We start from the raw sequence: 129934 nt of genomic DNA on the forward strand, positions 1-129934 counted from the left end.
ATTTCGTTTTATTTAATCTGAAATCTCCAAGCGGTTCCTCATAAAGCTCTTGCTTTCCTATTTCAGCTACCATGGCAAGAATATGAATGCCAGTAGGTAAGTAGCACTATAATTTTCAAACAATCTCTCAGTTGTGATGCTGGCAAGATGGCAAGTTATTGTTTCTTTTCTTAAGGAAATCAAGGCAGGGCTCTTCAGTGACTGGCCAAAACTACCTGAAACTACACAATCAGGAAGTGGCATGTCCAGGCCCCAGACCCTGTGCAGTCCCAGGGTGGGCATATGAAGCTCAAGGTGACTGTGAGAAGAGGGCAGGGGAGGGGCCTGGCTGTAGATCAAAACCATAGCTTTGTGGGGTGAGGGGTGGTGGGGATAGTACAAGGGACTGAATTAGGGCCTTGTGCTCTCCAGTACTTGAGCCACATTGAGCTTTTTACTTTTAATTTCCCCCTTCTTGCCCCAGCCCCTGATAGGATCTCTCAGATGAAAAAAAAACCCATACCAATCTTTCTAGATTTGTTTCCAAGTACCACCAAACCCAGCTTTATTTATTTACTGGCTTGGGGGAGGCTAGCAAGTCAAGACCTCTTTCCATTGAGCTATACCCTTAGCCCGAGCTTTGGAATTTTCAGAACATAGGAGGAATTTTCTAACTCATCTTAGATACTCACTTTTAATAATTCCTGAAATCAAATGTTGGGGGCAACTAGAGGATTAAAAGCTTCTGATGAATAATGATCTTAATAATATGTCCTTCTTAAAGTACTTAGAGGTCAAGTATCTATTTAATCTCATGATATTGTGTATATTAAATCTTGCTGTGACATTCAGATTTTTAGCAGTTAATTATTTAATGGCAATATGTTGTTACTTGATTGACAATAATGATTCCCCCTGCCCCACACAAAGGAAGCTGCTTGGAAGTCAATGTAAACCAATCAATGAATTGTGATTATTTGGAAGTTTTGTTTTATTTTTTGTAGGGGGGGGGGTCCTTATGTCACAAAATGACATTGCGAAGGTTTACAATGGGTATTAGAAATTGAGATGTTTTTCTTTCTACTATTTGAGAGTAAAACCATAGGCAACATTTGAAACCATCATCAAAAGGGCAGAGCAAACTTTTCTGTATATAAACTGTACATAGAAACAAGGCACTATATATTGCTGGGGAGATAATAAAGGTAGATTTGCATAGATTCTTCAGAGTCCATGACACTCGGTACAATTTTTTCTGTTCATTTTAGCACCAGAAGCAGTACTCAAAACAAGTCAGACCTAATGTGATAGGAAATGCTTCTGTAAAGGTGAGGATCCAGATGGGTGGCAAACCGAAGCCAACAGAAGCACTTTTAACTATCTTGCAATAATATTTTGACATCAAAAAAAGAAAGAAATTAAAAGCGAATGAATACATATTGCTTTTTAAATACATATTTTGATTCATATGGTGTTTATATAAATATATATATTTTTTAGAATCCACAAACTATCAAAATAACACTTTTATAAAGAGAACTGCTACAAAAACATCGGCCATGTGTAGTCAAGGGAAGGGGGCAGAGCATGGTGGAGGCTCTAAATCACTGGTCAAGTGCATGGAGAAATGCTTTAATTGATATCACCTGCTGAATTGTGGAAAGTACATTTCCAAAGAGTTCTCTTAAAACATTTACAAAATACACAACTCCAGGACAAGCAGTATAGTTAATAAGATCAGCTTTGGGGTTTATGAAAACCTTCTGATCTCAAAATATTAAAAAAAATACCAGTCCAAAAAAAGTATCCATTTTGGGGGGTCCTGTGGTACTGAAGGTGACCATGAGGTCCCAGGATCGGTCGCACTCAGAACAGGCCTTTTGCTTTCTTCAGATTCACCTGTTTCCAGGTGGGCAGTGCACTGTATTCGTCTCTTGTCATATCTAGCGCAAACTGGAGGAGACAAGAAATGCCCACTGTGTGAGAGGATGCCAAAACTCCAGGTATTGTGGGGGTAACATCCCAACCAAAGGCCACTCACCTCAAAGTCTTCATCAGTGAGATAAATCTCAAGCTTTAGAGGATCAACTCCTTCTGGGAGTGGCCTGGCCAGGAGATCGGCCAGTGGGTAGATGGTTTTACAGAGCGTGGCTAAGACATCTTCCACAAGGGTGATCTGATTGGAAACCTCCGTGTCCTAGATAGGAGAGGAAGAGAAAGCTTGGTGTGTGCCACAGAAGATCACATGCTAGTGAACACACAGCCCTGTCCTATCGGTGCCACGGCCTGAGAGAGGTGGGCTCACTGCTTCTCACTGCCAAGGGAGGGACCAGGCTTGAATGCAAAAGGTCACATCCTGCCTGGCTTTTATGTTCCTCATCCTACCATAAAGTGTCAGATAAATCCTGTAATAGTACTGCCTCAAAAAAACCTCACTTTCTCCTAAGTGAATTAAAGAATAGGATTATTGGATTCAAAGTTTAAACACTTAGAAGCTTCCAAATAAATGGCATTTGTGCTCTGTATGCCCATCTCTCTCTTCTCTCTCTCTCTCTCACTTCCCCCCTCTTCCTTTCCCTCTGTCTGTCTCTGTCTCTCTGTCTCTGTCTCTCTGTCTCTGTCTCTCTGTCTCTCTCTCTCTCTCTCTCTCACACACACACACACACACACACACACACACACACACACACACACACAAATGTACCTAGAATATTCTGGTCATGGATCAACCTTTCTTTCTTCCTCCCTTCCTTCTTTCCATTTCCTCTTTCCCCCTTTTTTTCTTTCTAAAACCACGTGTGCATTTCGTGTGAGGGGATTACACAGGGTAAATTGTCTTCCTCCATTAAACCTGGATCCTACATGGGTTACCCTACTTTTGGGTGGCAAGGATGACCACAAACGGTTGGCAAATTCAGCAGTATATGGAGCTAGCCAGTGGTGGGATTTTGGAAGTGCGTGTTAAAGTGAGCTTGCCTGTGCTCATATCTGGTTCTTCTCCTGCTGGTTTGGAGACACGGGACAAGTAACTCCACCTTTTGTGTCTCTGTGCATATACTGGCAAAATAGGGATAATAATAATCATACGCCGAATCTTAATAGACCATTCTGATAATTAAGTAAGAAAATAAATGGAAAGTGTTTGGAGCGGTGCCCAGTCAGGACAAGCACTTAGTAAATCTTAATTAATTAGTACGGCTTGCTGTGGAGGAGGCCCCCCCCTTCCTCCTGGCTGAAATCCCACAGGTTTGTACAACACATCATGCCATCCTCGCTGATACCTGGTGACCTACAGTGAATGTGGGGATGTGAGGGTGATTTCCACCCTGCATGAGGTTGGTATGGTGTTGGAAATGCCTGGAGCCTCTGGGCTGATTTGCTCGTATTTATTAACATCCGTAACATGTTGCTTTCTATCAGAGATCAGGCTGAGGTCATCAGTCCGTTCCTATGAAGACGAAATCCTGTGGCTACATAAAGGCATGTTAGCAGGCATGGCTCAGTGGGTAGAGCACCTGTCTAGCAAGCAACAGGTCCTAAATTCAATTTGCAGTACTATCAAAATAAAAATTCTAGATAATAAGATTCTGGTAGGTAGAAGTTGTAATGAATGTTCCATTTGATATCAGATGGATACATAAAAGACAAATCTTTTCAAGTCCCAGTCCTTGGGATTGAAATCAGGGTCTGGGCACTGTCCTGGAACTTTTTTTGCTCAATGTTAGCACTCTATCACATAAGCCACAGCTCCACCTCCAGATTTTTGGTAGTTAATTGGAGATAGGAATCTCACAGACTTTGCTGCCCAGGCTAGATTCAAACTTTGATCCTCAGATCTCAGCCTCCTGAGTAGCTGGGATTATATTGATCCACTGATGCCAGGCTGAAAAGAAGGAAACATTCAGCAACACCTGGCCATGAATATGTCACCATTCTCCAAGTCCCTTACTTTTTTGAACACACCTTAGATCAACGTTTGTTTTTTTTTTTTGTTAACCTGAGGCTAATCTCTGAAACATTTATTTTGTGAGCCTTGAGAAGCAACAGGTTTTAGCTAACAAAATGAAAAGACAGCAGTTTATTTGTAGTCTCCAAAGCAATTAAATTCACCTCCACTTATATGTATTTAAAGAAGACTGAGTTCCATGTATAGAAAATTATCAGACTAGTCCAACTGATTTCCTGTTAGGCTTCTCTTCTTCCTAAACTAATCCCTTCCTCCCTTCCTTTCCTTCCTTCCTTCCTTCCTTCCTTCCTTCCTTCCTTCCTTCCTTCCTTCCTTCCTTCCTTCCTTCCTTCCTCTCTCCCTTCCCTCCCTCCTTCTTTCCTTCCTTCCTTCCTTCCTTCCTTCCTTCCTTCCTTCCTTCCTTCCTTCCTCCCTCCCTCCCTCCCTCTCTTCCTTCCTTCCCTCCTTTTTCCTGACAGAGTGCTGTGAGCCCTAGGCTGGCTTTGAACTTTGAATCTACCTGCCTTTCCGTATTGTACGTACCCCCTTTGAAAGGGCACTGCGAAGACACGTGCTTACCATTTCTGTGACCTCAGCAATGTCCTCTCTGTGCTCCCAGCAGGGAAACATGTTGGTGAATGTCAGGGGCTCGAGACCAGCATGGATGAGGTAAGACTTGGGGGGTGGCTTCTTAAGGTTCTTTCCTGTGGTGGCACAGAATGTAAACAATGTCAGGGGATACAAGGATCCTGTCTTTTCATCTTTTCTCTCCCTGCCCTTGGAATCTTGGTTTCTTTGTTCAGAACTCCTGATTTCAAGTTTAAAATGTGGATTTGATGCCATACACAACAGAGTGCCATGAAGTCAACCTGACTCTTCAGTCCTGAGACTAACAAAAAGCTTCTGGATACTAGGGTGGCTGAAGCCGAGACCTGGCGCTCCTGGGTGGGTATTTGTCTCCCGCTAGTTACCTGTGCAGCATTCTTCTCACCTCACCTCACCACACAGAATGAGCTTCAATTGCATTAGATGGCCAATGGTACTGTCTTTTATAGCTTTCATATTTGGTGGAAAATTTAGAAATCTATTAGGAAGGCTTTTCAAGAAAAAACACAACTGCATATGTTCAGTGATGCTAAGATAATCAACGTTAAGATAAGCAACATTCAGATAAAACATTCACTATAGATTCCTTAAATTTATGCAGAAGACTACATATTTTATGTGGAGGTATGCTAAAAAATACCCCATGATTTTGCTATTTTCTCTTCCCCTAGTACTGAGGATTGAATTCAAGGCCTCAGGCTTGCAAGGCAGGTGAACGTACTTGATAAGCCACATACATTGCTCTCCCCCCCCCCCCCCAGTTTACAAGGTCTCAAACTTTGGTCTTGACGAGCCTTAGACAAAAATCTTCCTCCCTCCATCTCCCAAGCAACTGGAATTACAGCATAAACTACCACATCTGGGTAACTAGAAGTCAAAGGGGAAAAAAAAGGGAGGGAGAATAGTAAAAATAATAATGAATGCTACAATAGTTGACAGTGGTTTTTCAGCCAAGTTTCGGGTGATTTCTATTTTGCACATGACCTGTGGAGGCACACCACATGTCCTGTAGCATGAATGTCAGAGTTTTAGTCCGGGATGTTCCATAATGCACACTTAGGGTAACAAATGTGAGAAAAGTGTCTATCAAAATGGGTTGCTTTCTTTCTGTCAATCTTATGAGAATTCGTTTTTCTGAAAAGATCCTGGTTTAGCCCTTGCTGATTACATTTTACTTACATCCTCTTCTTGATACACCTTAATTAAAACATCCTGTTAGATGCTCCGTGAATTTTAGGTATATCCTGCTAATTGAGCCACATTCTTTTGCAGGCTGTGAACCTGGGCTCAGACAATCTTAGCTGAGAGGTGTGGCCTGCTGGGTTAGGGCGCTGTGTGCCTGCTTGCCAGAATTTTGGTTGGCTGTACCCTGCTGTAGAAGTAAGCTTTGCCTAGCTGAGTTCCTTCTAAGTTAGTGTCTTTATTCCTGTGTAAAACCCAAGTCATTTCTGACACAAGTTATGCGGTCTCACCATATGAGAGAGAGAAATGAATCCTCACTTGAGCTGGCAAATGAGAACGTACGGATCTTAAACTATGCCTCACATGCTCAGAAGGGCACTGGCTTCCTTGTTACATGCCAGGCTGTGCCATGCACAGGAAGAAATGTGGACCTGGGCCTCTGGCTGCTCTTCCCTGGTTCTGGACCTCCCTCACCTCGGCAGTACTGCAGGACCGTCTCCATGGCGCTCTTCCGGTCAGAGGCCCAGCGGATGCGGGCAGAGCCAGTGATCTTGTTCTCGATGGGCCACCATCCTTGCCAGAGGTATACTTCATGGTGATTGTCAACCAGGAAAAGAGCTGAGGGAAGGACAGAGCCAGACCATCAGGAACTCTTTCATGGCTGCTTCTGACACACTCTGCCCGAGATGGAGACTTCTCCCTGAGGCTCAGGGTGAAGGGACACTGGCAGGCTCCAGCCCTCTGAGATTAACTCATCTCAGAAAAGGCCCCTAGGCAGAGAGTACAAGATATATGCCCCTCTTCTTACTTTTCCAAATCCTCCTTTTCCCCAGCTCATCCTCAGGCCTTCTTAGATGTGGCGAGGGCTGTGCCAAGTGTCAAGCAGCTTTTTGTTCCCAAGGATCTCCACAAAGCATTGTGGGAACATGGAGCACAACTTGCCTGTCCTCAGCTCAGTGACATCTGTGTCCATACCTGACTACTGAGCACTGATGTAAGTCCATGGTTCTCCAGCTTGGCTCGCCGGAATCCTTTCCTAGAATGTACTGTGGGATTCTGGGAAGACTATACTTGAAGAGCCCAGTGGAGGTTGATTATTCATCTTATGGCCAGGCACAGGATGAGAGCAACCGTTCCTCTGGACATTAATGTGTCCCTCACGCATGACATGTGCAGTGGTCAAGTTTGTTGGTAACCTGGGCTCTATGTCTAAGGGGGAAGTGCCTGGCTGCGCCTGGAATCATGACAAGAGACAATCAGGAAGTCAGGCACAGCTCCCCACCAACTTGATTGGCAGGAAAGAGGAGGGTCTGTAAAGCCCAATCTTCAGTGAGTGTCCCCACTAGAGTGACAGCCCAGAGGCTTCTGTCTTGAGGTGACAGCCTCGTAGAAAATAGCCCTGACATTGAATCTAGCAGTCTTGGGCTAACACTTCTCTTTGGTTAACTCAGAAGATGGCCCATGCCTATACCTCAGCCCTTTGCTTTGGCAGCTAAGGTGGCCATGTGACAAATTCTGGCAGATGGGACATAAACTTCTGGGAAAATTTCTGCTTAATCTGCTAAAATGAGGAGTCCTGGCAGACACAGTCCCTGTCTCTTAAGTCTCCTATTGTAGTTGTAAACTCAAAATATCAATGTATGAATACAATGCATCTCAGTCAATGCCACTCCTTGCATCGTTTTCCCCCTCTCCCAGGCTCACCCTTCTCAAGTTATCTAGTTACCTTCTTTTCTTTCTTTTTTTTTTTTTTTTTTTTTTTTTTTTTGCCAGTTCAGGGGCTGGGAACTGTCCTTGGGCTTTCTCAAGGCAAGTGCTCTACCACTTGATCCACAGCTCCACTTCCAGCTTTTTCTGTGTATGTGGTGCTGAGGAATTGAACCCAGGGCTTCATGCATACTAGGCTAGCCTTTTATCACTAGGCCACCCTCCTGGCCCTTGTTATTAAATGCAATCATGACAGCTAGAGCAAGGACAATGACTGAAGGCCATGAAGTCTGAGGGGAAGCCTAGGACAGGAGCTGAGGTCCAGTCTGATGTTGCTGCCCTCACTGTACTAATGGGGTCTTATAGGCACAGGAAGTAACTGAGCCTCATGGCTTGAAACGATTAACATGCGGCTTCATACCCTTTCCCTTCGGGGTAAGCGGTGTTCTGCAGTGGGCGTGGCCTAGTGACTGCCACTCTGCAGGCGCTCAGTCCAAGCTGAGGCCTGCAGGCCTCACCTGGCTGTGGTGCACTGTACAGGTCCTCCTGCAGGAAGGGCATAGAGCTGACCACAGAGGGAGCTCGGGCAGGGTACACAAATTCCGTGGCCGAGAAATCCCCAGATGAGCTGCTGAGGATGAACAGGCGGGGGGCGAAGTTGAAACTGCCAGGATCTTAGAAAGAAAAGAAAACAAAGCTGAAGACACCAGATGGGTTATGTGCCTGACAGATCAAGGCAGAAAACAGGGCCTAATTCACATGATCAGGGGAACATGACTAAGATTCGTCTACGTTTAGAAACAGGGAAGGACTTCTTTCTTCCTTTAGTAGTGCGGGGATGGAACCCCTTGTGCATGGGAGGCAAGTGCTCAGTCACTGAGCTCAGCTCCAGCCTAGGGAAGGTCTTTTTTTTTTATTGACTCATATCAGTTATACAGGGAGGGTGTGGGGGAAATTTCGTTGTTACATCTTCACACAGGGGAAAGCCGAATCACTGTAATGGGAAAAGAAGTAATCAGGAGAGAAAAGACTAAGGAATAATTATGTAAGACTAAAAAAGAATCATCACAGTACATAAAACTTCAATAGTGAAAAATCAGGTAACAAAATAGGGAACAACTGTGAAGTAGAAATGAGTTATAGCTGTATTATTAGAAACTAGTTAAAAACTAAAGGTACATAAATAAGGAAAAGATAAATACCTCAATAAATTATTCACAGGGAACGATAAAACATTCATCAAAGTAGAAATGTCAGTGGCTAAAAATGTGTATGCACATACATTTGCAAACACACGTATGCACACATACATATACATGCATATATGCACACACAAAGTATTTCCCAGTATACACAATTAACAAGTGACATTATATCAATGCTGATTGTTTCTTTTCCCCAACTTACTCATTTATTATTAGCAAAAGGTGAATGCATTTGTGGCTGTGTTGGGAATGACAACTAGCAGAAATATTCTAGGGACATATGCTGATACAGACTATAGGGATGCAAAAGTTTAGGAAAGAAGTTAGATGTCTAAAAAAAAATCTACCCTAATTAGAAATAAACATGATTATTTTGTTATTCATATTGCATCATTATGGAAATTATTCCACTCCACAATTCTAGAAGCCTGTTATCCAGTGGATAGCATGTAGTCATGGTCTAAATTGTAGTGACTTGGACTCTTAGTCATAATAAAGTGAGAGAGCAGATTATACAACACTGGATTGCATTCATTTATTTACTTCATACTAGGGGATTAAACTTAGGGCCTCATGTTCATTTGGCTTGTTTGGCTGGCTCTCTACCACTTTAACCATGCCTCCAGCCTAGCTTTTTTGCTGGTTATTTTGGGATGGAGTCTGGCAAACTTTTCTGCCCAGGCTGGCTTCAAACTCTGAATCTCTGGACCTGAGCCTCCTGAATAGGCAGGATTATAGGCATGAACTTTGTATACGCGTTTTTTTTTTGCATTTTGTAATATTTTATTAATAGGTTACCTCCATCAGTATTTCTAACTGTAAACAACAAAGGACTAAAGTGTCAAAGCAAACACACTAGGAATCCTACCTAGAACCCATATTGTCTTACTATCTTTATATAATCAATGGGTAACTTTTAAGCAAAAGTGAATCCTTATTAAGCAAGCATTTCTGCATATACCACCTTCTCTTTTTCTGTGCCTTTATTTTTTGTTTGACTTTCAGCAATTCTGCCTGGATGGCTTTATCTTCTGGTGCTATCTCCTGGGCTTAAGATCAGCCAAAGCTTGATCATATTTTTTTAATCCTTGCTATCCTTGAGCTCTGCAGTACAGTGCTTTGATATTTGATGGGTCTATTTCAAGCGCCTCCAAACAACTGTCAACTGCTCCCTGCCAATTTGACAACTTCAGTTTACAGGCACCAATATTTAACACACAGCTTAAAGCTATGGGCTGTAGTCTAGATGTATCTGCTTTCTCATTAACAGTCTTTGAACTATCCAAGTATCTTAAAACTTGTATATTTTTAATAGCCATCTCCCAGTTCTGAGACTTGAAAAAAGTATTTCCAATGTTTTTTAAGTCTTCTGCTAGTAATAAAACTTTATCCATATCTTTTAAATCTATATCTGCATCATCAGGGAAATCTGGATGACTGTCACCAGAGCCATCTTTTGGGAATATTCCCCAATCATCTCCTTCCTTCAGTTCTCCACATTCTGCAATAATGCACACTTTGGCAGGGTTTTCACCTTTCACTTCCACATTTTCCAGTATCCTTGCCACACCTATGCCTTTAATTACTTGTCTGAACACCACATGTTTCCCATCCAAATGAGGAGTTGGAACTGTTGTGATAAAGAACTGAGAACCATTTGTATTGGGGCCTGCATTTGCCATCCTCAGCAAACCCTCCCGATCGTGCTTATAATGGAAATTTTCATCTTCAAAATTTTCACCATACTTTCTCCACCTGTCTCATTCTGATTTGAGAAGTCTCCACTCTGAATCATAAATTTCTTAATAATTCAATGGAAAGGACATCCTTTAAAATGGAGAGGTTTCCTAGTTGTGGATCCAATGCCTTTTTCTCCTGTACACAATGCTTGAAAATTTTCTGCAGTTTTGGGTACAATATCTGCAAACAATTCTAATACAATTCTACCCACTCGTTCCCCTCCGATATCCACATCAAAGAAGACTCAGGGGTTACTAGGATGGGAGGGCTTAGCTTGTGGAGACGGATGCGACATCTTGACCAGTGGACACACTGAGAAGCAGGAACAGAAACCGTGTGCACAAGTCTACCGTATATGCATTTTTTACGTTTGCCCTTTTCTAAAGACTGGTCCCCACTTTCTCCCAGGGACCTACAAATCCCTGAAAGGTAAAGAGCTACGGCTTTAAGCACAGGGTCTACCAACTTCAACTGCCACCCCTCAGCAGATTCATCATCATGGCACTCAGTGACGGTCTCTGTACTCTCTGTCACATTGACAGCACACCTTCACAGACCATTAGCATTTTCATGAGCTCATGCTTTTACTGCCTTGTATGCTGCCCCTTCCTCCTGTGACTTATGTGAATGGTAGAGCCCTCACTGTGGTCCTTGAGTTCCAGGCTCTCCTCAGCTTGACTTCGATCTGTTTCTGCTGTCCTGTCCACTGGCTATTGGCCAAGCTGAGCAGCACATGATTCCACAGGTTCATTTAGTTTTCTAGAACCTCCTCCTTTCAAGTCGTACCAACCTCCAATGCCCTGTGAAAATATAATCTTTCCCATGGAGCCATGTGCACCTTTTTCCTGGGGGAATAATAGAACAAACCCTCTCCCCATGCTCAAACTCCTTCCGCTGTACTGCCATGTATTGATTTGCTTATTTCGAGACAGTCTCATTCCATAAATCAGGCTGACCTCAACCTCACGATCCTTTCTTTAGCCTCCATGGTGCTAAGATAATAGGCATGTGCTACCACACCCAGCTTTTACCTGTACCTTTTTGAAGACCCACACTTAATTTTGTAATTATACTCAATAGAACAGTTGGCTTCTTTGTTGGATTGGAGTCTTTGTTGGATTAGTTCATGGTGTGATGTATGTAGCACATGCTGAATAATCTTTATTGGATAAATGAGTGAGTGAATGTCTATGGATTTTAGCATTACCTTGAAGCATGCAATCGTATGCTTTCCTGTCCCTCCTTCCTAAGGCGTCCCAGAACCCTAAGGGCTCAGATCCTTCGTCACACTCATGTATTGTCACGTTACTACTGCTGTGCAAACCTGCCTCCAGGGGACACCTGAATGGGAGAAACAAGAAAGTGTCAAGCATTCAAAGCCACTCCAGATCACCCCCTTCCTCCTAGCAAGGGAAGGCATTCTGTGGCCCCAGTGTTAAGACGACAGGGGTTGACTCATTCCCTGGGATGAATGTATAACAGCGTATGTTTTATGCATAGCTCAATATCTTTTATGCCTTCTTTCCTGCTAGAACATGAACTTCGCAGGGAAAAGGACTTGGTTTTTTCACTGTTGAATGCCTCTGCCCTGACTCTGTGCTCGACACTTGTTGAATAAATGGCGAGTGAGTACTTTGCTGTTTTTTTCACTCTCACTGGTCTGAGTGAAAAATCTGGAGGGCAGCTACAGTCTAGGAGCATGGCTTTGCACCTGGGCCGGCCTTGAGACCACAATTCTTCTGCCTCCTCCTCTGTCTAGATGGGATCACACACACACACACACACACACACACACACACTCATTACCCTACCTAGCTACATCTTTGACATGGGGTCTTATTAACTCTTCATTCATAACCGTGAACTGCGCTCTTCTGACCTCTGCTTATAAGTAACTGGGATATAATAGGCATGATCCAAATTGCCTTTTGATTTTTATTTATCTTTGAAAGATGATAAGCTGGCTCACGTAATTCTGGTCCCACATTCACCACTATCCCTCGTGGACGTCCTTATAAGCACACTGGGTGCCACACTGTCCTCGTCCTTGAGCCTTCTTGTGCCCCTCTGGGAAAGCATGCCACAGACATAGACCCACACTCACTGTTCCTTGATCTTATTCGCTGCAGTCCTCCCAACCTCCTTTGTGTGGGCCTGGGCTTTACATCCGTGCCACAGGTAAATGAGGGCCTTGTTCACGTTGAGAACCACCATCGAAGTCCTGGATCTCAGGCTGCTGCAGTGGCACGCCACCTCCAACAAATTCCCCTCCATGGGCACCTCACCCCGAACGCAGTACAGCCTCCACTCACCTGCAGGGGGCAGCGGCAGCACAGAGTTAGGACCTGGATCAGGGACAGGAAGAACTGCCTTTGTTGAATGAGGGATCCTGGAGAGTCAACTGCATCCATCATCCATCACAGACTGAAGGAGACTAAAGAGACCCTGGAGCTACAGCCTCAAGTCAGGAGCAACAACAGCAACTGCCCTTCCAGAAAGCAAGTCTCTCTGGAGGTGTGTGTGTGTGTGTGTGTGTGTGTGTGTGTGTGTGTGTGTGTGTGTGTGTGCCAGTCCTGGGGCTTGAACTCAGAGGCCAGCACTGTCCCTGAGCTTCTTTTGTTCAAGCTGGTGTTCTACTACTTGAGCCAGAGTTCTACTTATATATATATTTTTTTCTTTTTTTGGATGGGTGGAACTGGGGGGAATTGGTGGTGGAAAATCTCATGGATTTTCCTGCCTGGGCTGTCTTTGAACTGTGATCCTCTGATCTCGGCCTTCTGAGTAGCCGAGATTATAGGCATGAGCTACCAGCACCCAGCACAAAAATTGATTTTGCAAAATTTATAAAGTAAGCCCTAAGGCTCTAAAGGCTTTTTTGTTTGTTTGTTTTGTTGCTAGCCAGCAAAAGTAATAATTTATAATAGATGATACATAGTTTTTCCTATACTTTCTAAAAAAATATACTCAGAGCCATGGCAAGGACTCACTGCAAGATGAAGAAACTCTCCAACTCTACATGCAAAGGTAGATCTCAGGGAAATTTTGCTGGGTGGAGAATATTATGGACTCCCCATAAAGCTCATTTCTCAGGAAAACATTCGTAATCTTCCATGGAAAACCACAGCAGAAGATAGCTTTGATACAAAGCCTCTTACTTGTAACAATACCTATCCCAGAAAAAAGGAAAAACCCAAAATAGAATTCCAGGAACCAGGTGCTGGTGGCTCACATCCGTGGTTCTAGCTATTCAGGAGGCTGAGACTGAAGCCTATGATTGAAGTTCATAGCCAGCCTGGATGGCAAGACTATGAGACTCTAATTAACCACCAAAAAGCCAGAAGTGGAGGTGTGGCTCAAGTGGTAGAACCAGCCTTGAGGGAAAAACCTAGGGAAATGACCCTGAATTCAAGCTCCAATACTAACACACACACCACACACACACACACACACACACACACACACACACACACACACACACACACACACACACACTCCTGCATGTACACAGGCACCACACATATAAAGAATTCCAGTAAAGTGACTCAGTGGGCCTGGGGGATGTAGTTCAGAATGCTTGCAAGGCAAGAATGAAGCCTTAGGCTTGACCTTCACACCACCACAAACAAAACAAAATAAAAAGGGACTTACTCTGCACATTTTCTTCTTCCTCTTCTCGCCGACCAGAGTGCACAACCATCCCGCCCTGAAAACACTGCAGGAAACAGGGGGGTTCCTTTCCCTGCAGAACCTGCACCTTCAAGTTTAAACACACAAAGACAGGTCAGAGGTATGGGCTACGCAGTCATGGAAACAATACTGTTTGTTGGAGTAATCCTGAAATCCTTTGAGGCATATATTCACAAAAGCCAGTGCTAACACGATGGTCTAGATAAGCACCATTAAAATTCTCATTTCTCAGACAGATACTTTATCCTCAGTGAAAGTAGGAGTGTTTTTTGTTGCTTTATATCTGTATTTTCATCATTGATCAGTATTCTCTCACTGAATATTCTGTTGAGACAGATTTTTATATTCTAATGGGCTCCAGTAGCTCATGCCTTTAGACTAGTTACTTAGGGAGTTGAGATCTGAGGATCCGAAGTCAGGCCTGACAGATAAATCCATGAGACTCTTACCTCTAAATAGCCAGCAGAAAGCTAGAAGTGGAGCTGTGGCTCAAGTGGTAGAATGAAAAAGCCTTGAGTGAAAAAGCTAAGACAGTACCCAGGTTCTATGTTCAAGCCCCAGTACACACACACACACACACACACACACACACACACACACACACACACACACACACACACATACACACACACACGAACACACTTTCTGGGCATAAAACACAATTAAAGGTATTTTTAAAGAAAGCATACTTCTCAGTAATGAAAATGACTAATCACTGTTTCCTTAGTAATTCTGGAGAAATGTACTCTTTCCTACTACCTGTCCTGTAGTTTTAATTTTATATGTCCTCCAAAGGCTTCCATAAGCCTCAGTCTCCAGCAAGGTGCTCTGGGGCAGCTGTGGGCCTGGGAGAAGGCCTCTAGGTCAATGGAAGGCTGGTTGTACCCATGGCAAGCATGTGGTGTGAGGCTGCCCATCCTGCTAGGTCCTTGACAACTCAGGACCTTTTATTTTGAAAATCTCCACCAATTTTACAAGTGATATCACTTTGCTTTGTAATTCCTTGAATGCCCGTTAGGTGGAAACCTATCGCCATTTGCACCTGCTTTGGTGGCTCACAAAGAATGGATAGATGTGTGTGAGGTAGGAGAAAGAGCCTGAAACCTGCAGAACCAGGGCCACAGATGCTTTGCATGATGCTGTCTTTAGTCCTTAGAGTCAGTCCTCAGAGACCAGACCAGGTCCTGCTGTGGGTCCCATAGCCATTCCCCTGGACTTACTTGAGCCCCTCTTTCCTCATCCAACTCCACCGTCATCAGAGCTGACGTTCCCTTCTCGCTCACAGTGGAGTGCCGGCCTTGCCAGAAGAAGTACACACATTTCTCTTTGCCAGCCACTCTGATTGGATGCTCTCCCTTTTGTCGGCTTCCCACTGAGAACACAGAAGTGTACAGGGTAAGGTAAGCAGCTGAGAAGCCCGATGAGAAGTGAATCCCTCACCACTTCTCTCCATGGGATGGGAGGATGGGAGGTACAGAAACAGCTTCAGAGCCCAGAGCTGAGGCAACACCACTCGCAACTAGAAGCAGATCAATATTACCACAGAAACAGAAAATCATCTTTCTCCCAGCTGACTGATATTTCCAAGCATGAGGAGGATACTTGAAAAGGGGGTGTAGGGGCCCCAGAGCGAAACTTTTGTCATCCTAGACAGGGGAAACAACCTGTCCAAATATGTGACAGGAGAAATGCTGACAGAGAGTGGGACCAAGGTACATTCGTATGTGTGTGCACGCTCGTGCGCGCGCGCGCACACACACACACACACACACACACACACATACACACACACATGATTTCCACATTATACCACTCTCTGATAAACCATTAGTTATGAAGAAGCAGTACTGAACACGACAGCAGGACTGGCTGGCTTTAATGACAAAAGAAACACTTAAGACTTGTTTACAAAATACAATACTAGTTTTTAAAAGTAGACAACTTTACTTATCTAAGATTCTTTTCAAAGAGCCAGGGGCTTCACGTTCATCACTGAGGCTCACCTAGGTGGAGGTGTCACCTCAAATAACAAACAAAAAAGTAATACAAACGAGGGAAGGATTCTCTGCGGATGCTATTACTCTAGCCTCTGCTCCCAAAAGGATACACTGCCATTATAAGGCTTCCAACTTATCCTTGACAGCTGGAGTTTTAAAAAGCTGTAACCTCGTTTATAAATGCTGTGGAAGCTAGCAGTGAGCAGTGAGTGTTCTTTGGAAAGAAGTACCAAAAGGTTTCCTGTTCAAGTCATTTTTTTCCCATCATCTCCCATTACGTAGTCTATGAGGGTTTTGGACACCTTAGATACACCTCTTCCTAATGATTTCACTTCAGTTTATTCTAGTAAACATTCAACTCCCTTTTTGTGTTTTTGGAACTCCACCTGCTGTAAAGTTTGTTCCCTAGAGTTTCACACACTAAGATCACCTTTCTAGCAGTCAGTGGCATAGTTCATTATTTCAGCCTGACACAATGACCTCCTGTCCCGCCAGCCTGAATAGAAAAACTCTCAAGTTTCTGTATCTAATTAACCACCAAAATGCTGGTCTGGAGTTGCGGCTCAAGTGGTAGAGGAACAGACATGCAAGCAAGTTGAGTGAGAGCTCATCCACTCTGAGTTCATGTCTCAGTACTGGTATTCACAAAACAAAACAACCTGAAGGTTGTCACAGTGTCACAGTGCCAGTGGGTTCTAGTTTAAAGCATCCCAACAATAAGTACTAGTTAATTCTTCATTTAAGCACCATAAAATCACATGGCAATCACTGTTTCCCTAGCAAATCTGTGGGGCAGGGCTGGGAGCAACAGTGGAGAAGCAAGCATCCATGTGCAAATTTGCTTTCTGGATGCCCCAGCCACGCCAGGCTGTCAGGAACCCTCTCACTGACACACTCAGGAACATGGGGCTAGATTGCTGTGCTGTACTCAAGCGGCGGAGGGTTCCCAGCGTGCACGCAGGGCCTCAGTCCCAGCCCTGTGCTTGGATTCCAGCCTCTCTGGTTGAAGAAGACATCAGCGCTCACTGACCTGCAGTGCTCACCATGAACTTCCACTTGACCACATAAGCGTCGCCCTCGTGGAACTGCCCGATGCTCTGTCTGGGGAGCCGGCTGTAGTCAAATTCCAGGATATGCCACACATCCACAGAGACACTGGAAATCTCAAACTGTCTCCTGTCTTCCCCTTCTATCATGCCATAGCCACGGCCAACGTTTACCCCATCCAGGATCGTGCTTGCTGTCACCTGGGGCATTGCTACCATCCGGGTCACATCACATGGCTTGATGTCTGCTCTGGGATTGTCCTGCAAGGACATATGCAAGGGCTCAATTGCCTCTGATCCTACAATTTTTGTTGTTGTGGTTGCTCTGGTACTGGGGCTTGAACTCAGAGCCTAGATAACGTCCCTGAGCTTTGCTTTTCCTCAGAAGGCTGGCACTCTACCACTTAAGCCACAGCTCTGCTTCTGGCTTTTTGATGATTAAATGGAGGTAAGATTCTCATGGACTTTCCTGCATAGGCTGGCTCTGAATAGGGATCCTCAGACCTCAGCCTCCTGAGTAGCTAGGATTAGAGGCGTGAGCCCCCAGGGCTCAGCTATTTAGCCATTTCTTCTCTTAGGTTGCTAGAACCATCATTTGCTTTTTGTGGTGATGGGGATGATTCAGGGCCTCCTGCATGCTAGGCAATTACTTATTCCCGAGTTATATCCCAACACTGATTCAATTATTATTAATGGTACAGTGTGAAAATATAGCTTTGACACTTTGTCTTGGGTTGTCTGAAGGCTGTATTTAGGGAAAAGAATGTGGGAAGCTGAATTCTGACAGCAAAGCAATGCTAGAATGTAACTGGGACTATGCACTCTGGGAAGTTTTTAATAACATGGCCACTTTTTAATTTTTTTTGGGTGCCAGCTCAGGGCCTTGGGCACTGTCCTTGAGCATTCTCAAGGCTAGTGCTCTACCACTTAAGCCACAGTACTACTTCCCGCTTTTTCTATATATATGGTATTGGGGGATTGAACCCAGGACTTTGTACATGCAAGGAGAGCACTCTACCACTAGGCCATACCCCTGGTATAGCCCAAGTTTGAGGCTAGTCACTATCTTACCTTCTGTGGGGTAAGTTCCCCTGTGTTCTTCTCTGTAGGTCTCTTCAATTCAGTCCAATCTAGAAATTTCTCTTTGAACAAAATAGTCTCATTGTGTTCAGTAAGTCTCCCAAATATTGCCCAATCAGGACGTCCTTGTCCTTTCCTGAAAGATTGGAGTGGGGGAGAAAAGAATGCAGCTGAGTCGAGTCATGACAGACTTGTTACTGGTGCCTGTAATTCTAGCTTCTCAGGAGGCTGAGATCTGAGAATGTTTCAAAGCAAGCCTGGCAGAAAAGTCCATGAGACTCTTATCTTTAATGAACTAGCAAAAAGCTTGAAGCTATGGCTCAGTGGGCTCAAAGGGAGAGCGCTAGCATTGAACAACAACAATAACAAAATGAAAAGATAGTGTCTTTTAGATCGCACACTCATACTCACACATATACTCATGCATGACTATTTTTTTTTGGGGGGGGTCATGAGGCTTGAACTTGTCTTGGGCTGGGCTCTGTCCCTGAGCTCTTCAGCTCAAGGTTACCACCCTACCCTTGGGCCAAGCCCCACTTCCCGTTTTCTGTTTTCTAAAAGTTAATTGGAGATAAGAGTCTCAGGTCCTTTTGTGCCTGGGCTGGCTTTGAACCTTGATCCTCAGATCTCAGCCTCCCATGTAGCTAGGATTACAGGTGTGAGCCACCACACCCGGCTTCATGCATTACTAATGAAAAATGTCATAGACCACGAGTAGCATATTGAACAAATGGTTTGCTTTTCCTTATTTTACCAAGTAAGTGATATAGTGTTAGTTTTAGCCTGGAGCCTTGTAAAGGTTAGTGCTGATGTGCTTGAGGTGTGTGGTCTGGGCTTCTCTTGCATTCTAGAAAGTTCTTCCTGGGAATGCCCCTGCAAAAATCTGTAAGTAGGGGTATGACTCAATTGATAGAGTTCCAATTTTGAGCAAATAGCTAGGTGGAAATGTGAGGCTCTGAGTTCAAGCCCCAGGAACTGGTATGTGCACACCTTCTACTTGGTCAAGACCATAGTTCCTGATGTCATAAGCAAAAGCACATGAAGGAGGCTGCATGCTTTGATGGAAGATGGGGGTGAATGAAGTACAGTGTGCAATTATCCAAATGCCTTCATTTCAAGTCCTCAGTGGATTTTAGCAATCACATATCAACCATTAAGGAAAGATCACAACTACACTAAAAGGCTACAATCTCCATTAGAAAATGTCTTTTTCTACACACCTTACTCTGCAGACTTGCTAAGAGGACTACAGAAACTTTTATAGCTTCTTGTCTCTGGCTTCCACTTTAGAAAGCATCTTCTCCATGAAATGTAGTGCATTGAGTAGGAGACTGTAGAATTCAGTGTACGATCCTGACAGAAGGGCAGTGCCATTTATATGGCTTCCTGGGGACAAATTACTTCACCTTGGTACTGAGAATTGAACTCAAGGACTTGTGCTTGCGAGGTAGATGCTCTACCACTTGGGCCATACCTCCAACCCTGTTTTGTGTCAGTTGTTTTCAAGGTAGGGTCTTGCTTAATTCCCCAGCGGCACCGACTGTGATCTCCCTGTCTGGGCTTGGGGTGACAGGCAAGCATAGCTGTACTCAGCCACTGTCCTACCTCTGAAGCTGGGATAACAGGGTGTGCCTTTTCAACTAGCCTGTGGAAAAATGGAGTCTTGTGAACTTTTATACCTGAGCTGGCCTCAAACTGTGATCCCTGATCTCTGCCTCCCAAGAAGCTAGGTATTTATCTCCTTTTTGTATTTATTTGTTTGTTGGTTGGTTGATTGTAGGGCTTGAACTCAGGGCCTGGGCACTGTCCCTTGGTTTTTATGCTTAAGACTAGTACTCGACCACTTTGAGCCACAGCTCCACTTCTGGTTTGGAAAACGGTTGTTAATTGGAGATAAGAGTCTCATGAACTTTCCTGCCAAGCTGAATGTGAACTGTGATCCTCAGATCTCAGCTTTCTGCATAATTAGTTCTATAGGTGTGGGCCACCAGAGCCAGCTTCCTTCTCCCTCCCTTCCTTCCTTCCTACCTTCCTTCCTTCCTTCCTTCCTTCTTTCCTTCCTTCCTCCCTTCCTTCCCCCCTCCTTCCCTCCCTCCCCCGTCTCTCTTTGTCTCTCTCTCTCTCATTCAAAAAAGATGGATATGTCATCCTAGTTGCATCTTAAAGTCCCCTGGATGCTTTTAAGATACATAATCTGCACCCAAAGTGAGAAATCCCTGAGCACTGGCACATGAACAAACAAACACACACACAAAACACCAAATATAAACACCAAATGTCTTCCTGACAGCCATAACATCCCATATTTTTTCTATATTAGTGAAAAAGCTCAAGAATCTTTTGTGAATATTCCTGGTCCAAGGCTGGTAATCATTGTATGAAAAACTTCAAGCTCTGCTCTAAAGAGTAGCAGAGGGTGACTGGGAAGAATTGAGGCTGGCAGAGAGGGTCTAGGCCCTCTGCCCTCCATCCTCGGGGACTCAGCACATGCCTGTAGGGATACCTGGGGATGAGTGGATTACATTCTCCAGGGTCCAGAGGATTGATGTCACAGTTCTCGTAGTCAAAGGTTCCGTTCCATAAGTGCTTAGCCAGCTGAAAAGCTATTTTCCTTTGGGCCAAGGTGACCTCTTTCCCATGCCACACGTAAACTTCACTGCCAAAATCAAACACCAGGACCTGAAGAAATGGCAGAAAATAATTTGTCCACTTTGAGGATGGGTTAGAGAGGAATCAGGTCCCTGGGGCTACTGAGTCAGGTAGTGATGATATAAATCTAGCAGCATAACCAATACAGGAAAAGGGCCTGAGACCCTGTCAGCCAGACTTCTTATTCTGAATCTCCAGTTTCAGATTTCCTCTTCTGAACTCTTAAGCCATAACTTAAATATATATATATATATATAAATATATGAATTATTCCTGAAACTTACTTGTAAATTTTTTTCATCCTTTCACAAAATTCAACAGACAAGGCAAAGTAATATTTACATTTTGTGTAAAACCTATGCCCCCTCAGTGATCCATACTACCTCTAGACAATGGTTAGAATTAGTTTTTAGATGTGGAACATCTACAGTATCAATTGTAGAAGGCAATCATGGTTTGAAGTCCCACAAAGATATCCTAGAAGAGCTGCAGTGATGGACAATCAGCTAGAAAGCCAGATAACTTATATTGGGCACAAACAGTCCACAATGCTGGATAGCCCTAGGATGAGAGCGCTGGGTGTCTGTCCTGGTCCATGGTGTATCTGACCTGGGGAGAGCATTCTCCATACCTCTTTGGGCTGCAAGAGAGAGCATTTGGGCATCTTCCCCCAGTAGTCATCGTCGGGAACCAGCTTGTCCTCCATCAAACGGTAAATGCAGTTTGTTTCTATGATGGCTGTCTCATACAGTTCATCTTCTTTTGGGTCTCCAGCATCTTTGGGGTGAGAATAATAAGAAAGAATCACACTTGACATGGAAAAGGAGCTAGGGTAGAACAATGTACTAAGGGAGATAAGACAAGATAGTCAAGTTGTAAGGATAGGAAATTCTTACATTGGTAAGTGGTTTGGCCACCCAGAAGCTTCCAGAAATCTTTGGCTGCGTGAGTGTGTGTATTAATTCCTTCTTCGATAGTCTGGATATAGGTAGCTCTGCAACCAAGCTCTCTCTTTGTCTGAATTAAAGTCGCTAGTTCTGAAGCCTGAAAAGAAAGAGGAAATGCAGTGACTGTGTAAGAAAAGCTGATGTATACCAAGTCCAGTGGCAAATGTCACCATGAGAAGAGAAATAGTTGGTTTCTGAAAGTCTTGTAACCACAGGAGATGAAGATATTGGATGTTGAGTATTTTCAATAAAGTCAAGAAAATGGAAGCCAGGCACTGGTGCTTCACAACTGAAATCCTCATTACTCAATCCGGAACACGAAGCCTACTGGGCAAAACATCTATAAAACTGATCTTCAATTAACCAGCAAAAAGCTGGAAGAGATGCAGCATCTTTAACTGGAAAAAGCTAAGAGAGAGCAGAAGGTCCTGAATGTAAAGCCCAGTACTGGCACAAAAAAAGAAAGAACATATCACTTAAGGAATTGATATGGATGAGTATCAGTTCTTCCTAGCAACTAGTTGTCCATCTTCCATATTCACATATGAAGCTTAAAACAACTACCCATCCCCAGAAGAGTCTCACAGGGGTTCGTGGCAGAAGTTCATGGGTTCCCAGGATAAAAGGGCCTTTGACTGCTGCTGCTTCAAACTTATTTATTTGGGATACGAATAAACTAAAGGAGAACTAATGAACTCATCCTAAATCAACATCTCACAAAAGCTCTGAGAGTCTTCATTAAAAGCCAAGCCACGTGTCTCTGTCACTTGAACAAAACATTTGGAAAGCTTTGTGAGGATCAGATAGCCAGTAAAATAACTGTTGCATTATGGAAGAGTTAACTAAAGTATTTTGGTGGTCCATGGGTTTGAACTTAGGACCTCATGCTTGCTAAGGTAAAATCTCACCACTTGAACCATGGCCCTCAGCCCTTTTTTTGGTTTTAATTATTTTTCAGGTAAGAGCTTATTAAGTGTTTTTTGTTGGAGCTGGCCTTGAACCATAATCCCACCTCCACTTTCCAAATGGGAAGACAGAGGGATGATAGCTGGGATTATAGGCACAAGACACTGCATGTGGCCCCCACTAAAGCAGTGGTTCAGATACCTACCTTTGCCTTTTCGATGACATTTGCGAACTCTCCAACCCACAGAAAGCAGTACTGGGGAGACAGCAGAAGGAAGCAGTCCCCGCTGTTGAGTGATGAGGCTCGAGGCTCCACCAGCCTTGTTTGCACGTGTCTTCTTCCTGAACACAAGGCCAGAATCAACATTTTCCCTTGAGGCCCAAGGCAGGTGGAAGCGTGGCAGCTACAGATTGCCTATTCTAAAGGCTCTTGTCTACTAATATTAGTTCCCAAGACAGCACGGCATACAGAGGGATTTATCACCGTCAGTGATTACATCCCCTGCTTAGTGAACAGATGTGTCTGTGTCTCCCTTGCTGTTCACAGGAAGGGCAGAGAGTAGAGTCCCATAACCTTCATTTCCTTCCACATTCTCTTGATTCCATTCTGGTGCCCTCCTCCCTCTGGACAGTATAAAATCTCTGCTCACCTCAGCAAGGAGAACAGACTGGAGCTTTGTCTGAGGTCTTCAGACCCACCTGGTGCATGGATGGCAGGGTGGGAACATGGGAAGCGGGAGCCAAAACTGAGAGGCGGGAAGAAGAGAAACCTGAATCCAACTCCAGCTTTGGCACACAGCACGTGCTGTGACCACCTTAAGGACCTCTCAAAGCTCCCATGGGCAGCCTATTTCCTGCCTGGTGGGATTTGGTAAGGCAGAGGAGTTGTATTCTCAGAAAGCTTGCAAGCTGGGTTCCTCACAGGCAAGGAAGGGTGCAGGCAGGATCCCTAGTGGTTATCAGACAGAATTGATTAATGCACAACTGCCCTGGGCTGCTCGGAAATACCTTTAATCTGTAATAACATCAGCTTTTTGTAGGGCACAGCGCTGTTGTTGGAATTCTGCTCTGTCAGGTTGACGCTCCGCAGGTTGACATTGCTGAAGTTTTCCTTACTGGCTAAGCCAGCTAGAGTGACTTCGGAGAAGTTGGAGTTGGAGGACACTGGGTTGAAGGTGAACCATGCAGAGGGAAAGTAAGGTGTTTATTGAATTGACAATGTTTACCATCAGAAATTATTCCTAACCAACTCTTGATCTGTGTATTTTATAGTTATCTGAGGAGGGAAACATACTCAAGCTCGATTCTCTATGCCATCAAGTGCTTAATCACCATACAAAGAAATTAATTGCAGAATCTGAAGTATAAACTGCTTATGGGCAAGTACCTTGTGACTAAGTGAACTAAAGTAGTGACTTTAGAATTAAACCAGAAGAGGAGCTCACTGGTTCCAATTCCTCTGAAAGCTGTTATAACTGCTAACAAATCTCAGATGACAGGACTGTGCACAACAGAACAATGAAACCTATTAAAAGTCCTTTTAAAAGAGGGAGAAGAGGGGAAAAAAGGAAAGAGTAATATGGGGTGAATTAGATCAAAGTACATTATATGCATGTATGGAAATTTATAATGTATAATGTATAATTAGTAGATGGTAATATTTAGAGAGAAGGGGAGAAAAGAGAAGGAAAGGAGAGGGAAGAAAGGAGAGAGGAAAGGACAAAGAGAGAGAGAGAGAGAGAGAAGGAGAGGGAGATAGGGAGAAAGACTCAGCCATTTCATCTAAATATTGTGTTTCTAAAAAAATCTTGGGAAATCAAGTTTGTGAATCTATAGGAAAACATAAATTTTAAAAAGAAGATTCAAATATCAAAATTTTGCATGCTGTCACCTCCACTGTTTTGGAACAATGGAACCCCACATTGTTGGGCAGATAAAAGTAGGGGAGCAGGCTGAGATTTTGGCCTAGTGGTAGAGTGCTTGCCTAGCATGTACAAAGACCTGGGTTTGATTTCTCAGTACCACATACATAGAAAAAGCTGGAAGTGGTGCTGTGGCTCAAGTGGCAGAGCTCTAGCTTTGAGAAAGCCCAAGGACAGTACTCAGGCCCTGAGGTCAAGCCCCAGGACTGGCAAAAATACAAAAGCAGGGGATCTTGGCCTTAAATGGGAGCAGAGACCCAGGTGCCCATTCCCTCATTCTCCATTCAAGACCTATCCAAGCCCCTCCTATCCCACTCAGTCCCCACTCTGACCCTCAGCATCCTGGTGACCTCTATCCAGAATGGTTTGAGCCAGGTGCCAGTGGCCTGTGAAAATCCTAGCTACTCAGGAGGCTGAGATCTGAGAATCTTGTTTCAAAGTCAGCTCAGGCAGGAAAGTCCGTGGGACTCTTATCTCCAATTAACCACCAAAAAGCCAGACATAAAGTAGAGCTGTGGCTTAAATGGTAGAGTGCCAGCTTTGAATGAAAAAGGTATTGGAAAACATCTAGTTAAAGTCCCAGTATGGGGATATATACACAAACATAAAAAAAATACATTAAAACTAAATAAGGAGTGTTTTGAAAGTATTAGCTTAAAACTCTAGGATTAAGAACAATGATTTGAGATATTGTCCCATAAGGAATTCCATTGGCTACTGAACTAGAAGAAGTGAGGATTACTGTGTTTGGGTTCTAATGGGACTGAACCTGGATTGAATCACAAAATCCAGAATCATTTTTCTCCTCTAATCAGGATGGTTTTAAATTTCTCAGCTGAACAGATGATCCCTTTTGCCCCTGAAAATTTGGGCACTGGCCTGTGTTTATTCCAACTTATTCTTACCTCATGGATGGCATTTGAGCATCTTTACTGGCCTCCACAAGGCAGAAAATCAAAGAAACCAGTTCAACAATTGAACAGCTGGTACCCAGAGAAGCAGGGTGGCGTTTCCAAACACTCACTCTTTTCCACCTTCATCCGCTTGGACTCCATGAAAGCCACATTCAGTCTCTGTTCCGTGTATTCCTGGAGAAGATCCTCTCTTGCCGCCAACATTTTCAAGGGGTTTTTGGAAGCCTGGACTCGGCGCTTGGGCCTGACAGCACGCTTGTGCTCCGCCACGGACGATGTTAATCTGTGGGGCCAAGCAGAGTAGGATTTAAAGGCTATGTAACACCAGGCAGGCCTAGTTTGCTTGTGGATCTTGGACTTGGAGTACTGGGTTCCATAACAGTATTGCTTGATTTCATTATGGGCACAGCCTCATTCTTATTCACTGGATGAGAAATCATGGAATCTTGGAGATGAGATTGAAGTTCGTTGATTCAGGGTGTTCCTGTCTCAGCAGCCGAGTTCACATGTGTCCGTTGGAGTCTACTTCGTGAGTGTGTAGTGTTCTGTGGGCAGTGTGTTCTGCACTGGACAGCTTTAAAGGCTGGGGAGCTGCTCACACCAGGCCACTTCCTAAGTCTCTCTGAATGGGCACACCTGGGCACACTGCTGCCACCTGAATTCCCATGAAGCCAATGACCTTGGGTTCTAACCTTGCTGTCCCAGGCAAAGATTTCTTTGTACACAGATTTGCAGTTCCATGTCCAATCCTCAACTGCCGGCTTCCTGAGAGAAATAATCACCATATGTGTAGATGTGTGTGTGTGTGTGTATGTATGTATGTATGTATGTATGTGTGTATGTGTGTGTATGTATGTGTGTATGCATGTGAGTGTGCATATATGGGCCAGTACTGAGGCTCGAACTAAAGGCATTCTCCTCTCTTAGCTTTCTTTTTGCTCAAGGCTGAAACTCCCGCTTGAACCATACCTCCACTTCCAACATTTTGCTGGTTAATTGGAGATAGGAGTCTTTTGGGTTTGCCTGCTTAGGAGAGCTGCCAATCTTGACTCTCATATCTCAGCACGTTCAGTAGCTAGTATTACAGGTGTGAGCCACTGGTGTTTGATAATAACCACAATATTGAAGAAGACAGTGCAATACAAGTGGCTTGCAAACTACCTGTGATTCTCTGGCACTCCTTCACTTCTGTGGGCAGAAGAGCAGTCTGGGGAGCTGTGAGTCCCGTGATGAGATCACACAACACACTCCTGCTGTTACTTGCTACTTCCAAGTGCTCAAGTCTATGAGCAAAATTCTTGTTAATGTATAATATTGCTTGTGTGTGTAAATATACATATATATGTTTTAATGATCATGTGGAACTAAAATAATAATATTTGGTGGGGAGAAAATTGAGAAATGGTTAAACAACCATGGATCACAAATACCAATGTTATTTGAAGGCAGGGAATGGAAAGTTCTTTAAAGGCAAGAAGTAGAAACAAAAATGGAAATAAATTGAACAAATCAATAACATCTAAAAATGTAGTAGCCTACAGAAATTTTAAGATGACTACACATACTCCAGAGAGTCATTCAAATAATTCTGTGGGAAATAACAGAGATATGGCAGGTGGTTGTGGGTTTATCTTGCCTGGCTCGTGACTTCTGCATCTGGAAATGGCACGAGGGCTTTCCTTGGGGAAATGCACTTTACTTTGCCATCTCCCTGGATGGGTGGGATCTACATATCACCATCTTCTGGTTCTAGGCCATAATGGATGGCTTTGAAGAACTTGGGAAGCTGAAGCAATGAAAATAATTTCCTATTTTGTGTGTGTGTGTGTGTGTGTGTGTGTGTGTGTGTGTGTGTGTGTTCCAGTCATGGGGTTTGAACTCAGGGCCTTAAGATCTCACTTGCGTTTTTCACTCTACTTGAAGCCATGACACTCTAATCTGGAATTTCTGCTGAATCTAGTGGGAAGCCAAGTCATGGTGCCAGGTTGACAGTCTGATTTGGAGCTGGACGCAGCCACAGCTCCATGGAGAGTGAAGTCAGCTCATAAAGGAGACAGGTCACCTTCTGACAAGGCTCTGGAGGTTGAGATCCCACTTGTTTCCACTTGTACCTTTCAGCATGTAAACCTGTAATCCTTCCACAATGTTCTTTTGCTGAAGTTTGTTTTTCTTAGGTATTTCTATGGCACTTTTAAATGACAGAGTCCCAGTATCACAATACCTTTCCGGTAGGTTTGTTATGTTCTTGTAGGAAGAGACATTTCTGGACGTTGAGAAAATGCTCAGATCTACTGATTTTATGCAGTATTATAAACTAGGTAACCTACCTTTTCTCTCCCCCCCCACCAGTTTCCTAGTCACACTAATTCCGTGCTCTTCTCAGTGACACTATTTTGATATACTCGAGTAAACCTCTGTGGCACACACAGTGTAGAGGATGGGTGTTCCATCTGCCCAGAGTGATGATATGGCTACAGAGAGGTCAACTGCCATGACAAACACAGTGACAGAGTTCCTGGGGGAAGGACTGTGGGGACGAGGAAAAGGAAGCATTTCTTAGTGGAGGAAAAATAGAGGCAGAGACAACTCACTTGGGTGCATAAGGGTCAAAAATAACATCAAAGTCTTCATCTAACTCCACAGGACTTTTGGGGTTAGTAGAATCCACACTGCGGTAGAATTTAGCAAAGGTTTCGTCATCATCCAGCTTCATCACCTCTTTCACAGACTTCCCAGTGACAGTGAGGACCGTTTCCTGCATCCCACCAACTAGCAACCAATAAGCAAACAAACAACATGTGAATGTAAGAGGTTTAAAAACATTTTTTTTAGCATGTGTAGTATTGAAAGTCCCTGATTCAGTACATTATCAAGTGAATGAGAGTCTCCTATTCTAAACTGTCTCGATCACAGCTTTGGTTTTTGAAAGCTCACAGCAAAGATTACAATAACAAAATAATTAGTAACACAAAGAAGACAATGTAGCATCACAAAAAGCAATCAGAATTAGGATTTGGAGATTATGATAAAAAAGTTTTTTTTTATGGTTTTCTTAGTTGTTCATTGTAAATACAAATCATGATATGATGAAACAAAAGCCTGCTCTGGTTTTACCTTTGTTATTTAGCCTTCTTAGAAAGGTTTCCAGCTTGTCTAACTTCAGGTCTGATTCCAATTGCATATCTGGTCTGGCTTCAATATCTAATCAAGCAGAAAGTATCGTTAAGCGAGTGCTACTGAGAACTCCAACAGAAGCTCACAGTGTATCAGAAGCCCTGGGGACTTACCTTCTAGGGGTTTTGACACTGGTGTAGTACCCCTTGACTTACTGCACAGAGGGGATGATACTGGAGTTATGGCAGTGGGTGATGCCAAGCCTGAAGAACAAATAACAGTGATATAGCAGGTTAACTAACATTATTCTTGAAGTTTCTAGGATCCTATGTATTAATCTCCATGAGTACCTTGTATATTATACAATCCATGCTTGTGTATGTACTCTCAGACATATGTATCTGGCAGCTACCCTGCTTCTGCAAGGGCAACTGTAACTGTAGTTAGCATTTTATTATTTCTAAGGATTGTGCACTGGTCGGCTGATATACCAAATACACACTAGGGACACAGGAAAACAAATCCATGAGATATAAATGGAAAAAGAGACTGTGTCAAGCAATGAGAATGTACTTGAATGGAGTTACATTTCTGGGTGGCAGGGGCTACAGAAGAAGAGTAGTTGTACTATTGGAGAGAAAGCCAATTAAGATCAAGTTGTGAGCCAGGCACCAGGGGATCCTAGCTATTCAGTAGGCTGACATCTGCGAGCTGTGGTTGAAAGCCAGTTCAGGTGGGAAAGTCTGTGAGACATCTCCGATTATGCACCAAAAAAGCCCCCAAAATGGAGCTGTGGCTCAAGTGTTAGCTGTGAGCAATAAAAGCTCAGGGACGGAGCCCAGGCCCTGAGTTCAAGCCTCAGGATAACAGCACCATCTTCCCCCACCCCACACACACAAGCATAAGCTGTGTTACATTAGCCAAACATAGTCCTGGGTACTGGGATTACAGGGACAGTTTGGCCTTATGGGCCAAATAGTTACTAACCCAGAGAGCACTGATTCTTCAGAAGGAAGACACGGGAGAGTATGTGTTACCTTGATTTTATATTGTTGAAGATCACTCAACAATCCCTGTACTGTTCTCCCTCTCTACCAAAAAAAAATGTGGTTCTGAAAAAGAATGTGTTAAGCTGGGTGCTGGTGGCTCACACCTGTAATCCTAAGCTACTCAGGAGGCTGACATCTGAGGATCATGGTTCAAAGCCAGCCTGGGCACAAAAACTCTGTGAGACTATTATCTCCAATTAACCACCAGAAAACCGGAAGTGGGGCTGTGACTCAAAGTGGTAGAGCAGTAGCCTTGAGCTGAAAAGCTCAAGGACAGCATCCAGGCCCAGAGTTCAAGCCCCACAACCGACCAAAAAAAAAAAAAAAGATTTTGTTGAAATATTCTTAGCAGATTTATAATCGTTTCTGAAATCTACAATTGCACTGGACGTTCCGATGGGAAAGTTTTGAATTCGTGGTAAATTGAATCACAAATTAATTGTGTGGGTGATCCCTAATGATGGTTATGAAATATTTATTAAGACTGGCACACAAAACCCATAGAGAAAATAGTCACCTAACACCACGATGCTTCTAACTTCATGTTAAAACAACAACAACACAGACCATGTCACCTCTGTGGTGAGCACGTGGCACTCCCTTGCACACAGTGTGTGTGCACTGGCTCTGACCTTTCTTCACCATTCTTCCGGCCACTGTGAACTGGGTAGAGTCATTGGCAGCGCCTCTGCCCTTTGTCTTCCAGGCTTCCTCCCGCACTGTGATGAGGTGTTTCCTCTCCTCAATCGTCATCTGGCTCTCTCGACTTTCTGTACCACGCTGTTTACAAGAGAAAAGAGAGAGAGAGAAATATCCAAGTGTGAGATTTAGTCTGAAGCATCTTATGAATGAAAGAAAAAGAAGAACACATAAAGTTGCTGTAGAGTCTTTCCCATCTCCATGAACCGTGAGTGCATCACTCACACAGACCATGGGAGTCTACACAAGTCTACCCATGTGACTCAGACTGGGTTAGGAAGAAGTGTCAGTAAGTTTCCTGGCCTTGGCACACTCTCCTGTCTGCAGAGGTTTCTTAGGGACAGCAAAGGCAGCCAGGTAAGTCATGGCAGTGGCTTTAGGCCACCTTGAACTTAACAACTGAGGGTGCCTTGTGCACAGACATAACCTACATAGATAACATTTCTACCTAAAAGATGCCTTTAAAGATTTCTCCTTGTGCTTCTAGAGAAACTTGCTGCTTTAGTTTCTAGGCCACTGGGCCTGTTGCTGGGAACAGAGTAAACCACTAAGGGGAATCTGGGCTGAAGAGGGACCAGCAGAAGGACTCTGCACCAGGACTGGAACAGCATGACAAGATTATGGTGGAAAGTGACAGACAAGATCGCAAGCAATCAGGGCAAGCTGGGACAGAAAAAAGGGGACACGGGATATATCTAGGGCACAGGATAAGGCAAGAAGCAGGAAGAAGAAAGGAGGGAAGGAAGAGAAGGAAGGTTAGGAGAGAAGTGGAGAGGCAGAGAGAGGAAGAGGAGAGAGGAAGAGAGAAAAGAAGGGAAGGGGGAGGGCAGAGGTGGGAGGAGAAGACCACAGAGCTGGGTCTGAGAAAGAAGAGAGGAAATGGATCCTAAGAGCCTCCCTCTGGAAGGCTACACGGAAGTGAGTTACTCTTGGCACAAGGTCTCTGTCAGCTGCCAATGACATGGTTACCTTTGTGGCCTTGAGGGACACCATTTCTATATTTGCTCTGCAGTTGTGCCTGAGCATTCCTTAATTCATTTCTGCCAGTTCTCCAGCTGTTCCTCCTTCCTGAGGAACGTTTGCTGGATAAGATCTCATCAGAGACTGAAGTGATTCAAGGCCTCTTCCTGACCTGGGGCCTAGGAGAGCCCTGGGCGGAAATACATCCCCAGTGCTCAGGAACTTTTCTACCTCCATCACTTTCCTTCCTCTACAGGAAGTATTTCCAGAGTCATGAAGGGCAGAAAGAAAGTAGAGATAGTCACGGTTAATTTTTTAAAACTATGATCATGGCATTCCCAATCATCTAATTTTAATTCTTCACCAGACCATCACAGCCGGAAGTCATTTTGAGATCTTTGGTAATTTAAATTAGGTTAGGAATCTTGTCCTACAGGAATAGGATGACTAAATGAAAGACATGATCCTGGCTTAGATATTTAGTGGGGTAAAAAAGGACAGTATTAGGGGGAACTGATGCAATGTGAATACAGATGTGAGTTAGACAAACATTATGCCAATGTTAAATTCCTTGTCTTGATTGTTGTATCACTGTATTGTGGTTATGAGGGAAATTCTTTGGCAAATATACATTAGAATGAGCACGTCCATACACATACACACACACACACACACACACACACACACACACACACACATACACACACACACACACACACACATACACACAAAGGTACACACATTATTCATGGACGGAAGAAGGAGAGAGAGAAAATGTCCATAATTGTTGGACTCATTAATACATCTATCTCCAATATCCAGGGTGTGGTACTGGAGTGTATAAATGACTCAGAGAAATGTTATTTTTGAACCAACAATTGAATTCCCAAAGCACATGGATGGCCCTAGAACTCCTTCATGCTCGGATGATGAAACTATTGTAGAATTTAGAGTTTCTGTTTGTGTGACATATCTAAGGCAAGAAGTGATGTTCTCTCCTCCTCTGTAAATTATATTAAGTACACACGTTTTTATGTCTCTACAATTTCTACTTAACGCGGATACTAATAGGGTTGGTGTCAGATCCCCTGATTCCTGCCAATTGACTTTCCATGGCTCCTGGTAAGGGAGTTAGAAATATGAGGTTTAGGAATATGAAAAGAGAGGCAAAGAGGAGGGCTATAGAAGTGGATATCTGTGTGTCTGTGTTTATGTGTCTGTGTGTGCATGTGTATCAGGGAGTGAAACAGGTGGGCAGAAAGGAGTGTTTTCTCTTGCGACAGAGATTTAGTAGGAAACAGGCTAAAACCATGTAAAAGATCCATCGGTAAAATGTTTCAAATTATTGCTGGTGAGTTAGTTCCCCTCCCACATAGCCTGAAAAACAATGAATGTAATAAAATAAGAGTGTAATTGACGTGTGTTTTTGAAGACTAGAGTCTATTGAGGGGCAAAACATTTCTGCAACTAGAAAGCTTTAAGGAAAGAATATTTTGTGATATAGCTTTTAAATTGTCGTCTTCAATCTAGTTAAACTCAACTGTAGAAAGGAATGATGAGTGCACAATGTTAAATAACAGAAATGGAAAGAAGAAATGGAAGTGTAGCCAAGAGATGATATTTTGGGTCATGTTAGGAGATTTAGCTTTGAGTACTCCCCCGGAGAGATTTGAGTGTCGTGTCAAGCATACAGCCACAAGGGGACTCAAGGACAAGGTCACAGGCATCTGCTCAGACCTCAGAGTAACCATAGCCACATATCATCATCAGCCAGTGAGGAAAATAAAAGGATGAAATAAAGCAAAATATTATTCTGGTTCAACCGTGAGGCTTGTGAAGAAGGAAAGACGGTGTGATGTTTCTGATTCTATTTACACAAAACTTGTGTACTACATGAACATGTTACTCTCTTGGCTGAACCTTTGTATTGTTAAACATGAAGACATCAGCGTGCTTCAGGAGAGAAAAAAGGAGCAACCTGACCTCTGAGTGCTGGTAAGCTACTTTATAAAATATTCCCATTTGTCCAGGAAAACTTAAGGTAGCTCATTACTTCAAACTCATGATCCTTCTGCCTCAGTTTCCCAAATCCTAAGAGCTCGGATTACAGACAAGCATGTGTCTGTAATAATGACACATACATTGCCCTAGGTAAATGTTATTTTTCTCTGAACTTAAAAAATATGGAGAAAAGAATTAAGTGTGGAGTTGTATATTTGTGATCTCAGCACTCAGGAGGCAGAGGCAGAAGATAATGAGTTAGAGGTAAACTTGGGTTACAGAAAGAAACCTTGTCTTAAATACACCAGAAAGGGAGGGAGGGAGGGAGGGAGGGAGGGAGAAGGAGAGAGGGAGAGAGGGAGAGAGGGAGAGAGGGAGAGAGGGAGAGAGAGAGAGAGAGAGAGAGAGAGAGAGAGAGAGAGAGAGAGAGAGAGAGAGAGAGAGAGAGAGAGAAGCAGAGGGAGAGGGAGAGAGAAGCAGAGGGAGAGGGAGAGGGAGAGAGAAGCAGAGGGAGAGGGAGAGGGAGAGGGAGGAGAAGAGGAAAATAGGTCCCATCTTCGTGGATGAGATGAGTCAATGTTATCTAGACATCAGTTTTTCCCAATTGAATCGATACATTTAAGAAAGTCTCAAAAGTCACAGTCAAACATTTCACAGACACAGACACCCGAATCCTAAAGTTTATATGAGGGGGTGAAAGACTGAGTATGGACAACAGAAAACTGAAGTACAAAGTCATGAGGGTCAGATTAGGTACAGTGAGGAAGAGAAGAAACAGGAGTTACGGGCTTATCATTTTTCTTTCACCAGGACTGCTATAACCCCCGATGATGTCAGATCATCTCCTGCTCCTCACTGCGTCTTTCTCCCTGGGCTTCGCACATCTGGGATTGCCTCAAGTATATCATATATTCTGCCAAGCTAAGCAACACCACATCTTAGTTGATTTAGAATAATTAACACTGTAGTATATTATGGAAGTTCCTGACTTAACATAGGATTTAATGCTCAGTGAGTAAAACAGGGAGCTTGCATCTTAAGCTAGTTTCATGACTGTGACGGGTCAACACACGTAAAAATCACACAATCATAGACACACATACACACACAAGTGCAACTGCAAAAATATCACTTTGCCAAACAAAACCAAAGTCTTTCCCTACACTCAGAAATTGCAATGAGGCTTCATTTGTGTAGGCTTTTCCTCACCTGATTAATAGTTACAAAGGACAGGTATTTATGGGCAGCAGATTTAGCAGGAGAATAAGTAGAAGCATATACAGGTTCCTATAGAGCAAAGTAAGAAGATTAGAAATGAGAAAAGCTAATTACAAGGTTGGGAAGATAGATGGGTGAGATGGAGTCATGTGAGGGAGACAAAAACAATGAAAATTCTAACAGAAAGTTAATTGACTCATTGCAATTTCACCTTGCTTTTTAAAAACCTTTTTTCCCCTATTTATTTTTGTGTCAGTTTTAGGAGCTGTCACTGAGTTTCTTTGCTCAAGGCTAGTACTCTACCATTTTAGCCACAGCTCCATTTCTGTCTTCTTGGTGTTTAGCTGGAGATAAGAACCTCACAGACATGCTTGCCCAGGTTAGCTTTGAATCTTGATCTTCATATCTCAGAATCCTGAGTAGCTAGGATTATACAAGTGGGTCACTGGTGCCCTAGCTTCAGTTTGATTTTTAAAGACAGTCCTTCCACGAATGCCAATATTAATATCAGTTCACATGTACAGCACATGTATGAGTCAGTGTTGTGTTGACAGAATAAGGCCTGGGCAGGCTGCTGCAATTTACACAAGGCACTTGGTTATCCTAGCTTCTACTGGCAATGTTAGTTTTAGCGCGCTCTCTCTCTCTCTCTCTCTCTCTCTCTCTCTCTCTCTCTCTCTCTCTCTCTCTCTCTCTCTCTCTCTTTCTCACACACACACACACACACACACACACACACACACTCACCTTCTGTAAGGTATTTCTGGCAGGTAAATAAAAATAATTTAGGAACACAGGATCAGATTTGCATGCTGTATAAAGGCAATGTTATACTTACACAAATCAAACACAAAGGAAAAAAGTTAGGAGACCCATCTATGATCAGAATGAACTGGGGTGGTCAGAACCATCTAGAGGACATGCTGGCTGATACACAAGTCCTGGAAGGGACAATCACCTATGCTTGGAGAAAGGGGAAGCTGATGGCTAGTTGAATGACTGTATGTTTTTTTTTTTGTGGTTTTGTGTTGGCACTGAGGCTTGAACTCATGATCTTCCACTCTCTATTGGTTTTTGCCACTTGGAGCTGCTGCTCTATCGCTTTGAGCTTCATCTCCATTTCCATGAGTTAGTGTTTACAAAGAACAAGCCAAAATGTGGAAGACCCTCTCCAGCAATCTTTTCATTTATTTTTTGATACATTGATATATATATATATATATATATATCTGATACATGTAAAATCTTGAAATGAGCATGCTCAGGAATATGCCTGTCTTTTTCTCTGTATGGACTATGAGTTTTTCCTACACAAATATATCCACAAGTTTCCCCAGAGATAGTCTACTGCTTTCTTTATTCACAGAGATGCAATTCTTTTTTTTTTTTTTTTGCCAGTCCTGGGGCTTGAACTCAGTGCCTGAGCACTGTTCTTGAGCTTTCTTAAGGCTAGAGCTCTACCACCTGAGCCATAGCACCATTTCCACATTTCCAGCTCTTTTCTGTGTTTGTGGTATCGAGGAATCAAACCCAGGTCTTCATGCATGCTAGACAAACACTTTTACTACTAAGCCAAACTCCCGGCCCCCCAGAGCTGCAATTCTGAGAATTCTCTCCAGTACATGCCTCAGAAGCTTCAAATCTTAAAACCTTTTTTCCCTCTTTCTTGTCTTGGTTGTGTTTCTGGGCTTTGCACTCACCCAGGAGAGGGCTCAGTGCGGTCAGTTACAGAAAGACACCTGTGTGATAGTTAGGCTTACCCAAAGTAGATTAGAAATGGCAATATCATCTGTAAATCCTGCTTCTTCCTACAGGTTAAAACAAACAGAAGACATTGCAGAGGACTGGAAGAGAAGAGTCTCGTCGGGATATTGCCATCATTTGCAGGCACTTCATGCCTAGGTTTAGTTAGACACGTGCACGTGCTCACAATTCAGTGATATAAATACCAAGAGAACTCATTTCCTGAGGGGAATTCTGAGATGGCATCCCATTGTCTTGCTGTCCCCTTCTTTTGGATTCACTCGTCATAGTGGTGATGGAAAATTTCAATGACAGAGGCAGTAACACTATGAACGTGCAAAATTTGCCTTCCTTGAATTTTCAGGATCCTGTTTTGGAGGTCAAAGGATCTGAGCTGACCTCACAAGGATGAATCGGAGGACAACACTTCCTCCTCTTAATGGGACTCAGACAAAGAAGCCAGTTTGTAAGGGCCAATTCTATAGAGGGTTTCATAAGAGAACTCATAGACTGACAAAATGACACAGAATAGGGTCAAATGGGATTGGAATTTTAAATACTTAATTGGATGAAAATAAAAACCCCCAATGTGGTTATCACCAAGAGACTCATCAAATCACTGCTTTAAGTGATCTCTCTCTGTCTCTCTTTTCTTTCTGGTAGAATGATTTACTGTGGAGGAAACAAGATACAAGCCATGCTCAGTGAATACATGCTCCACTCAGTTTGGACCAGGCCAACTCTACAAACAAAATGAGCTTTATCATGCTTAGAACTAATTGCATACACTACAAAGAAACCCAAGCGCTCAAGTCATTTAGCTTTAGCCTAAATCAAATAAAGGTGAAGGGTGGCAATGGAGACAGTAGAAAGATTCTAAGTAATTTTTTCATGGGAAATGACCACAGACTAGGAAAATATTAATGCTCTCAAATCCCAAACCATCAACCCTGATTTGAAGGGTATAAAACTGAAAAGCAAGGAACTGCCTCCTTACTTCATGGGACATGCCTGGAATGATAAGAGAAAATCCTCATGGCTCTAGAAGCATATTATTGTATTGAACTTCAATGCAATGCTCATGCTAGCATCTCAGTTTCTTTTCCCTTGGGGCATTCTCTTGGGCAAATAAAATAAGTACCCATTTCATACTTTTTTGTTGTTGTTGTTAATGGGGACATTTAAATTCCCATGTGGCTCTTATGATGTCATTTTCAGATGATGCTCTCTGCTGTACTGCTGAATTCTCACAGGAGCAAAGTGAGTGACTTATACAGTTGTCAGGCTGCGCCCCACCCCTTTTTGTGTGGTCACAGCTACAATTCTTGGGTCTATGCTTATCTCACACAGGAGGGAATCCAAGCTGTGAAATGTTTGGTGACCACAATTATGTACTGCTTGGTGAATTCGGAAATGAGGAAGCGATGGTCTCATCATAAAACCAGCTTCTTTGTACCCTACCTGATAAAACAAGAAGGTTCTGATAACTATGTTTCAAGCAGTAATACATGGGCAAATTTAATCCCAGCCTCTCGGGAAACTTCTGTCTGAATGCATATGTTCTACGTGTGTGTGTATGTGTGTGTGTTGATGCTGGGGCTTGAATTTAGGGCCTGGGCTCTCTCCCTTAGCTTTTTGCTCAAGGCTGATCCTCTTCCACTTGAGCCACAACTCTACTGCTAGCGATTTGCTGGTTATTGCAGGTAACAGTCTCATAAACTTTTTTTTGTGTAGGCTCACTTTGAACCTGGATCCCTTCCATCTCAGCCTCCTGGGTAAGCTAAGATTAGATGTGTGAGCTGTCTTCCCCTGGTCATAAATGTCTCTCTCCAGGTCAATGGATCACTTTTCAAGCACTACCTGAGGTAGCTGTGGACCACTTTTGAACACAGCGAAGGGAGGGAGGAGCCAAGAGATTGCCAGAGGCCACAGGAAAACCACTTGACCTCAACAGAATTGGAAATTTCCCAATATGACAATGGCCTAAAATAGATGGACTTAAATTGGGCCTCAGGGAGCTTATTGACTCAGACCAAACTCAACTAGGCTTTCAAAGAGGGTAAGAATTGTGAGTTCACAGTGACTACAGACAGATGATCCCAGTAAAGAACACATAGCCCACACTACCTAGAAGCCCAGTGCTTGAATCCCATCTTTGGGTTTCTACCCTAAGGCTAGCAATGACAGAATAACATGGATCTTTTGTCCCCAAATGGTTCAGCCATATCTTTGGGTGGTTTGGACTCAGCCTTTACTCCCAGTCTTCTGGTATTTCCTACCCAAGACCATCCATCACTCCTCAGTGGGTAGAAAAGAAAGATCTAGCATTCACATGGGAATCCATCTCACTTTGTGCTTTTTAGGCATAACTTAATTTTCACCTGGCAATAGAGGATGGTGGGGTGCTTGGTACCATATCATACTGGTGACAGCTTTGTCAGTAAGTTAATGTACTAATGTTCTTTTTGAATCAATGATTTTTGGGATTTTTTTTGAGGTGTTGGGCATTAAACCTAGAGCTTTATATATACTAGGCATGTGCTCTATGAGCAAGACATAGCTTTAGTTTGTAGGCCAAGGGATAAATTATTTGAGGGATTCAATTTTATCTTTAAATCTCACTTTCCTACATTTATACTTTAGTGTTCACGTGTATGTAGTTGAGAGCGTGACAAGTTGCTAAAGAATTAAATGTTAACACCAACTGGGAAAAATGAGAGTTCCAATTGTCATTCTGATGTCATCTTTTCAGATACAGAAGTATCATAGACAAAAAATGGTGTCAAGATCACTAACTCACTGGACAATCTCATTTTTATATAATGACACCTTAACGCACATAGGTCACCTTCATAATTTCTCTTTTCCATAAGTATTTATCTTACTTCCATTTTTGAGAGAGGCTCATGCTATGTTCCTCAAATGAACTATTCTTGAACTTGTCAGCTCGTGTGATGGTCCGATATCAACTATATATCGACTGGAGAGCTGGGGCTACAGGCACACAATATCATACTAGGGATAGGATGTTTATTTGAGACTCAGAAGGCCCAGGTGATCAAGAAGTTGGAAACATTTATTTTCTCCTTTCTACTTGATGATTCTCAATCCTAGAAATTAGCTAGTGGATGTGGCCTCTAGCCAGCAAGCACACTGATGCCTATAATGCTAGGAAGAAGTTTTGAAAGTATGGAATAACTGTCCAAAGGCTGATCATCAGTACATCTGTAATTTCATCAGTATTCTTACATATGAAATGTTTGCTAGCTCGGATCACCATAAGTAACTTTTATTTAGTAAAATTAAATCAACAGAAGGCATATCTCTTTATGAAACAGGCTTAGAAGTATTCAGAAAGTATCCTCAGATTACAGCTATAGCCTTCATTTTCTACTTAGGTCTTAAATCTCTGCATAGGAAACCCACATCCATATTTTATAAGTAACATGTAAGCTGTTAGTTATAAGTTACAATTCTGCATTGGAATACTTTTTGTTGTTGCTGTTTCTGCTGGTACTGGGGCTTGAACTCAGGGCCTAAGCACAGTCCTTTAGCTTTTTCACTCAAGATTGGTGCTTGATCACTTAAACCATAACTCCACTTTCAGCTTTTTGCTGGTCCATGAAAGACTGAGTTTCATGGACTTTCCTGGTCAAGCTGGCTTTGAACTGTGATCCTTATAGCTCAACCTCCTGAGTAGCTCAGACTCTAGCATCCCTCTCTTTCGAAAGTTTTAAGCCATGTTCTAAAGCCAGAATTCATTTAAGGATGTGTGAGCATTTGTCCCTTGCATACTAAGGTGTTATGTAGAGTGCTGTTAGGACCCTAACATAGTAAGACTTGGCCTTGCAGTTTACTTTAGCAGTGTTGTGATGGGCTAAGCGTGTTGCTAAGGCATTAATGCTCTCTAGAGTAGGACTTAATTACTGTAGGCATGCTTGTCCACATGACACACTGGCAAGCATGATGTTAGGAAGCTCTGTTCTCACATGGAAGCATTACCTTCTTCTTCAGAGACTGCTCTGTTTCCTGGACGTATAGGCTGCTGCTGGCAGACACTTTGACATACTCCTGCTTTCGGTGAAGTCTGTTCTTCCAGTCTTCCTCACCACTCTTCTTCAGCAGTGCCAACCTAGAAGGAAAACATACCAACCAAAGACTTCAACACCAAACTCTTAGAACTTACAAGTCCTTCATCTAAAAGGGATCCAAAGATTTTTCAGCTTATTATATAGTAAGGATGAATCCACAGAATTTCCACATAAGAGAAGTATCATTATTCCCACAAGGGAATAATATGCATCTGTTTTTGTTTGTTTGTTTGTTTGACTGTGAGCTAAAAGCAATAAGACAAGATTAACCATCCTCAAAGAAAAATGTTTTCTAGTGACCCCTGCTGGCCACTAGATGAAATGACATCAAATGGCAAACCGTGAACTTGAGGCTATTTTCTTCTATGCATTATAATCAATAAAGAAGGTTGAGTTGTGTAAGTTAGGCAAGCATGGGAAAGGTAAAAAGTAAAGAGGTGATTGTCAGTAGATTCACTGAAGTGGATGCTAAAATAATTTAAAGATTAGAGAAAAAAGTAGATCATTCTGCTTCCATTCCCTCAGTCTGTACCATCTTTCTAATATTAACACAGTATGCATACACAATTACTTTGAATAAGGCAGTGCTATTCTAGTAAGATAAAAATCAACTGGTTATGTAATTATAGCTACTCAGAGGGCTAAGATCTAAGGATGGTGATTCAAAGCCAGCCTGGGCAATAAAGTCTGTGAGACTCATTTCCAATTAACCACTAGAAAACCAGAAGGGGTGCTATGGCTCAAGAGGTAGGGTGGTAGCCTTGAACTGAAGAACCCAGACACAGAATTCAAGTCCCACAGCTGACAAAAAACAAACAAACAAAAAAACTGACTTAGGGCTGGGAGTTTGGCCTAGTGGTAGAGTGCTTGCCTAGCATGCACAAAGGCCCAGGTTCGATTCCTCGGTACCACATAGAAAAAGCCAGAAGCTCAGTGGTAGAGTGTTAAGCTTGAGAAAAGTCCAAGGAAATTGCTCAGGCCCTGAGTTCAAGTCCAGGGCTGGCAACCCCCCCGCCCCCGACTTTAAAGAAGTAATTAGTATTTGCCTTCCTGTATCAAAGCTTTCCAGGATATCAAAGCACCAATTAATAAGACAAAAATCAAGCATGTCAATACTTTAACTCCCATGAAGAAATACTTCCAAGTCAGTCTGGGAAAGAAGCCTGTATTCTCACTGATATTCGCTTTACACACTTACCTTGCACTTTACCATTGAGTCAGACTACTGATATTCATCTTCATATCTACTAGCTCAGTCAGATTGATTTCCAAATGACTTAAGTAAAAAGAAATCATCTTTAACCCATGAGTTGGGGTTATTAAAAATACTGAGCTACAGTCCTTTAGTTGCTTTCAGAATAAAGGTCTCAAGAATTCTGAGCCTGGGCTCCGAATCCTAGCTAAGCAGGAGGGTGAGATCTGAGGACTGTAGTTTGAAGCCAGTCAGGGTGGAAAAAGTCTATTCGTTGCTTTTCTCAAATTAATCAGCAAAAATCCAGAAGCAGTGCTATGGCTCCAGTGGTAGAGCATGAGCCTTGAAAGAAAAGGCCAAACAAGAGCTTGAAGCCTTGGGTTTAAGTCCCAGTACTGGTATGCACAGGACTGGGGCGCTGATTTAGAACTGTAATTCTCAGATCTCAATCTCAGCCTTCTGAGTAGCTGGGATTTACAGGCATGAGCTGCCTGGCCCAGCTAAGAACCTTCGGGCTTTCTTATGCTCTTCCTACCTGCCCTCAGGATACCTTTGGAAGCCTCCTTCCATCCCTCTAGCTGTGGTGCTGCAGTCTTCTGAAGACCACAGAGGGACAAGCAAATGTGGAAGACACAACTTCCATGTACCCAAGGTACCTGTGCTTACACTTAGCCTCTGAGTATAATAATGCTAGCGACTCCGGATGCTGAGATCTGAGCATCTTAGTTTGAAGTAAGCCTGGACAGGAAAATCTCTGAGACTCTTATATATAATTCTTCACCAAAAAACCCCCCAAAACAAAAAACAACCAAGCAAACAAAAAACCAGAAACAGAGCTATGGTTCAAGTGGTAGAGCACAGTCTTGAGTGAAAAAGCTTAGGGATAGTACCCAGGCCCTGAGTTCGAGCCCTAGTACCAGCACACATACAACAAAAATCCATGAATAACTTCGAAGGAACATGCTGTACAACTCAACTGCATTAGTCAGGTCCCTTCAGATTTTCCACTTGGCACTCGACAAGCTGGGGAGGGTGGGAGATCTTTCCAGATGTGTTCTCTTCTGCAATGCCACAGCCTTCCAGCTCACCACAGTCAGCCTTGCACTGGACAGTGGAAAGGTCTGGGCCAACACATGACAAATTCCTCCCATGCAATGTCAACAACTGTCAGTACTTTTAACATCTGCCAAGTCCAAGTACTATTTGTGATTCTGAAAGCTGGCATCTGCTTAGTCTGAAGCTCTGAGTGGCACTGCCTTAGCCCTTTAACCCCACTTCCTGGCTTGAGGCCAGTACAACATGTGCTAAGCAGGCTGTGAGGCTGTGGGGTTGGAGGGGGGAGAAGTTCTACTGTCACAGCCCACACTCCTCAGCAGGAATTTTGGCCCTAGAGTCTTGTTCTGTTAGAACAAGTTTTTCAAGCTCTTAATAGTCACAGGGTTGGGTCAGATATGAGATAGGCAAATCATATGTCTCTTGTAAAGAATAAGCTGCTTTGTTCCATTTAAAATGTTTCTCTCATTTCAAAAATATATAGGTATCTCACGAATTTCAGGGAGAGCTGAATAACAGTAAAAACTTATCATAGATCTTGCTGTTGGCAAGGCTGAAGTTCATTAATAGACCTTTTTTTCCATTGTATTTACTTGGTACCTGTTGGGCAGGAGATGTGACTCACATGGTAAAAAGCCTGCACTGAGCACTCCAGCTGAGTAAGAACACAAGGCACCAAGTTCAATACACATACACATACATAACACACAGAGATACATACACATACACACATACCACACACACCACACACACACAAAGTTAAGTGACATTAATATTTCCCCCTGGAATTTTATCAAGAAAATGTCCTGAAATATAAAATATTAGAGCTTATTCAAAGCCTATTTACCTGACATAAATATTTGAATCTCTGCAATGAACAGAAAGCCTGGGTTTTGTAGAGAAGGACCTGGTACTAAGATATGCTAGACTGTTTCCTTGATTCAAGATTCCACTTCTCCTGTTTGATTCACCCGCTCCTCCTTCCCCCATGGGCCCTCAGGACAGGAGGACTCCCTTTCTGAGTATTGTAAACAAAGTAACCAAGACCTAACGACCTCTAAGTGAAAAAAATCACTATTGAATATTTTATGAGTAATGTTCCAAAGTTGGGCTTGAAGAAAAGAATTTTTGTTGTGATTTGACATTCATCTTTGGTAATTTGAAAAGTATCTAGAAAAATTAAGAGTAACCAGTGCTTGAAAAATGGAAGAGAACATGCGTCTGGTGGGAGATGCCAGGGGTTCAGGCTGGCAGACCCTCAGGAACACAGTACACACAATTCCGGTAAGTATATCTGTGAGTTGATGGGACTTTCATTCCTTCTTGTTACTATGGCATGTCAGCCTCTTCACTTAGCCGTGGCTAAAGATCAAAAAGGAATACAACATCGTGAAAATGATGAGTTACTAGTCTTTGTATCTCCCCTCCTAAAGATAATCTCTCAGTCCTATGTCATTCTTTCAATGAGACAAGACTATAGTGTTATTCGATACTTAAAATATAAGCAGTCATGCTATTACCTAATATAAAATTGTATAGTTCTGTGAAGAGAGCTTTCCTAGCAAGAGCAACGTCATGGGTTAGATTCTCATTACTACAAGAAAGAAAGTAAAGAAAAGAAAGGAAAAGGAAGGGAAGGGATGGGAAGAATAAAGAAAAGGGAGAGGGAAGGACGAAGGGAGGGAAAGAGAAAAAGGAGAGAAAGAGAGAGAGAAGGAAAGAATGGAACGAAGGAGGGAAGACCCAGAACCATCCTGCTATCACATCTGTCCAAATTATGGCTTCATCTCCTTAGAAGAAATGCAATATAAGGAATGCCCAGTCCTGATCTCTTCTTACCTCTCTTTAATCGACATGGTTTTACTGGAGGACTCAAGTATGCTCTCCCCAATGGGTGCTTTGATCTCTCCAGTGGCAAACATCTCACATGGATTCTTGCAGTATTTCTGTGGTGTTTCTGAAGGTTCTTGCTGTTTCCAGGCCCCTGTGCCTGACGTCTTCCCCTCAGCTGTCCCTGTCTGCTCAGAAGCCAGCTCTTCACATTCAGCTACAGGGGGTAAGAAAAGTGTCAGTCATCATCATCATCACCATCATCATCATCGTCATCTTTTACACACATGCACTCAGCAAACCTTCTTTCACAAGTTCGCCCGAAGTTCGCCCCTGGAGTTCAATCTGTGCACACGTGGTGGGTTGCCCAAAACACCGGGATTTATGCAAATCTGGGGCACCAGAGGAAACTACACTTTTTAGAGGATTGGTCCACAACAGACCACAGCATCTTCAAAATAATACATGTACACTATCAATGTGCTACACTCATGAGCCCTGTTGCAGTGTGCACAGAATGACTATATGGAAACACTGGAAGAGGAATAGATTCCTATCAGGAAAAAGTTTACTACTGGAAAGAAGGCATATAGACTAGACATCAGATTGGTTCAAGTCCTTATTTCCTGTGCCTAGACCACTAACTTTTAAGAGGCGCTAACAGAATTGAATATCTGAGAAAGCTATTGTATGAGTTAAAGTCACCAAACTCACTTAAAACCTTTTTTTTTTTTTTTTTTTTTTGCCAGTCCTGGGCTTGGGCTCAGGGCTTGAGCACTGTCCTTGGACTTTCTCAAGGCTAGAGCTCTACCACTTGAGCCTCAGCACCACTTCCGGCTTTTTTCTATATATGTGGTACCGAGGAATCGAACCCGGGTCTTCATGCATGCTAGGCAAGCACTTTAACCACTAGGCCAAACTCCCGGCCCAAAAAACCTTTTTTTTTTAAAGTATTTGAAGAGGACCAAAGGGAGAAAATGGGAGTGCACAAAGGAAGGAGTGACACTGACCAAGAAGGATTACATTCATAACCTGACTAATAGAATTGTAATTCCTTCCCCCAACCTCTTAACTACAACTATAGCTATTCTTTTAAAAAAAAAAGAAAAGTAAAAGAATTTCAGTGTTTTTCCTTGCTGAAAACTTGATTACTTCATTGGGATGTCAGATTCAAGGGAAAGAGAGGTTTGGGGGAGAATGGATGTGTTGTGGACTTTTGATCTATGCTAGCTGTAAACTGTCCTTTACTTAAAAAGGAATCACAGAAACATGCAATAAATCAAATATGAACTAAATCCTTGTTGTTTTGGAAAACAGAGGCAAAGTTATAATTTACCTTTGAGTGAAAATCTCCTTTTGGTGGCATTCTCCACATCCACCTTCTCTTCAAAGGATGGCTTGTCTTTCAAGTCCACGTTTCCTTGTGCACTGATTTTAGCTGTGGAATATTTCTTTGGTTCATCACCAACGTGAGTGACAGGAGTACTAGCTAGTTCCAGGCTTTCTCTCCTGGGTAGAGCATATTTCGGTTCCTTCGGGCTGTCTCCCTCTCTTGCTTTGCTGGGGCTGGGGTAGGAAGCTTCCACTTCCTCAAATGACTCATATGTCTTTAGATTACTTTCTCCAGATGTCAAAAAACTTTTGTTTTCTGATTCTCCAAATTCTCGCAGCATTCCTCTGCTCCCACTATTCTCTCCAGAAGGCTGCCAAGCTTGTGATTTCAGAATGCTTCTAACTGGTGAGTCTGAATTTTCCACGGAAGAGGGCACTTTACATTCAGTGGCACTTGTGTTGTTGTCAGTTGATAACTTTCTCCTCAGCTCTCCTGCATACGTGGGGGTTATCGCAGAGGCCATGGTCGATACAGATGTGTTCACAGTGGGGGTAAAAGAGATGAGTTTCCCACTTTGTACCTGGAAGGACACAGGTAAAGTGAAAACAGATGGAAAAACATGATATGTAAAAGTCCCAGTGCTGGAATTTGGTATCTACTGAAATAGTGAGGAATCACTTGTACCTATGGTCTCCAAAGCAGACTCAGTCTAGATGATTTCCACAATCCAAGGATGAAAACACAGAGAAACATACCTGGTCTGGTTATTCTAAGGGACGGAATGATTTCTAAATTGCTCATTAGTAAGTAATCCATCAGTAGATCTCCGATCTGACAGCAGCGCTGTGTTGCTGTGATTTTAAGAACACGCACACAACTAGAATAAGATGACAGGGCATTTACCTGTTCCACCTCTCCGAGGGTGACTGGCTGGGTTTGGTAGCGAGCATTCATTCTTCTCTGCTTCATGTCTATTCTCTTTCGGGTAGAAATGGCTTTTGAGACCGGCTGGGACAATTTGTTAAACAAGGCCAACTTCTCTACTAAACTCAGACTGGAGGAATCAGGTTCTCCTGGTTCAGTCAAATCTTTGCCCTCATTTGCCTGTTCCTTGGCTAGAGCCTTTTGGTGAGCAGATGCCTGTAATCTGAAAAGGAAAAGAACAGGAAAAAAGTCAGTTACACTGATTAAAAACAAACTAAAAACTCCACCACTAACATTATATATTTCCTTAGTTTTACAAAATGCTTATTTTTCCCTACTTAATCATTAAGACAGGGCAAGCAATTGCTTAGCTGTAAATAAGGAAGCAAGTAGTCAGCTCGGGATACTAGCATTGCCAATCCTAGAAGCAAATTTTGTTTTTAAAAAGCTGAGTATTTTTCTTAGGGCCAGAAGTTTGGCTTAGTGGTAAGAGTGCTTGCCTTGCATGCACTAAGACCTGGGTTTGATTCCATATATAGAAAAAGCTGGAAGTGGTGGTGTGGTTCAAGTGGCAGAGCTCTAGCTTTGAGAAAGCCCAAGGACAGGATTGAGGCCCTAAATTAAAGCCCAGGGACTGGCAAAAAAAATCTGAATATTTGGAACTTCTTAATTAAGGAACCAAAGTCAACTTGGAGATGTTAACATCATAATGAATGGCTTTAGGAAGCCAAAGGTACTGCCTAGGCTAGCGTTGAACATTCTCTAAGATGTGTTGCAGGGATGGTCATTTTATTTAAAATATTTAGGGAAAAATACGGTCATTGATCAAGCACATAATCTGCAACATAAGTTTTCCACTTTTACTTTCAAAAGATGAATGGTATGATTTTAAAGATGCCTTTTCATCCCTTTAGTATAGTGTTTAAAAGGTACTTAATCTAAATCTCAGTACCTTTGAAAAGTGGACAAAGTTTCAAATGAATATAAATTGCTCCAACTATGGCTAGGGATGATAAGGGCTTGCCTAGTGTGCTGGGCAGAATAATAATAATAAGTCCTTCCAATTTGTAACCAGAAGAGAAGAAAGGCTTCTAGTTTACATGGTAAATGTGAATCTTGAAAAGTCCCCAACAAAGTTCATTCTGCCACAGAAATCTCATTCTGTGATCTAGAAAAAACTATATTCAGCTTTTACTCTAATTACTGATTTAGCTGGGCTCTGATGGCACACATTTTTTTAATCCTAGCTACACAGGAGATTGAGATCTGAGAATCTCAGTTCAAAGTCATCCTGGACAGAAAAGTCTATGAGATTTATCTCATCTCCGATTAGCCAGCACAAAGCAAAAATGGAGCCATGGCTCAACTGGTAAAGCACTAACCTGGGGGTAGAAACTGGAGGGAAAAAAAAGTGGAGGGAAAGTGAGATGGCCTTGAGTTCAAGCCTCAGGACCAGGAAAAAAAGTCTACTGTCCCCCAGGCTTTCTCAGAGCCCGGAGCCATCTCTGAGCATATGTTATGACCAGCACAGTAAAGAAGTCCACAGAAACTTGGGATCCTTATACAGTCTCATTCTGCCAATGATCTCCTCAACCCTCTCAACTTCCAGGTTAAACCAGCTACTCAGGAACTGTCATTTCACATCTTTGAATTTTATTTTTAGCCTTTATGTTTTTGCCCATACCAGCAAAACAAAGAAATATTTACATGCTCTAAAGACATACATCAAAGCACCACAATTTTAAAACCTAACAGCAAAATATCAACAATCAAACCCAAAATAGAACTGCGTTGTCTGGCTTTGAATTAGAAACAGAACGAATTGTCCTAAACATGTATTTGTGCCCATGTGTTTAATATATAAACCGAGTCTTATCAGGATTCCAGTGTACACGTTAATGTTTAATTTTCCGATGAGTCTTGAAGTGTTATAAAGATGAAAAATGAAATGTTTGAGGGTTGACTGGTATGATGGGAAACAGAACCAAAACAAATGGGTAAGTAAGTTAGTGTCACTGTTCCTAACACATAATGTAAGCAGATGGATAATGTTTGGTTCTCATGCAGGCAGACACGAAATGATCAGTACCTTGTACTACCACGAAACAAAATGCCACAGTTTAGAACACCACACTGACTTGTTTGTCAGACAAAGAGAAGGCATTCAAGTTTTTCAGCATTGTGTAGCCCAGTGCAGTGGCACTGGGGATGACATGCAGCTTTTATGGCCAGTACCTGCGAGGCTGAACAGCATTCTTAGCTACAGTGGGACTAGGCAGTCTTGCCATTCCAGGGTGGGTGACCCCAGAACACGACGCAGGGGTAGGCTCACTTTAAAGGCAATTGCCAAGGAAAAGGTGTGGGGAGGGGAAGAACATCAACAAGGAGAAAAGAAAAGAAGCATTAAAGAAAGCATAGTTTGAAATTCAGAAATGTTAAATCAAAATATTTTACGAAAAAATGTTTCTTAGTCAACTTGAGAGCAAGAAAAGCAAACAAACAAAAATAAACCCCCACAACAGTCTACCAATGAACTTTGAAAGCAATTACCAGCATAGGAAATCAATCAGAGATAGAAGCTGCTCGAATAAATGGAATAATCCTATAAGTGTGGCTCAGAAAAGGTTTATCTTTCAAATAAACGCCTTAATTTTTAAAAGTAATATTAAAATGCTCACATTAGCTACCAGCAAATGCTTCCAAATGTTCTTTGTCTATTTTTTTTTTTTTTGGCTGTACTAGTTTGAAGTCAGAGCCTTTTGCACTTGTTAGGCAGGTGATCTACCACTTGAGCCACATCTGCTCTCAATCTATTTTTATAAAGCAATGATTATTGGTGGGTTACCTCTATAACCCTCTAGTTACTCTGAGAGACAAAGAACAGGAGGATCACAGTTCAAGGCCAGCTCAAGCAAAAAGTCTGAGATTCCATCTCAACCAGCAAAGAATATTTGGGCATGGGTGCCCATATCTGTCATCCTCAGAATTTGGAAAGTACAAATAGGAGAACACTGGCACAGGCAAAAAAGTGAGAATCTCTTCAAAAGATAGCAAAATTAAGTGGTAAAGCATCCGCCTCGCAAGTTCATTAAATCAATAATTTTAAGACCCATAGTTTTGCTTGGGCCAAGCAATTACCTTTGAGTAAATTACTTTGGAAAACTCTGAACATACCAGACTATTTATGCCCTGTAGTTTGAAAAGTCACCCATTGTCAATTACTGTATAAAAACATTTTTGTTGATTATAACAAAATGAACACTTGTCTCTTAGAGCTACGTCCTAAAGTATTTATAAGTGAAAAGTTGGTGGTTTGCTTAAAAAGCATGCAGGAGGAAAGGGGGAAGAGATGAGAATACAGCTGGAGAAATACTGGCCAAGAATTGGTAACTGCTGGAGTTGAGGGTTCATTCTACGTCATTTACTTTCATGCTTTACATTTTTCATCACAAAAAAGATAAGAAAATGCAGCCAAGATATAGTGGCATTCATGTATAATCACAGCTTCTTGGGAGAAGAAAAGAGGATTGGTCAGAGGAGGCCAGTCTAGGAAAAGTTAGCATGAGACCCTCTCTGCAAAACAAATGCAAAGCACAAGTACTGGGGGAATGGCTCAGTACCCCTCCACTCCCTGGATCAAAAAAAAAAATTCAACTAGATTTTAAAAGAAAAAGAAAACCCAAACAGAACGCGTGAGCAAAAACAATGAAAAGGTATCACTAGATGTTTCCTAGGAACTCTGAAAGGTAACACATCCCATTACAAAGACAGCTGTAGAGGAACCTCGCACATCAACTTCTCCATGGCATCAAGCCATCTCTCTATCACTTCCTTTTCACCTGCAACTCTTTGAAACACTTTTCAGAAGGAAGCCATCACTGGCAGAGTCAGGAAAGCCCAGGGCAGACTCACGTGGCTGCAATGACCACTTCCTCAGTAGTGATGGGCTGAGTGTGAGATCTGTCCTGGAGCCGGCGTAGTCTTTGCTCTACTGCTGAGTTTCTCGAACGTCTCTTAAGAACACTTTGTTCATCAAATGATTTCTCCATTTCCTAACATTGGAAACAGAGTGGAATCTTCACAAATTCAAAGAAAAGAAATTTGGGACAGCAAAAACATCTTTGTTCTTCCATAGGACTCACAAGAAGGGAGACCAGTGATACTGACTAGTCACTATCTGACTTGAATGCTTCCATGCTGGCACTTGGGTGGGCGATTAAACCAGAGTCTATGCTACAGTTTGTATTTCCAGTGCCTTTTCCCCCTTTCCCTCTAAGGCTCATATATAAGGGCCAAAGACTGGTCCTTAATTTGGCACTATGGAGATGGAATGGAACCTTTAAGACATTGGCCTTAGTGGAAGGTCTCCAGGTCACTGGGGGTGTGGCTTCAAAGCAGCCAGAAGGACTCCTGCCTCCTCTTTCTCTTTCATTCTTGGGCACTGTGAATAATTTCCTCTGCCTTGAGCTGGTGCTGTGATGTACTTACTGTCTGGTCACAGATCCAAAGCAACAAGTCTAACTACTCACAGACTATCACCTCTCAAACTGTGGGCCCAAATAAAATTTTCTTCTTTCTAAATTGATTAACTAAGGTATTTTGTTATAGTAAGAGAACACTGACTAACTCAGATGAGGTGCATCTTAGAGCTCCTGAAATTATGGGAAACTATGAGAGCCCCAGGGTTCTCTCTCTGCTTTGGTGTTATTCTTCTGAACCAAGCCTGTTCGCACATCTTACCCTGAAAAGCAGCCTCTTGGCAGCAACACTTAGCTTGGCTCGTTCATCTACCTTTTCTTCATCTGTAAGAACCCATGAAATAAAAACAGAACATCATTAGAAAGTTTAATATTTCTGAAATGTTTTCCTAGATTTATGTGGGATAACTTCATATATAAGAAAGGGTGAACTAAAATGATCAAGTCTGGATTATTTTTCTCTTGGCAGGAGCTGTTCATTCTGTTCAATGAAAAGGTACTAATTCTCACCACAATTCAAACCAAGCCAAATCATACTGTGCCATACCAGGTAGTGATTTTGTGTTATAACATTTGGTAAACAAGAAAAAAAATCTGTTTTTTTAACTTTCACTTATTTTTTTTGGTTCAAACCATTTGATTTGCTATTTCTCACTTCGATTTTAACTTCCATCAACTATAAGGAAAGCTCAAATGGAAAATTCAACAAGGTTTTATTGTATTTACAAAAAGGAAGCTTAAAGAAAAGAGAGTCACAGGTTCTACAATCTTATTCATTCATAAAGCCAGAAAACTTAGTATTTAAACCAAATCAAGATGGGATAACAGGAGAAGAAAAAGGAAAACAGATACTTGCCCTCAACGGTTGGCATTTCTGAACTTGATGTATACCTAGAAAGACATTAGCAGATAGTAATAAATGTTAGTGCTGGGAGAAGAACCACAAAGAAAACATCCCATTGAAAATAACAGTCAAGTGCAATTGTTCTCTTTCAGAGTGTTATCACCCTGGTGAAAATTCTAGATGTGAATACCACATAGAATTGTTAACAAACACTGTGGAGTGCGTGAAGACACAGTCGTAGCCACGTGCACACCCCGTGGAGGAGAGCCAGAGTGAGTGATGAGAAACGGTTTTGATGAACCTTAACATTTCTATGAGTAGCATGGCAACATCATACAAAAACTTGAATGCCACAAGTAGCCATTCATTATACGATTATAAAATTCATGGAAAATCTGGTAGATATTTCATCCAGATTCAAATTTAACGAGAGCATAAAAAACCCTATAAAGACATCAATTGCAATTGACAACTGAACACAATTTAAAACCTTCTTTGAAAATACCCTTCTTTGAAAGTGTGCTTAAATAAGCATCCTTTTGAGATTATTAGTGGAAGAGATTTGACATCATCAGTGCCCCATATGATTGTTAGGGTGGTAAGAATTCTTCTCTTTTATGTTTCTGGACTACAAAATGACATGTACACATGGCCTACCGATCTGATTCCTTTCGTTCTGCTGAGGTTATAGGTTGAGTTCTAAATCTCTCAGAAGTTTTTCTACTTTCACCAGGAGAAAAATAGCGTCTTGGTTTCCGAGACCCTTTCTCCCGTTCCATACCGGTAGGTAAGTCAACTCCTTCAGTTGCTCTCTCAACCCGTGATGGGCTTTTAAATCAGAAGGTAGAGAGTGTGCAGTAAGAAAGTGGAAAGATTGAGAAAGAGAAGAAAGGAAAGGTTTATGCATCTCAGTGAATCAAGGCACACGTGGATAGATCTTTCTGCATGCCTCTTATCATGCACACACATGGAGGTAGAACATTGCAGAGACCCACTCACTCCTCCAGTTTCCCATTAGTAGGTGCAAGCCAAATGGTAGTTGGTGAGCCATTTCCTTAGGGTCGGCCTTGCATAACATTTGTGAGCTAAGCTAATGCTTCAATGCACCACACAACACAAGTTGAGTAGAAAACCATTCTGCCAATGACGTGCAAGGGGCACACGAGGAAGAGGTTGGAAACATCACCTACAGTTCAGGTTTCTTGTTGGCTCTGGCACACTCCAGAAACGCATTTCGGAGCTGAGCAACAGAGACCTTCGTGTCCAGCATGGCTGCTTCTGCACAGGTGCCTTCAGCCTTGGAGGTTGGTGGCTGCAGCTCTTGCTTTGAGGCTGGGTCCTTGTGTCTTAAAGCCTGGAGCTGAGGGGGGCCCGTGTAATCAGACAGTGAGCGTGTAAGCACCTTGTGCTTCCTTGAAGACGCTTTCTTTGGGTGATGGGTCAATGTGGCATCTTGAGACCCGGACTCATTCTGAACGTACAAAACCACTTCGCTCCTGCTTGTTCTTTCAGCAGGCTGGTGCTGAGCTGGTGGATCCTGGCGAGGCTCTAAGGCGACAGTGCTAACGGCAAGCTTACCTAAGTCTTCATTGCCAGGGGGGTCTTGGAAGTGCATTCCAATACCATCCTTTAAGGTCAAGACTGTTTTATGGCTCTTCTCGGGTGCTTCAGAGAAGAGCAAGTCTTCTGCTTTTGACTCACAGATATGAAGGGTTGGAACATCCCGTGGCTCACCTTCTAGAACCTTCAATGGGGGAGGATTTATGACATCCGAAGTGGCTGATCCCACCCAGCTGCTTTCAGACACATGTTCTGGGGTTTCTGTAGTTACCACCTTGACAGCGTGGATGGGATTTTTTGGTTGGACACAACCACGGCTAAGCTGTCGCCCAGAGCTTGATGCTTTGCTTATCACCCTGTCAAAGGCGGAATTTTCTGACTGAAAGGACAGGTAATGGGCTGGCACAGGCTGATGTCTCCTCTGAGTTAAGGACTCGGAGGAAAGTTCGGGGCTGCTGCGAGCACTCTCCTCTTTCACCAATTTTTCTCTAACTTTAACTCTTGAAGAAAGAAAAAAGGATTTAATTTGCAAAGTGTAGTCCCTGTTGAAGAAGGAAGCATGCACAAGATGACAAGATACCAGTGGAAATCAACTCAAAGAGAAGAATTTATGCAAAGAAAAAAGCTTGTTGGTATTACATGTAAACACTCAATCCGTGCAAGATAAATGGATTGGGGGTTAAGTATTCAGATTTGCCCGTGAGATGAAAAAACTGACTCTATCCTTCATAAAGCTGAGGGAGACCAGATGCTGTCTTGGGGAAGAATGAGGTTCTTTTTGACTAAACCAATATCTAGAAGTCAGAAAAATTCATGAATGCACACCATTGTTATGCATTACTGTGCATGCATGAGACTTGGACTCGCATATGGACTCTGGGGCTAGTGGCAGGCCACTTCGAAGGAAAGATAGACCTATTAATCAAATATTAGGATTTCAATGATTCCTGGAAATTTAAGAGTATTTGTGATTAGGCATTATTGAGCTAAAGATACGATAATCACCTCTGTCTCAAAGCACTCAAGCTTTCATGCAATGCAGATTATATTTATTTATTCATAACACATGAGTAGTTGGGAGTCCTTGGCATAATGAGCATCAAAACAGTATTAGAGGAAAAGGTACTGCTGACAGAATTAATGAACATTTCCCATACTTTCCCTCTGGAATTGCTGTTATGCCTGTAGTTAAAAAGCAATCCAGAAGGAGATTGTTTGCTGTTTCTAGTTACTTAAATGTGAAGACAAAGCCAAAATCCACTTCAGAAGTTTTCTTCAACAGTGCAGAAGAAAACTAGCCAGAAGTCAGGTTCTGGGATCTTAAAAATCTTAAGAGAACTTACCTGTTCTTCTTAACCCTCAGGTACTTTACCTTTTTACATAGAAACAGTAGTGGGCTCAGTGATAAACAACATGCCTAGCAGCTAGGAAGCCCTGGATTCCATCCCCAGCACAGCCAAAAGCAAAATCCAACAAGCTGGGTACCAGTGGCTCATTTGTATAATGCTAGTGACTCAGGAGATTGAATTATGGAGACTTTCTGTTCAACATCAACCTGAGCAGAAAAATGGACTACATTCCATCTCCAGAATAGCAGGTGAAAAGCCAGGTGTAGGTGTGGCTCAAGTGGTAGAATGCCAGCTGAGAAAGGAAGCCAAGCAAGTGAGAGGCTCTTAAGTACAAACTTCAGTAGTGCCAATCACAACAACAAACCAGTAGTGCCAAAAGATAAAGGAATGGTGGCAAAGCACATGGCGTACAGTTTAGCAAAGAGTGAGTCATTCTTGGTGTTAGATGTTGCTGATTTTACTTTTTGAAATAAAATGTAAAGGGGGAAGCCATTCAAATAGAATGGACATCTAGTGAGGTAGGTATAACCTTTGAAAAGTTAAGGAGGCTTATTGGACACTGTGGCTCACACCTGTAATTCTAATTACCCAGGAGAATGAGATCAAAGTTAGCCCAAATAGAAAAGTCTGAGACTCCATCTCCAATTAACCAGCAAAGTGCTGGATGGCAGGTATGGCTCAAGTGGTGAAGCACTATCCACAAGCAATAAAGCTGAGTAAAAAGGCAAGGCCTGAATTCAAGTGGACACACTTTAAAAACAAAAAATAAAAGCTTTTGGAGTAGGAGAAAGTATTTCTCGAGGGAAATGAAGAACTTTCCTCTTACTTAACATGATTCCAGAAAGCAGTTATTTATGACAAATGATTTATGGAATAGGACAGGACCTTTAGAGATAAATTTGCTTTTTTTTAGTTTTAAAAAAAACAAAAGCAAAATAACCTCCTTTGTTTTCAGACAGGGTACCTGGTTATTTCTTAAAAAAAAAAAAATCCAAGACACTCATAAAGGGAGCTACTATGAACTCCCTTTTTATGTGGGAGAGAAAAAAGAAGCATTCTGTAGTTATTTTCTCCTGAAATTGGCCAATGTTGGGAGGTTTTCATAGTTATAATCTTTGTTAGTCAGGAGAAGGCTGAGACACAGTCACGTTCTCTTGTGGAATGTGTGCCTCTCATCACAGACAATCTCAATGTTGTCCTCGGCTGAGAATAAAGTCACTGTTAGAAACTCAGTCCTTGCCTGCTTGTCCTCCCATGACTTGCTCATTCTTACTTCTTCTGCCTCTCCCTGCCCCCATTCTTAAAAATGAAATGATTGGGGATTTTGTCTGCTTTTTTAACCATTGAAAATTAAGTACTGTTTTTATGTCAAGGAGACTTAAAAGCATAGAGGCTAGAGTCTATGCAGAGAGACACTGGGGAAAGGGGATATGGTAACCGTGAGGTATAAGGAGGCATTCACTACTGGCCCCAACTGGCAAGTTCTATGTGAACTGGTGAAAAAGGAGGAAAACATGAGATTTAGTAGGATTAGGAAGGGAAACCAGGCCAGAGTAAAGCTGTCAGCATTGGTTAGAGAATGGGAATTTAAAAAGCAAATGATCAGAAAGAAACTTCCATTTGAATAGGTGATTTTTCAAATGCACTGCAATTATTTTAAAAGGGGCAAAACGGAGAGTCAGTACTAGCTAGCACGCCACAGAGTTTCAACTGGAGAGGTACCTGGAAGGCCAGTTGATAAGTGAAGGTGTGTCCCCTTCGGAATCTTTCTGGAGAAACCACTCATGTTTGTGCTTCCCTGTACTACCATGCACAAAAAATAAAACTTCAGGCAATTTCTGTTAAACTGTCAACAGACACACAGACTTTACTACTATAACAAAATCTGAAGGATTTTTTTTCTTTTGTAGCTATTGTTAAGAAAATAATCCCAGCACCTGAAAATAGAAGATAGGCGCATTCTGCCTTGAACTGTATATTGGCTTCATGGAATTTCTAAGATATCTAGCATACCACAAATATCAAGAGATAGATATAACTCAATGTAAAGTTGCCAGAGAAAGTAGTTTCCATGTCATTTAAGTTTTTAGAAAAGAGTTTGGACAGCCACATTCTGCCCACAAATACCAACTTCTTGCAACAAGTTGGAATAAAATATAAAGCAACTTATAATTGGCAAGTTTTCATTGAGACACAATGGAAAAATAACAAAATACGAAAATAGTGTCCATGCAAAACAACATGTATCATGGGAAGAAAATAAGAAGAAATTCTGGTGAGATCGTATCTTTAGTAGCTATTACACATTTTTTAAACCAATAAATGATGTAATCAATACAGTTAGTTATAAATGCTAATTATTCAGGTCATTTAATTCTCTGTTAGCTACTTTCCCATATAACACCCTAAATGAAATAAGGTATGAGAGGTAATGGTAGGAATGGTTTTATCATGACAAACCTTGCATCATAAGATTACATGCTATTTACTCATCCATTCCTCAACACTCAAGAATTCATAATGCAAGGTAGAATGGAACAAAAGCATGCTGAAGATATTATTAGGAAAAATCCTAGGTCAGGAAAACCTTGTACTTACAATGTAAAACAAATCACAGGAGGAATAACCGAACTATCCACTACATCCTCTTACCACATAGAAAGAACCAGAAATCCAGCAGTGATTTAAAATATTTCACCAGCTCACTTAAGAATCTGTCTGCAAAATTTCAACATCAGGTTGGAAGCACACTGCAACTCCAAGCAACTTCCGAAAGTGTAGAATGAGAGTTGTAATTAAATTGATTTTCTAAAATTATTTTAGTTCAAACTTTGTTTTCAGCTGACTAGCAAAAGACTTTCACATTTCTTGTCCCCCTTGGTCAGTCTTATTTTATGCTTGGGCTTATGAATTTCTCCAGTAAAATCCTCCAGTAAAATTCTCTAGTAAAATCCATACCCAAATCTATCACTCTAATTTCCCAATTCCCAGCATTATCGAAATTTCACCTCATAGAAAATAAAGCATGAAGACATATATGAAGTCATTTTATTTTTGGATTATAAATGGTTCCATTTCCCAGCATGTATTTGAACATAGAAATAGTTTAATTACCATGAACAGCGATGGAAGTCTTTTTTTCCCCCTCAGCACTGCTGGACCTTGAACTCAAGGCTTTGAACTCTAGCTCCACTTTTTACTTGAGGCGGATGCTCCACCACCTGAGGCAAGACTTTAGCTGGTCAATTGGAACTAAAGTCTCACCAACTTTATTGCCTGGGCTGGCTTCAAGCTGTAATCCTCTAGATTTTAACCAGGTTTACAGGCTTAGGCCACAAGCATCCAGTTTACTATAAAATAGTAAATGCAACATATCAGGCAGTCTAGTAGGATGTACACATAACATGCATGAAGTCTTGAAGTCAATCCCTAGCCTTCCCTTTTAAATTTAGCTTATGCAAAATATGAACAAAGCTTGTATTACGATCCTGTCTACTTCCCTAAACGGTCAAACAACCAAGCCATAGAGATTACAAACAACCAAGCCATAGAGATTAATCTTTGACCTCTCTGTTTCTTCCATAGATCATCATCAACAAATTCTACATAATGTAGGCTCTTTTTACTAACTTTCTTTTCTTCACTTTTAGGTCAAATGGCCCTCCCATCTCTCTCACTGGTTGCAGAATGATGCACTCATAGCCTCTACACCCCGATCTGCCCATCCTATTCATACATCCTGTCCTGTCATCCTCCTCTCCACTATGTCCCTATCCTCACCATCTTGACTGTGCTGTCTTGAGAGAGCAGGCTTTGTTATATTCAGGGTTAGCATCAGTATTCAGCCTTTCAGGGCTGAGACCTGACTCTCAAGGATCCCAAGGCAGTCCATAATATTGTTTTCACTTATCAGGCTTCTCTCTCACAGTTTACTATTTATGATAACACTGACTCAAGATCATACACCAGAATTCCAACCCCCATGTAAAAAGAGCTGTAGTATAAACAAGCTCTGCTCTTAGTGTGTTCAGATGCTCGGAGCCATTAGATCATGGTAAGATTAAAAGGTTGTACGCAGTGAAAATGAATATCCCCAAGTCTGCCGTTTCATTCAGCAGAATTCTTCACTGCATGACTTTCACATTCAGGCCCAAGTCTCTTAAAAGTTACTGACGGACAAAAGAGTCTGCAGACTGGCCATTTCATGAAACGCTTGGTGACTCTCTTAGGAATCTATAGCAAACAGCAGAGCATTCATACTGAAATGGGAGATATGCTGTAGCTCAGTGGTAGGGAATTCTCCCATTCTGTGACCTAGGTTCTATCCTCAGGGTTGCAAAAGAAATAAAAAACAAGCATAAAAACAAAAAGTGGACAATCTGTTGAGTCATTAGATGCTGTGTAGGATCTGAGAAAGAGCTGTGAAAATGATTAAGACAAGACAACCGAAGTAGTTGTTGAAACTATCCTTGCCAACTGACAAAAATCATGGGGCTGGCCATATTTTGGAAAATTATGATAAAACTGCTCAGTCCTCTTGCCGATGAGGCAGCCTGTTCTAGATCAGCTTCTAAGTGAAGCTGATCTGTGAGACAACTCATAATCTACCATCTCTAGTCCTTTCATCTGAAAGAGGGGGCCCCTTATACACATCTGCTTTAGCATCAACACCTCTGATAATGATAAGAAAAGACTCAGAAGTCTGAGCATTAGAGAAAATACAAGAGACTTACAGAAATGATATTCAGTATCTGTTAAGATAGCGAGGAGATTACAAACACCTGGAATGGAGCAGGGCACGGTGGCTCACGCCTGTAATCCTAGCCACTCAGGTGGCTGAGATCTGAAAATCGAGGTTCAAAGCCAGCCTGGGCACTAAAGACCACAAGACACATCTCCAATTAACCACTAGAAAATTGGAAGTGGTGCTGTGGCTCAAGGGGTAGGATGGTAGCGTTGAGCTGAAGAGCTCAGGGTCAGTGCCCAGGCCCAGAGTCCAAGCTCCACGACAGACAAAAAAAAAAGCCTAGAATGGTCAAAAAAGCAGGACAGATAGGAAGGTAGACTCTCCTCTGGACCTGTTATTAAAATGAGATGACCAGAGGTAGTGCCAGCTCAGCAGAGCCTCAGTGCAACACCAGGACATACTCACATCATCTACAGCACCTTTTCTTCAATGCACCCAAAACTGGAATAATCACTTTGTTAGTCACTTAAAAAATGTGCTATTAACTAAAACTCCTACATCTGCTTCCCATAAACTGTTGGTAAAGCAACTTTTTTTTCACATGTACTGACTTTTCTTTCACCTCCAAATATAGAAATTCCCTATCTTGATACTTCTTAACTGTTATGGTTTGGGTGAGTGTTTGGCTTATGCCCAGGGTGGTGATAGGGAGAGGTGGTAGAACCTTGGGTGGTGAGGCTTAGTGGGAGGTCTTTTGGTCACTTAGAATCGTGGCCTGAAAGGGAAATGCAGAACCATAGCACCTCAGTCTCTCTCTTTGCTTCCTGGCTAGTGATGTTAAAGTTTTTCTCTACCATGAACTCTTGTCATGGTGTTCTTGCCAAAGGCCCAAGCCATGCGCTTGTGTGATCTTAGACTAGGACCTCTAGATTCATGAGCTAAATGACTCTTTTCTGTTTACAAGTTAATGGCCTATGTTATTTCATTATAGTAATAGGAAGCTAACACACTATCCACTGTTCTTTGAGCTCTTATCCTTTCCTCCTGTCTTCTCTCTTCCCTCTTTCTCGTGTTTCTTTCTCTTACCTCTCCCTCTCCCTTCTCTGGTTCCTCTGTCATCATACTCATTGGTAAATCTTTAGACATCCAACCACTGTATCATCAACATGCTCAACTTCAATAAATGAAATGCCAATCAGATCGTGTGAATGACAAAAGTCCAGGACTAGAGCCCTTATTGTTTTTCAGTATGGGTACCTGTGACCATCCCTGTCTTCACACTTCCTGGCTGGAATTGATTATTCTTTACACCTATTTTCCACATACTTCTATAATGCTGCTTCTCAAAGACATAACCTATCATCCTTGCTTTAACACTTTTCATCCACTTGCCATTGTCCATAAAGCAAAGGCCTAATGCCTTCTTGGGCACTTACAGTGCCCTGTGACTGGGCTCCGTCTGGTTCTGCAGCCCCATCTCATTCCTAACGAGACAAACTCACTACATCCTTATGGCCCTAGTTCAACTATGACCACTTCTCCAAGGGAAAAGAATTGGTAGGCTATCCTTGCTCTTCAGGTGACATCCAACTGCATTCTCTACAAAAATAAGCACCCAGGTGTCACGATTACATCTCACATTTTTAATCATATTCCCATCCATGAGCCCCATGTAACATACCCAGAATGCTCAATATAATTTTCTTAAACTGTCAACTAACGCCATTAGAGCTCAAATTAAATCAGAAACCAACTCTGATGAGGCAGGGAGATGACTAACAAATGAGTCATCTTAGACTACAAACTCCTATTTTGATTATAAGGACAAAGTTTTTAGAACTGTGTATGAGTTATCCAAAATGATTTATATGAGGCTCCTGAATAATCTTTACTGAAACTCTAACCTTCAAAGGGTAAACCAGTAAACTCTTACTACTGACATACATAAAACAACAACAACAAAACACAGAACATGAATAAATGAATGGAGAAGATAGTCTCAGTTTTTGTTTCTGTCTTTTTATACTACTGGGGATTGAACTCAGGACCTCGCTTAAGCCACACTTTTCAATCCTTTTGCTTTTAGTTTGCTTTTTCAGGTAAGCTCTTGTAACTTTTGCCTAGGTTGGCCTTGAACCACTGTCCTATTATCTATACCTCCAGAGTATCCAGGGTTATAGAATAAACTATGACATCTAGTCTGTTGGTCACAGTTTTATCAAAATAGTTTTAAATCTTTGAAATCCTTAGTTTCTTTTTTCTATGCATCTAAAAATTCTTTAACATAGAAAATTTACTTTGTAAAAAAAGAAAAAAGAAAATTTTTATTTTGTGGGGTCTTGGGGTGAGCTCAATCCTCAGTAGGTGAGAGGTTATCTCCATTGGGAGAGAGGTATAGGGTCATAGAATAAGGAGGTAGTAAACTGAGGTGAAATGGTTTTTGATGCGATAATTAGCTAGCAGAGAATGGTGTTATTAGTAAGAACCCACCCTAAAGTTTCATAGAAACTGATAGTTAGCGACTATTAATTTGTATCCCGAAGAACAAAATAGCATGCTTTTAGCTACCTCCAATACCTAAGAGTCAAAAGACAAAGAGTACTTCTTAAGCTAATGGTAGTGGTATATAGTTATAATCCCAGGACTCAGGAGGCTAAAATGGAGTCATCTCGGCCAGTGTAGGCAGTTTTAGGCCACCTTTGCCTACAAACTAGATGTTGTCTAATAAAAAGTGCTTGTTTTCATCATACCAATAAAATTAGCTTTAAAATACAGTGGGTGTCCAGCACTAATTATTTAAAAGCTTCTAATCAAAACACATATTCAGCTGAAGAAGAATGGATAGTAACTTCTGTGTCCCATTAAAATTTACAGATGATTTCCTAAGCACTGCCTGATGGAAAAATTACTGCTTTGTATAAATGTACAGGTGCATGAATATAAAAGGACTTGTGCACCCAGACATAATTTTACATTTAACATCAGATACACATTTGAATTTTTAGATATTGTACATTGCTGGTATTTTGGGAGATATTCATACTTAATTCAATACCACTTGGCCGTGACGTGATAACAGAATTAAATAGGATACAAAGAAGTAGGAATGAACTTAACTATAGATTAGCAGCTAAAAGCTAGCAAGGTGGGGAGTGCAGATGTTTTGTGAGTTCAGGGGTCGAAAAGTGAAGATGATTCCAATCCCCTACTGGAATAAATCTGTGAGGCATATGGGAGGTCAACTCCATTCAGAACAGATCTCAGATCTGCTTTTCATGACACTCTGCCTAGTTCCCAGGACTTATATTAGAGCATTTGCTGGCCAGAGCAGACCAAGCTGAGGGAGGAGGCTCAAAGCTATGTGTACACTCTATTTGTACATGGCCACAGACAAGGCTTAACCAGAACCACAGGATCTCTAGACTTTGGAGATGTGTTTTTAGACTCAAACCTCTCATCAGGGATGAGCAAATGCAATGAGAAATGAGTTGTAAGTGCCTGGCACAGGGTCCTCCCCTTTCTCATTCTTAGTAGTTCAGTGAGCATGTTACTCTGTTGTAGAAAAACTTCATTTGAAGTATACCCTTCTCCATCCTTCTGATTCAGGTTTTCCTTTTACACAGAATAATGCAACCAATAGCAGAAGCAAAATTAGTAATTTAGGTTCATGTGACACACTTACTGAGTTCCTACTATATGAGAAAATTCTGAGTTAAATAAATTCTGAGAAGTATCAAAGGTGAAACAAGGTGTCACCTTGTTCAATAAACAGCTTGCCTCACAGCTGAGTGCAGCAGTCCACATCTGTAATTCCAACTACTTGGAAGTTGAAGGTGTCCATACACACAAATGTACAGGCATATTCATGTAACCATATATTATAGTTATATTTAGTAGTACATGTTGCAGTCAGACTCTGTATCCCAACTCCAGCCTTCTTTCCTGATTAGCATTATGTCTTGGGGTTCCAAATACCAAGCAATTATTAAACGTTCTGATTTTTGCCCTGTGGTGGTGGCTTATGCTTGTAATCCTAACTACTCAGAAGGTTAGAAGTCTGGAGGATTGCAATTAGAGTTCAGACGGACAAAACATTCTTGAGGCTCCATCTCAACCAGCAGGGTGTGCTAGTACATACCTGCCATCCCAAGTCCATGTGTAATTACAAACAGGAGGATCACAGTCCAAGGTCAGACATAAAGCAAGACCTTATCTCAAAAACAAACAATACAAAAGTGCTTGTAGAGTGGCATAATTGACAAAGTGCTTTCCTAGCAAGTGTGATACCCTGAGTTCAAACCTTAGTACTGCCAGAGAACAGAGGAAGCATCCGAAATCAAAACAATCAATTATGAAAGGCAAATGAGACACACAGTAAAAAGATGAATTCTGTAATGAGGCTGTTGTGAAAGTGTCTTTATGACACCAAACCTATTTAGTTCAGGAACATACACACAAGAAAGAACACAAAGCACCTTGCTTTGGAAGAACCTATTTGCTATTTGTTATGGAAGAAAAAGAAAAAGGTTTCCCCATTGAGGAGAGACCTGCAGAGAATGCCAACCACATTCCAACTCTACCACTCAGAGAGGCAGAGGGAAAGAATAGTGCTGGTTTTCCTGTCTCCGTTGGCATCACACCCTGTGCTTACCTGGATCGAGCCTCAGAGAGGAGTGTGGGGTCACTGACGGAGTGGCTTGTGGAAGCAGAGTGCTGAAGGGAGGAGCTGGGCAGTTGTTTGGGAGATCTTGGCACTTCGGTGAAGGAGGCACCTCGCCCAGAGAACGAGAAGGATGAGGAGTTCTCCACCGCTGGGGGCAGGTCATAGGCCTGGCTGGTGCCACCTGGCTCTTGACCTCGTCTTTGGTTTTCCATGTTGAGCAGCACCTCCTTGTCGGAAGTGTCATTCCGGTGGAGGGTATATTCCTTGGAGTCCACCATGCAGGTCTTGAGCCCCAGGCCCTCAGCCCTAGAGTAGGCCGAACTTGACTCTTCATGTTTCTCACTTACTCCTCCTCGTTTCTCCACAGCATCAGGGTCCTTCCTGAATTTGGTATAGCGTGATGAATATTCAGAGTCAGCCTCGGGATCCAGAGTGAGTCCATATTTCTCTGCCAGTTGCCGTCTCCTTTCTGCTTTGTATCTTGCAATTCTTTCAGCTTTGGACTCAAGACTGTGAGTGTCCATGGAACCAGAACTATAGATGGGATCACTGTGGATGGCTGTAGTCTCGGCACAGTACTGAGATCGAGTATGCTTCTCTAAAGAAGAATCCGAAGTTTCCTCCTCTTCATTGGATCGGCCTATAAGCAGGTCACATGAATTACACATACAGAGATCAAGCAATGACATGTACCTGCAACTTTGACATCCAGAAAGTTGTCCTGCCCTGGGTACCCAGGCTTGAGCTCAGGGCCTGAGAGCTGTTCCTTAGCTTTTTGCTTAAGGCTGGCATTCTACCACTTGAGCCACTTGGGACTTTTCTTCCCAGGCAGGCTTTAAACCTTCGTCCCCAAATCTTAGTCTCCTGAGTAGCTAGCATTACAGGCATAAGCCACTCACAGTCAACTTAAGGTACTTTCTAAACTATCAATTATCTCTCCAGGTTGGGGTGCAGCTCAGTAGTAATGACTAACATGTGGAGGGCCTTGTTTCCACTATAGTATTGAAAAAAAATAACTTCTATAATGTCTATATCAATTATACTTATATTTGCAATATATGTCTCTCCATAATTATAGATTATTTCCTTTTTAAAAGATTGCTTTTGATCATTAAATAAAGGAAGATTATGTGTATTTTCTCTTTTGTTAACCATTCCCCTTTTCCTTTTCTATTAGGGACTGTCTGCTCAAGCTCATTGCTTTTTGCAATACTGATTCACGGTATCAATGTTACTGGTTTTGTAAATTGTAATAGGAACATTAGGCCTTTGTCTTCAGGCATATTTTCAAATAAGCTCATGGTTTTATTTTGCTCCTATGTCTAAGTGTGAGATTTTTTTTCTTTGAAATGCATATGTTAACTGTTAAGCAGTTAGATCAGTTGATCTGATTGTCTGGTTGTTTTGAAAGTCATTTATCATCCATTGGAGCTCCATGTACATGTTTTCATGTACAACTACTTTCATTGAATTAATTGCTCTAGTAGCTAGCATGTATTTGAGGGGATGACACAAAAACGAATGTGTCCCTCCTTTTCCCATTAACTAGCCCATTTCCACATATTTTATTTAACAATTCTTCCTAGTGGTGATCGTAGCACTCAGGAGGCTAAGATAGAGGATTTTGAGCTCCAGATTAGCCTGGGCTAGCTACACAGTGAGATTTTTCAATGAGTCTATCTCTCTATTATATGACATTAATGCATATACTGCATAGCTGAACAGCTTATTTCTGGCTAGAATTTTTCTATTCTGATCAGTTCTTGTTTCTTTTTTATATAACTTGAAAATATTAGTTCTAGTATTCTAGCTACAGAAAATTAGAAAGCATAGATACATGTAAACTGATAACATCATGATGTGAAATCAACATCTTTTTCTCAGGGAAGACATTAGAAAACACTGGCAACAACAAAAACAACCACCACCACCACCACCATCACAACAACAACAACAATGTAGCACAGAACTTGGGGACTGAACATCAGCTCTGGCTGATCTCCCTTGCTCAGGTTAAGGTTGAGCTGGACATCTGGTGTACATAAAAGTGACTCTTAGTGACTGTGTAATCAAGCCAAGCTAAGTCACATCCGATATATAATTTAATATCAAATCTGGCTGGGTGCCAGTGTTTATGTCTATAATCCACAGAAGGCTGAGATCTGAAGATCACAGTTGAAAGCCAAAGGCAGCAAAGTCTGTTATCACCAATGAACCACCAAAAAGCCAGAAATGGTGCTGAGGATCAAGTGGTTACAATGCACAAAAGCTCAGGGACAGCAGCTAGACCTGAATTCAATCCCCAGAAGCAGTGACAGAGAGAGAGAGAGAGAGAGAGAGAGAGAGAGAGAGAGAGAGAGAGAGAGAGAGAGAGAGAGAGAGAGAGAGAGAGGGAGAGACAGACAGACAGAGAGAGACAGAGAGAGAGACAGAGAGAGAGAGACAGAGAGAGAGAGACAGAGAGAGAGACAGAGAGAGACAGAGAGAGAGACAGAGAGAGAGACGAGACAGAGAGAGACAGAGAGAAACAAAGAGACAGAGAGACAGAGAGACATAGACAGAGACACACAGACAGACAGGCAGACAAAAATCTCCATGCAACATCTACAAACACCAGAATTAAGTAGAATGCTTTGCCTTTAACTCTTCCTGCCAAAGGCAGTTACCCTCACTTTGCTGGGCACTGGAACATTTAGTTTTAGATAGTTATTTCATTCATTCCTATACTAAAATAACATTTACTGAGAGTTTCTGACAGCAAATTTTACAGTGGACCTGAGGGTGTGGACAGATAGATGTAGAGCAGAGTGATGAAGACCACCTGCCAGATGGTGTGGCCTCCCAGAGGGTCGGCCGCAGTACCATTTGGGGAGGACAGATTCTCCGAGGCCTGGGAAAAGTTGTAGCTGCCCAGGTGAGGGACCATCCCCAGGGGCAGCGCCGTGTCTGAGGGGCTGGCTATCCAGGAAGAGTTGGGAAACACAGGCGAGGCTCAGTTGTTACTGTGCAAGGTCATCGTGACCCCGTGACATAGTCTGCAGAAACGAGAGAAAGAGAGAGAGAGAGAGAGAGAGAGAGAGAGAGAGAGAGAGAGAGAGAGAGAGAGAGAGAGAGACAGAGAGAGACAGAGAGACAGACAGAGACAGACAGAGACAGACAGAGAGACAGAAAGAGAGAGAGATAAAGAGACATACAGAGACAGACAGACAGAGACAGAGAAAGAGAGACGGAGACAGAGACACACAGACAGACAGGCAGACAGACAGACAAAAATCTCCATGCAGTACATCTACAAACACCAGACTTAAGTAGAATATTTTGCCTTTAACTCTTCCTGCCAAAGGTAGTTACCCTCACTTTGCTGGGCACTGGAACATTTAGTTTTAGATAGTTATTTCATTCATTTCTATACTAAAATAACATTTACTGAGAGTTTCTGACAGCAAATTTTACAGTGGACCCTGACGGTGTGGACAGATAAACGTAGACAAACATAATAGCTGATTGTGAGCAGCTTAAGTCTAGGGTAGAGATGTCTGGCTTTCAGTTATGTTTGGAAAGGTGACGATGAAATCCTTCTCAGTATAAGAAATGTATTTTTTGAGGGGGTAGCGGCTGGTACTGGGCTTGAACTCAAGACCTTGGCACTGTCCCCTGAGCTTTTTTGCTCAAGGTTGTTGCTCTACTACTTGAGCCACATCTCCACTTCCAGCTTTTTGGTGATTCATTGGAGATAAGTCTCATAGACTTTCTTGACAGAGTTGACTTCAAGTTGTGGTCCTCTGAGCTCAACCTCTTAGGAGCTAGGATTAGAGATATGAACCACCAGCATGCAGTATAACTAAGGTAATTTTTAAAAAGCACATGCATGCAATTTCTTGCTGTGAACATCTCCTTTTCCAACACCACTGGACTGGACTGGAATGGCAGTGGGTACATGCCAAGCAGCCTACTTGAGGGGGCAGGTCATGCTTACCAATGTGTGGGCTGGCAGGGTCGGTGGCACGCATGTATCTGGGTGTGTCTTCCTCCAGCAGGCGATGCGTCACCAGCCCTGTGCAGCTTTGCAAGAGGATGGGCTGGGTGTCATTTTCAATTCCTTCCAAGCGCCTGGCAATTCTTTCTTTTCTGTGAATACACCAAGAAAGGTATAGTGAATCCTCATGGGAATAATCAGGGCCGAGAGCCAAGTGAATAATGCTTTGCCATTCTTCAGTCCCTTACCTCTTCATTTCTAAAATCTCTTTCCTCTTTGGTTCAAAGATTTTTCTTAATTCTGCAACTAAAATGAAGGAAAAGACAAAAGGAAGTCCCAGGGTTAGGAATAATGTATTCACGAAGCCTATGGGGATGCGACTTTCACTTCTTTGCTTCCATACAATCGTAATGGTTAATACTGACCAACTTCCTGATAATTGAAGGCAAAAACCCAAATGAGTATGTGTACACACAGATGCCCACATGTATCACAGTTAGAACTGACAAGTACAGGTTCAAAAAGTAGCTTTACTTCACCTAGGGATGTCAAATGAGGCCTGACTTGTAAGATCTCCCTAGTACTTTTTTTTCTTTTTAGTTGTGCTAGAAACTAGAACTTGGCTTGGGCTCTGTCCCCAAGCTTCTTTTGCTTTACCACTTGAGCGCCATAGTTCCATTTCTTTTTTTTTTTGTAGTTTATTGGAGATAAAAGTGTCTTGGACTTAACTATTTGGGCTGGCTTCAAAAGTGCAATCCTTAGATCTCAGCCTCCTGAGCTACATTTACAAGCATGAGCTACCGACACTCATTTGTTTTTGCTTTGCTTTCAACAGAATTGCCAAGAGCTCCCTGTTTTGAACTTTGTTAGGTTTAACAACATTCTATGATTTTTTAAAAGAATTTTGGGTAGTACTGGGTATGAACTCAGTCTTATACTTAAGCACTATACCAATTGAGCCAAGTCACTCTTCCCTTTTGCTTTATTTTTTTCAGATAGAGTCTCATGTTTTTGCCTGGTGCTTGCCAGGCAAGATCTTCCTAACTCTGACTTCCATGTATATGTGATTATAGGTATTCATCATCAGGCCTGCCTTTATGTTACGCTTTCATTTTGGAAAACAATTACAAAAGGACAAACTAGTACTATGAAATCCAGAGGACCATCTACAATCTACCTTCATGAGCTCATGGCTATTCTTGTTTAATTCCCTCACTTCATTTAGCAGGAAATTCTAACTTTTGTTTTCTCCATATGATTTCAGTGGGTTGTATGACTGTTCTTGAGGAACTAAACCCTAAATTTAAACAAACCATTTTTCAGAAAGTTGGGGGGGTTGTCAACAGGGATATGACTGAAATGTCCAACATTTCTTTGGAGAAATGGACAAAATTGGAAGAGAATGCAGATCTCTTCTGCAATCCTCCTTCCCTGCATGGATTCATAACAGCTCACCTGAGAAGATCCCATTGGAGATTCAGGAAATGACAAAAGAGGGAGGAGAAGGGCTGGGTAGTTAGATCACCGAGGGCAACATCATTTTGAAGGAGAAACAAAAAAAAAGGAGGATATAAGTACAAATAATTTAATTAATTCATTTTTCTTTGCCATGGTGGGCCTTAGCACATGCTCTGCAAGTGTTCTACCACTGAGCTACATCTCATCTGCTGCCTGAATTTAATTTTCAACTACTTGAATTTCTTTTTTGTAAGGGGTCATTTTTAGCTACAAGGCACAACTACTCATTTATATATCAGTTGTTTGTAATTCCCTCTGTGTTAGAGACATGACTGGTTTTTGTTTATTTTTCAGAGGCAGCTGCCTTTCATCTATAGTGGAACTGGCTTTTGTTAAGGTAGGTGGCGCACATTCCTAGTCCTATCTACTCAAGAGGCTGAGGATTGTAGTTCAAAGCCAGCCTGGGCAGGGAAATCTGAGACTCTGACCTCCATTAAAATACTCAGAAAAAGTGCAGCACTGTGGCTCAAGTGGTAGAGCACTAGCTCTGAGTACAAAGAGCTCAGGGACAGTGTGCAGGTCCTGAGTTCAAGTACTAGGACATCAGTGGGTCATATGTGTAACCCTAACTACTCAGGAAGCTGAGATCTGAGAATTACCATTCAGTGCTAGTCCAAGAAGGCAAGTATGAGAGACTCATCTCCAATTAGCCAGCCAAAAGCTGGAAGTGGAGGTATGGCTCAGGTGGAAAAGCACCAACCTTGAGAGAAAAAGCCAAGTGAGAGCTTGAGGACTTGAGTACACACACACACACACACACACACACACACACACACACACACACCTTGTCCTGTTGCTTCCCCCAGAATCAGAGCAGTTGAAGTAAGCCAGCCTTGCACTGTTAGTCATGTTTCTATTTGGAAGACAAGGCTGTGATAATGAAGCATCTTGCCTGCAAGCCTGGAATGATAGGGCTTGGCTCAGAACATCTTCCCAGTTAACAGATTAGCTTGATTAAGGTGATAAAACTGTCATGGCCACTAGTACACATTTTACTTAATTATGTAAAGTCCCAAGAGGAAAATGAGGCCATATTTTTCACAAGATTTCTCTGTAAGTTATTGAAATATAATTCCAACAGATCTGAAAGGTATATTTAAATCCATGTTTCAACCCATAATTGAGACACACACAGGGATGAATTAACACCACCATCAGGCTTATATTTTCTTCCCCTAAATTATTTCAGCTGGGTGAATGAAAACAATACACAGAATGTAATATAACTTTCACTGGAAAAAGTCAAGATATATTTTTTTATTTGTTCTAACAAGAGACTGTTCAAAAGTCATGCATGCTTCTTTAATTTTTGATCAAGTTCATCTATAGAAATCATGTGACAAGACATTTTCAATAAGGATTCTAAGGAGTACAAACAAAACAAAACTAAGCTGTGCATTGGTGGCTCATGCCTGTAATCCTAGCTACTCAGGAGGCTGGGATCTGAGGATCTCAGTTAAAAGGCAGCAGGGGCACAAAAGTCTGTGAGGACTCTTATCTCCAATTAACCAGCAGAAACCCAGAAGTGACACGGTGGATCAAAATGGTAGAGCACTAACCTTGAGCTGAAGAGCTCAGGGGCAGTGTCCAGGCCCAGACTTCAAGCCCTACAACTGACAAAAAAAATAAAGAGCTAAGAAGGAAATTGCTTCCAGCCATTATTCATTTCTCATAGTCTACAGGGAAGGGAACACACAAAAGTCTCATCCCTGACAAAGCTTTACTATTTATTCCTACTGCTGTTACCACTCAGCTTCAGTATTCTGTGAGAATCAAGAGAAGATGAGAAGATCCACAAGGGTTGGAGCCATAGTTCATCACAGAAGCTGAACCTCAGCCTGGAGAGTGACAGCAAGCAGAGGGACGCAGACGGGGCATATTCTCCATCCCTTCAAGAATAGAGTGCTGGCAAGAGTAAACCATTCACTTCTACTAGTGGGAAGGAAAGGCTCTGGAGAACAATGAACAGACACTTCCCCTTTATTAGGGATTAATAAATAAGAGTCTCATGGTCTTTAGTGCCTGGGTCCTTAGATCTCAGCCTCCTGAGTAGCCACTGTGCCCTGTTAGTTTTCTGATATATAGACACATATTACAGTACTGGGGAAGGAACCTTGTGGGTATTAGTTAAATACTCTACTATTGAGCAACATCCTTAGCCTTACTGACAACCTTGATGGTTTCCTTTCAAAATTTGAAAATTTTAATGCAAAGCCTAACCAAGAGAAAATTTAAAGACACCCTTCAAAGGAAGCTAATATTTTACTACATTTGGTTTTCCTTCTCTCTTTTTTTTTCCTTTCCGTGAGTAGTTTCATGTTTCCAGAGTAAGTTGTGGCCATGAAGCTTGTTTATTTCAAGATTCTTCAGTATTTACTAAAAATTATTAATAAAATTGTTCACTAAAATTAGATTAAGGAGTCATGATTCAATTGACTGAATGCTACTTCCTAATTATAATTCATAAGTGGTTTAGGTTCAGTGATATTAGTCATTATATAATCCAGATACAAACAAGAATAGATAATCTAATTTCCATTATAATATGCAATGTTCTACTTTGCTTTCAAATACATTAGGATTTTTTGGGGGGATAGGGCTTGAACTCAGGGCCAAAGTACTCTCTCTCCCTTAGCTTTTTTGGCCAAGGCTAGCACTACCACTTGAGCCCCACTTCCACTTTCAGCTTTGTGCAATCTAAATGGAGATAGCAGTCTCAGATTTGTCTGCGCAGGCTGGCTTCAAACCTTAGTCCTCAGATCTCAGCCTCCTGAGTAGGTAAGATTGCAAGCACGGGTCACCAGAACTTGGCTACATTTAGATTTTATGCTTTTAGATGAGTCACATGTCATGGTATTTCCTGGGAAACATAGAAGCCATTGGTCAGTCGAGAAGAATTTCAGATAGAAGTTGATCGGTCCATTTTCAAATAAGGCCACTTAATTTATTTTTCCTTTTTCCCCCCAGTGTCAAGAACTACACTTAGATCTTTGTGCTTGCCAAACAAGTGCTAGTCCACTGAGCATAATCCCTGATCCCATGAGATTCCCTGTAATTAGTATATGTAACACCAACACTTGAGGCAATGTTTTTTTCTGCTGGATTACTTTTTAGGAAAATATCTTATCTTCAACTAGCTCTGAGGGGAGAGTGGCAAAGACATTGCTGAATTGGGTTCTCTAAACCTCAGCGCAGAAGGTCCTCCAAGGAAAAAGTAGTTCTTGGTTGAATTCTGCCCAAGCATGCCTCTCTCCTCTGTTATTTGACACCCTGAGAGCACAAGCCAGACCTGTCCCCAGGCCAGACAGGGCTTGGACTTCTCACAGGGGGAAAGCACTTGAAATCTCACTCTTGGATGGCAGCCACTAATGTAAAGACAAGCAGCTAATAAAATAAGTAATCACAAAACTCCAGGACTGAGGGGGAGGGGTGATGGCTGAAGCATGTGGGATTTCTTTATGGAATAATAAAAATGCTTAAATATTGATGGTAATGATGAATATCTAATTCTGGGTCTATACCAAAGGCCCATGAATTGTATACTTTAAGTGGATAAATTGCATGCTATGTGTATTATATTTGAACAGTCCTGTTAAGGATCATAATGCATTTGGCCCATTTCTAAATTCCAAAATGGAAAATCTTATCCCGTTATAACTTTTACACAGGTGAAAGTTTTTCATGCCTCGATTTCATGCTTGTGGACATATAGTTATAAGAAGTCCCCAAGAGAAAAGAGAATGATCATTTTTATGTTCCATTTCATGGGAGCAAGAGACTTCCGTTGAAGGAATGGAAAGAATCTTCTAGGAACTTGAAAACAAACATAAAACTCCAAGGCACTAAAACAATTATACTCAATTCTTTTTCAACATTATCTTGCTAAGAGCCAACAGACAAATGTACTAATCATAATTGTTAAAATGCAGTAACAGAGACTGCTGGGACTTCGTGAATTTTTCCAAATGTCCCTGGTCCAGAGGAGATAGCACAAAGACTTTATAAAATAAGACTTGGGATGAGGAAAAAAGAATGAACATTTGGGAAATTTTACTTTTGCCATTATGATAAACTTTATCATGAAACAGGTGCATGAACTTGCATCTTTTAAAATCCTACTATAGATAAAGTTCCAATAGGATATGTCTTAAGGAGCTTAAAATTCCATTCTTATCATTGTCCATGGTATTATTTACAAAAATAAAGCAAAAAAAAGAGATGGAAAATGGTCCCTTTAGCCTGGAAGAAATAAATTTTGAGCAATAGGATTGTTCCTAATCTGTCAACTCTCCCTCCCCTCCCCCCTCTCGCTCCCTCTCTCTTTGACTAGGGATTAAGTTTAGAGCCTCACAACTAGCTCTTTTGCTTTCCTTTGTCTTTCAGATACAATCTTGTAAATTTGCTTATATTCAGTCTTGAACCTCTATCCTTCCAAGTTGCTAGGATAACAGGTATGTGCCACTATGACTGGCCATATTTATTTATTTGTTTATTATACTCTGTTTTGGTCTTATTCAAAGATGTGAAACTCTATCGTTCCTAGTACATTGAATTTCTTTCATTTTTTATATATTTAATATAGACTAATTCAATAAACTATATATCTCAAAATTTGAAATTTTTAATGCAGTCTCCAACCAATAGAAAACTTTAAAGACATCTTTCAAGTTAATATTTTACTACATTTGGTTTTCTTTCCCTTTGTTTTCCACAAGTAGTTTTAGAATATGTTTCTAAACCATTTCTGAGTAAGAGAGAAACTATGAGAGCTTTCTTTCTCATGTGAAATCTTACCATTTTCCTTCTATTCTCCACATTATTCTTCTTGTCCCTTAGAGCAGCATAGAATAAGTCTGTATTTCAGGTGACAGCTTTCTATGAACTTAAACATGCTGTTTAAGTTTCATCCCCCCTTCTCCAGCCCAAATTCAATTGCATTTAGTTTCTATTAATAGAATATTTCTTCTGATCTAATTTCCTTTGCATTTGATTTATATTTTCCCTTCAGAGTAGAGAGAGAGAGAGAGAAAAAAAGCTGCCCATCTAGCAACCTATTTCTTTTAAGGACAGGTTACATTCTGTAAAGCCCACTGAGGATGAAGATATTATGTAACCTAAAGGATTGTTCTTATGCACTAAATGATCATTTTATTTCTGAATGATCATTTTTTGTGCTAGTGTTGGCAATTGTTAGGAACAAAGGCCCATTAACATTTTTTCACTTTAGTGGTGAAAGTACAGGGAGCCAGCTCTTAGCAGGTGGAAATATTTACTTGCATGTGCCCCTCTTAACAAGAACATCCATTTACCAATACCGTGATCATACTTACCTGGAAAAGGAAAGGATGACTGTGACTGAGACAGTGGTTACCAACTGGCTGTAGCCCAAGAGGAGTTCCAAAACATTAGGTGTAAAACACTTAGCACTGGGAAACAATCAGTGGCAGGGGTGAGGATGGGGTGGGGAGGGTAGAGAGCAGTCTCTAGAGGGAGTGATTGGTAGGGTCTGAGGAATCTCACTGCTCTTGGAGGAGGCTAAGGGGTGAGAGAGATTGTAGAATACTGACTATATTCTCTCTCCCTCTTTACTCAGCTTTCAGGGAAAACTAGTGGATACTTAATGGGAAGGAATAAATAGAAAGATGAGGGAATGAGAAAGTGACACAGTGACTGATGCTAATTCTTAGAGGAGCCAGGAACACAAAGGAGAGGGCTAAGAAGTGCTCAGTGCAACTCAAATTATACAGGCCACTTGTCCACATACTCTTTAGCCATTTAAAGAATGCTCTTACCTTTAGGAAGTGCAGCTAAAAACTTGGCATCGAATTGACTTTTGTGGTTAGAAAGCTGTTCTTTACTTTCAAGTGTGAACTCGTTCTGAAAGCTAAAAGGAATTCCATTAGCAAGATGATGGAGGTCAATTTAAGTCAAGATGCAGGATAGTAAGTGAAAAACCAACAAAAATCAGGACATCAAAACCATGCTACTCGCAAATATAATAAAATACATATATGGAGATCATAAATACAAAGTTATATTTTGGCAAGTATACTGGTCATGCTTTTTATTTTCATTTATGTTAATATTATATTTTTTGTGCAAATAAATGATGATATTAACCTCAGAGGCTGTACAAGGTAAGGGAACATTGCTGGGCCAGAGTCAAAGTCTCCCATTGTTCAGATTGAAAACTTTGTCTAGACCCCAGGATAGCTGTGAAGACTTGGTTAATCACCCAACCTCTGCATCCTACATGTTCTTTCTTTCTCAGAAAATCAGAAGCTTTTTGATCTATACACAGTCTTCTGGTGTTATAGTAAAGTAATAGAGACCTTCAAATAACCAAGAAATTGAGGTATGAATAAAAGTTATGAAAGGCTGGCATGGTGGTACATGCTTGTGATCTCAGCTATTTTAGAGGTGGATATAGGAAATTTGGTGTTGGTCCCAGGCAACAGTGAAAAACTCTTATCTGAAAGACAGACTAGAGTCAACAGAGCTGGACAAAAAGCACTTGTTTCCGCTCATGGTTTAAGAATTGTCCATCAAGGCCTACTTTATGCCACATGTAAGACTCCCTACACTAAAATTAACAGATAGGCATAAAAGCCAGGGTGTGCTGGTTCCTTATTTAACTCCACAGGAGGAACAGGTAAAATCAAAATGTCCAAGATGTCTGCGTACATGGCTCTACAGTGATGTATTCACTGTGAAGCTGGCTCTTCCCCCTTGTTAGGGTTTGGATAAGTGTCTCCCATAAAGTCCATATGAAAGAGATACCTAATGGGAGTTTCTTAGGTCATTGGTGGTTTGTCCATGAAGGAGTCTGTGGGACCAGAGGTTCTTCCTCTCAGTGTCTTCTGTAAGCTCAAAGCAAGGGACCCACCTGATCTTGAACTTGAACCTCCAGAACTATAAGCCCAAATGAACCTCCCTTGACTTGACTGGTGGCCCATGGCAGCTATTTCACTGCAGCAGTATGAAGCTGACTGATACACCACGTACCTATTTCTTCATTGTACCTCCACGAGTGTGGGTGGCACATTTCCATAGTGGCTGATTAAGAGACTGAGTAGTTGCTATGTGTGGTGTCTAAGAGAGCATAGAAGCAATCTATATTACACACGTAAATTAAATTTGAAGGATCTCTGCACATTTTAAATCATGGTGCACCATCTGGTCTTTGTAGAACTAAGCCCATCGGAAGTTCTGATTATTGCATATAAATGCAGTAGAGCTTATAGTTACAAATATATGACAGCCATGCATGTGTTCTACTAAAATACTGAGCATATTAAGTTTTATAAACCACATACTACAGTGATTTGAAGATCCCAGGGCACCTGCCTAGGCAGAAAGCTAGCCTTAGTACCAGAGTCTAAACCATAAATTATAAGACAGTGATGGTTATTTTCAGATGGATGATTTAATATATGCCTACAAAATAAATTCATGTAGAAATGAACCCTACTTACAGAATAATAGTAAGTAATGAAATGAATATTTAATTGATAATTTAAATATTCTGGTAATGTGTTGTGTTGTTGGCAGTGCTAAGGGCCTTACAGAACTTTTTAGAAAAGCACCTTATGTATACATATGTAGGAATTTGCAATTTGCCCTGGAATGTTTTTATGGATATATTTTACACAATTGATATGATAGCCAATGACAGAAATCATCAAAAATATTGAGAATGATAAGAAATGTGTTTCTAACATACCAGTAATAACCAACTTATCTCTCTCTACTTTCCTTCCATCATTTCTTCTTTTCCTCTCATCTCTACCTCCCTTCTTTTCTCACTTTTCTTAATAATACATTTTAGGGAAACCATCTCTTGGATCTTTGCTCTTCTTGCACACATGGATGCACTAGTAGTATATTTGCATATTTTACACAGAAATCTCTTTTAAACCTCACAAGTTCACATGCACAAGCCGTAACTCCGTAGCTGCCTATAATTCCTGTATCTATGGCCTCTCTCTCCCACTTCTGCTCACCACTGATCACTTCAGAGGAAACACAGAGAGAGGAAAAAAAAAACCAAGCAGACTGGATGGGAACCTAGGCTCTGGTTAAGGAGGTTGCTAGGGTATCAACACCAGAACCCACAGGTTTTTAAAAAGCATTACTACCCCTTGGGGCTTCCTACATCAAAGATGCACTAACCAATGGTAAAATACAGGCCAGACCTCTCAACCAAGAATTCTGGACCATTCATCAATTTACCCAAGAGTAACCCTGCCTTCCCACTCCCATACACTACCATTGCAGTAACATGAAGCTGACTGACACATCCACTTTTTCTTTTTTAGCTCATAACTTGAATCTTTTTCATTTTAGTTATATTTCCATTCAAGTTTCATGATTCTATCTGGAGCTGGCATCAGACTACAATCCTACTGTCTAAGTCTTCTGAGTACCTGGGATTCTCAGCAAGATGCTAATAGTGTCCAGTTTATTTGCTGAGATTGGCAGAAGGGGTCCTCACTTTTTGTCCAGGCTGGCCTCAAATCCTGATCAGTAGCTGGGATTTTTAGGCATATACTTTCACTTAAAGGTAGAATGAGTAGCTCCTGTCCTGTGGCAAATTTCCCCCAAAAAGCCTTCCTGTCACCTCTCTCTCCTCCTGTCTGAGTCTTCAGAGCTGTGGGGCCAAAGCCAGACCAGGCTCATGGGACTGACAACACAGAGCCTTGAGCTCACACGCTGAGGTCTGCTTTTCTTCCATCTCTGGGTTAACTCTGCATACTTGGGCCTCCTGTCCTACCTCCATCGAAAGTCTTAAGCCCGTAATTCCAGTATGAAGCCACCTCTGCATTTATAACTGAAATACATGTTACAGACCTAATTTTTGGATTAGAATGTTAAAATATTCTAGTATTGAGAATATCTTTTGTATTTTTATCTAGTTGCTTCTTTTATCTTCTCTGACATGATGCCCATGCTTTCTGACTCCTTTTCCACCCCTTTACCTTCCTATCTGGGATTCAATCATCTCAGGAGACCTTGCCCTCTGCTTCCAGGATGGATTTTTAAAAATTGTGTCCTATTAACCTAATTATATGCTTGGAAAGCCGGGAGGGGTTGTTAAATGGAGAGCAAAATGCTGTGCCAATAATGTCCACGAGTAAATTGCATGATAAGAGAGTGGGGGTGGGGCAAAGCCCTTTTATCTTTTTTTTCTTTTCTTTTCTGTCTTTTTTTTTTGGTATGTGTGGGGAGGAACTAGATTTCTTGTGTGGCCTGTCGGTCTTATATGGCTAGACATTTTACTTTTAGTAACATGGTGTCCTTTGGATAAGTGACAATGGAATAAAAGCCACATTCTTTGAATTGCTGTGTCCACAATATTCATATTTTTCCTATCCTCAATTAAGTAATGCTTTCTTCTCTTCCTTTTCTTTCCTTCCTTTTTCTTAACTACCGATTAGATCTATTGAAAGAACTAAGGTTCTTTTAAAACATGTCAGAGATTCAAAACATAAATGTGTCAAGCATCACATTTATGATTTCATCCATCAATGATAAGAAAATGTTTCTGATGACCCAGGTCACTGCCCAGCTATATTAAGCCAAAATAAAGAGTTGTAAGAACAACTCTTCAATTTTTAAATACAGGGTTGGGCTCTGCCTGATGAGGGCAAAAGTCAGACCAGTGTTTGTTGTAAGACTTCAAGTAATTTGTTATGTCACAGTACAGTAGGAACAAGCTAGGTAAAGTATAATGGGGCTGGGATTGTTGGATCTTTGTAGCACAGTGAAGCACAGGTTGAGACTCATGCCTAAGTATCTATGGATAGCTTTGTGCCTCCTCTTGAAAAATATCCAATGGTATTAGTGGTAATAACCTATAACGAAGCAGCTGAGGGGCAGCTTCTTGTATGGCACAGGCTATCACTTTTACACTGTCCACATGGATGAGGACAGGGCCTCAGAGTCTTAAAATATTAGGTAAATGAAATCATCCCATAATAACCTGTAGTCAAGGAAACTGAAGTGCAGACAGGTGAGGAGAAAAATGATAATACCAGGCTATAAGAGCTTCATTGACAGGTAGTTGAAGAGGGGGATGTGGAGAGGGAGGGAGGGAAGGAAGAGGATGAGTGGAAGGAAGAACTGATAGATAGGAGGGGTGGGTGAGCGAATGGGAGGAAGAAAGAGGGTGGGAGAAGATAAAGCAAGAGGGGCAAAGTGAGAGGAACAGACAGGAACAGAGAGGAAACAGAAATAAAGAGAGAAACAGAGAGAAAGAGTATAGAGACAGAAAGAGAGCACAAAGAGAGAGGGAGAGATGAACCCCTTTCTAAATGATCAAAAGCTCCCACACTTGATAGGCAGTTTGCAAAAGGACACCTCAAGTTTAGAGATAGGCATGAAAAAAGATAACTGTCCTTCCTAAATTAGCAATTAATTTCAAATGACTTAAACATTTCATGCACCAAATGATTCCCCCAAACATGAAATAAAAGAACTATTTACTACTGCCTGAGCCTGTTAAGCACACATGTACACACATTACATATATATTCACATATATATATTATATATATATATATATATGGAACCCAGAACCTTATATGTGCCAGCTATACACGAAATTTCCAAGCACACCCCCAGTTCCTGTTTCATATAGTCTAATGAGTAAGACTCATAAATTAAGAATTTAAGGGAACAAGAGAAGGCTGTGGTACAGCTTAGTGGGGGCATTTATGAGGTCCTAAGTTCAATCCCTAGCACTGCAGGGATTTAAACAGGAATTTAAGAGAATCATGTTAAAAGCCCGACAAATCTCCAAAATTTAAGATTCCTTGAGCAAAGGCCATTTTACCTTGGGACTTTTCTTTGATGTGGAAATCCAATGAAGCTTAAATTTTTCTTGTTAAAATCTAAGGGAAAAGAAATAACATAACATTAAAATACTTCCACAGTATGAAACATCTACTAGGAAAATATTTTTCAATCACTCTTTGAGTCAACCATTCCAAGAAAAAGAAAGGACCAACTTGACTAGAAGTCAGAATACTAAGAAAGAGTATTCAAATTTCTTTTTTCTGAAATTCAAATTTCTTATAAGCAAGTTTCGACTTATCTCTTTCTTAAAAGTAGCCATCATATTTCATGGGTTAACAATACTTTGACAGGCTGGGTACCAGTGGCTTATGCCTGTAACTCTAGTTACTCAGGAGGCTGGGATCTGAAAATTGTGAGTCAAAACCAATCCAGGCAGCAAAGTACATGAGACCAGTTAACCACCAAAAAGCTGGAAGTGGAGAAGTGGAGCTGTGCCTCAAGCGGTAGAATGATAGCCTTGAGCAAAATAGCTCAGGGATAATGCCTAGGACCTGAGTTCAATCCCTAGGCCTAGTATACAAATCAAACTACTTTGACATAGTTTGCTATGGTTTAAGAAACTTATGGCATTAACAATAACTCAAATACCTAAAAACAGAGCTATATGTTGAAGGGAAAAAAACAGAAAGGGGAAAAGTTAAGTAATTTTGGTCAAGGTCACCAGAAGTATTGAAAACCTTTTACTGGATGAATCTGAAATGCTTTTAAAAGAATGAAGAGGGGCTGGGAGTTTGGCTTAGGGGTAGAGTGCTTGCCTAGCATGCATGAAGACCTCGTTCGATTCCTCAGTACCACATACATAAAAAAAAAAAAAGCCAGAAGTGGTGCTGAGGCTCAAGTGGTGCTCTAGCCTTGAGAAAAAAAAAAAAATCCAAGGACAGTGCTCAGGACTGGAGCCCAAGTCTACAACTGGCAAAAAAAAAAAAAAAAAAAGAGTGAAGAGCTGGGGAGAGGCATGAAGAATTGAAGAATTAGAGCTGCCTCAGTTCTATCACTAAAATCCAAACAATAACAATGCATTACAAATACTCATTTGCTTTTAAGGTTAAGATATATTACTATGTAAAGATGGTGGTCACAGGTCCATTCAGGATCAATCCCCCTTCCTGTCCCCTCCCTCCCGCCCCCCGGAAGTAAACTGGTTAATCAAAAACAGGCCCACATTACCAGTCTCAGAGATAGAGAAACTGGTTTACAGATTTCGGCATGGTGTCCACTTGTGGACCCAGAAAACCTCAGGTATAATACCCACAGAAACTTCTTCCTCTATTGAAGTGCCTTTCACTGTTGAATATTTCCAGGCAGAAGCCTGAGGAATAAGAGGGTCAAGTGCTGACATATCTTTATATACATGCAAACATATCCATAACCCTAGAATTTGGAAATTCTAGCTAACTAAAAAAGCACAGTATAAAAAGAAAGATATTATACTGCTTAGATATCTAGGCTTTTCTTTCAAGTATGTATGCATATGTTAGTTATTTAAAGAAAGAGAATTCAGTTCTAAAAGATATCAAATATTAGAGAAGAATATTCTGGAATCCAAGACCTGAATCATTCCAGTGAATTTCTGACTGTATATTTGTGCTAAATTTCAAATCTAAAGAGATTAAAAAATAACCTGAGTGTCTCATTTCTGTACAAATGCCACACTGAGGATGTGAGATCATTCCATAAATTGAAAGCACGTACATTTGGTATAAGACAATGCACTGAAAAGAAATATTTTGTTCAAAACTATCTCTCATGAAGAGTTAATAATAAGAGGCTCAAACACTAATGTCTACTAGAAATAATTCCCAATATACAGCATTTGGTTTAGGCAAGATTTCTTAATGAAAAGGGCAACAACATATAAAGAATTGAACATGATAATTTAATTTGCAATTTTCCCTATGCAAACAATGAGTGGCAACATCCTTAACTTGCTAATAAAGAAAGAACCTTGTCAGCAACGAGAAGATAAGCTCATTTATAAAGTCGGATGTTCTAAGCATTTTTTTGAGAAAATTGCAGCTATCTAGACGTAGGAGAATGAGGCTAAAATGTAGAATTCCAAAGCGAATATATTATAGAATGAATATGTACATGCATTAAATATTTCTCTTGCCTTACCTGGTTTTTCAGAGAACATGAAAGCTCCCAAATAGCTGGAAACCCCCGGGCTTCTGAACATGATTGTACCTAAAAGCTTTGACTAAACAAACAGCCTGCTACAACTAATTCTCAACCAACAATGGCTTTGGTCTAGTCTAAGCAAAATTAGGTTGAGATTTTTCACAGCCCAGGCAACACAACTTGAGTTTATGGTAAACACAAAGCAAACAGCTTCAGGCTAAAATGAATCAAATCTCTTAATCAGATTACAAGCAGAAATCAGACCTGGAAATGCTGCATCAGAGTGAGTCCCAGAGATGGGACTTTTATTTCAGTGTCCCTGCTGAGCTATGGCTGAATTACAGTACAGCCTCTGCTGAGGACTCAGTACTAAACCCTACCCACTGTGAGGGAGTCAAAAAATAACCTCTCCTTCTACCTAACACCGAATACATAGGTACCAGTGGCTCACACTTGTAATAATAGCTACTCAGGAGGCTGAGATCTGAGGATTTAAGTTTGAAGCCAGCCTGGACAGAAATCTTATCTCCTATTAACTAGTAAAAAGCCAGACGTGGCACTTTGGGCCTGGGTTATAGATTACCAACTATGAAGGGAAAAAGCTAAGGGATAGTGCTGAGACCCTGAACTCAAGCCCCAGTACTGGAGGGATTATAGATGTCTGGCAACGAGTACATTTCCTTCTGAACTATACTGGCCCTTCCCTCATTCTCCCACAGTTTTCCTCCTTCCAACTCCCTTCCCCCTCCCAAGTTGTAAAGTTCATTTCCACCTTAGTGTCTAGTGAATATCACTGCTGAATTGGTTCACTGTTCTGTGCTATCCCTTCTTCTCCCCAAATCAAATAAACTTGTATACAAGACAAAGGGTAGTGGATAAAAAACAGTAACAGAAGGGAATAAATCAAAGAAAAAAGGTGTGTGTTGGGGGAAATAACCGCAACAGTACAATACAGTACAATTTCTTGGAGTTTATTTCAATAAGTATCAGCAGGACCATGTTCACTGCAGCACCGTTTACCATAACCAATATATGGAATCAACCCAGATGTCCTTCAAGGGACAAACGGATCAAGAAAATTGATACTGTATATAGACAATGATTTCTATGCTTTCACCAGTAAGAATGCCAATATATCATTTGTAAGAAAATGAACAGAAGACTTGGAAGAAATTTAGTATATTGCTATACTACTCAAAAACACATAGGCTGTGTGGTTTCCCTCATTTATAACAATTAGAATGTATCTATAAATCTACAAGTAAACCCAATGGAGAGTAAAAGACAAATAATTACACCTGGACATGATTAATTAAACAGCAGTCTAAACATCACACAGTGAGAACAAAGGAGGACATTATTAGGACAGGATTGCTAAGGCCTAATAGCTATGTGCATATGATCATAAAAGGATGCTTATCTAAAGGTTTCTTTTAAATTATTGTTAAGGAAAAAAAACTGTTTTAAATGGCCAGTCTAAAATTTCACTGTACTATTCAAAGAATCTGGACATTCTCTTGAAGTTAAAAGTAGAATATTACTAGAATCTTCCGTCTCATTTATTAATCATCATTAAGAACTGAACTAGCTTCCTTAAGCAAGTTGCTAGTGGCTCTTGTCTATAATCCTAGCTACTCAGGAGTATAAAAGCTGGAGGATCTCAAAGGCAGCCATGGCATAATAGTCCACGAGACTCCATCTCTAATTAACCAGGAAAAATCTGGACTGAAAGTGTGGCTCAAGTAATAGAGCACCAGCCATGAGCATGAAAGCCCGAGTGTGAGGCCCTGAATTTTTTCAAGCTTCAGTCTTTATAGTAAGAGAATAGTGGAGAGAAGAGCAAATGTGGGGCTGGGACTACAGGAGGAAGGCTACTGTCATGGTATGCCAGGGGGGTCATGATACATGGATGATGGCTGGCAGTGACCTGGATGACCCAAAGGTTCATCATTTGAAACCACAGAACCAGACCTCGGTAAATCAAAAACACTGGATCCTGTGCCCATATCTTTCATTCATCTACTAGACAAAAACGGGCAACACCTGAGACACACTGGTGGGCGTATCTGTATTCCTTGTGCCTGACTTAGAAAAGGAACTGTAAGTACTGGCTGAAAAGAATATTGATCAAGTAGACAGGTAGGCAGGTGGGAATGCCACTTCTAGTCTGAGATAAGCTCCTCACATTTGAGCAACTCTACTTGTTGAACAAGTACCAAAAGGAAAGCCTTGTCTTTCCTGAAATGGAAAGCGGCCGTGTGGCAAGTAAATAAATTGTGTGGAGGAAGAAATAGGGAGTCAGAGATTCACAGAGGGCATGTGGCATGGTAAAACAGGCAAGATGATTCCAGAGGTCCATGCACTCCAAGAGGAGAGATCCAGCACCTCATACATGAAGATGAGAAAACTGAGATTCAGCATGATCTAGGATTAATATCCAAGCAAGGATAAACCATTAACAATGTACTATGGATAGCAGAATAGCATCCTGACCAGAGGAAACAAAGCAGAGAAGGATGTGTGAAGTTAGATCAGAAAGAACTGAGACAGGGGTTAGAAGCCCTGGACAGGAGAATCAGCTACTATATCCCATCTGGATCCTGTGTCCACAAATACAGCCACAGGTTGAGAAGGTTCATGGCTTTGGGAAGTTCCTGACAAGACCAGGGCCATGTGGTTGTTGGGTCTGCTTACTGTTCTTTCTGAATAAAAATGAGATCACTCCCCTCTGCTACAAATGAGCTGAAATTTAAATGACAGTATACAGCAGGGTAAAATTTCCACTAACAGTTGTTTGAATATATCTTGCTGTCAGTGGTCCATACATCGCTAAAATTAACAAGTGCCATGGACATTTTAATGAACTCTTCTCTATAAGCTACAAAAGACAGCTGGGCTGAAATTCCAGGTTCCAGAGATATTTTTACAGCCTCATAAAGGAGGAAGCTGGATGCCAGGAGCAGCCATAAATGGTATTCTCATTTTCTTTGGTGAGTTTTCATGATGTGAATCAACTTAACAGTTGCCTGACATAGTGACCCCACCAGCAGGAGGCCCACTTAGTGCTTTCATTTCTCTTTTTATCACATTCTGAATTTTGGTTACTCACACATCCTATATTGCCTCCTCCTCCTCCTCCTCCTCCTCTTCCTCCTCCTCCTCTCTCCTCTCTCCTTCTTCTTCTGTATGACCAGGGGCTTGAACTCAGGGCCTAGGCAATGTCCCTGAGTTTTTGTGCCATAGTTCCACTTCAGCTTTTCTGGTGCTTAACTAGAAATGTGTCTCATAGACTTTTCTTCCCAGGTTGGCTTTGAATCACAATACTCAGATCTCAGCCTCCTGAGCAGCTAGCATTCTAAGTGTGAGCCACCAGCCTCTGGCTCCAGACTCCTTCATAGCCTCTGTTTCTCCTCCAGTGTTGTTAATAATTTTTTGGTGGGGTTTGGTCAGTAGGAATATTTGTACAAGTTTGTCAGTAAAAATTTGCATTGAATTACAACGTAAGGTAATGTAAAATAGGTCACACACGCAGAGATGAAAGAACAAATGTACTTTGAACAGTAAAATATATTACAATTCACGACGATTTCTTTATCGGCTGTGTTGGAAGCAGGCCAACTTTCCCATACCTCAGAATTCATTTCTGGAGCCAAAGTATAATTGTAAAGCTCTAAAAAGTGATATTAATGTCTGTAAAGTAAATATTCACATGAGTGGTGCTGTATTTGCAAGGAAAATGATCTCTAATCATTTTTATTTGGGGCTGATTTTGAATCTACCTAGTGGTTCTTGGGAAGAAAAATCTGGGTGACTTTTCTCAGAGTAAGGATAAAAAACAAACTCTGGTGCTATGTTTCAGATGTGTGAAACCTAACAGTACACTATATAGATAAGCATAATGCTTATCTATATAGACAAGGCCCTGGGTGTGATTCCCAGCAGAGCAGAGATGAAATACACAGAATAGGATAATATTTGGACCTAATTAAGGAATGGCATTCCAATACACGCTACAACACGAAGCTGAGGATGTTAGGCTAAGTATAACACACCAATCAGATATTGAATGATTTCACTTATCCAAGGCATTTGGAATAGTCAAATTCATAGAGTTGCCAGGAGCTGGGAAGAGGATAGAAGTGAGGGAGGAAATACAGTATCCTGGGGACAGTCTCATTTTGGGGGAGATAAAGACATTCTGAAGATAGATGCTGCTGATGGTTGCATGATTAAGTGAATCTAGTTTATTTACAACATTGAACCATGCAGTTAAAAATGGTCAGGATGATAAAGCCAGGTTTGTGTGGGGAGGGGTGAGGGGGCATGTGCATAATTTCAGCTTCTTAGGAGGCAAAGGATGGAGGATCAAAATCTAAAGCTAGTCTGAGGCCACTGAGGTAAAAAGTGTAAGGCTGTATTTGAACGACAAGAAAGCAACAACAAAAACCTCCAAGAAGGCGAAACACCTAAAGCCAAAAGGGTTAGGGATGTGTAGTTCAAGTGGTAGAGTGCTTGCCTGGCAAATATGAGGCCCCGAATTCATACCCCAGCATAGTCAATAAAAGGAAAAAAAGGCTAAGATGGTAAATGGTGTGACTATTTGTACAATAAAAAAAATACACTAAAGAGAAATCACAAGCTGACACAGAAGGCAGGCATGTGCTGAGCACCTAAGGAGGTACACCAGGAATGTTGGTTGGTAAGTTTGGTCCACAGTGGGTTCTTGATGAATACTGCCATATGTCTACTGTGTGAAACTTGCAGCTGTCTCCTGGAACAGCAACAGGTGCAGAAGGCTGCATTCTGGACATCCCAGGGGCCTCTCTGCCCAGTAACATCTTGTGCAGAAGGGAAGCGAGCTGATACCATTACCATTTCTCCGGGGGGTAGGGGATTAAGGAATGCTTCTGCCAGCTCCCATCATTCAATCCTCACCATTTGATGGCTTTCATATGCACAGAGTACAAGGGAACACCGAATCATATACGTGAATATTTTCTGTGTCTCTACAAGTCCAGAAAGCAGACAATAAATGTATCAGGCCATACCAGATAGATCATAGCTGTTCTGGAGCTGCACTTAAATGACTTGATGCAAAGAGCTGTGAATCATTTCTGGTTTGCTTGACTTCAGAATGGCATCTTAATGTTACTTAAAAGTAATAATGACAACTTCACTAATCGTCAGTATAAAACACCAAGTCAGCATCCTACATCTCCCCAAAATCTCCAATAATTTTCCACAGATGGCATTCACTAGTACCTAAAATTCAACCTTAGATCTCAGAACAGGTTCCTAGATTCTCAAAGAAGAACCAGTGTGATATCACACACTCACAGTGACACTTTTCAGGTGTCACAGGTACCTGGAAAGCTGACCTTGTGTTCACATAATAAATGGCATGGGAAGGTGTAATCATTTCTTGTACTACATCCCTACAGTATAAGGTTACCTTGTGGAGTAGGTGCATGATTGTATGCAGACATTAAGGCAATTTATATAAGGTACTTGAGTACCCTTAGGTTTGGGGGGGCTGTCTATCTGTCTTGGGGGTCCTGATCCTTGTAGAATAGGAGGTGACTATATTCACATCAGCTCCATAACCCATCTTTTCTGGCATAGCATTTGCTGAGCAGTTACTAGAGGTCAGACAGAGGACATGACAACACCAGAGATGCAGAGTTCTCTCCTGCAGTGACTTAAATGTCCACACAAGGACATCACCTAAGAAGTGAAGGATGTTATCATCAAGAACTTTTGCCAGCCAAATTATCTAGGGATGTTTTTTGAAGTGACCCTACTTCATCCTGTTATCCAAATAAATATTCTTATTCTCCCACACATTTATTATTCTCCCACATATTTATTATTGCTCCATTGTAGCTGTTCACATATTTCAGTAATTGAGAAGCTAAACATCATTGAATAAACCAGTACAATGTATTTGAATCAGTGACTGATTTTCTCTCTTCATTAAAAAAAAAAACCCCAAAACTTCAGCTGGAGGTGGGGGATGGGAGGAGGGGAGGGATAGGCGTAGCTCATTGGCAGAGAGTTTGTTAAGCATATACTAGCTCTGGGTTTTACCCCCAGCCTCCAACATAAAAGAAAACAATACCAAAAAAAAAGAAATACCTAACTATAAAAAGAGTAGTTATCCATTAGAATCAAATAATCTTTTATCATTAAAATTATATACATACTATTCTTCTTGTATGCTGGAAGACCCTGGGCTCTAGCCTCAGCATTGTAAAACAATAGGAAACCAAACCAAACCAAACAATTCCGACACAGTCTATAGTCCTTAGAGTAAGTCCTGGTACAGAATATGACAGTATGATCCACACAGTAGACAGAGTCCCAGTCAAGTGAGACAAAGTATGTGCTCTCCTCTGGGAAGTCACCTCCCCCTACAAACCTGTTTTCCAACCATACCATCACGAAAGTCTGCCAAGGAGAGGGCATATTCCTATCATCACCAGCTCTATAATTAATTGAACAGTACTAGGCCATGTCTCCAGGGTCCAGACTCTCCAGGTCCTTGCAGGACACGAGCCCACTCGACAGCAGGCCCTGCCAGTCTTCAGCCTGTCTCCAGCTGCCTGCCTCCTGGGTTACCTAATAAGGCCATCTGTTAGATGACTGGCTGGCTGGCTTATAGGTCACCCACTGTTTACTGTGCAAACTCCAGGCTGACAAGCAAAGCCAGAGTCTACCTTTTGGCAGACAAAGGGTTACCCTTTGCCAAAAAAAACTCTTAAAGGGCTGCACTATTTACATCATAATAGAAAACTTGCTTGGGCAGCCAGTAAAACTGGGTCTCAGTTTGTGGCATTAAAGAAAGCATCACTTCAGAGTGGCCTGGGGCTGCTGCAGAAGAGAAATTTTTCTTCCTACTTCTCTCAGTCTCCTCTTTGACTTCACCAGAAAATAAACAAAAAGCCCATCTTCAGAGGCACTTGTTTAGCATCCATCTGGCTTTCTGAGGCACTTTAACTTTAAAATAGCATTCTACTGTCTGCAAATAAATTGCTTGTCCCAGATGCTTGAAAGTGATTCACTAGGTCAGGTGCAGTGCACAAAGCAGCAATCGAGAAAATAAGCAACTGCCAGCCAGCAAAAATAAGTAAATAAATAAATAAAATAAACTTCTGCATTGTTAGCTATGGATGCCTCATGCTTGGTCTAACCAGGCTTAAACACAAACGTTCATTATTCTTATTCTATTAAGGTTAGAACTTAGTGACTCCTCTCCACCCCCACCCGCACCCCCACTCCAGGATGCTTGCTCTTCTATATAAGGCCAAGAAGGGATCCGTGAAGACAAACTGCAGCACATTTATCATCTCACCAATTTCCCCTAGCTTTCAGTCACGGGTCCCTCTGTCATTGAGCAGATATCCCACCCTCCAGCTCATGGGAAGTCAATGTGTCCCAAGGGAGTTTTAAACACACCAGCATTTCAAGTGTCAACCTGGTCTGCAGATGCACATGGAGAAAAACTAGAAGAAACTTATTAGTTCAGTGTGTGTGTGTGTGTGTGTGTGTGTGTGTGTGTGTGTGTGTGTGTGTGTGTATGAGAGGGGGGGGAGTACTGGGGCTTCAAATTCTGATCTGGGCACTTTCCTTTATTGTCCTTTAGGTATTACTCAAGGCTGCTGCTCTACCACTTGAGACACAGTTCTATTTCTAGTTTTTCAGTGATGAATTGGAGCAAAGAGTTCCATGGACTTTTCTTCTCTAGCTAGCTTTGAACCATGATCTTTTGAGTAGCTACGATTATAGGTGTGAGCCACTGGTGTTTGGCCTTGTAAGTCTTGCTAGAAGATCACATGTGTCACTCACATGTGTGACTATAGCAAGGAAAAAATGAACCTGACCCCTTTATTCTGTCTCCTTTTGCCTCCCTTATTGTTGGATCTGATGTTAACTATCTTACGCTAATGCATTAATCCTTCATAATTTCTTAGTAATGGGATGCGTAGTTCCAGGTCTTTATACAAAGCTTGTCCTTTACCCACTTGGGAATCAGTCTTTAAAAGGAGGGTTTTAAAAAGTGACACTATGACAGTCTATAATGTAATCTCAGCTACAGAGATAGAGGGAGGAAGGTAGAGGTAGAGGTAGGAAGATTGTGGTCCAAGGAAAGCCTGAACAAAAAAGCAAAGCATGAGACCTCACCCTTACACCCCCCCTCAAAAAAAAACTAAATAAGAAGCTTAAGTGGTAGAGCCCTTACCTCATAAGTGGGAAGACCTGACTTGAATCCTTAGCATTGCAAATAAAATAATAAAATAAATTAGGTTATGTCATCCCTAATTGTGCCAATATTTCTTTCCTTCACAGTATTGATGGTATTAGAATCAGCCTTATTGCCTGTAAATTAGGTTGAGTAAGGAAGACCCCCCCAGAACGGAAAAAAAGAAAAGAAAATTTTCCTCTTGCAGTGACTGGAACTCAACTCTCTCCGTTAACAATGAGGAGATTGGCACCATCTTCCATGGCATTCCCATGTAGAGCAAGGCCGTCTAACAGGTTCTCTGCACAAATCCACTCTTCAGCCCACAGGTGACGTTCAGGTGGCAGAATGAGAGTTCCGGCATTTCCCCAACATCAAAACCAAGCCATCTCTTTATCACATGCATTATTTGATCTTGAAATGATTAAGGACTAAATCGGGGGCTAGGCAAGGAGCCACGAGTACACAAGCCTACAGTGAATAAGTCTGGAGTTAGACCCTAGCACTCACTTGTCCTGCCCACTATCCCCCCGCCCCCACATTCTCAAAATAAATCCCTATGTGCTACCTCTTTATCTTATACTTTATTTTAAACCCCATTCATTGTCAGGCTATTTTTGTGTACATATTTTTAGCTTGGACACATGCTTGTTTTGTGTTAAGCTGAAAAGATGCAGATGTGTTTGTAAACTTTCTTTTAAAGGGTTGATTTAACTAACATCAAAGTTTGCCAGATTCAAAGTACCAACTTTATGTTGAAAATAATAATAATAAAAACGGATTCCTTACCTGCACTATGTCTCCTCCTAGTGGCAGAAAGAAATCAGTGCACTTTCTAAAGAATTTAACAAATACACAGAAACCCTGTGTAAAATCATTTTTGTTCAAAACAGCCCTAATAGCGCCATGATATAAAAGTTTAAAAAGTTACAAAATTAATTAAACAAATATTTATTTAACATCCTCTAGACCAACATCTAGTCTGGGGCTAGGGCTGTAAGACAAAATCCCTGACCACAAGGACTTACTTTTAGGTAATAAATAAATCAGAAGTAGAAGAGATTGTCTTGCATGGCCACAGAACATATGTTTGCCTGTGTAATGATGAGTTTAATGCATGTGGAATATTAAACATTCTGGGAATGGCAGGGATTGGTATCTGATTTCCCTTTTCAACTCTTGCCTATGCACATCCAGAACTCCCCATCCCATTCTCTCCTTGGAAAACACTTGTGAATGAAATGAGCATGATCCAAGGGATCCAAACCCAGGAGATCCAAACCAGGAGGCTGGGTCATCAGACAAACAAAAGGGCTTATGTAGTCTTCAAAGGTCCATATGAGAAGCTAAGCTCTTTATAGTTACAAAGTGCAGCAGAGTAATACATCTCTCCATAAAGATCGGTATAATATCTATAATAGTTTTGAATGTAAACATTAGAACTGTGTGAACATTTTATTCAGAATTATAGTAATCATGAACTCCTAAATTATGTAACATTCATCAAACTACTGTTCAGGACCTGGATCTAAAACCCCTGGGAAAGCTGGTCATTGTTGGCTACTCAGGAGGCTGAGATCTTAGGATCACAGTTCGAAGCCAGCCCAAGCAAGAACATCTGTGAGATCTTATCTTCAATTAACCAGTAAAAAGCAAGAAGTAGAGCTGTGGCTTAAGGGGTAGATGGGTAAAAATGATCGGAAAAGGCAAGTGGAAGCACAAGGCCTTGTGTTCAAGGCCCCGCCCCAACACACACGCACACCCCACTTTGAGAACTAAAAAATAATATGTTTTTCCAATGTATTAGGGGTTCTAAAATTAACCAAGATAGAAGACAAGAGAATCATGCCAACCTGAAGCACAGGCCTTGACTATGTGAAACTCCAAGCTGAGTGGATTCCGACCACTCTCAGGAAATCTAAGACTTTGGATTTAGGAGGAAACTGGTTTGGCACTGATTGATGAGGGTCCTTCATCCTGCAGCTTGTGTGTTCATGATACCTGAAGAGGTTTTGATGAACGGATGATACTATTATGTGTTTAATGTTTTGTGCACATCCTGTTTGCCAATGTGCTACCTCCATTTGGATATTCGATAAGAAAAGGGGCAAGTTGTTTTCCTAAAAGCATAGGTTTTCACAGAAGCTGCATGTGCATAGGTTCTCATTTCTGCTTAAAACCCTACCTAAACTGCCCAGGTAGAGTTCCATTTTTTGTTTCTAAGATCCTTCTGGGTAACTGGAGGCCTCCGTAATGAGATTTCAATGGTTAAGGGGACTCATATTGGTGTAGGAAGTGGAGACACTTCCATTTTTCTTTCTTTTCATTTTCTTTCTTTCTTCTTTTTCTGGTTTCTGAGTTTGAACTCAGAACCTCATATTCACTTGCTATTCTTACTCATAGCTGGCATTCTACCACTTGATCCATATCTCTAGTCCTGCTTTATTCTGTAGATGGAATCTTTGATTCTTTTCTTTTTGGAATGGCTGGCTTTGAACCATGATTCACCAGATTTCAATCTCCTGGGGATTACAGAAGTGAGGCACTGGTATCCGACTGGGGGAACATTTTGAAAGACATCATATGTGAGCTCAAAGAAAAGCAAGTATAAATAAATAGTCAGCATTAAAGTATGCAAAGTGAACGTTGTTAGCTAAAATCTTTTTTTGGGAAAAGAGCCCAGTTGGTATTTCAAGCAAAATCTGGAAGACTCAACATAATTCATGAATATTTCTTCATGATCAGCCTGATCAACATTCACTCTATGGACTTATGGTCTACCTCATTCCTTCTTTAAGGCTAGTGAAGAAATAGTAAAGGTAAGTTTAAATTTAAATAATCTCCAAAGTTTTCATTTGTTGATCCTTGAACTCAAGTTTTAAACTCAAGTTTATGATATTGGATATCCAAGGGCGCATTGAAAGTTATCAGATACAGTAATCCAGACTTAAACATTACCATAAAGACTCTGACCCTAATCTGTGTTGCACTTACAATTCATATTTACATAGTTAGAGGGCACTTGTGAAAAAGAACAGGGTTTATAATTGTATCCTAAAGCCCTATTATACCTGAGTACCAGTGTTTCAAGGTTGTAAATTTAGCTGTTCAGGAGGCTCAGATCTGAAGATCACAATTCAAAGCTAGCCCAGTTCCAAGAGACCCTTATCTCTAATTAACCAACAAAAAGCCAGAAATGGAGCTGTGTCTCAAGTGGTAGAGCACAAAGCCTTGAGCAATAAAGCTAAAGGGCAGCATTCAGGTGCTGAGTTCAAGCCTTAGTACTGCTTTTCCCTCAATAAAAAAAGCAATCACTACCACAACAACAAAACAATGTGATATTTTATTTAAAAAATGTAAGTACTAACAAGGCACAAGATATCTCTTGGTCCTCTGCAGGTTCTGACAGGAGCCAGTTAAGTCATTACCTGTAAGTACCTGAAAATTGCACAAAACACCCAAATAAATACATATATGTATATATAAGGGTACATATGTGCACATACACATACATGCTGTTGTCACTTTAGTCCCCACCAAAACCAATATTTCAATTTACAAGCCAAAGGCCCTTCTTACTTCCTACCTCTCCAGAAAGATTTCAGGCTAACAGAATCTCACAGGTCCCAGTTGACTATCTATCTACCTATCAGATTCAGGTCCTAAGAAACCAAGTTGTTTTCTGTAAACCTGGCCAGGCTGGCAATCAAACCTCCCATCTATTCTATGCTAGCCAGCTGCTATTTTCTGTTATCTTCTTTCTCATGGGCAAGATTTCCCAAAAGCTCAGGTGATTTATCCGTAGTGCCAATCTTTTAAAGAAAAGAATGATTCATTATGGAATATCCCAAAGTGGACATGAATATTTCAAAATGTATCCAATCTTATTAATAACTTTTATCCTCATATATATGTAGATATACACATCTAAACATATACATGTCTAGCAATTAATCTTTGAAAAATACTGTTGCTAGATGAACTGGAAATTTAAAAGAAGTTTTAATTTCTCCTAAATTTCTAATGTATACCCAACTGTTAAAAGTCTGGGTACTCTATGGAGAAAGGTCAATGGTTGTGGCCAGAGGCTGAGAGGGGAGGGAGGTACACAGAGGTTTTCTGTGTGCCTTTGTCTAAATCTAGAGGGAGCACCAGGAAGAATGCTAAAAATGGTGGACCGTACTTGTGCACGCGTGTCTACACATCTCTCTCTATAGATGCTGGTCAACTTTGTGGTGAACCTAACTCAGCTCTCAAAGACAAAATAGATTAAAAATCACGCACTATACAATATATACACACCCATCACTTATACACACACACACACACACACACACACACACACACACACACACACCTTGGCTAAATGATTTTGCAGTCCCTGCTGAAAACCTTAAGGGAGATAAAATAGAGATCACAGAAAGGGAAGTTAGGAAAGAGGTCTCGTACATCTCTGCTACCCCAGTTCTGCTGCACCACGGTTCTAATGTCTAAGCTCTTTTGTGGAATTTAGGGTTCTTCTAGTCGGGATTTTGGTAGATGCCTCTTCTGTGTTGACAGAACTGAAGAGACTCTGCTCCTTGGTTCTGTAAAGAGAGCAGCAAGGTGACCCATTTGCCTGGTGGTGAGGGACATAAAGATGGGGGTGGGGAGGATGCCACACCACTAGGCTCAGGGCACAGCCTGCTAGGCAGCCTCCTCACCCCTACTACACCCTCCCTATCCTGTCCTACCTTTATTTGCAGGGAAGCCAAGTTCACACCCTGTGCCAAGTACAGAATTCTTCCCATGACAGGCATTGATGAATGCCACAGCCATTTTCCGTTGATACACTATTGAACAGCACGCAGAGTGCCTCCAATATATCATTGAGTCTTCACAAAAATGGACATTGTGCAGTGTTTGATAATTTACAAAGCGCTGTAGGCAGCATGGTTTCAGGTGACCTTGTAGGTACCAAGTGTATCACCACCAACATTATTTCACAGATGAGGAAACAGCTTCAGAGAGGCCAGAACAAAGGGTTGATGATTAAAAAGAAAAAAGAGCTGGAAGAGGGGTCCTGAAGAGGTGCATGTACAGCCACATTCAAGGCAGTATTAACACTATAGCTAAAGATGGAACAAACCACGTGTCCAAAGATAAATGGATAAACAAAATGCTGACATACAGACATTTCAGGGACTATTATTCAGCCTCAAAAAGGAAAGGAATTCTAATATATCCTAAATGAAATATCAGGAAAAAGATACAAAAACTGGGTGATTCTCTTATAGAGGAGACCTAGTCAAGAGTCGGGAACTGAGGCAGAATGGGTGGTCATGAGATGGTTGGAGCAGGGAGTTACTGTTTAGTGAGGACAGTTGGTAATGAAGGGTATGTGAATTATGCATGAATATTGAATACCACTGAGATAATTATTTTGTTATATATAACTGTTATGTAAAAAAGTAGAAATAGGGGCCAGGAGCATGGTCTAGTGGTTGATAGAGTGATTGCCTGGCATGCAGGAAGCCCTGGGTTCAATTCCTCCACACCACATACACAAAAAAAGGCTGAAGTGGTAGAGCTCTAGTCTTGAGAAGGCCCAAGGACAGTGGCCAGGCCCTGAGTTTAAGCCCCAGGACTGGCAAAAAAAAAATGTAGAAACAAATCCCATGGGGATAATCAGAGATGAGGGAAGATTAAAGGGTTAACCATGGTCAAAGCTGGCCTGGAAGCACTTGCCAACCACTCAAAAGGTAGAGGTAAAAGGACCGTCGTCTGAGGCTGAGTGAACAAAAGCAGGAGACTCTATCTGAAAAATAAATGAAGACAAATGAACTTGGAATGGCTCAAATGGTACAATGGCTGCCTGGTAAGCTCAAGGTATGGAGTTCAATCCCCAGTATTTTGAAGAAGAGGGAGGGAGAGGGGGAGGAGGAGGAGGAGGAGGAGGAGGAGAGGAGTTGGAGGTGGGGAGGGGTTGTGATAGCCTGTGCCCAGTGAGCTGCTGGGTCTTGAGATGGGCACAAGACACCCAACTGCCAACAGTAGTCTCTGTGGCAGAAGTGAGCAGCCTGAACTGCAGATCTGGTTGGCAGTGTACAAGCAGGGCCTCTGCCATCTCCATCCCTGTGGAACAAGGTAGCCCTAGTTGTTCTAAGACAGCAGCAAGGGCTACCTCTCCTGGAAATGTGTGCCGGAGGCTGACACAGTGAGTATCTTTGCATCATGTGAAAAGTCTGTTTGAGGGATTTTATTCAAAACTGCAGCCCTCTGGCCTTGACCACGGTGGCTGCAGGAATGCTGAACTCGGACTAGAGAGAGAGTGAGATGAGACAGAAAAGAAGATCCGAGCAAGAGTCTCACTGCATTCTTCTGGTGACAGATTTGGAACATGAGCTAATGCACACAGCAGCTCAGCCAAAGTTTAACAACAACAATGCTTTGACTACAGTGGCCCCAGGGCATCAACGAGAACACAAAATAGCCTCATCCCCACAGGCCCCAGCACCAGCTTTGTGTTTCTTTCTTTCTCTTTTTTTAATTGATGTAAGGGTGTGGGTAGTAAGCCTTGCAAGCCCATATGTCATTTTGTTTAGGCTGAGAAATATTTGATCATACTGACTAGACAGAGAAAACAAAAAGGTTTTCTCTAGCAGCAGGAAGATTTCATCTCTGCCAGAACTAGTCTGAACAAGTAAGAGATGAGGTGTAGACAGAAAATGGGTCTCAGACTGATTGAGGGTCCTCTGCCTGACACCCAGTCCAAGGCTCAACTGCTAGGCCAGACTTAGACCTTCACACACACACCAACAGCCCTGTAGTTTCCCTGTAACAAGTCTTCAATTGTGATACATTTTTTGTTTTTGATCAGCTAGGGATAGAAACCAGGGCTTCATACATGTTAAGCAAGAGCTCTACCACTGAGCTCTATCCATTGATTATAAAATCTTTCCTTTTCATTTTTTTCTGTTTCTGTTGTGGAGTCTTTTTTTTCTCCACCACCCCTTCTTCCCTCCCTTCCTTCCTCCCTTCCTTCCTTCCTTCCTTCCTTGCTTCCTTCCTTTCTTCCTTCCTTCCTTCCTTCCTTCCTTCCTTCCTTCCTTCCTCCCTCCCTCCCTCCCTCCCTCCCTTCTTCCCTCCCTCCCTCCCTCCCTTCTTCCCTCCCTTCCTTTCTTTCTTCCTTCTTTCCTTCCTTCCTTCCTTCCTTCCTTCCTTCCTTCCTTTCTTTCTTCCTTCCTTCCTTCCTTCCTCCCTCCCTCCCTTCTTCCCTCCCTTCCTTCCTCCCTCCCTCCATTACTTTCACCTTCCCTTTCTTTCTTTCTCCATCCCTCTGCTCTCCCTCCCTCCCTTCCTTCTTTGTTCTAGGCAGAAACAAAAAGAAAAACAATTTCTCAAATCTAGACAGACAAGATTTGGATGGCCTAACTGAAATATGCCTTACAGTAAATGTGGAAAATATTCACCAATTGTATTTTTCATGAGTTTGGTCAGCTAATCTGAATGTGTGCTATTCTAGGGGGTGAAGGGCTGGCTATAGGAACAAGGTAGCGATTGTTTATGCAGCTCTCTAATGATTTGATTGAATATACTATGTGTTGTAAAAGAATTATATATATAGTGATTTGGGCTAGATGTGATATGTGTTTGTGTGTGTGTATGTGCATGTGCACATGTGTGTACATGCTGGTACGGGGCTTGCTCTTGCTTGGCTTTTTTGCTTATGGCAGGTGCTTTACCACTTAAGCCATACCTACATTTCTGGCTTTTTACTGGTCAATTGGAGATAAGACTCTCAGCTTTCTGTGTAGCTAGGATAACAGATGGAAGCTACCTAAGCCCAGTGAGATATTTTAAATCTAAAAGTGATTTTCTTTATTTATATACATATATATATTATTAAGTAATTTACAAAGGGGTTCCAATTCAACAAGTCAGTTTATGAGCACAATACATCTGGAGCAATTCTTTCCTATCCATCCCAAATTATTTTTATTCTTAATTTCTCAGGAGGTAGATGTAAATTTAAAATAATGAGACTCAGAGAATTTGCTTATATTTTAGTTAGTCATAGCAGGACCAGATTTTGATTCATAGCTTTCTGTCTCTGGATGGGCTTTTTAGAGGACTACTTAAGATTTTTATTTTGAGGGTCTGGAAAGTATCATAATGGTAGAGTGCTGTAGGACACGTGTAAGACCCTGAGTTTAATACTCAACACAGAAAATCCAAATTACTCTGAAATCTGGACACCGGTTATGGCTGGCCACAATTAGAAATCAGAAAGGGCCAGTTAGATTTCTTTGGGATTTTGTGGTAGAATTAAATTTCAAGTTAGAAGGGGCTCCCTTTAGAAAGGCCCTAATTAACTGTAAGAATCTACTAACAGTAAGAATCGACTGGGAAGTTTCTTGGGCAGAGCCCACCACATCTAATACAGGGCATCCTGGCATTGTGGACCTTGGAGTTGAACTTCACTGCTCCCGGGTGCTTCTGAGGGCAGTGAGGGATTTGGTCAACACATAGGTTGGCTATGGCCTGCCGTCAATAGCAAAGCCAACACTCTAAGAACTTTGTTCCTGTTCCTTATTTTAGCCAACACTAGCACAATTTGCATAAAGCTCACCACATGGTGATACACATTGCACAAACATTTTCAAAGAATCAATAACCAAGATTTTATTCATTCTAGGATATGCAATGTTGGAGGAAAACAAAGGAAACCTACATTAAATAGTTGAAAAATGGAATTATTACCAAACATCTCTGTGATCCTGTGGTAGACAAAACTAAGGCCTTGGGAGACAATCCTGACTAAATTATTCTGTGGCAGCTACCCAGAGCTCTCCCACATGTGGGAGGATTATAGCTAGAAGACTGACCACTATTATAGTCAGGGCACACTTCCATAAAATTACAGTTACTTGTAACATACAGATCGCAAAGTGATGCATTCCTGGAAATCAGATCTCTCCCTCTCCCTCCACACCTCTCTCTGTCTCTGTCTCTGTCTCTCTGTCTCTGTCTCTCTGTCTCTGTCTCTCTGTCTCTCTCTGTCTCTCTGTCTCTGTCTCTCTGTCTCTCTGTCTCTGTCTCTCTGTCTCTCTCTGTCTCTCTCTCTCTCTCTCTCTCAGCGCCTGCACTGGAACACAAGATCTAGATACAGGATCTGGGCACTGTCCCTTAGCTTAGCACTCTGCTAGTCTACCACTTGACTACTTAATCTACTTCTGAATTTTACTTGTTCTACCTGGCTTCAAACTACTATCTTCAGGTCTCAGTCTACCAAATAGCTAGAACTATAGGCATGTTCCATGCTTTTCCTAAGTGCTCTTCTCCCTGTCAGTGATACACATCACTCAGGTGCTAACTGGAAAGGTTTATGTTTCTGTATGATTTTCCTCCTTTCTACTTGAGAAACATGCCATGATAATTACACAAATTTGTCATCATGGGAAATAGCTAACAATACCAACATAAATGTGTTCCTCTAGCAAACACACACACACACACACACACACACACACACACACACAGACACCTCCAGATGTGTATTTTTTTCACTTTGTTTTCCAAAACATTACAAGCCATGCTTTAATCTAAAACCATCACACACTTCAGATTTAGCAAATTCCAAAGCAGGAGGTAAAGGGAATTATAAAGATCAAAGCACATTTCCCTTTGCCTCTGATGAGGATGCTTTGAAACCATTCTTAAGGAGAAGAGAACATTCTAATGCTTAGCTCTAAGCCAAAATGCCTTTCAGCTGGCTGTGCACAACCTCTCTCTCTCCCACCTAGTTATCCTGTCTCTGCTATCTCAGTTCTACAACCAAGTTCTTGCCACAGCCTCATGGAAGGACTGGACTAGTGACATTTAGTCCTGAGATGCAGCTAACGGATGACATAGTACAGAGGACAGCAGTACAAAAAGCAGTCCAGAGGGCAAACACGTGGACATTTTCCTGGGCATACAGATACACATGCACCTGCCCTGCTGTGGGGCCACCCAGAAGTTATATTTTTCCATAAAAGGGCTAGGAAGGTGATGTGTTCACCACAAGATGAATTTGGGGAAGAAAGGAAAATAAATTCGCCAATGTATGAGTATAAATGGGTGGCCAGGTCTTCTATGTAGAACCTATACATTATGCGAGTTTGGAAACCTCAGATTTCAATATTATGTTTAATATAATGTTAATGAGGCAAATGTGCAAGCCAAGAAGAAGACTAAATCAAGTTTTCAAATGAATGATGGGAGCCAAACAAACATTTGAAATCATTTTGCTGGGCGCTGGTAGCTAACACCTGTAAATCCTAGATACTTAGGTGTTGGAAATATGAGGATTGTGAAGCCAATGGGGGGTAGAAAAATCCCTGAGACTTTTTATCTCAACAATTAACTAACAGAAAGCCAGAAAAAACAGCTTAGCAAGAGCATGACACCCTGCATTCAGGTCTTAGTACGGGGGTGTGTATTCCTCTCTGTGTGTGTGTGTGTGTGTGTGTGTGTGTGTGTGTGTGTGTGCAGTTGTACACCCCTCTCTGTCTGCCTGTACAGATCATGATAAAGGATTTCTTAGGAGGAAGACTAGTGGAAGCTTAGGTACTCTTTCTCTATCTCCGATGGGAACTGCTTAAGATATAAATTAATACAAGAAGCACTGAATTACACACAGTTGTAAGCATGATAACATTTGGCCCCAGGGAACTGATCAGTTTTGTGAAGGCACCCCACAAACAAACCCTGCCCTGCTCTATTCATCTTATTCACCACACTGGGAGGAAAATGCCCAAATATTTCTAGCCCTTGATTTTCTATAAAGAAAAAGAGGGCAATTGGTAGGTAGGAGGAGAAATGATTAATTTTGTGTCCTGAAAGAGAAGTCTCTGTATTTCTAAGAGTTCTGCACTACTGTCCTACAGAACTTTAGGGTGTGTAGCAGAATATGCATTAATATGCATTAACACACAGCCTTTTAAAAAAAACTGCATTAATATGCATTAACACACAGCTTTTTAAAAAAAAATGGAAAAGTTCTCAGCAAGCACAGGCTTGAACTAAAGCCTGAAACCCAGTGACAAGCTCTGACTTCAGGCTACAAAATGCTCCTCAGAACAGTGATATAATTTATGGCCTGACAGTTCATCTAATTTCTTCACCAGTAGGCTTAGGGCAACTTGGTGTTCATATTTAACAGAGCAGCTGGCTGGCTCAGGAGGGAGGTGATGGTCTAGGAGTTAGTGGGAGCGGGGGTGAGGTAAGGGGGAGCCTTCTTTCTCAGAGCAGTCACAGATTCTGACTTAACTGAAGGACTCATCAGTGGCCAACAGGATCACATCTGGCACAAAACACATACTAAAGAGAACCCTTCAGAGGCACCTAAGGCAGATGTTTTGAAATGACCTCACTGTTATTCTTGGAATTTTATTCAATTTCATATAAAATTCAGCTGCTAAGAAATGTCAGCCATAAAGCTAGGACTTGAAATGCAAAGGTAGGTCTGTGTAATGAGCCCCTGATCCAGTCTCTTAAAACCCTAATTTATGTTTGTAATTTTTTCATTCATGGGCTGAGAGTAAAAAAGCTTACAGAGTAGCAGAAGGTTCCTGATGGAATATTGTAGTCTCCTCCGTCATTTCCCAGTGGCCCAGTTATTCCTCTTTGTTTACCCTTACAAAGTTTCTTTATTTGCTAATACAAATAAACGTTTATCCCCTTTAGACACAAGCAGAAGCGTGCAAAGTTTAATCAATGATACATTGAAGAAATGTTCCTGAATAAACATAAAGACAGCTTCTTTCTGACTGCATAATATTCCATTTTATGCAGGCTCCATAATTTGTTCAACCAGCTTCTTCTTAGTGAGCTTGAAGGTTTTCAATATTTGGCTACAGTGTCATAGCCTCACATGGTAAGTGTATTTGAGAAAACAGAGCAGAACCTGCCAAATTGTTCTTCCCTGGCTTTACACCATTTCACATCCCCACGAAAATAGTTCTTGTTTCTCAGCAGCTACACCAATCATGCGTATGTGCTTATTTGCTAGATGTCTGTGCACTCAGGTCTCTTGGCCATTGCACATTTCCTTCCAGACAGTGCCTGAGGTTACAGTTCTTTTCATGTTTTAGTCCATTGGACTTTTATTTATTTATTTTTGCCAGTCCCCGGGCTTGAACTCAGGGCCTGGGCACAGTATCTGAGCTCCTTTTGCTCATTGCTAGCACTCTACCACTTGAACCAAAGCTCCACTCTGGCCTTTTCTGTTTACAGGGTACTGAGGAATCAAACCCAGGGTTTCATGCGTGCTAGACAAGCACGCTATACTAAGCCCTAAAATTCATGACACACAACAGTGATAAATGGGTGAACGCTTCCCTACATACTTTGGAGTTAGTATAGGAGGCCCTGTGGTCTCCACAGCACATAAAAGGTCCAGTTCCCACGGGTGCTCAGAGTGTCAGATGGCATATTCACTCCATTCTGCTCTTTGCACATGAAAGTATGTGTTTTTTTTCTGGTCTTTATGGATCATCACTAGTAGTAGTACGATGTCACACTAAGTATTCCACCTGAGAGGAATATCATCATTTTCCTTCCTTGGTCAAGTATTTTCACCAGTCCTGCAATCCCTCTGTGTATTTCACCTCACTTCATGCTCCTGGAATTTGTGTTTTACTTTTGTCCAGTGACAAGGCAGCCTGTTCATTGCACTGCTTCATCACCTTTTGTGGATTGCCTAAAAACAATTTAAATGCCTCTGTTAGAAGGTCTTGATCTCTCTTGTGAATGTTCCCATTGGTGTAGTCACAGACTGGCTTATCTCACATGGGATCCAATTGGGAGATTTATTGAAATGGGCTAAGTCCTCACTATATCAGAACATGATGTGCCAACAATGATAGGCAGGCCCCTACCAACTAAGATGGTTACATGTCATCTTTTTTCTGCTTGGTACTGAGGCTTGAAACTTGATGTCAAGGCAGTGTCCCATAGCTTTTCCACTCAAGGCTCATGCTCTACTATTTAAGCCACAGCTCCACTTGCAACTTTTTGGTGGTTAATTGGAGATAAGCATCTTAGGTATTTTCCTTCCTGGGCTGACTTTGAACCACAGTCCTCAGATCTTAGCCTCCTGGGTAACTAGAATTATAGGCATTAAGCTACCAGCTCCTGGCTTGCATTGCCTCCTTTTAAGGTAAACATTACTTGATGTTTTTGTAACATTGTGCAATGTTTTAGAAAAGAATAGAGAGCAAGTGAATGTGGTGTCCAAAGCAGAGAAGTCTGAACTCAATAGGTAACAAAAGGTGGAGGTGATTACAGTTAGACATCCCACTTCTGCCGTACCTTACAGATGAGGAAGAGGATTCTCAGAAGCCAAGTGACTCCTTAGAGATGTTTTGGTCCTAACCAGTCAGAATTCAGAGTGAAGTTATTCAGGGGATTGGACACAGCTGATTCTCTGAAATCCCTATACTTGACACAGCCTGTCCATCCAAGGTCACATGTGGCCATCATAAGAAAAAGAAGTTAATGCCAGCCTCATTCTGTGGAAGTTCTCATTCCGTGGAAATTAAGCTCCAGGAGACATTGAATGGTCCGTTGGGAGGGTGGAGTATGGAATGGTGTGAAATCTGTCAACAATATGTTGACTCATTTTTTTTCTCTAGAAATATTCAGTCTGCCCTGCAGGATAGACCAGATGTTGGCAGGGTTCACCTGCTTTGCTCTCTCTTAAAAAAAAAAAATCAACTCTCAGCACTTTCTCCCTTTAAAAGGACAAAGAGATCTTGTTTTGACCTGGGGTGGTATATGAGTGAGCCTACCCAGTGTGCAAGGATCCCCGGAAACCAGAGGAGACAGAAATACTGAGATGGGGTTCTGTATACTAACGGATACACAATCGGTGCTCCACTTATTCCTAGGGACAAAATTTGGGAGTTACCTGCTGTTTACTCTTTCCTCTCCAGTTTCTCATATACAGGGAATGACATCAGACAGAGAATGACTAAGCTTTGAGCCCAGTAAGAAGAGGATACCATTAGATCTCTTAATTTATAGATCTCTTAAATTATGAGAGTGTGTGATTTTCTCGATGTGTGCTGTGCAGGAGAAAAAAAAAAAAACAAAAAAACCAACCCTCAAACCTCCGTTTGCACAGGAAACAATTTTCAAAATGGCCCTGGATTTTTGAACAGTGGACTTTTCTTCAGCATGAGAGCCCTGCAGCAAAAGCCCAAGGACATTCACAAAGCCCCAGGATGCTGAGTTCATGCACACAGATGGTAAGCGGCATTGGACCATGATGTTGCAGAGGGATGGTCAAAGTCAGTGCTGGAATGCCCTGGTGCTGTGCAGCAGAACTGTGCGGGGGCGGGGAGGCAAATTTCGAGACCCTACTTATTCTCCTCATCAAAATGGCTTCCTAATGCTCCCATCCCCACCTTCTTATATCAGCTGTAGGCACTTCCTGCAACTGCTACTAATACCATGATATAGCATAGTGCTCTATCACTTGAGCTACAGTGCCACTTCCAGCTTTTTACGAGTAGTGTTTTGGAGATAAGAGTCTAACAGACTTTCTGGCCTGGCTGGCTTTGAACTGCAATATTTAGCGCTCAGCCTCCTGAGTGGCTAGAATTACAGGCATGAGCCACCGTTGCCCAGCTAAACTATTTTTTAAATTTTATTGTTGGATAGTGTATAGAAGGGTTACAGTAACATTCGTCAGGTAGTAGGTGCGTTACTTTTCACACATTGATACCCTTTCTCATGTTTTTGTTCCTGGTTCTCTCTCCCCACCCCCTCCCAATTATCTTGGCTAAAATATTATTATTATTATTATTATTATTATTATTATTATTATTATTATTTTGCCAGTCCTGGGCTTGAGCTCAGGGCCTGAGCACCGTTCTTGGACTTTCTCAAGACTAGAGCTCTACCACTTGAGCCTCAGCACCACTTCTGGCTTTTTTCTATGTATGTGGTACCAAGGAATCAAACCTGGGTATTTGTGCATGTTAGGCAAGCGCTCTACCACTAGACCAAACTCCCGGCCCCTTGGCTAAACTATTTCTAAAGTATAAAAGACTATGAAACCGTTTCCATATGTTGCATAGAATTTATAAAGTCATTAATAAAGTTAACATCAAAGGTACACTCAACAAAAAGCTGCAATAAATTTCTAGTTTGCAAAGTGTTTGTAACCTAAAGATAAGAATTACTTGTACAAGCCAGGCACTAGTGGCTAATGCCTATAATCCTAAGCTACTCAGGAGGCTGAGATCTCAGGACCACAGATGAAAGCCATTTCAGGAAGGAAAATTCACGAGACTCTTATCATAAATTAACCAATAAAAAGCCAGAACTAGCGATGTGACTCAAGTGATAGAGCTCCAGCCTTGAACAACAACAACAACAAACAAGTGGCCCCCATACCAGACAATACACAAAAAATAATTATACATAAGTCCTCTTTATATTAAATACAGACTAATCATCATTTTCAGTATTTTCTTTCAATCAATGTGACCATGTGGCAGGTGACTCCATCTGTTGGATTCTTACAACACTCTTACAAGTTATGTAGCACTGTCATTTTACAGATGAGGAAGCAGAGAGAGAGACTAAATTACTGACTGATGCTGAAAAAAAACAGTAACTCAGTGCTGTAGCTGGAACCAAGATAAACTGGCCTCAGAGCAAACTCTGCAGTCAGAGATCAGCCTAGCAAACCTTGTAAAATAATGGGTAGCATCTATTTGAGAAACAGAAGAATCAAGTCCTATTTTAAAACGTTATCCAGCCCATAAGTGGTGATACATGTAGTCCCAGATTACATGTGGATTATAAATGCCTTATGACAAAAAACAAGCCAGTATAGTAGTTCACCCTTATATTCTCAGCCATGCAGTCAGTAGATTGTAGCCTGAAGGCTGGCCTCGGACAGGAACACAAACAACACCTTATCAAAAGCAAAAAGGCCTAGAGGCAGGACTTTTACTGGTAGGGTACCAGTAAAGCACGAGGCCTGAATTCTTGTCTCAATCCCCCTTCCTAAAAACAAGCAATCAAACAAGAAAAACATGCCACCTATCATCTTATGACTTATGACTGATATAGTAACTTCAATTAAAGAATTATCTAGACATCTTCCAACTAATTTCCAAACATTTTAATCATCCTAATTCTTCTGATTCTTAAAAATTCACTGACATATTATTTATCTTATTTTCCCTTTCAAGAAGAAAATCCAACAGGGTATGCTGAATTATGTGATGTACTTGATTTCAATTTCTTTAGCAGACTTTGTGTGATTCATTACTCATTTTGTTACAAGCTAAAACTGCTTATTCCTTGCTTGGCATCTGCAGTAGAAAAATGGAATTTGCTAAATGGTCCTTATTGCTTTGCTTCTGGGGGAGGTCTGAATCAGTAGTGTTATGAAGCAAGTCTTTACCAGAAACTCTGGCACAGAGGAAAGCAAGCAGGCCTTCACCTCCCAGGTGTGTGTGTGTGTGTGTGTGTGTGTGTGTGTGTGTGTCCCATTCATTAATTTCTTCATACCACAAGTATTTACTAAGTACTTGCTGTGTTCCAAAAGCATTGTACAATAATGTTTAGCACTCTAGTGTATCAAACATATTGTCAAATATGTATAAATATAAAAATATTTCCCAAACTTAAGGACAGCTGCCTATTTGAACCATCTGTTTGCAGAATATTGAATTTGCCATACTTTCAACTTCCACTGCAACACACTCATGATCTTTTCAGCCTAGTTAGTTGAAACTAAAATGAATGCACTTCCTCCCCAATCCCCAACAGTGAACCCTACCTGAATCACGAGCTGCCCAAGATCAAATTTAGTTTTTGTTTAAATCTTTACCAATTCAAGGCTATTTCTACCAAGCAATTATATTCTTCTGCCTGGGACCAAGCCCACACAGAAATGCTCATTAGTACTAGAATATTTTTTCATGTGTGTATAAGTATGCATGTATTCATGTATATATGTGCATTCATGTATATATAAGTATGCATAATGTTCTTTCCAATGATTTGGGGCTGTGTAAATCTTGAGTTCCTTCAGAAAACTGTATCTTCATCTTTACAAATAAAAATGATTAAACCTGTTCTATAATCTTGAGGATTCAATAACTATGTGTATACATTATTCTGAAAACAATACAATCAACTGATATAACATCACAGATTCTGAATTAATAAAACCTCATCTTGTAGAATGGGTTATGTCACACAAATATTTGCTGTACTGTATTAATATTTTATTTTACCAGTCCTGGGCTTAAGCTCGGGGCCTGAGCACTGTCCTTGGACTTTCTCAAGGCTAGAGCTCTACCACTTGAGCCTCAGAACCACTTCTGGCTTTTTTCTATGTATGTGGTACCGAGGAATCAAACCTGGGTCTTTGTACATGCTAGGGAAGCACTCTACCACTAGGCCAAACTCCCAGCCCAGTGTATTAATATTTTTATGTTTAAATATAAAGGGGTCTGAAATAGGCCACACCTGGCTGAAATTTGTTACTGTATGTCTCCAGGGAAGCTCAATGTATTAAATACTTGTTCCCCAGAGTGAAGCTATTGGAAGGTGATAAAATATTTAAGAGGTGAGATCTATTAGTGGTCACTGGGGTTTTTTTTTGTGGGGGTGGCAGAAGAATATCATCAAAGGGGACTTTTGAATCCCAGTCTCTTCCATTTCCTCATTTGTCTCCTCCTAATAATGTGCTATTTTACAACAGGGTCAAACTAATAGGGTTAACACAGACCATGGACTGGCTATTTAAAACCTAAGTCAACTTGAGAACAAGTAAATGGATATGTTAAAAAGAAATTCTAGATATTCAGGACCATCTGAGGACTATGTTTTGAATCCAGCCAAGAGACTCTTATCTCAAATTAACCAGCAAAAAGCTGGAGGAGTGGTTCAAGAGGTAGAGTGACAGCATTGAGCAAAAAAGAAAAAAAAATTCAAGAAAGAGTACAAAGACCTGAGCTCAAATCCCAGTATTGACACCAAAGAAAAGAAAACAGAAAAAAAAAACCCGACTTAATTAGAAAATACTCATCAGGAATGCAAAAGTAAACCATGTTTGGAGATTTTTTTTTTCCAATCCTGGGGCTTGAACTCAGGGCCTGAGCACTGTCCTTGAGCTTTCTCAAGGCTAGAGCTCTCCACTTGAGCCACAGCACCAATTCTGGCTTTTTCTATGTTTGTGGTACCAAGGAATTGAACCTAGGGCTTCATGCATGCTTGGCAAACTCTCTACCACTAAGCCATGCTCTTGGCCCTTGTTTGGAGAATTTTTGAGGGGACCCAAATAGGTGACAGTGGTTGTGATGTTTCCTGTACCTCACACACATAGGCATACCATCTCCCTACTGCTGGTGGAAGCTATATTTTCCAATTTTCTTAAATTCATCTCTATGTGTCTCTCTGTAGAACAGAAAAACAAACAACACTGACCTAATGAAGGCTCAACTTGCCAGCCAATCCAGACATTTGACTGAGATTCTTGTGCCTGTTTGAATATCCTACAAACTCGTCAAAATGTTCAGGGGGTTTTCACAAGTCCTACAACACCAGCCATTATTGTCATGGGCCACACAGAAATATCTTGTAATGTCAACCTCTAATCAGTGATAAAATGGTCACAGATGCATTTCTGCAGGAGAACATGTGCAGAGACACCAGGCTTGCTTCTAGGGGACTCGCTTAATGTAAGACAGAGGAATGTTCCCATGGGAAGTCTGCCTATTCCAGGCCTCTTCAGGCTGGGAGAACTTTCAACACATTTGATTCTCCACAAAGCTCTAAAAGGAGCCAAACACACACACACACACACACACACACACACACACACACACACACACACACACACACACACCAAAAAACCAAAAACAGAAAAACAAACAACGAAAAACCAAGACAGCTGCACCACGTTCAGATTCGGAATCAAGATCTCAACTCATAATTCTAGGGGAAAAGGGTTTATTATATAGTTTGTCACACTCAAGTTTTACTTTCTGTCATAAAGCTGTGGAAAGGAAAACTCAGCCAATCTCATTCTGACTACAACAGACTGTTTACAACTCCCTGACAAAACCAGACTCTGTAGAAGGGAAGAGGCCAGCCTTTAGGGCCTCAGGCAGGATATTTTTTTTTTCCCCAGGATTAGTGGTTGCACAAAGCAAAAGTCAAAGCAAGGTCAGATCCCAGTCTTTTTCAGCTCTGCTTCTCACACAGATTCATAATGCCTGGGCCAGCTGGGATCCAAATGCCTTCTGGCTACTCATGTGTAATGTCCAGATACAATGGCCCAGGCACACCCCAGAATACTACCAGGCTTTTTCTTTTTCCTTTTAAATGGACATCAGGCTCTACCCCAAGCCCTCCACTGCCCCTTTTCTTTCAGGCTTTGAAGCAGGAGTTCCCATCCATTCAGTATGGAGCTGAGATGGAACCTAGGGGCTCCTAAGTTTTCTACCACCCAGCTCCATTCAACAGCCATTGTAACTCAGGAAGAAAGAAAAGCCATCATAGCCCCCAGTAGTCCAGAAGCACAAAATAGGATGGGGTTTTAAGATAAAAATGGCAATTCAACATCCCAGTAGCTTTGATATCAGGTCAGCTCAGGGGCTCACAATAGCAAACATCAACTTGATCAGTGGAACAAGAATAGTTAGACAGAAGAGTCATAGACAGGCCCTAAGTTGTTAGAATTATGCTAGATTTTTTCTTTATTTTTGGTGCTTGTACCGGACTTGAACTCAGGGCCTGGACACTATCCCTTAGTGTTTTTGCTGAAGGTTGGCGCTTGAGATACAGCCCCACTTCCAGCTTTTGGGTGATTCATTGGGGAGAAGAATCTCATGAGCTTTCCAGTCCTGGCTGGGTTTGAACTGTGATCTTCAGATTGGTCTCCTGAATAGCTAGGATTGCAGGTGGGAGTCACTGGTATCTGACTTAAACTAGATATTTAAAAGTAGTGATTCTCTAGCCTAGGGAGGAAGATTTGTGAGCTCTTATCTTCAATTAAGCACCAAGAAAGCCTGAAGTTGAGCTGTAGTTCAAATGATAGAGCAATAGCCTTGAGCAAAGATGCTCAGGGACAGTGCCAGTCCCTGAGTTCAAGTTCCTGGACTACATGCGCGTGCACACACACACACACACACACACACACAAAGTAGTAATCCTCTATTGAGTTTCTCTGAGGACTGACAGAAAGCACTATACAAATACACAACCTAATTTTTTTTTGGCCATATATGCTTATATCCTATTAAATACTTCATTTGCTTAAGAACATATGTGTTAGATTTTCAACACCACAGAAGAAATTTTTGCAAATGAAGCCTACATTAAAGTTAATGCCTGTGTGAAAAAAATGGGGGATATGAAGTTCAGGATTTTGTGCAATTTGTTAGGCTGTCAAACTTAAATGAGTCTTTTGCCAAAATGATTTCGCTCAGTTAAAACTAAAACTAACCAGATGTGTGACAAATATTTATGGTTAGGGTCAAGAGTGTTTACTCTTCAGCAGTTAGCTTTTAAAACAGAAGAACTTGGACCAAAGATGAATGGAAAGGAGCCAAGCCTGGTCTTCAGTGCTCTATGGAAGACCTATAAATCAGCTCCCATTTTTCAACCACAGCTTCACCTCTGTGGTAATTAGCCAGGAATATGAACAGTAAAGTTTTTCTTCACAAGGCATTATCTAGTTGTTTGTTTTATGGTACTAGATTTGAACTAAGTGCCCTGAACTTGGTAGGCAGGCACTCTTAACACTTGATACCCTTTTGTGTTGGCAATTTTCCAGAAAGAATCTGTTGTATGCCCTGGTGGGCTCGATTGCCATTGTCTTATTTATGCTTCCTTCTATAGTTAGGATAATAGGTGTATACCACACCACACTACCTAGCTGTCTTTTGGACAATGAGGTAACAGGCATCTATCATCCCATGAACAGCCATTGGTTGAGATGGAGTTTCATGAACTTTGATGCCTAAGCTGGCCTCAAACTCCCCAAATCTCTGTCTCATAACTACCTAGTAGCTAGGATTACAGGCTTGAGCTACCTTGCTTGGCTACAAGGTATTATCCATTTTTAAAAAGCACACACACACACACACACACACACACACACACACACACATATTCATGCTATGATAAGGTTTCCCTTAGATGTTCAAATTGCCAAATAATTACTACATTTCTAATTTTAAATTTGAGTTAATAAAAAACAAAGCAGAAACTGAGGTTTGATTTTAAATTTGTTCTAATGAAATTGAACTAGATCATCATGTGTTCATAATATTCTCCTTATTGCCAGGGCCAAACTCCATTTAAAATATAAAGTGGTACTTTTCTGTTATAGTATTCATCCCTATGCATACAACCATGTATAAACCACATATAAACAAAGAGAACAGAAATAATTATCAAATCACTCTAACAAAAAATGAAAACCTTTTTCACAAAGTATGATACTAAGAAATCAAGTTCTGTGGTAATATGATAATTTCTCAAAAATCATTTTTAGGCTTGGCAGCAATACAAAAATCATCAGAACTCTGTAAAGGGAGATTAGACTTATTAATGAGGTTTTAAAAGTTAGCGTGGCACACATTTGAACCAGCACAACTTACAGATATCCATGGCTCTGTTGTTATCTTGACTAAATAGCTTAAGCTGAAAAGAAGAAAGGCAGCAAAGAGAAAGAGATAAAGAGAAGACAGAAGAAAAATAGGAAAAGATGAAGAGAAAGAGAAGAGGAAAAGGAAAGAAGAAAAGGAAGGAAAAGAGAGAAGAGGAGAAGAGAAAAAGGGGGGAGGGAAGGCAAGCAAGAAAGAGGACAGAAAGGAGGAAGACTCTCCTTATATTGTCTCTAAATATTCACCACCCTTCTGACACTCCAAATAAGGGCAGGTGGCAACTCGGATAGTCAACTGGGTTGGTTATTTTAAAAAGTCCATTCAGCTCAACAGCTGAGCTGAAGTGTTTTTGATACTCAGTCACTAATCCATTTAAATCCATTTATTCATAAACTCTCTCTGTAAGAGTTAAACAGAAGTAGGAATTATTCCTGCTTTTATAATTCATCTGTTTAAAAATACTTCATTAAGAAACAGGTAAGGCTTGTCCTTCTGAAAAAGAAAATCACTTTAATCTAGTTTTAGTTCAAAAGAAATACCAGATTCTACACATAGGACTTTTCCCAAGCCTGTTCAGAAGTAGCAAAGCACTAATGAACCCTAGAAAGGGAGAAGGCTTAAGCGCCAGGAAGATTTCTCAGAGAAGTTGCCAAGTTCCCAGAGGAGAAGGAAAAGCTGAGTTACTTGGTGATTGGAGAGGAATTTTACATTGAGAAATGCAGGAGTGCAAAGGCAGAGTGGGCGGGGTTTCAAGGTAACTCAGGAGTAGCACTGACATAACTTATATAAGACCCTAGAGTCTGTCTGAAGCCCTTGAGGGGAAAAATGGCAGGTAGAAGTGTCAGGATAGCCAAGAGCAGCAAGGAACTTGTGGCTGCAAAAGTGATGAAATAATTAATAACCTGAATTTATACACAAAAAGATCAGAAAGAAATAACAGTCTTGGCACATAGGACACCTACAAATCCCATGTACCAGGCTGACAGGGGGAATCATAGTCCTTCCCCTCTGCCCCAGAGCAGTGAGCCCAAGGCAAGGCTCTTCTGTAATGAGTTCAAAACATGGGCTGGAAGAAACATAGTCTCTTCATCAAATGATGCTGGGAAAAGTGGTTAGCTACATGCAGAAAATGGAATCCTTGCATCAGCATCAATTCAGAGTGGACAAAAAGACCTCAGTGGAAAATCTGGAACCAGTTTCAATGTTAATTGAATTTAACTTTATTTTATTTTATTTTATTTTGGATGCAGATAGTAGTTGCTTTAACTCAGGACCTGGGCACTGTCCCAAAGCTTTTTCATTCAATGATAGTGCTCTACCACTTGAATCGTACCTCTACTTCTGGCTTTTTACTAGTTAATTGAAGGTAAGTCTCATGGACTTTCCTATTGGCTCTGGCTTTCGGCTGTGATCCTCAGATCTCAGCTCCTGAGGAACTATGATTAGATGCATGAGCCAATGGACCTCCTCGATCCACCACTGTGTCTTGAATTCAAATCATGTCCATTCCCCATTTGTTGCCAGAAGACAGGTCCAAGGATGTCATCTCTGACATCCTTAGCTGGAAGTTCCTTAGCTGTAGAGTGTGGATCTTCGAAGGTACAGTTTAGAATGTGGAAATGAATATTTAAATGTGCCTACAGGCCTGGCACTGGTAGCTCATGCCTGTAATCAAACTACTCAGGAGGCTGAGATCTGAGGAAAGAGGTTCAGAAAGTCCACCAAGTAGGAATGTCTTAGCTCCAGACAACCAGCAAACAGCTGGAAGTGGAGGTGTGGATGAAGTGCAGAGCAACAAGCTTGAGCAAAAATCTAAGAGGCAGTGTCTAGGATCTCAGTTCAAGCCCCAGTACTGCCATGAAAGAAAGTGCTTGAGGTGACAATGAACATAAAAATCTGCACTCTGGGGCCAGGAGTTTGGCCTAGTGGTAGAGTGCTTGCCTAGCATGCACGAAGACCCGGGTTCAGTTCCTCGGTACTACATACATAGGAAAAAGCCAGAAGTGGTGCTGAGGCTCAAGTGGTAGAGCTCTAGCCTTGAGAAAAGTCCAAGGACAGTGCTCAGGCCCTGAGCTCAAGCCCAGGACTGACAAAAAAAAAATCTGTACTGTGTGTGTGTGTGTGTGTGTGTGTGTGTGTGTGTGTGTGTGTGAACACATATGCATGTCTATGCCTCCACTCAGACATATATATGTGTAGACTGGTGGAAAAGCTGGAGGATCATTTCAAAGTATGCTACAGAGCTTTTACTTCTGCAAACAGTATGTTCTGCACGTTTCCTCTGCAATCCCAGCCTCACCATCTATATGGAGAGGTCAATAGACTAGACACTGTGATTCATCCACTGGTAAAAGCAGATGAAGAAAGGACAAATCCACTCTTTCTGGACCTGCACTGTCCCACACAGGGAGGAGAGTGTAGATCAGTTCAAATGAAATCCTGTTTGCCGATTGATTCTTCAATCGCACTCATCATTTTTGTTTGTTCTGGTTTTGGTGATATTAGTGTTTGAATTCAGGGAGTCATGCTTGCCTTATAAGTGTTTGACAACTTAAGCTATGGCCCCAGTCCTTTTTGCTTTTATCTCCTGGATAAAGTTTCATGCTCTGTTGTTATTGTTGTCATTCCTGTTTTGTTTTTGCCTGACCATGGCCTAGAACCATGGTCCTTCTGCCTATATTTCCCACGTAGTTGGGATTGTAAGCATTTGTAATTTACCTGTTATCATACCCAGTTTATCAGCCGAGATGGAATCTAGTCAACATTTTGGCTAGGCTGGCTTCACATAATGATTCTCTCAATCTCTGCCGAGATTAGAGGCACGTACCACCATGCTTAGCCTGTCTGTTTTTGTTTGTAGTATTAAGGAAGGAACTCAGAGCTTTTGGCATGGTCGCCTAATTCTCTGCCACTAAACTACCACTCCAGCCCTCATTACAACTGTTCCACAGCCACAGAACAGCACCAGTGAATTCTGTGACCCAAATTTTAATCCATGAACAGGATTAAAATTAGGTGTGATGGTTCATAATGTACAAAATAGTAACATTTATTTATTTATTTTTTTGCCAGTCCTGGGCTTGAGCTCAGGGCCTGAGCACTGTCCTTGCACTTTCTCAAGGCCAGAACTCTACCACTTGAGCTTCAGCACCACTTCTGGCTTTTTTTCCATGTATATGGTACCGAGGAATTGAACCTAGGTCTTCATGCATGCTAAGTAAGCACTCTACCACTAGGCCAAACTCCTGGCCCAGTAACATTTATTAACTTAACACATTTAAAGCATCTAAAATCTTAATCTGAAAACTTTATGATTTCTCTATTGAATGACTATCTGAGGTTAAACCTAAGTTATCTGCTTCCTTGGCATACTAAGAAGGTAATTACAAGTAAGAAACCTGAGAAGATGGGTGAGGTTGGGAGAGATGGGGGAGAAGGATGGAAGGGCTGAAATTGATAAAGATGTATTATATTATTACCCTAACTTCTAGAATTGAAACCCCTTTTATACAGCTACTTGAAAAAAAACTAAATAAATGTTCAAAAATATATTGTGTGGCATTGTATTTATAAACTGACAAGTTGAATAGAAATCCCTTGTATAATAATTTAAAAGATAAATTAAAAAATTAAGAAAGCTTTGGTTAAACACACTCAATAAATTATAGGTTCTTAAAACCCCTTTGATCATCATTCAGAATTTAATTATTCATTTGTCACTGTAAAGATATACAGAACACAAACCTTCATGCAGTTAATTCGAAATTAACTTTTCATTATGAAAAAACGGGAGGAAAAGCCATGATACCCAACGGAACCCACTGTACCTAGCATACGTTCTAGCATATATGTTCTCTTTCCATGTGAAGCTCTGCACTACCCTGGGATTGCATAGCTCCCACTTTCAAGAAGATCCCCCCAGCAAGAAGTCCTCAGCCACAAGAAGACCTCACCTGATTCATCCCTGGACTGTGGATTCTCCACCCTTCCGAATATTCAGAAATACATTTCTTTCCTTTATAAATGATGTGTTCTTACAAAATGGACTAGACAGCAGGCACCTGCTTTTACAGATTGATCTATTCTGGTTTAATGCAGCCATGAGGAATATTGGCAGCAAAATCAGAAAGAACTGCATTCAAATCTAACTCATTTTAATCTTCCAACTGTATGTGTTTGGGCAAAGCTCTCAAAGCCTCAGTTTTGCCTTCAATAAACCGGGTGCAATACTGACGTTTCCCAGGAGCAGTTATAGAAATAATGATATAACGTAGGTAAACAGTCTGTCATGGAGTCTTATACAGACCTACAAATGGATGTGAATGGTTATTGTGTAATTACTATAATCATTGCATATGGCTTCCAGTCTGTAGGTCTGAACCCTGCAGGGAGTGAAATCACCATGGACAGGAGCACACTGTATTCTTTTCTGTATGCTACCACATCCAACCTGGAGCCACACACAGGTGACGTGGTCAAAAAAAGTGGCCAAATGAAAAAAAATCTAGGGCTGTGCCACAGGCTGGATAAGCACATTTTAAAATTATGACTTTGACTATATATACACAAAACAACAGTTCAACACAGGTTATGAACTTGCTTGGGATTAAAGCATTGACTTTCTAAAAAGAAAAAGCAAGTCAGGTGGCAAAATGCATGTCTCTTCAAAACTTCTAATGGCAAGGTGTGTCATGATGGGATAGAGATGGTTCTGAACCACATCTAAGGTGCTGCCATTCATGCACATGAGGTCAAAAGAATAGGTCCCTCCCCTGCTGTGTTACCTAAGATGCAGTGTAATGCTTGGGAAAAGAAAGTCAAGCACCTGAATGAGTTTCTTCACTTCAGGCAAAGATCCAAGAAGAAAAGGGCTTACTTTATCAAATGCACTTTAATTTCCTGAGTTGGCAAAAGTATGCATGCAGAAACCCCATCAGGCCTGTTACAATAAGATAAATCTTGCAGCTTGCGTTATTAGATGGAAGAAAAAAGAACAGTTATAACAGAACACCTCTCCAGTGAGTTGTGACAGAGCAAAAGAATGCAGCTAAATTTTTGTCTTAAAAAAAAAAAACATATCAATGCAATCGATTCCATGTTTGGAATATCCACTGGGCAAGGCAGAAAGAGGTCTGAACCCCAGGTGCTTCACTGAGCACCCCTCCAGAGAAAGGGAGTACCAGGATATTGGACAAGTGGCCCCCAGTACAGGCTAGAATCAAGGCCCTGGGGCCAAAGACACATGGTCAGAGGAGGCTCTGGGCACATTTCACTGTCACTTCCCCAGCACCCTAGAAAGGTTGCCAACAAAATACACTGGCATGAAAGACCATGAAGGTGAAGAAGACACTGAGCTTGGTAAGCCACTGGTACCAGGGAATAAGTACATCTTCAGGGGTGAGATGTTCAACTTTGTCTAGGAAGCCCAATGCGAGAATAGACAGGATAGAGAAGAAACTGGGGTCAAAGGACCCATTAAGGACAAATTAATAACCCAGGGAAGAGGCAACCTAGGGATTTATAGGGCCTGGAGTCAACAAAACCTAGAACTACTAGATTGCTCTGGACTATGGTACACTAGGTCCCAGAAATACACCCTCGAGCTCAGGCTTAAAACCAGAATTGTAAAGAGGGTCCTCAAGTTCCAGGCACACCTAGTATGTGGACAAAGCTTCCTGCACATCAAAACACTTTCCAACAAGAAGAGGCTGGTGATTCATATTCATTGTGGCTTTGTGATTCTACAGGCTGCAGATCAGTAAACAGGCAGACAAGTCCAAATCTCTTTTGAAGGCAAGTCCTTAATTGCACAATATGAAATGATCTCAGGTGGAGGGAATAATCCTGGGTGGACAATCAAAGTCTTTTGGAAGTCTGGCTATGAATCTGCCTCAAAAGTACAAGCAAAGATGAAGTAAGTATTGGATGAGAGATGGATATCTACCATAAGCTGGTTGTTTGAATCAAATTTTACTTTGAAGATTATGCTTACGGTATTGGTTTGACTCATCTCCAACAAAGCTTTTTCCCCAGGGATTAGTTAACAAGCAGTATCATGCCCTGTCAAAACAAATCCGTAACAAACCATCCCTCTCTGCCCACCGTATCATCCCACTTCAGAAGAGTGACACAGTGATCTATTATAGCTGGCATGGCAATCGAGTGTTTGGCTCTTCAGCTCACCTGACTTGACAAGAAGCGACCAACCTCCTGCAGTGTGTGGCTTCTTTCATGGAGAGGGTATAGGTCCCACTCTATAATTTTTCTCTGCTGGAGATGCCACCAACATATGCCAGAGTCAAATTTATGCATTTACAAACAACATGTAAATTGAGTACTTACAGTTCTTGACAAAATCTCTCCAAAGACCAGGAGCAATTAAAAGGAAATCTAGCCGAGCATTGGTGGCTCATGCCTGTAATTCTAGATACTCAAGAGGCTGAGACCTGAGGATTGTGGATGAAAGTCAATTAAAAAAAGAAAGTCTGTGAGACTTTTATCTCCATTTTACCACCAGAAAACTGGAAATGGAGTTGTAAGTAGCCTTGAGCAAAAGAGCTCAAAGACATTGTCCAGGCCCCAAGTTCAAATCCCACAACCGATCAAAAAAGAAAGAAAAAAAGAAATGGAAATCCATACCCAAGGATTTCTCAGTGACCCTAAGGGTGGCAGCGTTACTTCTGGTAGAGAATTACAGCAGTATTCACAGATGAGGCTCTTCTCTATAAATATTCTGTTTTCTACCCGACAAAAATAATTGCTGCTTCTCTTGTTTATCCAATAGGATATAAAGAAACACTCTTCTTTTTTTTCTAAAGGCCAGTGGTGGCAAATCAATTGTTGAATGTTGTATAATTGGTTGCTATCTTTCGGAAGTAAATTAACAAGCTAAATTACAAAGACATCATAAGTAATTCCTAGTGATTAAAAGGGTTGACACAATATTTTTTCCATGATGAAGTTTTAAATAAAAAACAGATTACAGTTCTAAAACTATAACATCATGTGAGATGTTTTTTACTCCTAAGAATCCGAAACAGGAGGTTTTACAAGTCAAACCTAAAGAATCAAAGAAATAAGGGCAAAGGACCTCAGAACAAGAATGAGACAGAAGGTTCACTGGTGATTTATAATAGGAGTGAGGCACAGGGGTAGAACCCATACTTAATGTGCCCCAGACCCTGGGTTTGATCACAGACAAAATAATGACCACAATCATCACCATCATCATATTAGTAATAGTAATAATAGGAGTGAAATAAAACTTACCCTTCAGAACTCCACTCCCACATTTGTGAAACTATGAACATTATATTTGAATTTCAAGAATTCACGTGTTACCTGTTAGATCTCGAGTGGACTTACTAAGTTATGTTAACTTGTTAGCAATTAATCCCTCTGTATTATAAAGCATGTTCTTTTGTTTTGAAAGAAAAGAAAACTACAATCCTTCCAGTTCCTCCGAGTATGCCCGAGGGTACTTGCAGGAGTTATTGCCATGACTAGCAGATACTAGTAGGAACATTCCAGCACTTAAAGTCAACAAATCCTTAGGAAGCATGCTCAGACAGATGGCACTAAAAAAACAGAACTGCATTTAGACTTACACAAAGATTTTTCACTTACTTCAGATGTCTGTGTATTCCTCGTTCCTCTATGTGAAAGGGGGAGCGAAGACTCACACTGCAATTCTTATTTCCTAATTAAAAAATAAAACAGGCTCTATCCTCTAATCCTGCTTAAATGTCCTTGCCTACTTTCATTGAATCTGTTTTCAATCACTGCTATTTTCAAATTCTAACAACAACAACAACAAAAAGCAATATATCCAAGGTTTAATGACAAGGTACAAAGTCAGCTATCACAATTTAGAGAAGGCGGCCACTTCTATGAGCAGCGATGATTCAGAGCAGGGTAAATTTAGATTGGGGCTTTCCAAAAGGCCAAAGATGCCAGATTTAGGAAAGAGGTTAAGGCTACATCCGAAAAGTTTCTCTGAAAAAAGAATACCAAAATATGAACAGAAAGAATCTTCTCTCTGAAGTTTTCAGTCCCGCACTGTCCTCGAGGCTGTACTTCCCCAAGCTGGTCTTGGTGGTGTCTTCCATTACTGGATAAATCCACGTGAAACCTGAGGACATTCAGCCGGAGGACGTGGTCACAGGCAATGTGGTAACTCCACATGGGACCAGCCTTTTATGGCCTGAACTCCAGAGCCTTGAGAGCGGCTAATCTACCAGAAATAGCTCTTGAAACTCAGGGCAGCTCATCAGCTGTTGCCTTTCAACAGGTCTGACTGCAGCCACTTCAGATGGGGCTCAATTGTCCACAGGATATTCCAGCTCGCTTTAGAGAGAAACTAAAAACACAACAGCCCAGCCAGCTACCATCAACTATAACAATTCCAAAGTGGACGGGCAAATAGCTCCTATTCTAGACTTTAGATTGAAAGGACACATCATTGACAAAGTTTATTTATTTACTAAACATGCCAATCGTAAGTAGACAAAGCTAATAGGTATGTATATTAATATATATGTATATAAATTTATTCAATAGATAATACAATATGTAATAGTATATAATATAATTATATTTTATATACAATATATTTCAGATATATTATATACTAATGTATAATATAATTGTTTTATATAATATATGTAATAATATAAAATATAATATAATTGCATGGCCACTGTGGATTGTTTACTTCTTCCTATCATGTAGAAAAAACAATCACCAGAAGAGACAATGGTTCAGCATGTATATGTTCTAAGACAACACAAATATTTTGCTTCAACCCAAAATGCATTCCATGAACTGCCAAAACTTAGATAAGTCTCTCAGATCACTTAAAAGAAACATAAAGATCTTAATAAATGGAGGAAAAAAAGAGCAATTTTACACAACTACTTCTTAAAGGGCAATGTGCACTTTTAAAACATAAATTACAACACCATTTACAGAGAGTTCCAATTGTGTGTGTGACCTTCACTATAAGTCACAAACCTCATTAAGACTTGCACTGAAGTAAGGGTTGCATGCTGCTCCAGATCTCAGAGTTCAACTCTGTGAATGTGAGCATTACCAGCTACAAGTGGCCTCAGTCAGCCCAGAGGCCTCAAAAGGCAGTGCCCAAATTCTTGCTACTAATTCTGTAGAGCAATGCCTAACATAAAGGGGCAATCCTGAGGCCAGATGAAAAGATGATACCAATATACCATGCATTTAAAAATACTAGAAGACAAGACCTGCAACATCTTCACCATTCAGAAATGACACTTATGGATTCAGTGTCCAGATTAGATCATTCTACAATGTGTACAAGCTCACACCTGTAATCCTAGCTACTCAGGAAGCTGAGATCTGAGGATCACTGTTAAAAATCAGGCTGGGCGGGAAAGTTCACGAGACTCTTATCCCTAATTAACAACCAAAAAGCCAAAAGTGGAGGTATGGCTCAAATTATAGAGTACCAGCTCTGATCTTAAAAGCTCAAGGTCAGCAGCCAGGTCCTCAGATGAAGCCCTAATACCATTACAAAAACAATAACAACAACAACAAAAAAACAAAAACAAAAAACCCAATTGGTTCAAGCTAGATTCTTCACTCATTTCCAGTTGACAAACAAAGCACAAAACACAGCAGAACTTCTGTACATTTCAGTCTTGGCCTCATCTTAGTTTCTCTGTGATTAATTTGGCTTTTCCTTCATTTCTAAATTTATTTTAATCTTGCTTTATGTATTTACAAGAGCAGTTTAAAGTTCTCATGCACATAAGCAGGGTAAAATTCCATAAAAATTTAAGGTAAAAACAGTCAACTCCCTGAGAAAGGACAGGAGGAAGAGAATGAATCACAGTTACCAAAATGATGCCGCTTTCTTTTCCTAACAAAGGCACAGAGCCATAGAACAAACACCTAATTTCCATGTTCTTCAGAACTGCTGTTCTCTGCTTCTCTGACAGACCAAACAGCCCTTGAATAATGTGCAATGGAGTAGAAGATGATCATTTTCTGACTCACTCCTTTCCTATGTCCCTTCTGTCATTTTTTTGAGGGGTGGGGTTTAGTTGTGGGGCCTAGATGCTGTCTCTGAGCTCTTCAGCTCAAGGCTAGCACTCTACTACTTGAATACAGTATTACTTCCGGTTTTTTGGCGGTTAATTGGAGAGAAGAGTCTCACAGACTTTAGTGCCTGGCTGGCTTTGAACCGTGATCTTCAGATCTCAGCCTCCTGAGTAGCTCCGAATATAGGTATGAGCCACCAGTGCCAGGCTGAATCCCACTTACTTCTAGGTAATTGCTTGAACACTTTCTTAAACATCTTTGTTACTAAAGTCATAAGTATCTACTTCTTTGTATAAAATCATATAAGAAAATGGGAAATTCATGTATTATGGATTATAATTAAAGAACTAACTTTGCACCAAAATATTTGGTAATTTGTCATTATTTATTATTAGTATTATAGTAATAGTATAGTCTACTATTTCCTATAACTGACATATTGACTTAATTATGAATTCTAATCTGATGTCTATGGGATAATGTAGGAATCATAAATATGTATGATGTAGTTTCTAAAAAAAATTGCATTCCCATTTCTGTGACACCTTTTGTATCAACAATGAACATATGGAAGCCAACATTTAAGATGTAGCCAATTTAAAATCAGTCCAAATAAAATACAATATTGAGATAGCTAAACATATGCAGAATCTACATGCTAACTTTACAAAATGCTGATGAGCAGAAGCCAAGATGACCTCAATAAGTAGACATATGTTATGCTCATGGCAGACAAGAGTCAACACATTAAAGGCATCTATTCATTCCCACATTGGTCTGTATGATTCATGCTATTCCTAGGAAAACTCTGCAAGAAATTTTTGGCAGACAGAAACAAGGTCATTCAAAAAAAACTTTACATGTAAATGTACAGTCCCTAGAATTACAAAATAGTCTGGAAAAAGAATAGATGAATCACCTCCACCCCACCTTGACAACTACTGTCTAGCTAGAGTTATGAAGACAGTGTAGCAACGCTAAAGAGAAAGAACATACTAATATCTGTGCTATAAGCTGTGGTTCCTCCATTTCATGGGAAACAGTATAAAACAACAGACTCTTGTGATATATGCAATCACCTGACTAAATATATAGAGAGAATAATTCTGAGTGCAAGAAAGGCAATCTCAAAATGTTAGCAGGGGCCGGGAGTTTGGCCTAGTGGTAGAGTGATTGCCTAGCATGCATGGAGGCCCGGGTTCGATTCCTTGGTACCACATACATAGAAAAAAAGCCACAAGTGGTACTGAGGCTCAAGTGGTAGAGCTCTAGCCTTGAGAAAGTCCAAGGACAGTGCTCAGGCCCTGAGCTCAAGCCCAGGACTGGCACCAAAAAAATGTTAGCAGATTCTGTTTATATAACATTGCCCAGGTGACAACATTGTAGAAATGGGGGAGGGATAGTGATGAGCCTTTAAAGGCTACATATTTCCAGGATTTGGATATTGTGGCAATCTTCTTGCTCTACTTCTCTTGAAGAATTCTGCCGAACTTGACACGTCACTCAGGTTGTCAGTGATGCCTTGGCAATGAGAACACCAGGATACCTCACAGGAACATAAAACATATCATCTGCTAAGAAAATTGATCCTGTTTTCCTGGCTGAGCATAATCTCACCACAGCAATTTTATGACCCAACTCCAAAACCAGGGCTTCTCCATATCATGGTTGCTTATCACTCAAATTCCAGCAACCATCAAGCCTGGCTACCTGAACTTCACTAAATCTTCTGGTCTTCTTCGACTAGACTCTCTCAGGAGCTTGTGTCAGGATTATCACATGGGCCTCCAAACATCCTGGTACCTCCCCCTGGCTCTCCTCTCCACTGGTTCCAGAACAAGCCTTTATTAAAGAGCCTAGTGTTGGCTGCATCCCTCAGAGGAGCAGTTCTCAAGCACAGTTCTGGAAACATCTGTCATAAACTTTAAAATTACATTTCCTAAAGAACAAATGCAAGAACAATTTTGTTTTATGCACAATCATTCTTAAGATGGGCATATATGCCTCTACCTCTAATCCTAGCTACTTGGAGTTGAGGTAGAAAGAACACACAGTCCAAGGCTACTTGAACAAAAGCATGAGCCCTTACCTGAAAACAAACTAAAAGCAGGAGGGTTAGAGTATGGTTCAAATGGTAGTGCCCATCTAGAAAGGTACAGGCCCTGAATTCAATCCCTTATACCACACACACACACACACACTCACACACACACACACACACACACACACACACACACACACACACACACACTCAATCACTGTTACCCACTTAAATATAGATGTTATTAGAAGGTACACAGAACTCAGAGACTTGGTCATATAGACCAAGAACTGTGGTGATGTTCCCTTACCAAAGTGTTTCAGATAATTGTGAAGGTTATTGCAACTGTGATAATTTGCTTTGTAACCAACACACTTAAACAAATCTGGAAAATGTGGATATAATTTAGCATACTCATTTATCTGAAAAATAAATCAAACCATGATGGCAGAGATGGCTGCTCTACTGAGAAAATCCCAAAGCCTCTGACCCCCTGACCTGACACTTTCCAGCTTCTACTACGTAACTTTACCCCGAGTGAGTGATCTACACTTGCCCTGAGAAGCCACAGTTCCAATTAAACTGTGTCCGGGTGGTTGTGTCTGTTGAATATGCCTTTCCCTTCTTGTCACTTAGAAAAGCCCTAATCATCCTTCAAGATTTAGTTGATTTTTAAACCCTCCTATAAACCCTTCCCAAACCTTGAGAGAGCAGGGCTTCCATCACTTCTGAATACCTAGGAATTAGGCAAGGTTTGCCACTTTCTTTTTGGCCAGTCCTAGGGCTTGAACTCAGGGCCTTCGCACTGTCCTTGGGCTTTCTCAAGGCTAGAGCTCTACCACTTAAACCACAGCACCACTTTTGCCTTTTTCTATGTATGTGGTACCAAGGAATTGAACCTGGATCTTTGTGCATGCTAGGCAAGCACTCTACCAGTAGGCCAAACTCCCAGCCCAAGGTTTACCACTTTTTAAATGTAATAAATGTTTGTGATATGATAAGAGAAAATTAGGGTAAGACTCATTTGTGAAGTCTAGTGCCAGTGGTTCTCACCTGTAATCCTAGCTATTCAGGGGACTGAGATCTGAGGATCAAGGTTTGAAGCCAGCCTGAGTAAAAAGTACATTTGACTCTTATCTCCATTTAAGCACCAAAAAAGCAAGAAGTTGAGCTGTGGCTCCAGTACTAGAGTGGTAACCTTGAGCAAAAAAGTTCAGAGACTGGGCCTGGGAGTTTGGCCTAGAGTGCTTACCTAGCATGCATGAGGAACTGGGTTCAATTCCTTGGTACCACATACATGGAAAAAGCCGGAAGTGGTGCTGTGGCTCAAATGGTAGCGCTCTCACCTTGAGAAAGTCCAGAGACAGTGCTCAGGCTCTGAGTTCAAGGCCCAGAACTGGCAAAAAAAAGTTCAGGGACAGTATCCAGGCACGCGCGCACACACACACACACACACACACACACACACACACACACACACACACACACACAAATTGGCCTGTGGTTAAACCTCATTTTCTCATTTGAATTTAGTATAACAGTCTCCTTTCTTCCAGGCTTCATTAATCAACATGTGTAATGCCTCCTAGGCCTGTAGACAGGAACAAGTTGATTCCTTAGTTCTAAAGCAGAAAACAAAATCTGCTTGGCTGGCTCATGTGGGCTAGCAGATCAACCCTGCTTTCCATTTTGCTTCTGAAGTAACAATGACATCAGAGTCCTGGGAAGATCTGGAAGTACAAGAGGGACAAACAACAAAGGCCTCTGTCTAATTGTCCCTGCCCTCTGCAGTTCTGCTTTGCAATGGCAGAAACCACTAATGGACATGTTTTTAAGCTACATAATTCCAGGGGATGGAAAAGACAGATACCAGGACATGCATTCTAACTTCATTTCAGGACCAGCCTTGAATCATTCCACTTTTTCAATAAACATAGTAAGTTTCTGTTTTGTTTTGCTTTCTTATGTGCCAGTACGAGGGCTTATCCTCAGAGGCAAGGTGCTGTCCTTTAGTTTTATCACTCAAAGCTAGTGCTCTACCACTTGGATCACAGCTCCACTTCTGCTTTTTTGATGGTTAACTGGATGATGAGTCTGACTTTCCTGCCCAGGCTGGCTTCAAGCCTCTGTCCTCAGATCTCAGCATCCTGAGTAGCTAGATATACAGGTATGAGACACTGGCATCCATCACTAACCTTAAGATGTCAGACAAAGACATGTGTGGTCTCTACCATGTACAGTGATATTTTATTATGAATGTAGCATTAAGGCCATCTATATCATTGGCAGTCAATTCTATTTTGAAAAACAAAAAAGGGATATGATTTTCAGTCAATGATGTTTTATAAGCAGTAATTTTTCTTCCCCCACTCAGATAATGGTACTCAATCAATGAGTGGAGTCCGTCTGTCTGCTCTCCTTTTTGAAAGCTTATGGAAAACTCCCCTGGCTTAAGATGAAGATCATTTGAGCTCCAAGGTCATCTGTAAGTCACTGGCTAGAGCTGCAAATCCTCAAGCCAATCCTTTCTCCCAGGCGGCAGCTCCAGAGCAATGGGCGTGCAGTGAAGATGAACACAAACAGGGCTGCTGGCCTCGAGATCAAAATGAAATGTGACTTTGCCAGGGGTGAGCCTTGGCTTTGGGGATGCAGCCTCCCATTTGGCTGGTCCAGCATCACATTCCTGGACATCAGGCTCAGAGTCTTGCAAGTAATTGGAGATGTACAAAGTGTGACATGCTCCAGTTAGGCTGTATATATCTAAAAATATGGAGTTTGATCTGCTCACAAGCAGTAAGCCATCCCATGACATAAGCCCAGAGGTTCTTTTCAAGTGGGGATGTGAATTACAGACAACATAAGACTTATACAAGTAGACCCTGATAGTGATTGCTAGAAAGGTGCGCTACCATTTTGCCACACCAACTAGTCTTTTTCTTTTTTTCACTTTTTTTCCTTTCTCTTCTTTTTTTTCTGTTTTTCCTTTCCTTTCTATTTCTTCTCTCCCTCCCTCCCCTTTCACTTTTTAGGTTTTCTTTCAGATAGGATCCCCTGCTTTTGTCCTGGCTGGCCAAGAGTATCCTACACCTGTCTCCTGAATAGCTAGATTTGCACTAGATCTGGTTGGTTTTTGAGATGGAATCTTGCTCATTTTCATCCTGGCTGGCCTTGAACAATTATCCTCCTATCTCTGGCACTGAGTTGGTGGGGTTACAGGCAGGAGCTACTACGCTTCAACCCTGAGGGAATGGACCATTCTTATAAAACAAACAAACAAACAAACAAACAAACAATGCAGAGCTTCCAACGAAGCAAGAAGGATCACCAAGCTTGATACAGAGTGGGTGAGGTGACCATGTAGGAGCATGATCACCAGTCCCACCAATGGAGAATCCCACACTCTTTAGAGGGTGGAGCAGAGCTTGTGTTGGCCAGTCCCTTGTCCTCTTTTCACCACAGTTAGAAGTTATCCAAGTTATCATTGCTTCTTTGGTCTGCCCACAAAAGCCTGATAAGGCACAGTATCGATGCATCTAGAACATGGGCTGATATCTGCATGTATACCATGAATTTGTAACTCCAAGTGGTATCTGGTGTACATCTTTTTTTTTGCCAGTTCTGGTGCTTGAACTCGGGGACTGGGCACTGTCCTTGGGCTTTCTCAAGACTAATGCTCTACCACTTGAGCCACAGAACCGCTTTTGGCTTTTTCTGTGTATGTGGTACCAGGGAATCTAGCCCAGGGCTTGTGCATGCTAGGCAAGCACTCTACAAATAGGCCACACTCCCAGTCCCCCCATTATACATCTTCTTCTTTTCTTTCTTTCTTTTTTTGTTGCTGGTCATTGGACTTGAATTCTGGCCCTGAGCATTTCAACTCAAGGCTAGGGCTCTAGCACTTGAGCCACAGTGCCACTTCTAGTTTTCTGGTGGTTAATTAGAGATAAGAGTCTCATGGACTTTAGTGCCCAGGCTGGCTTTGAACTGTGATCCTTCAGATCTCAGCCTCCTGAGTAGCTAGTATTACAAATAAGAGCCACTGGGACCCTTCAAAGCATACATGTTCTTTTTTTTAGGGATAATATACAGAGTGTTTATAGTTACATTTGTCAGGTAATGGGTACATTACTACTGGAATCTTGATACCCCTTCTCATGTTTTTGTCCCTTTTCCTTCCCTATTTCAAATAAACAAATAAGTATGTATACAGGGGTATATACATGCTCTTGACAGCACAAGTTCAAAATGAAGCAACAACTGAATAAGCTCAGTTTCAGAAAATATGCACTGCACTTTCTTAGGCTTCTCATTTTACTGGCATCAGGTAAGCGTGTAGGTGCTGTTCAGTTACTGCAAGTCACTGGCTTGTATTAAGACTACTATAGCTGCATAAAGTTCTCAAGAACTGGGACTTAAAGTCATTCCAATGCAAAGCACTGTCTCAAATCCTCCCCTCCACCCACCCCGCCAGTAAGAAAAACCACAGAGAAGGAAATTGAATGAACAAAGAAAGGAAAGGATCCAGGGGGTGTGCCATCTGTCAATGCTAGCCATTTTGTATTGAGAAATAATAGCTAGAAGAGTAAGGTTGAAAACACCTGGTCACACCTCAGCTTCTCTGTACTAGAGACCCTGTTCATAGCAGACAATTGATTCCAAGACCCTGAAGGTCTCCATGGGATTCCTGATACCAAATACATTCTTCATGAGGAGATCCAGATAACAGGATCCCCTGGAAGATGTCTGGTTACCTTAGTGGACTAAAATGCCCACTGTGTTATCAGGGAGAAAGGAACGCAGCTACTGCAGGATTCCATCTTGCTATTCCAAAGTTCTTACCACGGCTCTTTCTCCTGCCCACACTCCTACCACTACTGCCCCTGTGACATTTGGACCTAAGGTGTGACTTATATATGGATTTCTGTCTTGTGGACTTCAGTTTATATCTAGAATATGATTAGGACATAGCACATGCTCAATAAACATTTGTTGAAAGGATAGAATAAGAAATATATCTTCCATAAGGAATATACCAACTTGAGAGTGCTTTTTGTTGTTGTTTTCATTTGTTTTGTTTTTTGTTTTATTTTTTTATTTTTTAGGATGCTTTGTCCTATGGGGTCCCTCTGCTCCTACCCTGTT

The 129934-nt window shown here is 41.3% G+C and overlaps 1 protein-coding gene and 1 pseudogene across 4 annotated transcripts; both read right to left on the bottom strand.

The window, feature by feature from the left end:
• Positions 1–832: 832 nt before the first annotated feature.
• Positions 833–82857, bottom strand: Svil (supervillin). 4 transcript variants are annotated; one of them, XM_090319093.1, is made up of 38 exons: positions 82768–82857; positions 80630–80687; positions 75588–75679; positions 68526–68583; positions 68278–68429; positions 64290–64941; positions 56674–56754; positions 53233–54102; positions 52700–52870; positions 52055–52089; positions 51461–51522; positions 50633–50772; positions 46700–46943; positions 45800–46376; positions 44473–44680; positions 40300–40429; positions 36315–36362; positions 30309–30456; positions 28801–28890; positions 28628–28714; positions 28105–28282; positions 25624–25796; positions 23686–23841; positions 22883–23019; positions 21721–21868; positions 21456–21601; positions 20679–20854; positions 18167–18311; positions 17080–17356; positions 15273–15424; positions 14014–14119; positions 12470–12677; positions 11573–11706; positions 7939–8094; positions 6188–6331; positions 4505–4629; positions 2021–2176; positions 833–1932 (listed from the first exon to the last, which is right to left on the bottom strand). In XM_090319093.1, exons 1-38 carry the CDS (start codon positions 82826–82828, stop codon positions 1846–1848), a joined length of 6768 nt encoding a protein of 2255 aa, XP_090175219.1. In that variant the 5' UTR covers positions 82829–82857; the 3' UTR covers positions 833–1845. The 4 variants fall into 4 exon arrangements, with proteins under 4 accessions (XP_090175219.1, XP_090175216.1, XP_090175218.1 ...); XM_090319090.1 differs by lacking the exons at positions 52700–52870; positions 75588–75679; positions 80630–80687; positions 82768–82857 and adding an exon at positions 69733–69762; XM_090319092.1 differs by lacking the exons at positions 36315–36362; positions 52700–52870; positions 53233–54102; positions 56674–56754.
• On the bottom strand, positions 8876–11228 carry LOC150046034 (peptidyl-prolyl cis-trans isomerase D pseudogene; annotated as a pseudogene).
• Positions 82858–129934: the final 47077 nt, after the last annotated feature.

Source organism: Megascapheus bottae, chromosome 26, assembly GCF_031878675.1.
Source record: "Megascapheus bottae isolate mThoBot1 chromosome 26, mThoBot2.hap1, whole genome shotgun sequence".
NCBI lineage: Eukaryota > Metazoa > Chordata > Mammalia > Rodentia > Geomyidae > Megascapheus > Megascapheus bottae.

Coding starts and splice junctions, on each gene's coding strand:
- Svil (XM_090319093.1), bottom strand. CDS start 82,828: ATGTTCAGAAGCCCGGGGGTTTCCAGCTATTTGGGAGCTTTCATGTTC. Junction 64,942..68,277: donor CCCTGCCAGCCCACACATTG/GTAAGCATGACC, acceptor ACCTGCTTATAG/GCCGATCCAATGAAGAGGAG. Junction 8,095..11,572: donor ATACGATTGCATGCTTCAAG/GTAATGCTAAAA, acceptor TTTCTTTCTAAG/ATCCTGGCAGTTTCAACTTC.